Consider the following 144179-nt stretch of genomic DNA (forward strand, 5'->3'; position numbering starts at 1 on the left):
AAGATTTTATTTATTTTATTTGACAGAGAGAGATCACAAGTAGGCAGAGAGGCAGGCAGAGACAGAGGGGGAAGCAGGCTCCCTGCTGAGCAGAGAGCCCGATGCGGGGCTCGATCCCAGGACTCCGAGATCATGACCTGAGCCGAAGGCAGCGGCTTAATCCACTGAGCCACCCAGGCGCCCCGAGAAGGTAGCATCTTAAAGTCTGGTAAAGACTGGGTACAATTACATAAATTGCATAAATTCTAATGGAGGAATAGACAAGTCTAGACAGAAGGTATAACAAGTGGGAAAAGGAAAAGACCTGTACAGGGAGTAGCCTAGTTATAAGAAATATACAAGGAAGTATTAGAGACCATGGGTTACAAACCATGATTCCCCAACCTGTTACTGGCACATGAAAGCAATTTTAATAGGTTGCAACAAGCTTTATTTTGTGGACTAGAGTGGAAAATAGGAGGGTGTATCACATATAAAAAATACACAAAAGTAGAATGAAATAAGTGAATTCCTATACAACCATCATCATACTCAGTAGGTAGAAGATTTTGCTGCAATTGTTTTCAACGTCCTTTCTTTTTTTTCCCTTTGCTGACATGTTTTAAAGCAAATTTTAGATATCTTTTAATTTCACCTTTATATTTCAGTATATGATGAGCTTTTAAAAAATAATATTTTTGTTATGTGATGATACTAGTAAGTTTAAAAACCTAGATTGTTGGCTTTAGTAAATCCAGGGCTCAGTATAGATTAATATTCTACTTTAACTCTATTCATTTAGTTTAAACAATAGATACTAAATTCTTTTTTTTTTTTTTTTTTTTTTTTTTTTTTTTTTTTTTTTTTTAAAGCATATGAATCATATTCTTTTTTTTTTTTTTTTTTTTTTAAAGATTTTATTTATTTATTTGATAGGCAGAGATCACAAGTAGGCAGAGAGGCAGGCAGAGAGAGAGAGGAGGAAGCAGGCTCCCCACTGAGCAGAGAGCCCGATGCGGGGCTCGATCTCAGGACCCTGGGATCATGACCTGAGCCGAAGGCAGAGGCCTTAACCCACTGAGCCACCCAGGTGCCCCTAGATACTAAATTCTAATTCTAATCCCAAACGGAATTGGAATTTAGTATCCAGCAAATGTATATTTTGGAATTTAAGAATATCCACCTCAACAGTAGAATTTATTTGCTTTCTTGCTTGCTTTATTTATTTAGCTTGCTTGCTTTAAATAAAACTTGTTTACTACTGAATTAAATTTCTTTCCTACCTATTACCTATGAAGGTAATTTCTTCATAGGTATTTCCTACCTATTACCTACCTAATTTCTTTCCTTCCTGTTACCTATGAAGTCACTGGGGGAAAAGCAATCTAGGAAATAAAACTCTTTCTTTTCCTCTGTTCTCATGATTCTATAAAGTTAGTATGTACTTTATTTGCTTTTTTAAATGCACATAGAATATAAATACTTACTTTTTTACCCATCATTTGGAGAGAAGAAAAATAAACAAGTCAGTCATATTTCAATGCTTAATAGTAAGATGGAGGGGGTTAGACTTGCAATGAGTTTTAGACTCCTAAACTTTAAAAACCTTTATTTTGAGATTATGAAAATTGGTGCTACTTTTGTATTGGTTCAGATTCTGGTTCTGTCACGTAGTTTTTCTGAAGTTCTTTAACCTTTCAGAAGTTAGTTTAACCTGCAAAGTGCAGACAATTCCTTCCTCATGGGGTGGTTTTGCAAAGGAAGACTTTGGCCTAGGAACTGATGTAGAGTTACATGCTCACTGATACCAAAGGGGTATGGAAGATCAGTGATAAAAGGATAATGGGAGGAGTGTCTGGGTGGTTCACTGGGTTGAGCCTTTGCCTTCGGCCTGGGTCCTGGGATAGATGATCTCAGGGTCCTGGGATAGAAACTGGTGTCGGGCTCTCTGCTTGGCGCAGAGCCTGCTTCCCCCTCTTTCTCTGCCTGCTCCTCTGCCTACTTGTGATCTCTTTCTCTGTCAAATAAATAAATAAAATCCTTAAAAATAAAAAACAAAAAGAAGGAAGGATAATGGGATAGTTAGCTATACTTGTAGAAAAAATATTTGATCCTGTTCCATACCATTCACTAAAATCAATTCTGGGTGCAATAATAGGCCTAAATATGAAAGATAAAACTTTGCAACTTCTTTTTTTTTTTTCTTAAGATTTTATTTACTACCTCTGAAACAAATAATATGTGTTAATTAAATAAAAAATTTAAAAATATATTTTATTTACCTATTTTTAGAGAGAGAGAGAGAGAGCATGAGCTGGGGGAGGGGCAGAGGGTGAGGGAAAGGGAGAGAATCTCCAGCAGAATTCCGGCTGAGCATGGAACCCAGCAACAGGGTGCTCCATCTCATGGAGATCATGACCTGAGCCAAAATCAAGAGTTGGATGCTCAACCCTACTGAGCCACCCAGGAGCCTAGCACATAAATTTAAAAAAAGGCATACCTTATTTTCAGTTACTTTATTCTTTTTTTAAAATTTTTAAAAAAATTTATTCAATTGAGAGAGAAAGCACAAGCAGGGGGAGAGGCAGAGGGAGAAGCAAGTTCCCCGCTGAGCAGGGAGCCTGACGTGGACTCCATCCCAGGACCCTGAGATCATGACCTGAGCTGAAGGCAGACGCTTAACTGACTGAGCCACCCAGGTGCCCCAATTCTTAATTATATGTTCTAGTGTCTCTCTTGGTCATTGGCATAAGGATATATGTACACTGGGGCACCTGGGTGGCTCAGTGGGTTAAGCCTCTGCCTTCGGCTCAGGTCATGATCTCAGGGTCCTAGGATTGAGTCCCACATTGGGCTCTTTGCTCAGCAGGGAGTCTGCTTCTCCCTCTCACACTCCCCCTGCTTGTGTTCCCTCTCTCGCTGTGTCTCTCTCTGTCAAATACATAAATAAAATCTTTAAAAAAAAAAAAAAAAAGGCAAGGAAATGATTCTCAAAAAATCCAGAATGGTATTTACCTTAAGGGGGACGGTGAATGGTGGCTAGGGGCAGTTCCCAGGGAGGATGGCTCTGCCTGTGCTCAGTTGATCTGATGGTGGTTACTTAGCTGTTCACTTTATAATGATTCTTTAAACTGTATGTAGAGAGCAAGATGGAGTCACTTATGTCAAGTAGGGGCCTCTGTCAAGCAATGATGTAAACACTTAAGTGTAATGCATTAATCAGTTATCTACCAAGACCAACAACAGCTGACGGTCCCCCAGAACTGATAACAAGCGGAAGCAGAGGAACTCTGTAGGGTCCTAAGACTGATTAATCCTTTTTTAAAAAGGGAAGATCCTTTTTCTTTTAACAGGTCAGCAGGTTTCTTCTTTTTTTTTTTTTTAATTTTTAAATTCTAATTTTTTAATTATGTTCAGCTAGCCAAAATCATTAGTTAAAAAGGGAGGATTTTTTAGCAAACTGTCAGACTCCTGAACATCCTGTATGTCTGACTCCTTAACAAAAGACAGCTGCTGGGGCTCCTGGGTGGCTCAGTCTGCTAAGTGTCTGCCTTCAGCTCAGGTCATGATCTCAGGGTCCTGGGATCCAGTCCTACATCAGGCTCCCTGCTCAGTGGGGAGTCTTCTCTGCCTCTCCCCTGGCTTGTGTGCATTCTCTCTCTCTATCACTCAAATAAATAAATCTTAAAAAAAAAAAAGAAAGAAAGAAAGGCAGCTGCTGGGGCGCCTGGCTGGCTCAGCCAGTTTAAGCAGGTGCCTTCAGCTTGAGTCATGATCCCAGTGTCCTGGAATCCAGCCCAGAGTGGGGCTCCCTGCTCAGTGGGGAGCCCTTCTCCCTTTCCCTCTGCCTCCCACTCCCCCATTTGTGTGATTGCTCTCTCTCTGTCAAATAAATAAATAAAATCTTAAAAAGGCAGCTGCTGCTGACAGGCTCTCCTTGATTGATCTTGGAACAGAACTGAGATTCTTCACTGCTGGAACTTAATAAGCAGTAAGTGCCTGGAGGTGACCCTGAGGAGACCTAGCCTTATCTCAACTGTGCACCCACAGACTGACTTCTTGTTTGGTTCCTTAAGTTCCTAGTCCGTTATCTTTTGTTGTGTGACTTGTGTTCTGCTTTGTGTGTCTAGGAAGAAGCCAAGTTGATCACGTGGTGAAATGTCATTGAGTTTGAAATCCTTAACTTGCTTTATGACTGAATAAAGCTGACATTGAGGAAAGACACAACTCGTGTGTGCAGCTTCATAGCCTGCTCATTACAGTTTGTTTTATACTTTTCTCTCCATGTGTGATTATCTCACAGTAATGGAAATTGTTAAAACCAAAAGAGGTAAAGAAACATGAAACTATTCTAGCCAAGGTGATGAGAAAAACAGCCCCATTTTCATGACGTATCTCTGTCTTTCTAGCTCAGCCACCATCTTAACAATTGTTAATCTAACTGCGGAATAGCTTATTCTTCCCAAACTGCTAGAGCTTAACCTAGTGTCATCTGACCACGAGAGGTTTTTTTCCTTCCCTGAGTGAGAAAAAATTGGCTTTATCTCTACACGTCTGTCCCTTGACGAGTGCGGCCCTTCCCACGGCCGTCGTATTTAACGGTTTAAATGCCGTGATTGGGCTGCCTAGTTTTAAATTCTTGGCTCCTAAGACCAAGGGAGGCGGGAAGGGAGGCGGTCAGGTGTCTCAGATGAACCCCGCCGCCGCGTGGATGAAAACGTTTGCACGTGGCTCGTACCCCTTGGCAAAGCCGCCGGCGCAGCCCCTTGGTGAGAGGTCGGTGGTCCGACCAGGGCCCGGCCTCCAGCTCCGAACACTCGCGGTCTCCTTCGCGCTCCTCTTCCTCCTTCTTCCGGTCAGGCTGGACGCGAGGAGGCCGGGCGAGGGCGGGCTTGTCTCTTGCGGGTTGCAGGCCGGGTGGCCCCCTGCTCCACTCGCCGCGCCGGGGGACCTCCCGGGCGTCCTCCGGCCGCCGGGAGCGCTGTGGGCCGCGGCGGGCCTGCTGGTAGACGCCGTGGCGGCCGCCGCCCGCCTGAAGGGAGCTGTTGGCGGGGCCCACGGCGTCCCCGCCCGAGATCGCGCCACCGACGCCATGGGTAAGGGGAGCGGACCGAGAGCGGACGCGGGGCTCTTGGTTGGAGGCTGAAGGCCGAGGCCGGGAGAGGAAGACTGGTGGTGGTGGGCACCCAGCCCCGGGTCGCAATTCCGGCCCGAACCCGGGTCTGGGGCTGGGCGGGGGCAGCTGGGGACTAGGGGGCGCCCGGGGTCGCCATGGCAACGCGCTGCCGCCCCCCGTTCCTTCTGGTTCCCGCCAGGGTTCTAGGGCCTAATGGCCGAGGGCTTGTGGTCTGACGGCTTCCTAGGGGCGAAGACACGGCTGGCTGGGGGGCCGCTCCCGGGTCGGTGGAACAGTCGGGGACGGGCGATGACTTTTCAGGTTTGGGGGTGGCGGAGGGAAGACGCGTCTCAGGTTTTGGCCTGGGTGCCCGACGCCGAGGGCGGGAGAGGTGCAGCGATGTCGCGCAGGACCCCGGGTGAGCCCTCCGCGGGGGTCCTGGGGCGCCCTGGACCTTTTCGGCAGCCTTGCTGCGGGGAGGAAGGGAGGCTGGGAGGGGGGCTCCAGGCCCGGGCGAGATGCAGAGACTGGCCCTTGGCCTTGTTGGGGCTGCGACCAGCGGGACATGTCTGCTAGCCCGGGCGGGGCGCGGCCGGCGTGTAAACGCTTCTGGGACGAGGGTTCCCCCAGCACGGACCCGCCTCGGAGCAGCTGCAGATGCGCCCTTTGTCTCCTTGTCGCATCGCAAGTCACGGATCGTAATGGGCACTGTGAAAAATGAGGATTGGTACAGATTATGAAACATCAAGTGCCCCCCCCCCCCCGAAAAAAAGAGGGAATCATACCAAGCTGCAGATTTGAAGTCATGATGTGTGTGCAAATTTTTCACCGCCTAGCTTGGTCATAGCGATGTGGCTGTTTGCATTTTTAGTTGATTAGGGTGCCGCGTCAGGCTTTGCCCTTAGGTATCAGTTCAGAACTCGAATACTAGATCATTGGGACCCCTGGACTTTTGTTCAGTGAAGGAAAACCAGACACTTGGTTCACTTGGACTAGTAACCTTGCCAGAGATTATGAAACGTTAAACGGAGTGCTTCATTTTTCTGCGCTTCATTTTGTCATCTGTGTTTGCTGAAAATATTCCTGCCAGTCACTGTGGGAAAGAAAAAAAAAATAGCTTTTTGTGATTTGAAAATATCAGTTACAAATCATTTTTTTAAAAGTGCATCTATTAACTTAGTTTTTGACCGAATCAGCTGTGTGGAAGGGCAAGGAGCTTAAATGTGAAACAGGACTGCTTTTATTTCCTCTGGGAAAATAAAGGAGTTATGCAATACAGAATTACAGTTGCAATGAAAATACAAGATGGAAAGAGGGTTAAAATGAGTGAAAGAATCGAATGGCTTTTCCTGTATTCCCTAATTTTTGCGTTTTAACCCATTATGTTTATGGATGATATTGTAATCTTGGAATTGTAACCACCTTTTATTGCCAGTTTATTCTGAACATTTTTTTGCCTTGAGATTCATCCTTCGACCATGCCTGCTGTCCACCTTTTGCATGAGATCCTTAATATGTTGCTTTATTATTCCAATTTTATCTCCACAAAAACGTTATTAAAAAAAAATTTAAAAAACAGAACAAAAAAGCTTGTTCTCTCTGAAGACGTACCACAAAAGTAAAATAAATACTAGAAAATAACCAAGTTACAAGATCTTGAGAATAATTCATAAACTTTGTCTGGGGTGGGTATGGTAGTGTTCTGTGGTACCTGTGAGAGAGAGATGAAGAGAAGTTACCTAGGGGTGTGGATTAGTTAGGGAGACTAATTTGTCAACCAAGGAAAAACAAACCATTGTTGTTTTTATAGGGGAATGAAAGGTTTTCTGTATTTTTCAATGTCATGTCTTGCAAATGATGTTGGACTCCTTTCTTGTGCTTTCAGCTACAAAAGACCCCACAGCTGTAGAGAGAGCAAACTTGTTAAACATGGCTAAATTGAGTATCAAAGGACTCATTGAATCTGCTCTAAGCTTTGGCCGCACTTTGGATTCTGACTATCCCCCCTTGCAGCAGTTCTTTGTTGTTATGGAACATTGTCTGAAACACGGTCTTAAAGGTATCATGAAATTTTAAAGAACTAATTAAGTTTAGAATCCCACCACTTCCATCTTAGACGTCTTTGAATTGTCGGGGCCCTAATTATTGTTACTTTACATTTAAAAATACTGGGTGGGTTGGCTTGGGGAGAGAAGAGCCTACTGCTTTGTTTTATAATCAGATGCCTTAACAAAATGCCTAGTTATTTTATTTTATTTTTATTTATTATTTTATTTTTATTTATATTTTATTTTAATTTATTATTATTATTATTATTATTATTTTTTAAAGATTTTATTTATTTACTTGAGAGAGAGACAGTGAGAGAGAGCATGAATGAGGAGAAGGTCAGAGAGAGAAGCAGACTCCCCATGGAGCTGGGAGTCCGATGCGGGACTCGATCCCGGGACTCCAGGAACATGACCTGAGCCGAAGGCAGTCGTCCAACCAACTGAGCCACCCAGGCGTCCCTTAATTTATTATTTTATTTTATTTTTTTTTCTCAATGTACTCTGATTTCTATTTTCTAGGACAGTTGTAGAGTTATTTAAAAATTTTTAAGCTTAATGATTCCAATATGAAATCTTATTAGTAGTTTGAACCCTATTGAACAAATACATTAAAATAATTATTGAAATATAAACCTCCTTGGCCCCCTGGGATGTATCTAGAAAAATTGTCTTTTGGATTAGACTATTGTAGAAATGTAAGTTCTCCCTGGAAATGATGAAAATATTGATTATAATATAATAAATGATAATATTCTACATAGTTGACACTGATTTATTGTTACATGTAGAATTAGACTTCGGTATTTAATGTACATTGTATAATTGTTCTTTTACTTAGCATAAAAACAGTTGTTGGTAGTTTTGGATCAACTGTGCAGAGGGCTGTGTAAGAGTTTATATTAAAGTGACTATTCTAAAGCTAAAAGAAGCTTGTTTCCTTGTGGATATACTAGGAACCTGGGTAATTGGGAAGGCCTAGAAGTTCTGACTAAGGTACATGGAATTAGGGGTAAATGTAAACAGCACAAAAGGAGATTTACATAAACATGGTTTTATTAAAATGTTCAAATTTTAATGAAATGTACTGCCAAAAGATCCTTGGCATCAAAATTTGAGAAACCCTATGTGATATTATTAAAATATTCATTTCTTTTTTATTTAAGAAGTTTTTAGATATAATTAACATATTAGTTTCAGGTACACAACATAATATTTTTATGTATGGCGAAATGATCAGCACAGGAAGTGTAGTTGATATCCATCACCATACATAGTTAAAAAATTTTGAGGGGGGCCACTTGGGTAGCTCAGTTGGTTAAGCCTCTGCCTTCTGCTCAGGTCATGGTCTCAGGTTCCTGGGATTGAGCCCTGTATCAGGCTCTCTGCTAGGCGGGGGGGCCTGCTTCTCCTCTCTCTCTGTCTGCCTCTCTGTCTACTTGTGATCTCTCTCTCTCTCTCTCTGTCAAATAAATAAAATCTTAAAAACAATTTTTTTCTTATGATGAACTTTTAAGATTTACTCTTAGTAACTCAAATATACAACAGTATTTTTTTTTTTAATTTTTAAAGATTTATTTATTTATTTATTTGGCAGAGAGAGCGACAGACAGACAGACACAGAACACAAGCAGGGGGAGTAGGAGAGGGAGAAGCATGCTTCCTGCTGGGCGGGGGGCTGGGGGGGGGGCTTGATGCGGGGCTCGTGGGATCATGACCTGAGCTGAAGGCAGCTGCTTAACTTGACTGAGCCACCCAGGTGCCCCCATACAACAGTATTATCACCTGTAGTCCTCATGCTGTATATTACATCCTTACGACTTATTTTATAACTGGAAGTTTATACCTTTTGACCACCTTTACCCATTTCCTCTACCTGCATCCTTTGCCTCTGCTGACCATTAATCTGTTCTGTTTTTGTTTGGCTTTTGTTTTACTTTTTTAGATTCCACTATTTTTTTAACTGAAGACAAAGTAATTTTTAAAAAAATTATATAAATAGTAAAATCTCTTTTTGTACATGACTCAAACAAAATAGAAGCACCTAGAGGAAAAACCATATCCTTCATTCTCTTCCATTTATCTCCCTAAAGGGAATCCTTGTCATTCTTCTGGCTCTTTTCTGTTTGTTTGTTTTTTTCCTTTTGCTCTGCATAGAATTATGCTATAAGTATTATTATTTTGTGACTTTGTTTTTGTGTGTGTGTGTGGTTTTTTTTATTTATTTGACAGAGATCACAAGTAGGCAGAGAGGCAGGCAGAGAGAGAGGAAGGGAAGCAGGCTCCCTGTAGAGCAGAGAGCCCGATGCGGGGGCTCAATCCCAGGACCCTGAGATCATGACCTGAGCAGAAGGCAGCGGCTTAACTCACTGAGCCACCCAGTGCCCCTTGTGACCTTTTTTTTTTTTTTTTTAAACAAAGATGATATGTGGTTTGGAGAGCTTTCCATTTACATAGAGTTCTTTATCACATTTTTATTTTTATTTATTTAAAAGATTTTTATTTATTTGACAGAGAGACAGGACAAGTAAGTAGAGTGGCAGGCAGAGGGAGAGAGAGAAGCAGCTCTCCGCTGAGCAGGGAGCCTGATGTGGGGCTCCATCTCAGGACCATGGAATCAGGACCTGAGCCAAAGGCGGAGGCTCAACCACTGAGCCACCCAGGCGCCCCACATTTTTAATGGCTCTATAAAATTTCATAGTATATGTATACCAAAACTTACTTAACTGCTCTCCTCTTAATGTACTCTTAGGTTGTTTCCTATTTTTTACTATTAAAATTGTGCTGTTAGAACATCTCTGTGTGTATGTGTTTGTATAGTTGTTCTTTAGGATAAGGTTCCTAGGAGTAGAATTCCTGGGTCAAAGGATATCTATGAAGGGTTTGTGGATTTATCAGACATCAGTGGATGTTAGTGTTTGTTTTCCCACATTTTTGCCCACTCTTGATATTACAGGTTTTTGCTTCTTTCAGTACATCAGAAACTCACCATTCTAATCTGACAACTTTTAGCTTTTTTTTGGTTTTGTTTTAGTTTTAGTTTTTTAATTTTTAATTTTTTTAATTTTAATTTTTTTAACACCTTGAATTTTAATTTAATTTAATTTATTTTTTTTTTAAAGATTTTATTTATTTGTTTGATAGAGAGAGAGAGAGCACAAGCAGGCAGAGCGGCAGGCCGAGGGAGAGAAAGAAGCAGGCTCTCCACTGAGCAAGGAGCCCAATGCAGGATTCGCGATCCCAGGATCCTGGGATCATGACCTGACCTGAAGGCAGCTGCTTAATGGACTGAGCCACCCAGGCATCCAAATTTTAATTTGCTTTTTGGAAAACTTTTAATCTTTGTTTTCTCTTGGGTTGCAGAAACGGAATTTGCTAAATGATGGCCAAATAAAGTTTAAGCTCTTCTCTGAATTTATTTCCTTTACTTCACAAAATACCATAGGGCATGTCCTAACAGTCCTATCATAGGCTTGTCTTAATGAATCCTTGTGAAGCTACTTTGTATTGATTGATCCCCCTCACCCACCCAGCAAAGAAAAATTGCCTGTCTTGGTGATTGTCCTTGGGTGGTACATATGATAGGGGCCCTTGATCTGCAGGAGATCTGGTCAATATTAAGAAAGAAATATATAGTGATTTATGGTATTATGTTGCCTGATTTTCAGAATAAAATAAGTCACAATTTTTCATATTAAAAATAACTTTTTATTTGTCCTTGATTTATTTAATTAACTGATAAAAATTAACCTGCTAGGGCTGCCAGCCTTTTTGTTTTGGTACTGATAAAGAATAAGGCCAGTTGTTTTTTTACTTTAATTACCTGCCTGCATATTTCTGATAAGGAAGAATGGCCAAGATGCATATTTATTTTCTTTCTTTCTCTCTTTCTTCTTTGCATATTTCTGATAAGGAAAAATAGCAGGATCCTGATGAACAGGTCCCTGATCAACAGTGCTGTGTAGTGATAAGAGAGGAAAGTCTCTGAGCAATTGTATTTTAAGTTAGAAATGTTGAAACTAAATATTTAAAAATAAATTATTACAGTTTTATATGTTGGAGTTGTATGCATTACATATACTTTTTTTTTCCAGTAAGAAAATCATTTTTGAGTTATAACAAAACTATCTGGGGCCCCTTGGAATTGGTGGAAAAGCTGTACCCGGAGGCAGAGGAAATAGGAGCCAGTGTCCGGGATTTACCTGGTCTTAAGTAAGTAAGCTTATTACTTGTTCATTTTTTTTTTTTTAAGATTTTATTTATTTATTTGACAGACAGAGATCACAAGTAGGCATAGAGGAAGGCAGAGATGGGGGAAACAGGCTCCCTGCTGAGCAGAGAGCCTGCTGTGGGGCTTGATCCCAGGACCCTAGGATCATGACCTGAGCAGAAGGCAGAGGCTTTAACCCACTGAGCCACCCAGGTGCCCTTACTTGTTCATTTCTAACTGCAAAAGTGTATTTACTGTTCCTTAAAAGTACCTCACACTCTATTATCTTCTCTCAGCCTGAAGTAGTCTTCCTCCATTCTTTCCTAGTAGAATTCTGTTCTTTGTGGCTCAGTTAATATTTCCTTTATGAGATTTCTTAGTCCCTTCAGTAAGAATTAGCTGCTTTTTCTTTTATACCCTATAGCTATATTCACTCCTTCACTTCAATTCTACATTATATTGCAGGAAACTGCAGGTCCCTTTAAGATAGGATGTATCAATTATGCATTTCTGTTTCCTGAATGTTAAGCTAGTTTGCAGTAGTAAGCTAGCTGGCAGCCGGTAACTCTTTGTTGAAGACTGGTTTAGACTAACTCCAGGGCAAAGGCTCAGGAGATTTGCATTCTCAGATAAGCCATTTATATATATGGGGCTTGTGCAAATTACTTTTCTTTCTCTGAAAATTGGGACCTATAGTGTCACCTGTCCGTTTCACTAGACAAATCTATACAAAATATTGTAAGAGCTGAATAAAGGTATAAGGTGTTGTTAAGGCTAAGTTCTTAGGTTTTCCTTTAGTTTATCTTAATTCTTGTGAATGAGATGACCTTTTTTTTTTTTCCTTAGCATTTTCTGTCAGATTACCAGTTCGCTTTCTCTTAGCTTTATAATTGAGAGTTTTGCATTTTTTTTTTTTTTTTGAAAGATTTTTTGTTTTGGTTATAGAGAGAGTGAGCAAGAGAAGAAGGGGAGGGGCAGAGGGAGAAGCAGACTTCCCCCCGGAGCAGGGAGCCTGATGACCACAGACTCCCAGGGAGCAGGGAGTCCTGATGACCACAGGACCCTGGGATCATGACCTGAGCTGAAGGCAAATGTTTAACTGAGCCACCCAGGTGCCTGAGGGTTTTACATGTTGTAAGGAATACCATCGGGTTTTCTGGCTGTTAACACAACATCCAAATATTTCCAGGTTGTATTTAATTGAATGATAAAAGTAAATGGCTACTAGTAAGCACTGTCTCAGGGTAATAAAATAATTGATTTACATGAATTATCTTATTTAGTCTTTACACCAGTCTTAGAGGGTAGAGATTATTATAATAATTGCATAGATGTAAAAAATAAAGGTCAGAGGAGTTAACAGTTAATAAGTGGCAGAGCCAGGATTCAAACCCAGTTTTTAAATTTTATTTTATTTATTATTATTATTTTTGTAAGTAATCTCTCCGCTTACTGTGGGGCTTAAACTCCTGATGCTGAGATCAAGAATTGCATGCTTGACTGAGTGAGCCAACCATGTTCCTTAAATCTAGTTTTTAGAGTTAAATATCAAGTGATATTCACGGTTGATGTTTCTTATAATAGTATATTGGGTGTAGTGATTTTTAGCAAAGATAGAAGAAAAAGGGAATTATAACTCTCAAAGAGAGAAATATAAGAAGGGACACCTGGCTGACTTGGTCAATGGAGCATGTGACTTTTTAATCTCTGAGTTGTGAGTTCAAGCCCCACGTTGGGTGTAGAGATTATTTGAAAAATAAAACCTTAAATTCGCAAATGACATATCAGATAAAGGGCTAGTATCCAAAATCTATAAAGAACTTATCAAACTCAATACCCAAAGAACAAAGAATCCAATCAAGAAATGGTCAGAAGACAGGAATAGACATTTCTGCAAAGACATCCAAGTGGCCAACAGACACATGAAAAAATGTTCCACATCACTCAGCATCAGGGAAATACAATTAAAAACCACAGTGAGATACCACCTTATACCAGCCAGAATGGCTAAAATTAACAAGTCAGGAAATGACAGATTTTGATGAGGATGCAAAGAAAGGGGAACTCTCCTACACTGTTAGTGGGAATGCAAGCTGGTGCAGCCACTCTGGAAAACAGTATGGATGTTTCTCAAAAAGTTGAAAATAGAGCTACCCTCTGACCCAGCAATTGCACTACTGTGTATTTACCCTAAACATACAAATGTAGTGACCCGAAGGGGCACGTGCACCTGAATGTTTATAGCAGCAATGTCCACAGTCGCCAAACTATGGAAAGAGCCTAGATGTCCATCAACAGATGAATGGATAAAGAAGAGGTGGTACACACACACACACACACACAGGAATACTATGCAGCCATCAAAAGAAATGAAATCTTGCCATTTGCAATGACCTGGGTGGAACTAGAGGGTATTATGCTGAGCAAAATGAGTCAATCAGAGAAAGACAATTCTCATATGATCTCACTGATATGAGGAATTTGAGAGTCAGGGCTGGAAGTTGTGAGGAGTAGGGAAGGGAAAAATGAAACAAGATGGGTTTGGAAGAGAGACAAATCACAAGAGACTCTTAATCTCAGGAAACAAACTGAGGGTTCCGGGGGGCAGGGGCAGGGAGGGATGGGGTGGCTGGGTTATAGACACTGGGGAGGGTATGTGCTGTGGTGAGTGCTGTGAATTGTGTAAGCCTGGCGATTCACAGACCTGTACCTCTGGGGCAAGTAATACATTATACTTTAATAAAAAATAAAAATCTTAAATAGAAATGTAAGATTTGGTCATTTTAATATGAAAAATACACGCTCATATTATTTTTAAAAAGCCTTACTCTTGTGGCACCTGGGTGGCTCAGTGGGTTAAGCCTCTGCCTTTGGCTTAGGACATGATCTCAGGGTCCTGGGATCAAGCCCTGCATGGGGCTCTCTGCTCAGCAGGGAGCCTGCTACCCCCTTCTCTTTCTCTCTGCCTGCCTCTCTGCCTACTTGTGATCTGTTTGTCAAATAAATAAATAAAATCTTAAAAAATAAAAGGCTAACTCTTCAAAAGTTATGTTTTCTGACGAATGGTATTCATTCAACTGCTAAACCATAGAAGCTCAGTAGCTGTTAGTGAAGATTAACTTACCTCCCACACTACATGCCAAAACGTTCTTTGTATAAGAAAACATAAAAATGTGAATGATATCCTTCTCTTTGAAAAACCGTAAATATTTTGTAAAATCTGATTTTACTTTTACTAAATGATAGCACTTGGTTAAGAAGTATGGGATTGAGTTTTTTAAGGACAACCTCATAGAGAAACATTTGAAAAATAACACGCAGCCTGGTGATTTCTCTCTTTTTGATTACCAGCTCGGTGCCCTTCTAGCTTTATAATCTTTTTAAAAAATTTGTTATGATTTTTAAAATTCAGATATAATGTCACTTTTCGAAGGCATTATACTGCCTTATTTGATGCATTTTGCATATTCACATTTAAAAAAAATTTTTTTTTTTTTTTTAAGTAACCTCCACTCCCAGTATGGATCTTGAACTCACAACCTGGAGAATAAAAACCACATGCTCTAATGATTGAGCCAGCCAGACCCCTCTTGTATATTCATCCTGAGATGGTTAAGCCCATTCAGTCAAAATATTTTTGTAGAGATAATCCTCGGTATTTAGAGTCATTTCTTCCAAGGCATAAAATGGTACTTCTATGTCCTGTATGTGCAAATTTACCTTAGAGACCAAAATAGCTCCCAGGGGTTGGTTTGCATGCTCAAGCAACTGGCTTAAAAAACTGTAGAAACAAACAAAAAAACCCCAAACACCTGTAGAAACAGACAGAACCATGGTGAATTGCAGTTTTCCTTTATTAATATGAACCTTGGCAGAGATAAAATATGTAATCTGTTACAATATATGGACTGGGCTTGTCTTTTTTTTTAAAGATTTTATTTATTTATTTATTTATTTATTTGACAGAGATCACAAGTAGACAGAGGCAGGCAGAGAGAGAAGGGGAAGCAGGCTCCCTGCTGAGCAGAGAGCCTGATGTGGGGCTCTATCCCAGGACCTTGGGATCTTGACCTGTGCTGAAAGCAGAGGCTTTAACCCACTGAGTCACCCAGGTGCCCCTGGACTGGGCCTGTCTTCTGACTAACTGGTTTTGCTTTTTAGGACCCCACTAGGTCGTGCAAGAGCATGGCTTCGATTAGCCCTCATGCAAAAAAAAATGGCTGATTACCTGCGTTGCTTAATTATTCAGAGGGATCTCTTAAGGTTAGTACCATTAAATCATATTCATTTCCATTTTAAAAATTTCATTTGTATCCTGTTTTCCAAAAAGAATTAAAGATGTAGTTTAGAAGCATACATAAAATACAACAAGATGGCATTAAAAGAGCAACATGAGAGAGAAAATCATGTAGGGACATAATATAGATCATGAATTTGCTTAAAAACTGAATACCATAAGCTTTGCATTGACCAGTAGGAGAATAATTTATTTATATGTTATATTTCTTTCTTTTTTTAAAAATTTTTTATTTTTTATAAACATATTTTTATCCCCAGGGGTACAGATCTGTGAATCACCAGGTTTACACACTTCACAGCACTCACCAAAGCACATACCCTCCCCAATGTCCATAATCCCACCCCCTTCTCCCAACCCCCCTCCCCCCCGCAACCCTGTTTGTTTTGTGAGATTAAGAGTCACTTATGGTTTGTCTCCCTCCCAATTCCATCTTGTTTCATTGATTCTTCTTCTACCCACTTAAGCCCCCATGTTGCATCACCACTTCCTCATATCAGGGAGATCATATGATAGTTGTCTTTCTCTGCTTGACTTATTTCGCTAAGCATGATACGCTCTAGTTCCATCCATGTTGTCGCAAATGGCAAGATTTCATTTCTTTTGATGGCTGCATAATATTCCATTGTGTATATATACCACATCTTCTTGATCCATTCATCTGTTGATGGCCATCTAGGTTCTTTCCATAGTTTGGCTATTGTGGACATTGCTGCTATAAACATTCGGGTGCACGTGCCCCTTTGGATCACTACGTTTGTATCTTTAGGGTAAATACCCAGTAGTGCAATTGCTGGGTCATAGGGCAGTTCTATTTTCAACATTTTGAGGAACCTCCATGCTGTTTTCTAGAGTGGCTGCACCAGCTTACATTCCCACCAACAGTGTAGGAGGGTTCCCCTTTCTCCGCATCCTCGCCAGCATCTGTCATTTCCTGACTTGTTGATTTTAGCCATTCTAACTGGTGTGAGGTGATATCGCATTGTGGTTTTGATTTGTATTTCCCTGATGCCGAGTGATATGGAGCACTTTTTCATGTGTCTGTTGGCCATCTGGATGTCTTCTTTGCAGACATGTCCTCTGCCCATTTCTTGATTGGATTATTTGTTCTTTGGGTGTTGAGTTTGCTAAGTTCTTTATAGATTCTAGACACTAGTCCTTTATCTGATATGTCGTTTGCAAATATCCTCTCCCATTCTGTCAGTTGTCTTTTGATTTTGTTAACTGTTTCCTTTGCTGTGCAAAAGCTTTTGATCTTGATGAAATCCCAATAGTTCATTTTTGTCCTTGATTCTCTTGCCTTTGGTGATGTTCCTAGGAAGATGTTGCTGTGGCTGAGGTCGAAGAGGTTGCTGCCTGTGTTCTCCTCAAGGATTTTGATGGATTCCTATATGTTATATTTCTAAACTCATTTTTTTTTTTTTAAGATTTTATTTATTTGAATGAGAGAGAGAAAGAGAGACAGTGAGAGAGTGTAAAAGGGGAGAAGGTCTGAGGGAGAAGCAGACTCCATGGAGCTGGGAGCCCAATGCAGGACTTGATTCCGGGACTCTGGGATCATGACTTGAGCCGAAGGCCGTGGCTTAACCAACTGAGCCACCCAGGTGCCCTCTATGCTAGATTTATTTTTTTTTTCTAAATTACAGTTAATTTTACGAATTTTTCTGTTCTATGCAAATTTCTGTTGGGATTGGGGGCTTTAATTTGACAGGTTTCTTATTTTTTTTTTAAGAGGGAGATGGGGGAGCTGCTGAGGGAGAGAGAGAGAGAATCCTAAACAAACTGAGTGCCCAGGGCGGAGCTTGCATGGGTCTCAATTTCATGATCCTGAGATCATGATCTTAGTCAAAATCAACAGTTGGACGCTTAACCAACTGAGCCACCCAGGCTCCCCAACAGGTTTTAGAACCTGAATGTCTAAACTGTTGCTTTGGCTGTATTGTGGGCACTTTTTAAACTGTCAGTTTAAATTGAAGGCCAGTGAGTGCTGGCAGTTAAGTGTCACAGTGAAGATGACTGGAAAACATTAATTTGTTAGTTGACATCATGCTGAAGTTGATGGGAAGTCGAGTTTATAAATAGTCTAGTCTATGCACTGATCTACAAATCTGCTCAATTACAAGAATAGCTCTCATCATAGGGACCATTCATTGATTACCTTTGAAGCTTTTTATTTAACACAGAATGGATTCATCCTTTTGAAAAATGTAAATGTAATACTGAGCATAGCTCTGATATAACCCTCATTGAAACTTTTGTTTTCAGTATTAACTTCTTGAATAAATTGTAAATAAATAGATATTATAAATAAATAGATAGGCAGATGTTTAAGACAGACTTTCAAAGTATGGTAATCAGGTGTTAGAGGAAGTGGCCCATAGCAGTCTCTCTGTTTGCCCTTGTTCTCTTGGAGTGCCTGTCTGATGTTCTGGAGAATCTGGTTATTATGACTGTGGTTGTACATCTTGGTTTTCCCATTGTTAAATGAGAATGACCATACATTAAGCACCAGCAGTTTCTCAGTAATATTTTGAAGCTCAATTAAAGTGACTAAACATTACATGGGTCTTCTTGAGGAAGGCATGAGACAGTGATAATTAGTTCTATGAATACATAATTGTCAAGTCTTCTCTGTTTCTTTCCTAAGTCTCTTGTTTAAACATTTTTTAGAATGTAGATATCCATAAGTATCCTTAAGTGATGATTATTAAGAATACTTGGAATATACATATCAACTACACTGATTTGAACATGGGTTTTGGAATGTTTCATATATTCATTACCTACCTTAGTCTTCATCTCAAGATTCTTAATAAATCCTAGAATTAAAAAGTCAACTCTAATAAAAAGTTTTATAATCAAATCAGTAACAGTTACTGTGTCTTCTGAGAGTCCCAGATAGTCTAGGCCTCAGTGATGTCTCTTTTTCTTTTGATCTATATCTCTTTGCTTCTCTTCTCTTTTCTCTCAAAATTCCTTTTCCTCTTTCCTCTCCTTCAGTCCCATTCTTTTACTGTGTTTACATGGACATGAACATTTCAAAATGTTCGAGTTACTCATGTATAGAAAGGCTATTTTGAAGAGACCAAATTTGAATGGGTTCCATGTTTATATTATGGGGCTGAGATTTTAAAATTTGGTGCTTAAATTTTTATTTTAAGGTTTTTATTTTAATTCCCACAGTGAATTTTATGAGTATCATGCGCTAATGATGGAAGAAGAAGGAGCAGTAATTGTTGGGCTGCTGGTTGGCCTGAATGTGATAGATGCTAACCTGTGTGTAAAGGGAGAAGATTTAGACTCACAAGTAAGTGAAAGTGACTTGTACCAAATGCAGAGTGTTTTTAGTTTGCCCTGTTCCTCTTGGATCCAGTTGTAAACAATGCTGTTAAACACTAAAGAAAAATTAAGAATGAAATTCAGTTGCATGTGAAATATACTTCTAATATTTTCCCCCTTTAACTAAAATTAACATGATTTACTTTAGGTTGGAGTGATTGATTTTTCCATGTATTTAAAGAATGAAGAAGATATTGGAAATAAAGAAAGGTATGTTTTGTAAGTTATTTCTCATGTTGTATTTTTTATGCAGCTCTTTACAAATCACCATGAGGTCCATCTATTGATAATGTAGTTTTCTGGGTCTTTTTGCTTGTTTTTTTTTTTGGACAGTGTAGTTTTTATTTCCTTATTTTGTGTGTAGTTCCTGCTTTGTTTAATTTCGCTTCCATATACAAGTTCTACAAAGCAAAAATCTTTGTTTCGTTTTAGACTCACAAATGTTTTGTTTTACTTGTTTTATTTCGCTTACATATACAAGTTTTATAAAACAAATCACACAGAAGGAGGAGGTGGCTTTAGTATGGCTTGTGGTCAGACTTGTAGTTCCTAAGATCCATTTTAATTGCTGGGTTTTTTTTTTTACGATGCGGGGCTCGATCCCAGAATCCCAAGACCCTGACCTAAGCTGAAGGGAGATGTTTAACCCACTGAGGCACCCTGGTGCCCCAAGAATTCTTAAATATACTTTTTAATGGTTTTACTTGCTAATATTAGACTTAACAAAGGTTATATAATTAGTACACAGCCTACTGCTACATTATTAAAAAGATGCTTGAATTTTATTCTAAAGGCAAGATAGTATTTTTTGTCATTATGGCAATTTTAGGTGATGTAGACATTTTTTTGGTCAGCCAGTAAACACCTTTCCATCTGACGCAAAGCTTCCTTTCCCCCTCTTTAGGAATGTTCAAATTGCTGCCATATTAGACCAGAAGAATTATGTTGAAGAATTAAATAGACAACTGAAGTAAGTATTATGGATACTTGGATATTTTTGACTATTGTTTTAGAGGTTTTCTTCACCATTTTCAGGTCTGCTTTGTCCTGTTCCTACCAACATCTTTGAGAAAGTGTTGAGGGAGTAGAGAATGGAGTTTAAGAATACAGAGAATTATTGGAGATAATTCATTTCCAAAAAAGGAGAGCAGACTTTATATTTTATATTTTAAGATTTTTTTTTTTTTATCTGAGAGAGAGAGAGTAGAGAGAGCGCAAGCATGGGGAAATAGCAGAAAGAGAAGCAGACTCCCTGCTGAGCAGGAAGCCTGATGTGGGTCTTGACCCTGGGGTCATAACCTGGGCAGAAGGTAGCCTCTTAACTGACTGAGCCACCCAGGTATCCTAAGAGTCAGATTTTCAAATAGAACATTTGGAGAACTTAAAAACAGAATTTCTGGGGAGGGGTCAAAAAGATAAAGACGGGGGGCGCCTGGGTGGCTCAGTGGGTTAAAGCCTCTGCCTTCGGCTCAGGTCATGATCCCAGGGTCCTGGGATCGAGCTCCGAATCGGGCTCTCTGCTCAGCAGGGAGCCTGCTTCCTCCTCTCTCTCTGCCTGTCTCTCTGCCTCCTTGTGATCTCTGTCTGTCAAATAAATAAATAAAATCTTTAAAAAAAAAAAAAGATAAAGACGGAATTTCAAGCTTATCTCTTTATCCTTGAGAAGAACAGACTAGGTAGGGTGGAAGTTTATGTCATTTTCATAGTTCACAGATTCATTTTTCCTACTTCAGAGAGCTTCATATGTAAATGTGGCTGTCGCCTCCCATGGTGGGAGTTTTTGCCTTATCGTGTCAACTGGCATTGAAGCTGTCAGTGAATACTTGGAAGAATTTCTGAGATCTGTGTCTAAAATAGTACGTGCAGCTCTAATAGAAATAAAATGTGAGTCATATAGATAATGTAAAATTTTTAGTAGACACATTAAAAAGGTAAAAAACATGAAATTAATTTAAAAATACATTTTATTCAACCCAGTATACCCAAAATCTTATCATTTCAACATTAATCAATATAAAAATTGTTCATGAGGTATTTTGTGTTCTTTCTTTGTATTGTCTTCATAATCCAATGTATATTTTACAGTTATAGTACGTTTTAGTTGGACTAGATAGCACAGGTATAGTGAATAATATTTGCTACATAGTTAGAAATGGACTGTTCCATTAATTAAAATAAATAATTAGCAAAAATGGCTATCTCTGAGTGATGGGATTATGGATAATTTCTCTTTTATTCTATGTACTTCTCTGATTTTCTAAGTTTAATTCAATAGTCAGAAATACAATTAAACACTTTCCATTTTAGAGAAACTAAGAAGCTGTAACTCTTGCTTTCTCTGAACTTGGAGAGATAGGAACTATGTTGTGTCATTGTCTTTTTTTTAAAAGTGGAGTTTTAATAAAAGATATCATAGGAAATATATGTGTATCTATGTGTATTTTATAATTTGTAATTCTGAGATTATATTTCCAAATGCAACTTAGTATTGCTTATTTACTTACTGTTAAAGCTTTATTCACTTTTGGCAACAGGTAATATATTCACATAGTTTAAACTTCAAAACTTCAATAGGAACATGAAAAAAAAAATCCTCCCTCTTCCCTGATCCAACCATCTGGTTTCCCTCTTTGGGAATAATTAATAGGTTCTTGTGTATGCCTCCAGAGATATTTCATACAAATAGACAAGAATATATATATATTTTCTTGAAGTTCTCACCTTCCCGTCGGTTTTTTTACATAATTTTTATACTCTTCTGTAGTTCACTGTTTTACTCAACAGTTTATCTTAGAATCTGTTCAGTTTGGTTCAAGGAGTTTTCTCATTCTCTTTTAAATTATGCGTATTAACTCATTTATAGCAGTACTAGTGACTTACTTTTGTACATTCTACGAATTTAAAAATGTTTCATTGTTTTTCCAATTGGAATGTTTTTGTATACTTAGAGTATTTTAAAAAATATAGAAAACAGATGAAGAAAAAATTGGAACTCACATATTAGCCCTCATTCAAAGAAAACTCTTGAGGGTTTATTTTCAAAAGTACTTTTTTGATTAATGTTTTATTGATTCTCACATAAAGGCAGGACAGATATTATTGTCTGATTTAAAGACAAGGAAACTGAAGCTCAGAAAGGTCTTAAAGCTTTCAAGGTGACACAGAAAGTAGAAAAGCAGGGACTCTTAACTTTGGTCCTCTGTCTCTTAGTCCCACATCTGTTAATGTCTCACCATCCAGATACCCTCTTGCTGTTTGTGAAAAGCTCAAGTTGTTTCCCTAAGAATGATTGTATTTAAAAATGATTTAATATGAATGAAAAAATATGTTTCTTGTTTCACCTGTTAAACTAAAATGCCAATATTTATTTCTGAGGCTGGCATAAAATTTGTTTAAATCTATTAAATTGTAATGTAAAGAGCATATTGTGTTATTAAAGCTTGAGATGGTAGAAACAAGGCCTTGAAAAACAAATAAAACATACAGTAATGTCCAGTCTCAGAGATGCCGAGTGAAGTGTGTGCATTTTTGATAGCTGTGTACTTCTGGTGACTGTACAGTTTGAAATACAATTTTTTTTTAAGATTTATAAAAATGCAGAAAAAAATACACAGTAATGTCCAGTCTTGATCAGTTTAAGTAACTATGCAAAAAACCAGGTTGTTCATTTGGCTTAACCTGACTTTTAACTATATCTTTGAAAGTCAGGGTGTTTGCTTAGCTGCAGGCTGACCGGGTACCCGATGGGAATTTCATATTCACATTGTCCCAAACTATGGTGACTTTAGAGGCTTTAAGTGATTATGAAAGTGGCGAGTGGAAACCGAATGGGGCTTGTGTTGAAGACCGCTGTAAATGCTAATTAAGCCACTTAATTATAGAGTGGATATTTAAAGTTCATCCTTTAAAAGATAATTTTAAATTAAATTTTAACAATATTTGGTAGTGTTTGTGTGGATTCCATTCCTAAGTATTACAATTTAAATGTAAGAAGGACCCTAAGAAGACTGCAAAAAATAGTGAACAGCAAAAAGCTTCAGTCTTTTTTGTTTTCCTAGCCAAATTTGGTTATTCAACTTAATGAAATTGCCCACACTCAAAAATTCAGGGTAGTTGGTGCCTGTTAGGTACCATGGTAAGTCCAAGATAACATACCTTTTCTGACTTTTGTGAATTTGTGTGATTTGAATGAGTTTTTTCTTTGTTAATTTCAGCAGCACAGTCAGCAGTCTCCATTCAAGAGTTGACTCATTAGAAAAGTCAAATACTAAGCTGATTGAAGAGGTATTGTAACCCGGCCGTGGATAATTGCCTGACACAGACCGAGTATTTGTGATCCTTTTCCATTTTAAGTATGAATTCGCTAAGTATGTGTGTGCATACACACATTTCCATCATGATGATGGGATGCTTGCAATGTACTTATAATTGATGATTGTAAGTCTAGAAAAACCTCATTTTCTCAGGTAAAGTCTCAGGTAAATCTGTGAATTGTGTGAAATACTCCCAGAAATGAGCCCCACAGATGATACTTACAGAAGCTCTTCTGTAAATAAGCTGTGATACTCTTTTTAAAATCTGGGTGACCTCTATTTAGATAGTGAATAACCTATAGTTAGAAATTCCCATTAAAATGATACTGTTCGTCTTGTTCCACTATTCGATTACTTTTCTTTACCAGCAGCACTGTATGATCATGGCCATCCTTCTCCACACAACCACAGATCAGCCTCATCTCGAGTGCTCTGGTTTCTTGCATTGTCAGAGCGGCTATCTAGTGGTCCCAGACCAGAAATTGATCTCCGTAATACTGTCTGTAAAGTTGCTTTAGATAAGTTTTTTTTTTTTTTTTTTTTAATCTTATCAAGCCACAGAGTTGCTGCTTTCTGTTTTCAGAATTATTTAGGCTAGAGGAATAAATCTGTCACGAGTGCTCTAAACCCTACTTTCTGTGTTAATTAAAATTCTTATTTCTTTTGGAACTGGCCTAATTTTTTCAAACCAGGGAGCACATCATTATTTGCATGATGGCAGATGCATCTTTATTTTGATAGTTTGGGACCATTTGATAGTGTTTCTGTTTTGTTTTGTTTTTTAAAGATTTTATTTATTTGACACAGAGAAAGAGAGATCACAAGTAGAGAGGCAGGTGGAGAGAGAGGGGGGAAGCAGACTCCCTGCTGAGAAGAGAGCCTGATGCGGGGCTCCATCCCAGGACCCTGAGATTGTGACCTGAGCCAAAGGCAGAGGCTTAACCTACTGAGCCACCCAGGCGCCCTCTGTTTTGTTTTTTATTTTTATTTTTATTTTTTTTTAAAGATTTTATTTATTTATTTGACAGAGATCACAAGTAGGCAGAGAGGCAGGCAGAGAGTGAGAGGGAGAAGCAGGCTCCCCGATGAGCAGAGAGCCTGATGCGGGGCTCGATACCAGGACCCTGAGATCATGGCAGAGGCTTAACCCACTGAGCCACCCAACACCGTTGTTTTGTTTTTTAATCATGATAAGTGTATTCTTTAATCCCCGTCACCTATTTCATCCATCCCCCACCCATTTCCCCTCTGGTGACCATAAGTTTACAGTTAAGAATCTGTTTCTTGGTTTCTCTCTCTCTTTTTTTTTGTCCTTTACTCATTTTTTTTTTTTAAAGATTTTATTTATTCACAAGAGGGAGGCAGAGGGAGAGGCAGGCTCCCCATGGAGCGGAGAGCCTGGTGTGGTGCCGGATCTCATGACCCTGGGATCATGACCTGAGCTGAAGGCAGGTGCTCAACTGACTGAGCCACCCAGGCACCTCTGCTCATTTGTTTCTTAAATTCCACATATGAGTGAGATCATACTGTATTTGTCTTTCTCATACTAACTTACTTCACCTAGCAGTAAACTCTGTAGCACTATACATGTAGTTCCAAATGGCAAGATTTCATTCTTTTTCATTGCTGAATAACATTCCATCCACATGCCTCATCTTCTTTATCCATTTATTTATCGATAAATGCTTGGGCCACTGCCATAGTTTGGCTGTTGTAAATAATGCTGCAGTAGACAGGGATGCATGTATCTCTTTGAATTAGTGCTTTTGTATTTTGGGTTAAATACAGTAGTGCAATTACTGGATTGCAGGGTAGTTCTATTTTTAATTTTTTGAGGAAACTCTATACTGTTTTCCACAGTGATTGCACCAGATTGTATTTCCACCAATAGTGCACTGAGGGTTCCTTTCCCCCACACACATCCTCGCCAATACCTGTTGTTTCTTGTGCTTTTGATTTTCGCTATTGTGATGGGTGGTCTTTCATTGTAGTTCTAACTTGCATTTCCTTAATGATGAGCGATATTGAGCATCTTGTCATGTGTCTGTTGGTCATTGGGACCATTAGAGCTGCTCTCAAGTTTGTGCTTCTTTTTGGCCCTAGGTGCACTGCGAAGTTCAAGTTATATCCCTGATGAAATGTTCAGAAACTCATTTACAAGCCAACATTGGGGGTGGTGCTTGCTTTCCTTTCTTAGAATCCCTCTTTTCACTATAGGCCTCAGAACCAGGCCACTTGGTTTAACTCTGATGGTGAGAAATGTCTCATAGTTGTAATGTTCCCTCTGTGTTCTCTATTTCAGAGGGTGTTCCAATTTGATTATCATGAAGGTCTGTATCACATGTGTGATGATACACAGCCTTCTTACAGATCTTTTTATCCTTATACAGGACTTTACAGTCTTACTGTTTCATGACACTTTGTATTCAGAACATATTTAAATCAGATATGCATGATAGGTTTTAACATATATTTTGACTAATAAGAGGAAATGCTTAAAAAAAGAGGAAATGCTAGAAATAAGAGCTCAGTTTTTTTTTTATTAGTATCTTAGGATAATAGTTTTTTTTTATGAAAGCTTCTGTAGATGTGAGACATTTGACTAGTTTAAGCTTTTATATTCTATTGTTTATAGCAATGAACATAACCAAACATAAAGCAAGTATAAGTAAAGATGTTTAAAATCTTTTTTCTTGTCCCTGTTTCATAATCTTTAGTTAGCAATAGCAAAAAATAATATCATTAAACTCCAAGAAGAAAATCATCAATTACGAAGTGAAAATAAATTGATTTTAATGAAAACACAGCAGCACCTGGAGGTACGTATGGACTAATTGCAAACAGACTGTCTTGTGTCAGAAATTGCCGCTTTTGGGAACTTTTGCATATACTGGATATTTATTTCTGTGCTGTATTGATAGTAGTGATTATACAGTAAAAGGCTTGTTGTTTTCTTCCTAGGTTACCAAAGTGGATGTGGAAACTGAGCTTCAGACATATAAGCATTCTCGGCAGGGGCTGGATGAAATGTACAACGAAGCCAGAAGGCAGCTTCGAGATGAATCTCAGTTAAGACAGGTAGTTCACATTAGCAAAATAATCATCATCATCATAATTTACCTTTAAGCATCACTTAAAATCTTTTTAAAAAAATTCTTTTAAGACTTTTTTTTTAATGTGATAGAGACAGAGTGAGAGAGCACAAGTTGGGTGAGGTTCAGAGGAAGAAGCAGACTCTCTGCTGAGGAGGGAGCCCTATGTGGACCTTGATCCCAGGACTCTGGGATCATGACCTGAGCCAAAGCAGACACTTAAGCTGACTGAGCCACCCAGGCACCCCTTAAAATCTCTTTTTCAGCCTTATCTTTCTTGCTGTGGGATAGAAATCTCACTCCCTTACAACCCCTTCAAATTCTTTACGTTCTCATTTTATCAAGTGTTTTTAAAGTGGTTTTAAACTCTGAAATGAATGATTGTGACCAGCATTAGAAAACCAAAATTGAATAGAATGATAGATTCAAATAGGACTAAAATGATATTAAAAAATTTTTTTAAAGATTTTATTTATTTGAGAGTGAAAGCGAGAGGTCACAGAGGAGGGAGAGGGAGAAACAGACTTGCCACTGAGCAGAGAGCCTGACGAGGGGCTTGGTCTCAGGACCCTGAGATCATGAACTGAAGGCAGACGGTCAACTGACTGAGCCCCTCAGGCGCTCCAGATCATATTTAAAGTTAACTTATTTGGGGGTTACCTGGCTGGCTCAGTTGGTAGAGCACACAACTCTTGATCTTGGGGTAATTTCCAGCCCCATGTTGGGCATAGAAGTTACTTCTAAAAAAATGGATGGGGTACCTGGGTGACTCAGTCAGTTGAGCGTCAGACTCTTGATTTTAGGGCAGGTTGTGATCTCAGGGTGGAGAAGGAGCCCTGCAATGAGCTGTGTGCTCAGTGCAGAGTCTGCTTGGGATTCTCTCTCTCCCTCTCCCTGACCCCTTCCCAGCTTATCCTCGCTCGCTCGCTTTCTCTTGCTCTGAAATAAATTAATAAATAAAATCTTTTAAAAAATGAACGAATTTTTTAATTCAAATTGATCTAATGCCTACAGCAAAATGGGTTATAACATAAATACCTGTGTAATCACCACCCAGATCAAGAAGAGACTTTCCATCTTGCCAGCCTTTCCATCCCTTTTTCTGTTTGTTTTTAATATTAGGAAACTTCTTTTTGTTTTGATGTAAAAAATTAATTTAGTTCTATTTAAATTCAATTGAGGGGCTCCTGGGTGGCTCAGTAGTTAAGTATTTGCCTTCGGCTCAGGTCCTGATCCCAGAGTCCTGGGATCAAGCCCCGCATTGGGCTCCCTGCTTGGCAGTCAGCCTGCTTCTCCTCCTCCTTCTCCCCCTCCCCCTGGTTATGTTCCCTCTCTCGCTGTGTCTCTCTCTGTCATATAAAATCTTTTTTTAAAAAATTTCACTTGAACATGTAGTTTATTATTTGTTTCAGAGGTAGAGGTCAGTGATTCATCAGGAGTATATAACACCCAGTGCTCAGCACATCACATGCCCCCCTTCATGCCCATCATCAGGTCACCTCATCGCCCCACCCCCAATGTAAAATTCTTTAAGAGAAGAAATTAAAACTGTGAAGTGGGGTTTTTGAGTTATCTTTGGCCTTCACTTGTATGGACTACTTTATTTTTGTGTGTGTGTGTGTGTGTGTGTGTGTGTGTGTGTGTGTGTTTTAAGTTTTATTTATTTAGGTAATATCTATACCAGTGTGGGGGCTAGAGCTCATGACCCCAAGATCAAGAGTTGTGTGTTCTTCCAACTGAGCCAGCAAGGCACCCCCAGACTACTTTATTTCTTTGATTAAGGAAAATTAATCCTGACGTTTTGAGGCATAAAAATATTTAATTTTTTAAAAAAATTTATTTATTTGACAGAGATCATAAGTAGGCAGAGAGGCAGGCAGAGAGTGAGAGGGGGAGCCACCCAGGTGCCCCTAATTTTTGAACCAGTAGAATAGTGATAATTAACAGTATCTAGAAAATGCTTTTATTTTCACAAAATACACAGTTGAAAGTATTTAGTGTTTTATTGTTATACAACCTGGTTGATTCCCTCTAGTGGGGCTTAAACCTCAAAGAGTAGTCTATGTATCTTTTAAAAAAATTTTTAAATTAATAAACTTTATTTTTTCAAGTAGGTTCATAGCAAAATTGCGTGGAACTTTATTTTTTTTTAAGAGTGGTCTACGGGCTTTAAAAAAAAAAGGAGGGGTGCCTGGGTGGCTCAGTGGGTTAAAGCCTCTGCTTTTGGTTCAGGTCATGATCTCGGGGTCCTGGGATCAAGCCCCACATCAGGCTCTCTGCTCAGCCAGAGCCTGCTTTCCTTCCTCTCTCTCTGCCAGCCTCTCTGCCTACTTGTGATCTCTGTCAAATAAATAAATAAAATCTTTAAAAAAAAGGGGGGGGTGCGCTTGGGTGGTTCAGTGGGTTAAAGCCTTTGCCTTTGGCTCAGGTCATGATCTCAGGGTCCTGGGATCGAGCCCTGCATCGGGCTTTCTGCTCAGTGGGGAGCCTGCTTCCTCCTCTCTCTCTCTGCCTGCCTCTCTGCCTACTTACTTGTGATCTCTGTCAAATAAATAAATAAAATCTTAAAAAAAAAAAAAAGAGGGATATGGGGACTCTTGGGTGGCTCTTTGGTTAAGTATCTGCCTTTGGGTCAGGTCATGATCTCAGGGTCCTGGGATCGAGCCCCGCATCGGGCTTTCTGCTCTGTGGGGAGCCTGCTTCCTCCTCTCTCTCTCTGCCTGCCTCTCTGCCTACTTGTGATCTCTGTCTGTCAAATAAATAAATAAAATCTTAAAAAAAAAAAAAAAAAAAAAGAGGTCTATGGGGACTCTTGGGTGGCTCTTTGGTTAAGTATCTGCCTTTGGGTCAGATCATGATCCCAGGGTCCTGTGGTCGAGTCTCTCTTCTGGTTCCTTGCTCAGGAGGAAGCCTACTTTTTCCTCTGCCTGTTGCTGTCCTTGCTTGTGCTGTCTCTCTGACAAATAAATAAAATAAAATCCTTAAAAAATAAAAAGATATATATCTAGTGACATGAAACCATTAAAAGAAAAAAAAGACTAGTCTACATAGTGATTAAAAAACTCTTTGTGTTCTCATTAACTGTCTTGTGTCTGACTTTTGACATCCCGAAGTGGTATGTGAATTGAGGATGTGTTGAAATTTCAGGATGTGGAAAACGAGCTAGCGGTACAAGTTAGTATGAAACATGAAATTGAACTTGCTATGAAGTTGTTGGAGAAAGATATCCATGAGAAGCAGGATACTCTGATAGGCCTTCGGCAACAACTAGAGGAAGTTAAAGCAATTAACATAGAAATGTATCAAAAGTTGCAGGTAAGGATCTTTTTTTTTTTTTTTTTTTTGTAATTTTTATTTAAATTCTAGTTGCATTAACCTGCAGTGGAGTAGAAATCAGTGATTCATCACTTATATACAACATCCAGTGCTCAAGTGCCTTCCTTAATACCCATCACCCTTCTAGCCCATCCTGCACCCACCTCCCTCCAGCAACCTTACATTTGTTCTCTGTCATTAAGAGTGTCTTATGGTTTCTCTCTTTATTTCTTACCCCCTCCCATATGTTTATCTGTTTTGTTTCTTAAATTACACATATGAGTGAAATGATACAGTATTTGTCTTTCTCTAACTTATTCCACTTAGTATAGTACACTGTAGCTCCATCCATGTTCTTGCAAATGTCAAGATGTCTTTTTTGATGGCTGAGTCATATATTCCATTATATATATACACACACATACATGCATATATATACACCACATCTTTATTCACTCATAGATCAGCAGACATTTGGGCTCTTTCCATAGTTTGATACATTGTTGATAATGCTGTTATAAACATCAGGGTGCATGTACCCCCTTCAACTCTGTATTTTTGTATTCTTTGTGTAAATACCTAGTAGTGCAATTGCAGGATCGTAGGGTAGTTCTATTTTTAACTTTCTGAAGAACCTCCGTACTGTTTTCCAGAGTGGCTGTACCAGTTTGCATTCCCACCAACAGTGCAAGGGGTTCCCCTTTTTCCGCATCCTCGCCAACACCTGTTGTTTCTTGTGTTGTTAGTTTTATCCGTTTTGACGGATGTGAGGTGGTACCTTATTGTGGTTTTGATTTGTATTTTCTGATGATGAATGATGTTCAGCATCTTTTTATGTGTCTGTTAGCCATCTGGATATGTTCTTTAGAAAAGTGTCTATTCATGTTTTCTGTTCATTTTGTAACTGGATTATTTTGGGGGGGCATTAAGTTTGATAAGTTCTTTATAGATTTTGGAGGTAAGGATCATTCTTAAATTCTTAGAATTTCTTGAGTTTAATGTAAATTGGATGTGACTTTTGGGGAGTTGTTAAGCATCTGCCTTCAGCTCAAGTCATGATTCCGGGGTCCTGGGATCGAGCCCCGCATCGGGCTCTCTGCTCACCGGGGAGCCTGCTTCTCCCTCTCTCACTCCCCTGCTTCTGTTTTCTCTCTTGCTGTGTCTCTGTCTGTCAAATAAATAAAATCTTAAAAAAAAAGAAAAAGAAAATTACTTTTTGTATGAAGGTTTGGTTTTTAACTGTGCCATACTAGTAATAAAAACCAGCAGCTTCTTTTTCTATATGGAAGCTTAAGAAGTGTAGCAATGGAATAGGTATCAAAGAATAAGCAAATCACTTATATGAATTTCTTTTTTAATACCAAAAGGTGTTAAGTATGAAGATTAAATCTTTTGGGAAAAGTCAATCTAAATATGCAGGACATTTTTGTGAATTCTTTTGTATACTACAGTCCTGAGAAAGATTTATTTTTTCTTAAAAAGCTATTATTTATTTGAGAGAGAGCATAAGCTCAAGGGAGGGGTAGAGGCAGAGGCAGAAGGAGAAGCACACCCTCTGCTGACTGTGGAGACCAGCACAGGCCCTGACTCCAGGACTCCAAGATCATGACCTGATCATGTCAGACACTTAACTGACTGAGCCACCCAGGTGCCCCTTTAATTTTTTTTTTTTAAAGATTTTTTTTATTTATTTGACAGACAGAGATCACAAGTAGGCAGAGAGGCAGGCAGAGAAAGAGGGGGAAGCAGGCTCCCTGCTGAGCAGAGAACCCGATGCAGGGCTCTATCCCAGGACCCTGAGATCAGGACCTGAGCCGAAGGCAGAGGCTTAACCCACTGGGCCACCCAGGCGCCCCAAAGATTTTATTTTTTTAAGTAATCCCTACACCCAACATGGGCTCAGATCTATAACTCTAAGATCAGGAGTCACATACTTTACCTACTGAGCTAGCAAGGGCCCTGAGAAAGATTTAATTTTGACTGAAATGCTTTACTATAGGGGTATCTGGGTGGCTCAGTCAGTTAAGTGTTTACCTTCCACTCAGGTCGTGATCCCAGATCCCCACTCAGGTCATGATCCAGCCCCACATTGGGCTCCCTGCTCAGTGAAGAGTCTGCTTCTCTCTCTCCCTCTGCCCTTCTCCCCTGTTCATGCTCTCTCTCTCTCTAATAAAAAAGTCTTGGAAAAAAAAAGCATTACAATAATAATTGTTATGAATTCTCTCATAAAGTGACATCACTGTTTAAGTAGATTTATTGCCAAATGTTTTTTATTTAATTTGAAAAATAGCATAATTTACAAGAGTTTATTCTGCTGTCTTCCAGAAATACTGAAGGCAGTATTTTTTTAAATTCCATTTTAATTGAAGACTGATAGTTCTACTGCTTTATATCATAGGAGTATTTTAATCTACAAATTAGCTGTACTCATTTCAAAGTAAAAATTCCATAGTAAAATGGTATACAAAACTTAGAAATATTTAGGTTTAAAAATCAAAGCCACAATAGTGGTTCTTTTTCTTTTCTAAATAGGGTTCTGAAGACGGCTTGAAAGAAAAAAATGAAATAATTGCCCGACTAGAAGAAAAAACCAATAAAATTACTGCAGCCATGAGGCAACTGGAGCAAAGGTACAGCATTTTCAGTCTTAGTTTCTCTTTTTCCTTTTTTTTCTTCCTTTTCTTTATTCAACTCTGATACCTGCCACAAAAACCATTAGGAAAATTTAGATTAGGACTTTTTTTTTTAAGCCCAGCAGAATTTTGCTTTTTTTGTTTTGGTTGTTGCATGGAATCAAGTTGCTTTATATTAGGCTGATTTCATTTGAATTTGCCATTTTGTGGATTTTTTAAAAAAGATTTAATATTGGCAATTTCATGTGATTCAATCTATTACATAAAACAAATACACAAACAAAAACTTTAAAAAAGTGAAAAACGAACAGAATCTATGGTGGAATTATCCCTGATTGATTTCCATGCATATTGATTGTCATATTCTTTGTCATTCACCATCCCTTTATCTGAAATCAGGCTTTGAGTTGGCAGTTTAGTTGTGTTTCTTTGAGCTAGGACCTTCAACCCAAACCAAGAAATAATTTTATTTAAATTGAATTGTTTTATATTGGCATTTTTCACTTTTATTGTTGGAAAATGTAATGTATTTCCATTGACCTGTCATGTTGGTGTCAACATATGTCTTATCATTGCTTTCTTTGAATCTACTTATGAAAAACATAACTATTAATGCTTTATTGACATGAATATTCTTTTATTGACATCCTCTTTCTTCTTTTTTCTTTTTTGTTTTCTTTATCCCCATTTTTACATTTTGGACATCTTTATTACCTTTTTCTGTCTTTGATTTCTGTCCATTCCATTATGAAGTGACAATGATTTGTTAACTCAAACTAGGACAATTGCAATGTCATTGGTGAAATATGCCAGCAGTGACACTCAGGACCAGTACAAGCTGGTCAAAGATATATCTTTCTGAAAACCACTTGTATTTAAACAGACTAAAAGAGACTCAACAATTTTATAATATATTAAATAGAAAACAATTTATGCTATTAAGTATTTGAAAAGGGTATCAGGAACCCTCTCCACTTCTTGATCTGCTGCTGTGGTAATGCACTGCCATAGAGCAGAGTGGGTGCACTTGGATTTCCAAAAACATACTCCTCAAACCTTGTGCACAAAGGCTGATTTGAGTATTGGCCTTTTGGAGGTCAGGATTTTCAAGTGCAGTTTTATCTTTTTAGCTACTTTTTAATGGAAAATATAAACATTGTTTAAAAATAAGTTGATCCTTTGATTTCACAGTGTGTTGGCACAATTTTTTTCCCCATTGGCCCACTCCTTGCCTAATGGCTTCTTTACTGATTTTTTACTGATGTCTTAAAATAGTTTATAATGCAGATTGGCCATTCTTTTGTGCTCTAGCACCTCAGTTTTCCACTTCTCTTAGCCCTCTTCTATGATAGCACAACTTCAGGCCCTACCTCACTCTGAGTTTTATTTTAGTTTCTGTAATCTTAGAGAAATGCTTGGGTCCCCTGTCCCTCCACGTTAATATTTTAAAATTAAATTTTGATTTAGAGATAGCTTGAATGTTACTCTCTTGCTCAGAAGTGGCATTTATACTTCTGAAATGTGTCAGGTTGCCCCACTGGCATGTTTTTAGGAAGAAAAGAAGAGGCCCTGTTTTCAACTAGTTGAATAGATGATTTTGCCTGAGATTCCCTACAAGGAGTTAATGTCTCTTTAATAAGTGGGAAATGTTTTCTTATAAAAATATTGAAGTTAAATCTAAGGAATCCTAGATGGGAGGCAGGGAGTGGAGCTAAGCACAGGGAGAATCAGTGACTTACAAACAAAAACAGAACAAATGGAAATCACATTTTTAGGTAATATTTAAACATCAGCGATGAACAAAAATGATCTCTAGAGAATGTTGCCAACTAGTACTATATTCTTTTGAATCTTAACACACACACACACACACACACACACACACACACACAGCTTTTGGCATAATTTAGTAAATGCATAAAGATTCTATAGGGAGGACTTTGCTGTTCGAAATAATTTCAGGTCTTTGCTCTTGGCCTTGTAGCACACTTGATTCCTGGCATACACATCCTAACATAATAAATAACAATGTGGCTTCTTCACCTAGTGTAGTCATAAATACTGTGTTTTACATGGTTTTGTAAAAAAGGCAGTAACGCACCCATTATACTTTCAAAGTTAATCCATTCTGCTCTACGTAAGTGGTAAAGACTGTATTGCTTTGCATTGTTAATTATGAACAAGAAATAAAACAAATTTGAAGATAGTATTCTGGGCATATTATATGTTATACTGAAAAAAAATCACAAAACAATTTCTAGACATTGTGTGGCTCTTTCACGTTTGAGTTTGTGAGTTTCCCTCCAAACTTTGTTTTCATTTAGAAATGTTTCTATTTCCCCATTTTTCTTTTATTTGTCTTCTTCACCCTTTTACACCCTAGTTCTAGCCTCAGTTTTACCCAAAGTTGATTTGAATTACACCAGATTGCAGCAAGCAGAGAAGGCGCAAATGGAAGCTGAAGATGAAGACAAGAAATATCTACAAGAGTGTCAGAGTAAATCCGACAATCTGCAGAAACAAGTCTCCCAAAAGGAGAAACAGCTGTGAGTATTTCACTCTTGGAAACAAATACTTGTATTAACATAATCCCCTCCCCAGGCCCCCCCCTTTTTAAAGATTTTATTTATTTATTTGACAGTGATCACAAGTAGGCAGCGAGGCAGGCAGAGAGAGAGGGGGGCAAGCAGGCTCCCTGCTGAGCAGAGAGTGCGATGAGATGCTGGATCCCAGCACCCTGAGATAATGACCTGAGCTGAAGGCAGAGGCTTAACCCACTGAGACATCCAGGCGTCCCCACCCCTTCTTTTTTGCCCATAATGGTAGCATACCTTTAGTTAATGATGCCAGGTAGATTATGGAGTTCTCCTTGAGAAACTAAAAAGAAATTAGAAAACACAATCGATAAACTTGAGTTTTTTGTCCCTTTATTGTTTTCAGAGCTTTTCAACTCTGTTGTTATCTTGCTCAAGGAGAATTTTATTCTTTCCGCTGGTGCATAACAGCAGATGGCCGTTATATTTCTAGATACTGAGTGTAATAGACCTTTGTAACTCAAAGGAACTTGTATTATCAAAAAACAAGAGATTATCTGAGAACGTTTTTATTAATACTTTAGATAGCTCTATATATTTCTTACAAGCTAAGAATGATGTCCATATATGTCACTGGACTGAAAAAAGCAAGTTGCAGACAGTATGTAAGGTATCCCAATTTTTATAAAATTAAAACTGTGCATATATTCATAGTTACATGTATAATAACTATTCACATATGCATATATATTTAAATAAGCACATATGCGTGTGTGTGTGTGTGTGCGTGCACGCTTAAAGAATATAGATTCTGGGGAATGATCTCAGGGGAGATTGACAGGGGTATTTCAGTTTTTACTTTATAAACATCAGTATTTTCTCCTAGTAAACATGTTAATTCTTTTGTTATTAAAGCAACAATAGCAAATAGTTATGTTTAACAGATCATAAACAAGACTACATGTCATTTATGATATATAACTTGCTAAGCTGTCTTGAGATCCATTGTTTGAGGTGGCATTAAACTCCTCTCAGTTTGTGCTAATTTTCTAATAGTTATGTCAATTATGTCAAATCCAGCTGTAACTGTGGATTTGTGTATTTCTACTTTCAGTTCTAATGGTTTTTGCTTCTTGTATTCTGAAGCTTCTTGTATTCTGTTGTTTGGTGCCGACACATTTAGGATTGCTATGTCTTTTTGGCGAATTGACCTTTTTATCAAAACAATATGCCTTTTATGAGCCATGATATGATATGTTTATGATATGATATGATATGTTTATCTCTGGTAATTTTCTTTATCAGATGTTAATAGACCTGCTTCTGTTTTCTTTTGTTTAGTATTGTCATATAATAGAACATGACTGTTTGCATTTTTCAGTATTTAAACTTTCAGCCTAATCTTTATTATTATCATCAGTATATTTGAAGTAAGTTTCTTATAGTTCATGTTTTTTATCTGTTCTGACAATCTCTTAATGATATATTTAGTTCATTTACATTTAGTGTAATTGTTGGTATGAGAGCATAAGTCTGTTCTTTTATTGTTTTTTTTGTTTTTCATTCCTTTATTTCTTTTTTTCCTGACTTCCCAGGGATTACTTGAATATTATTTAGAATTCCTTTTTGATTTATCTATAGTGTTTTTGAGTGTATCTCTTCATATAGATTTTCTCATGATTGCTCTAGATGCTGTCTTATATATTTGCAGATTTTCAGTCTACTGGTACCAATATTTTACTACTTTGAGTGAAGTGTGGAGGTCTTACTTCCACTTAGATCTTTTTACTCCTTTTCTTTTATAACATAATTCACTTAAATATTTTCTCTGCATAATATTGAGAACCACATCAGACAATATTAGAAATTTCTTTCTTTTTTTTTTTTTTTTTAAGATGTAAACTCTAAGCCCAATGTTGGGTTTGAACTCATGACTGAGATCAAGAGTCACATGCTTTATGACTGAGCTAGCTGTGTGCTCCCACATTAGACAATATTATAGTTTGTGCTTCAAACATTATATATAATTTAGGAAACTTTATTTTTCTTTCTTCATTCCTGATAAAAGTTTTCTTCTGTATCTGAAGAACTTCTTTTGTGTTTCTTTCAGGGTGGGTCTCTTGGCAACAAATTCTCTTATTTATTTTTTTTCATATGAGATCTTGATTTCATCTTCATTTCTGAAAGATCTTTTCAGACTTTTCCTTAGAATTCTGAATTGACAGTTCCTTTCTTTCAGCACTTGAAAACTGTTGTACCATTTTCTTTTGGTTTTTGTAGTTTCTGATGAAAAATACTGTCATTTGAATGACTGTTACTCTATCCAAGATTATTTCTTTGGATTTATCCTTTTTAAGCTTTGGTCGGCTTCTTCAGTCTTTATGTTTATCTTTACCAAACTTGGATATTTTTCAGCTATCTGTTTTCTAGATATTTTTCCAGTCCAGCTGCTTTCTTTCTACTGGAATTCTTTCGTTTGTTTGTTTGTTTGATTTACTCACTTTAGCGCTCAGTTGGTGAAGCATTTGCCTTTGACTTGGGTTATGATCCCAGGGTTCCTTGGGTTAAGACCTCCATAAGGTTTCCTTCTCAGTGGAGAGCCTGCTTCTTCCTCTCCCTCTGCCCCTCCTCCCCACTCATGTTCTTTCTCTCTCAAATAAATAAATTAAAATCTTAAAAAAAAAAAAGATTTATTTAGACAGGGAGAAAGGGAGTGGGGAGGGCCAGAGACAGAGGGAGAGGAAGAATTCTAAGCAGACTCCTTGCTGAGCATGGAGTCTGACACAGTGATTGATCTCACGACCCTGAAATCATAACTGGAGCCAAAATCAAGAGTCGGATGCTTAACCAACTGAGCCATCCACACTTTCAGCCTCCCCTCTCTTCTCTGGAATTCTGATGACCTTGAATATTAGATTTTTTGTTTTAAATAATCCTATAGGTCTCAGACACTTTTTTTCCCCCCGTTTATTTTCTTCTCTCTTGTTCAGACTGGGTTTCTATTGTAGTGTTGTTGTTGTTTAAGTAGGTTCTGTGCCCAATGTGAGGCTTGAACTCATAACTCTGAGATCAAGAGTTTCGTGCTCTACTGACTGAGCCAGGCAGGTGCCCTTGTGGTGTAGTGTTTTGAAATCCATTCTTTCCTCATCATTCTCCTACTGAGCCCATTTCGTGAGGTTATTGTATATTTCCATTTGACTTTGTTTCCTTCCTCTCTCTTTCTCTCCTTACCAGTCTACAGCCATTCCATCCTGAACGTGCCCAATTTTATCCGATGTTTTATGCTTAAACTTACTCTTTTGTTTCCGGTGTGTTCTTAATTGGTCATAGGGGCATATTCATGATGACTGCTTTAAAATTCTTATCTCTTCAGAATTATCTGACATGTTGGCATCTTTTTTTTTCTCATCCACGTTAAGATATTTCTTGGGTCTTGGTATAACAAATGTTTTTCAGTTGCATTCTGGACACATTGAGAATTATGTTATGAGACTACATCTTATTTAAATTTTAGCAGCTTTCCACTGAAGCCACACAAGCAGGGGAATATAGATGCTGACTCTCTCTCCCTCTCTCTCTTTAAGATGTATTTATTTATTTTAGAGTGCAAGAAGGAGGTGCAACGGCAGAGGGAGGGGGAGAGAGGATCTCAAACAGACACTACTCTGAGCGTGGAGCCTGATGTAGGGCTCAATTTCGTGACCCCTAAGATCGTGACCTGAGCCAAACCAAGAGTCAGACACTTAACAGCTTCTGACTGAGCCACCAAGGTGCCCTGAAACTCACTCTTTATACCAAGTAGGGATAGTATAATCCTAAAACCATTCTGGATGGAATGGAGAAGGGTACTTAACTACTGGGCAGGGATTGAAATCTGTGCTTTCCACTCAGTCTATACTGACATTGTGGAAAAGAAGGGTAGTGCCAGGTGAGGATGGAAATCTAAATTCCCCACTTGGCCTTTGCTGACAGTGGTTGGGGCCCTATGGTTTTTTCTTTTTTTTTATTTTTTATTTTGCTACAATAGGGGCTTTATTGTCAAAATGGTGTGGTTTTTTTTTTTTTTTTTTCAATTAACATATAATGTATTACTTGCTTCAGGGGTACAGGTCTGTGAATCATCAGTCTTACATAATTCACAGCAATCACCATAGCACATACCCTCCCCAGTGTCCATAACCCAGCCACCCCATCCCTCCTCCCCCACCCCCTAGCAACCCTCAGTTTGTTTCTTGAGATTAAGAGTCTCTTATAGTTTGTCTTCCTCCCCAGTCCCATCTTGTTTCTATCAATGCTAGGCTACCTTTTCTCAGTTATTTAGCAAGAGAGAGCAGACTTTTCTTGGGACTTTTTTCTTTTCTTTTCTCTCTCTCTCTCTTTTTTTTTTTTTTTTGTCTATATCCATTATAGGTAGTGGCTTCTTCAGCACCCACTCTGAGCTATATAGGAGGCAAAAAGAAGCCTCAGGAAACTCATCACCATGTTATTCTGTGCCTTCTGGGGTTCCTACTGCTATGGGGCTAACCTGGTCACTAAGTCTTGGATACTACTATAGAGAGAAGATGTTTCTTTCTGCTAAAACCATGTAATAAACCAAGTAATTTTGTCTCTCAGTTGGTGCCCTGTTGGTAGAGCATGACCGTATGAACAATTTGGAGATCAGGGGAATCCCTGATGGTTCAGAAAAACTGAAACTGTTTCTGTAGAAAGGAGCAGCTGGGACTATGTCCAAGAAAAACGAATTCCATTTTTTTCCTCCTAAAATGGAAATAAATGATTTCTTTCTACGAAAGTATTTTATGTTGTTGGAAAATGTAGGAAAATGTGAAGAAAATAAAAATTAGAGACAGGTATTTTTTTTTTAATATTTTGATGAATACCCCTTTTTTTGCTATGCAGAGATGCTTTTAAGTATTTTAGAAAGAGGGTCATACAACATGCTCTTTAGTACCATCTTTATTGCATGTGCTGTGTCATGGGCAGTGGTTCCTATCAATTAGCATAGGTCTGTACCATCGTATCAGTTAATCTAGAGGAATCCTTTAGTCTGAAAAATTGTGCTTTGTCGTTGGAGTTTGCATATCTTTGATTATTGGTGAGATCCATTTGTATTTATTTTGTGAATTGCCAGTTCATATCATTACTTTTTTCCTTGGAGTGTTCAGCTTATTAATATTTATTTATAAGAGTTCTTTACTCTGCGCATTTCACATACAGTGAAATATTTTTTAAATTTACTGTTTTTATTTTTTTCTATAAAGATTTTTATTTATTTATTCGACAGACAGAGATCACAGGTAGGCAGAGAGGCAGGCAGAGAGAGAGAGGAAGGGAAACAGGCTCCCAGCTGAGCAGAGCGCCCGATGCGGGGCTCGATCCCAGGACCCTGGGATCATGACCTGAGCTGAAGGCAGAAGCTTTAACCCACAGAGCCAGGTACCCCAAAATTTACTGTTTTTAAACTTTATTCATTTAGACATTTTAAATTTTCAGTAGTTATTTTTCCTTTTTTTCTTTATGGTTTCTGCCTTTGGTGGTCAATGTGTATTTTGACAATATATTTATAATAACTTAAAAATATTTTTCCTTTGCTTTTTCACTCAGTTTTTTTCTGATTCTGGATGATAAGGCCACTCAAGGCACTCCATACTTTCGTTCCTTCAGTGTTAGTAACATATACCTGTCTCTGTATTCCTTTGAATTTGTAGTGAAATAGTATTTATCAACAATCTGTAAATTCCATTTAGGGGTATCTTTTCTCTGCAACCTGAATTATAAAGTCTGAAATTCACTTCACAGAGAAATAATGTGGCCATAGATAGAAATGCTAACTTTATGAGGAAAAAAAGTAATTAGAATATTAACAGAAGAGTATTAAAATGATATATTGTGATAGTCTCAATATTACATATTGCTATTAAAATTTATTAGAGGGTGCCTGGGTGTCTCAGTCGGTTGAGCATCTGCCTTTTGCTTGGGTCATGATCCTGGGTCTTGGGATCCAGCCCTGCATGGCAGAGAGCCTGCTTCTCGCTCTCCCTCTGCCTGCTGCTTCCCCTGCTTTTGGCTCTGTCTCTCTCTCTGTGTCATATAAATAAATAAAATCTTAAAAAATAAATAAATGAAATTTAAGGTATTAGAAATTGTAGCATTGTTTATGCCTCATCTGTTATACCTACCTGTGAGCAATAATTTTCAAAATGATTTCTTCTTGGTATCTTAAAATGTAGGAATTTGACTACTTTTGTTTTGTCAGATAGTACCTGTTAGAATGATGAGGTAGCACTTTGAAATGTGAATTGGCATTTCTGAGCAGTATGGGTTTTCCTCAGGTCTCTTTGGGCTTAGCTCTGTCCTGGAAGCAATCTGTAAAGTAGCACTCTATACCAGGGTTGATTTTTCTGTGACTAATGTTTAATTGGTTTAGTGATTGCTGAAATTCATAGAGCAAGAGTTCATTGTAAAATTTTGCACATGGCATAAAATGTAAATAATTAAAACTTCACATTTTTCTCCTTTGTTTCATTCCTCCAAGATACAACCAGTGTTAATAGTGTGGTATATACTTCCAGGCATTTTCTCTGCTCATATAGCATTTATGTACACAGAAATAAGAAGTGACAAATTATTGTTTAGCCAGGAATTTTTGTGGTTGGCAAATATATTGATAAGTTGGGATTAGAAAACCCTGTGCTGCTGAAAATAATAAAACAGATGTTATTAAAGAAAGCAGACTGCTGTTCTGTGAGAAATAGCACTAAATTTCCGTGTGTTTGTCCTTTAAGGGTGCAGCTGGAAACTGATTTGAAGATTGAGAAGGAATGGAGACAGACTTTGCAGGAAGATCTTCAAAAGGAGAAAGATGCCTTATCTCATCTTCGAAATGAGACCCAACAAATCATTGATCTTAAAAAAGTAAATGGCGGTAAAACTTTAAAAATTGTATCTTTGAAAACTAAGTTACTCAAAAAGAGAGGGGCACCTGGGTGGCTCAGGCCTCTGCCTGATCTCAGGGTCCTGGGATTGAGCCTCCGCATCAGGCTCTCTGCTCAGCAGGGAGCCTGCTTCCCCCTCTCTCTCTGCCTGCCTCTCTGCCTATTTGTAATCTCCACCTGTGTGTCAAATAAATAAATAAAATCTTTAATAAAAAAAGAAATCATAATTTATATTTATACTAAAGAGGCAGAATATTCTGGTTGTATTTAAAAATACCAATAAGAAGGGGTGCCTGGCTAGATTCATGAGTTCAAGCCCCATCTTGGGTTGAAAGTTTTCTTTAAAAAAAAAAAAAAAATCATGGGCCACCTGGGTGACTCAGTCAGCTGAGCATCTGACTTTTGGTTTCAGCTCAAGTCATGATCTCAGGGTCATGGAATTGAGCCCTGAGCCCTTACTAGGCTCCAGCTTGAGATTCCTTCTGTTCTTCCCTCCACCCGAAATAAGTCTTTCTTTCTTTTTTTTTTTTTTTTTTTAAGATATTTATTTATTTATTTGACAGAGAGAGATCATACGCAGGCAGAAAGGCAGGCGGTGGGGGGTGGGGGGAGGCAGGCTCCCCGCCGAGCAGAGAGCCCGAAGTGGGGCTCGATCCCAGGACCCTGAGATCATGACCTGAGCCAAAGGCAGAGGTTTTAACCCACTGAGCCACCCAGGCACCCCAAGATAAGTCTTAAAAAAAAGAAAACTAGTAGAGTTTAAATGAATGGAAAATAGGTGATAGTTGATGGCATAGCTATGAGAGAGCTTGGACATAGAGTTCTGTTTTTTATAAAAAGCTAAAGGATTTGTTCCTAATTATTAGTATGTAAATGGTGGGGAATTTCTTGTTTATTTCTTTTAAATTGCATTTTCTGTCTTTTATTGTTTTGAAGGAGTTCCTTAACATCCAGGATGAAAATCAGCAGTTGAAAAAAATATATCATGAACAGGAGCAAGCTCTTCAAGAACTTGGCAACAAACTTAGCGAGTAATTTCTCTTTTTTTCCTTCATCTATGTAGTCGTTGACTTTTTTAAAGGTAGGAGTGTGCCAAACCAAGTAGGCAGAAGAGTTTAAATATAGAAAGAAATAGATGAACTATTAAAATAAAAAACCTTGGGGTGCGTGGGTGGCTCAGTGGGTTAAGCCTCTGCCTTTGGCTCAGGTCCTGATCTCAGGGTCCTGGGATGGAGCCCTGCATCGGGCCCTTTGCTTGGCAGGGAGCCTGCTTCCCTCTCTGCCTGCCTCTCTGCCTACTTGTGATCTCTCTGTCAAATAAATAAATAAAATCTTAAAAAAATAAAAAATAAAAAACCTTAAAGATAAACAAAAGTTAGGTTCAGTTTAATACATTGTAGCTTTAGACACTTAAAAAGACTCTTATTTAATTTATTCAAATTAGAGAATTCAAAAGTTCATTTAGTATATTTTCCCCAGAACGAGAGAAATCAAATTTCCAAAATATCTGGAGAGATCGTTTTCAGACTGTTTTGAGAAGGAGCTAACGTGAGAAGTGGAGAGTTTTATGCTAGAGTTGGGGCTTAACTTCATGCAATGTGGTTGGTTCTGCCACATTCAGGTGTTACTGGGTTGCTAGAAAGCCAGGAAGGAGCAACAGTGTTCTGTCTTTCTCACCTTCCTCCTTGTTCCACGTGGTCTGTGTTTGGGGTTAGGAGCTTCGTCCTTGTGCCCTGATTGAACATATTCCCAAGTATCTGGGATGAGCCCTGGAAGGTTTAGTTTAGATCGAAAGTATCACTGACATGTTAAAAAACAAAAACAAACTACGGAAAAACAAAAGAAAGCTGTAGTGCCCATAATCTTAACACCTATATAACTCCCTTTGATGTTTTATGTGATTAAAAATTCAAATAGCACAATTTCCTCCCTCTCCCAAGTATCAGTCCTCAAAGTTGAACCTCATAGCAAATTCATATGTGAACATCTCATCATATATATTAGTCATATATATGTACGTATATATCATTTGTAACAAACTCAATAGAAATCCTAACTGGAATGGAGACTTCACTGCTAAAGATGAGATTAAGAAATCTCGAGACCGGGGCCCCTGGGTGGCTCAGCGGGTGGCTCAGTGAAATTACTCTGCCTTCGGCTCAGGTCACGATCTCAGGGTCCTGGGATCAAGCCCTGCGTCAGGCTTTCTGTTCAGCAGGGGGCCTGCTTCCCCCTAACCCTCTGCCTGTCTCTCTGCTTACTTGTGGTCTCTCTCTCTCTGTCAAATAAATAAATAAAATCTTTTAAAAAATTCGAAAGCAATTGCCAAGGCCATAGAAAAGAGTAGTTCACTAAAACCACAAAAGGAAATACAGGTTCTCAAAAAGATAAAGCTACTGGGGTGCCAGGCTGGCCCAGTCAGTAGAGCATGTGACTCTTGATCTCAGGGTCAGGTTGTGAGTTTGAATTTCACATTGGAGATAGAGTTGGCTTTAAAAAAAAGGGAAAGCTATTTTTGTTTCTATAAATTCAAAGAACAATTTACATTATGAGTCTAGTAAGCAAGATTTCAATTCTAATGTGGCATTCACCTAGTGAGCACTTTGACCTTATGCTAAGCGCTTATTACTTTATTTCTCATTTATTCATTTGACAAATTCTAAGGTTGTATTACATGTCGGGTACTATTCCAAGTGCCAAGGACTCAGCAATGTACAATCGCACAATAAAAATAATACTTACATTTAAGATCATAAAGGGTTAATATTAAAACAGATTAGGATAGTAAAAGGGGAATGTGTATTATTTTCCACCCATCTCCCATGTGATGCTAAAGACTGTATGGTTTATTAAAGCCATGATCATTTTTTATTAATTTATTTTTTAAGGCATGATCATTTTATTGTTCAGATAGCTAAATTCACTTTTAAATTTTATTTAAGTTCAAGTTAACATATAATGTAGTATTGGTTTCAGGAGTTGAACTTAGTGATTCATCACTTAACATATAACCCCCAGTGCTCATCCAAGTAAGTGCCCTCCTTACTACCCATCACCCATTTAGCCCATCCCCCACTCCCCTCCCCTCCAGCAACGCACGGTTTGCTCTCTTAACTAGAGAGTCTTTTATGGTTTGCCTCCCTCTCTGTTCTTATTTTTTCCTCCCCTTCCCCTTTGTACATCTGTTTTGTTTCTTATATTCCACACATGAGTGAATCATATGGTATTTGTCTTTCTCTGAGTGACTTCAATTAGCATGATACACTCTAGTTCCTCATTTTTTTTAAATTTAAGATTTTAAGTAATCTCTATACTCAATGTACTGAACCTATAACCCTGGTCCTGGTCAGTTGAGTGTCCATCTCTTGATCCTGGCTCAGGTTTTGATCTCAGAATTGTGAGTTCAAGCCCTGCATTGAGTAGGCCCAGTATGGAGCCTACTTAAAACAGAACCACATGCTCTACCAACTGAGCCAACTGGGCACCTCTGAATTCACTTTTTCCCCCTTTTTCCTTTAGTCTAGTTCATTGTTTATCAAATTTTGGTTTGCATGAAAATTACTGCTTAAGGTTGGATATATTCAAAATCTATACTGAACTTTATGGGCTTTTTTTTTTTTTTATTAACATGTAATGCATTACTTGTTTCAGGGATACAGGTCTGTGAACCATCAGTCTTAGACAATTCACAGTGCTCACCGTAGCACATACACTCCCCAGTGTCCATCACCCAGCCACCCCATCTCTCCCACCTCCCTCTACTCCAGCAGCCCTCAGCTTGTTTCCTGAGATTAAGAGTCTCTTATGGTTTGTCTCCCTCTCTGGTTTCATCTTGTTTCATTTTTTCCCCCCTCTCTTCCTCTATGATCAGTCTTGTTTCTCAGAGTCCTCATATCTGTGAGATCATATGATAATTGTCTTTCTCTGAATGACTTATTTCGCTTAGGATAATACTCTAATTCCATCCATGTCGTTGCAAATGGCAAGATTTCAGTTTTTTTGAAGACTGCGTAGTATTCCTGTGTGTGTGTGTGTGTGTGTGTGTGTGTATCTCACCTCTTCTTTACCCATTCATCTGTTGATGGACATCTAGGTTCTTTCCATAGTTTGGCTATTGTGGACATTGCTGCTATAAACATTCAGGTGCATGTGCCCCTTTGGGTCACTACATTTGTATCTTTGGGGTAAAATACCCAATAGTGCAATTTGCTGGGTCATAGGGTAGCTCTATTTTCAACTTTTTGAGGAACCTCCATGCTGGTTTCCAGAGTGGCTGCACCAGCTTGCATTCCCACCAACAGTGTAGGAGGGTTCCCCTTTCTCTGCATCCTTGCCAACAACTCTTGTTTCCTGACTTATTAGTTTTAGCTATTCTGACCGGTGAAAGGTGGTATCTTACTGTGGCTTTGATTTGTATTTCCCTGATACCAAGTGATGTGGAGCACTTTTATATGGGTCTGTTTGCCATCTGGATGTCTTCTTTGCAGAAATGTCTGTTCCTGTCCTCTGCCCATTTCTTGATTGGAATCTTTGTTCTTTGGGTGTTGAGTTTGAGAAGTTTCTTTGTAAATTTTGGATACTAGCCCATTATCTGATATGTCATTTGCAGATATTTTCTCCCATTCTGTTTGTTGTCTTTTGGTTTTGTGCACTATTTTTTTCTTTGCTGTTTGTAAAAGCTTTTTATCTTGATGAAGGCCCAGTAGTTCATTTTTGCCCTTGCTTTCCTTGCCTTTGGCAATATGTCTACGAAAGAGTTGCTGTGGCTGAGGTTGAAGAGGTTTCTGCCTATGTTTTCTTCAAGGATTTTGAGGGATTCCTGTTTCACATTTAGGTCTTTCATCCATTTTGAGTCTATTTTTGTGTGTGGTGGAAGGTGAAGGTCCGGTTTCATTTCCCCCACACCATTTGTTGAAGAGAGTATCTTTTTTTCTATTGGACATTCTTTCCTGCTTTGTTGAAGATTAGTTGAACATAGAGTTGAGGGTCTATTTATGGGCTATTTAAGGAATTTTCAAGGGTTATTTTGACTAATTTTTTTTTTTTTACCAAGTTTTTTTTACACATGCCTAACGCCTCCGTTACTGCTATCTGCATGTTCTTCTGAAGTTTGTGAATTTCTTTTTTTACTTTAGAATATATTAGAGGTTTTTCCATATCAGTACATCAAGATGTTCCATAGGATGGGTGTGCTATAATTTAAACTTCCTAATTTTTTTTTCTTTTATAAATGATATTGTATGTGTGTGTGGATATATCTTGATATACTTTAGTGAGTATATCTAAAGAGTAAGTTCCTAGAGGTGATTGCTGGGCCAAAAAGAATGTGCTAAATAGGGCATCTGGGTGGCTCAGTGGGTTAAGCTTCTGCCTTCGGCTCAGGTCATGATCTCAGGGTCCTGGGATCAAGGCCCGCATGAGGCTCTCCGCTCAGCAGGGAGCCTTCCCCCACCCCTCACTCTCTGCCTGCCTCGCTGCCTAAATGTGATCCCTCTCTGTCAAATAAACAAATCTTAAAAAAAAAAAAAAAGGAATGTGTTCTGTAAAATTCTGTAGTGCCAAATCATCCTCTATTTCCAGTCTTAGACCCCTTCAATATAGCTAAAATTAGTAGGAGAAAATGCTTTTGCCAGTCTGATAGTTGGAAAACTTGTTTTGTATTTTTTTAACCATAACCACAGTTGACCATCTGTATTTATCTACTTAAGTCATCTCTATGCTCAATGAGGGGCTCAAACCCATGACCCTGAGATCAAGTGATGCATGCTCCAGGGGTGAAGCCAGCCAGGTGCTCCTGATCATCTGTATCTATCTGTGTCCCATTTGTATTCATAGCTTACTGCCTGTTCATCTCCTGTGCATATTTTTGGTTGCTCTTTTTCTTAGGGGATCTTTTTAAATTTTTATTATTATTTATTTATTTAAAAGATTTTATTTATTTATTTGACAGACAGATATCACAAGTAGGCAGAGAGGCAAGCAGAGAGAGAGGGGGGCTCGATCCCAGGACCCTGAGACCATGACCTGAGCTGAAGGCAGAGGCTTTAACCCACTGAGCCACCCAGGTGCCCCATTAGGGGATCTTTTTTTTTTTTTTTTTAAGATTTTATTTATTTATTTGACAGAGAGAAATCACAAGTAGATGGAGAGGCAGGCAGAGAGAGAGAGAGAGAGGGAAGCAGGCTCCCTGCTGAGCAGAGAGCCCGATGTGGGACTCGATCCCAGTACCCTGAGATCATGACCTGAGCTGAAGGCGCCCCAGGATCTTTTTTTTTAAAAAAAAAAGATTTATTTATTTATTTGACAGACAGAGATCACAAGTAGGCAGAGAGGCAGGCAGAGAGAGTGGGGGAAGCAGGCTCCCTGCTGAGCAGAGAGCCCGATGCTGGGCTCAATCCCAGGACCCTGAGATCATGACCTGAGCCAAAGGCAGAGGCTTAACCCACTTAGCCACCCAGGTGTGCCTTTCTTAGGGGATTTTAAGAATTGTACACATTGTACATCTTCCATTTGTCTTTTTACTTCATTTATGAGGTTTTTTCCCTTGTTAATATTTGAATTGTTATGGCAGAGATTGTTAGTTTTCCTCTGCTGTTTCTGGGTCCATAGTGCCTAAGACATGCGTAGGGTGAGCTTTGAGTCAGAACTCCTTTTACCCTTTGCTTTTGTTCCCCGCCTCGTTTTATCCTTTCTTAACCATAGTCCTCTTAAGTGGTGAGAATAATTTATCAAAGCTGGAGGAGGACCAGTGGCCCCTATGAAGTCTCCTATATACCACAGCAGATTATCTGTGAAACGCTTTTATTCTTCCTCTTCATCCTCCTGCTCCTGTGATTATAAGATATCAAATTCTTCCCTAATACACAGGGTGATGAATGGGTATCTTTTTAAAGATCTTTTTAAAAATTAGTTGAGGAGGGACTGAGATTGGATCAGTACTTTGCTTCTAATTTACCAGGAGCCTTTAGGCTTTATATAGACCATTTGGGTATTATTTAAAATGTATTATTTAATTTATTTAAAATTAAATATGGTTCATATTATGGTTCAAATAACCTTTATCCTCCCCATAATATGAACCATATTTAATTTTATTAAAAGGAAAAATTTAGGTTTTGGAAAGAACCATTCAAGACTTTTTTTTTTTTTTTTAAGATTTTTATTTACTTGTCAGAGAGAGACAACGAGAGAGGGAACACAAGTATGGGGAGTGGGAGAGGGAGAAGCAGGCTTCCTCCCCCAGCATCCCCCTTCCCCGAGCAGGGAGCCTGATGTAGAGCTTGATCCCAGGACCCTGGGATCATGACCTGAGCCGAAGGCAGACGCTTAATGACAGAGCCAACTAGGCGCCCCGATACTGTGTTTTCAAGTTATGATTAAACTTACAAATTAGTATTCATTAGTATCACTCACAGGAATAAGGATTCCTCTACCATTTACTAGTTTTGTGACTTAGGGTTATTTAATACCTCTAAGCCCACTTCCACATTTGTAAAATGGAGAGTTATAAAATCCCCAAAGGGTGCTTTTTCTAATTAACTGAGAATAAGCATGTGAAAGCCTCTAGCACAGTACCTTTGCATTATCACAACCAGAATATCCGTTTTCATGTCAGATGAGGTTGGATATGAAAATTACTTTCTACTGCTCCAGTTTCTGAACCTGTGATTTTAAATGTAAACAGTTAATTTTAACTAGAAAAATACTTTCACTAATGAAGTATTTACTCTTATTTCTTATTAAAGGATTCTTAAAAAGAATTTTTGAGAAATTTTGAAAGGTTTTAAGTGTTATTCTAAATCAGTTATGTTATGGAGAGAATAATTTGAGGATTAAACAAAATGAAAATGAGCTGTTCATATTTGAAGAAAATGTGGAACATGAAATATTAGGATGGAATATTCAAGGAAGAGAACCTAAACTACTGTGTGTGTGTTAGAGTGACTGAGTTAAAAATATATGAAGGATGATAATCAGCTTTTCTCTTACACTCATCAAAGTTTAAATTCCAACAAGAATTTTTAGTTTGGAAAGACAAATTTCCTGGACTCTTGCAAACAGTATTCTGTAAAACAGATTCCTTCCACATAAAGAAAATGACGGATTTTTTTTTTTTTCCTCCTCAAAGCAGAGGTTTCAGGATTATCAGGGGTTGTATCATTTATGGATATTTTTCCTGTAGTGTCATCATCAATTGTGTCTCATTTATTACAGCCTCATGTTTTATCTTGACCCTTCTCTCTGCTGTTTTCATGCCACGGTTGAATATATTTTTACACAATTAAATATTTCTAAATAAAAGCTAATTAAAATGAATAATATGGACCTCTGTTTCCTCCCTGCAGAGAGGAGATGTTCTGGTATATTTTGCTTACTCGAACTTTGGCTACTATTCCTTTCTTTAGGGTAGTATGGCAGTTCATATCGGAGGGGACAATATTAGCTGTGTCCCTATTTGTAATTAAAGGCATTTTACCCAGAAATATATCAATGCCAGTGAATTTTCATAACAGTTTCTGTAGCAAATGCCATTAAGCTACTTTCATTCCATATTCTGGTTTTCTGTGTAGCACAGTTACTATTTTGACCATTATTCTCTCCAGCATCCATTTTTTTCAGCTACATTTTGTAGATGCGAATTTAGACAAGAAAATTTTGTGTTGTATTTTTAATCTCTGTAGTTTTACATTGATTTTTCCTACTGTAGAAATATGAACTAGATTTAAAAAAACTACATTTTGGGGCGCCTGGGTGGCTCAGTCATTAAGTGTCTGCCTTCGGCTCGGGTCATGTTCCCAGGGTCCTGGGATCGAGCTCCGCATCGGGCTCCCTGCTCATTGGGAAGCCTGCTTCTCCCTCTCCCACTCCCCCTGCTTGTGTTCCCACTCTCTCTATCTCTCTCTCTGTCAAATAAATAAACAAAATCTTTAAAAAAATAAAAAATTTAAGAACAAATAAAAGAACTTAAAAAAAAACTACATTTTGTTTTTATGTCTTGGAACAAGGAACACTAGTAGTATGAAGCCATTTCCTACTGTTCTGCTTCAGGAGCAGAGACTTTATATATCTTTTGATCCAGTAATTTCATTTTTAAGTAGTTTTCCTATGAAAAAGAATACAAATATTTTGGTCATTCCAATTTTTTTTTTTAAAGATTTTATTTATTTATTTGACAGAGAGAAATCACAAGTAGTCGGAGAGGAAGGCAGAGAGAGAGAGAGGGAAGCAGGCTCCCCGCTTAGCAGAGAGCCCGATGTGGGACTCGATCCCAGGACCCTGAGATCATGACCTGAGCTGAAGGCAGCGGCTTAACCCACTGAGCCACCCAGGCGCCCCAGGTCATTCCAATTTTAATGAACAATTTTTGTGGTGAGAAATTTGAAATAAGTTGAAAGTTCCACAGTAGATGATGATATAAACTACTTTATATTTTTCATTGTCTACCATGTAACCATTTTACCATAATGATGTGGCAGATGCTTAACGACAAGCCAGTAACTCTCGGCCTTTCAAGATCTATGTTTACCTGAAAAGAGCTGTTTATGGAAAACTATATAAATGGTGATTCCATTTAAAATATACACATACTCAGGTGGATGGGGTTACTGGGTGATGGGCATTAAGGAGGCAGATGATGTAATGAGTGCTAAAGGTTACATAAGACTGATGAATCACTGACCTCTACCTCTGAAACCAGAAATACGCTATATGTTAAGTAAATGAATTTAAATAAATTTTTAAAATATACACATACTCGGGGCACCTTGGTGGCTCAGTGGGTTAATGCCTCTGCCTTCAGCTCAGGTCATGATCCCAGGGTCCTGGGATCCAGCCCCGCATCAGGTTCTCTGCTCAGCAGGGAGCCTGCTTCCTCCTTTCTCTCTGCCTGCCTCTCTGCCTACTTGTGATCTCTGTCTGTCAAATAAATAAGTAAAATCTTTTAAAATAAATAAATAAATAAAAATAAAATATACACACACTCACCAACATGCAGATTATCCTCTCTGGGTAGTAGGATCACAGATAAATAGTGTTATTTATAATTTGCAAGTTTATTGATATGTATTTTCAAAAGGTGAAAAGTATCACAATTGTATTTTCCTTAATATTCCCACTCTTACCGTTCTTTTGCATCTGGTAGAGAAATAGTGTGTATAATGGCTAGCGTGGGCTTTAGCATCACAAAGAACAGAGTTTGAATCCTGGCTTCCCCAGTTACTGCCTCTGTGACCTGTTATGAGTAATGAAACCTCATCAGGCTTCACTTTATCGATACTGATTAATCTTTTTTTTTTTTTCTTAAGACTTTATTTATTTATTTGACAAAGAGAGACAGCCAGAGGGGGAACACAAGCAAGGGCAGTGGGAGAGGGAGAAGCAGGTTCCCTGAAGAGCAGGGAGCCAGATGCCAGACTCGATCCCAAGACCCCAGGATCATGACCTGTGCCGAAGGCAGACTGAGCCACCTAGCTGCCTCTGGTTGATCTTCAAAAAAATAGGTGGGTTTTGGGGGCGCCTGGGTGGCTCAGTTGGTTAAGCCTCTGCCTTTGACTCAGGTCATGATCCCTGGGTCCTGGGATCAAGTCCCAGGGAGCCTGCTTCTCCCTCTGCCTCCCTCTCTCTCTCTGTCTCTCATGAATAAATAAATAAAATCTTAAAAAAAACTTGTTAGGGCTTTTTTTGAAGATTAAATGAGCATATACATGCAAAGGTCATATAACATGTCTGGTGCACTGTGAGCTTACAGTAAATGCTATTACTGATATTGTCATAGCCACATGAAAATGCCAATATTCTTTTGCTAAAGCAATTTTTTAAATTTAAAAAGGACCATTTTTCTTTTTGAAAATACAGGAAAATATAAAATATAATCCCACTAGTCAAAGAAGATCATTAGAATCATTTAGTATATACAATTTTATATCCTATGAAAAACCAGTACCTGAGTGAGTTGCTAGATGTTCTGTGTTTAATATATTTACTGACACACGGACCCATTTGTAATCTTTTCAGATCAAAACTTAAAATAGAAGATATAAAAGAAGCCAACAAAGCATTGCAGGTGAGTAGAAACTCTTTCTCAAGTAGGAAAGTAGGGATATATGTGTGTCTCCAATAGAAGGTAAAGCCCTGTATCAACCTAAGGTACTGTTCCTGAATCCCAGGATTATAGAGGCACATGCCCCAGACAGGTGTCCGGGATGATGGGGATCCAACTCTTCCCTGTTACATCTCTAGAATCAGTCAGTAATCATGTTGGAAATGGCCTTGGAAAGAATTTTTTCTATCTTCTTGTGCAGCATGTCCTGATAGTGAATCTTGTCTTCAAGAGTCCTTGATTTCCTGTGCTGGTCTGTTTGACTGGCAACAAGTCATACCTTCATGGAGTTTGTTTCTTCTTCTGAATGGCTTCTGAAATGGGCATATGATTTTGCAGGTTGCTTTGAATATTGAGGTTAATATGTGAGAAAAGTGATTAGTACAGTGTTTGAGTATATGGTTCCGAATGCATCTGGACACAGAGTCCCTTCTACAATACAAAATATTCTCTCTCTGAGTAGTTCAGTGAGATTGCCTCCTACCACACAGCTTCGCATCCTGTTTTTTTAGCAGTGTTACGTGAAAATACTTTAAAAAGTCAATTAGTGCTTGGGGTGCCTGGGTGGCTCAGTGGGTTGGGCCGCTGCCTTCGGCTCGGGTCATGATCTCGGGGTCCTGGGATCGAGTCCCGCGTAGGGCTCTCTGCTCAGCGGGGAGCCTGCTTCCCTCTCTCTCTCTGCCTGCCTCTCTATCTACCTGTGATCTCTCTCTGTCAAATAAATAAATAAAATCTTTTAAAAAAAAAAGTCAATTAGTGCTAGAAAGAATTTTTAAAAAAGAATGGTAGCAGTCTTCTGTTCTTCACCCCCCTCCCTTATCCAACCTAGCTCCTGCCACCTGAAGGGAGCTACTTCCAGTCCTTTCAGTTGTTTCTTCCGGCTTTGCCCCCTATTTCTAAATAATAGGCAGTATATATTATTCGCTCACTTATTTAAGAGCTATTTTAGACCTATCTATAGCCTAGTTAAGATGGTGGATGAGAAATTTTGCTGACTTTCACCCTGGTCTGTTTGCTCTTCATTGTCCTCCCAGTGTAATTAAGTTTTCATGTAATTCATTTACTCTCCATTCTTTGACTATTTAAATGTTGTTCTTTGCTGGGCCATGTAGTGTATTGTGATTATGCTTGCTTTCTTGAACTATTTCTTTTTCCCTCTGGAATTAATAATTGCCTTTCCCCTGAAACTCCTATTATACTGTATGTTAACTAAATTGAGTTTTAAAAAATAAAGTTTTGTATTAGAGCATTTGAGCTTTCTTATACAAATGCTTTTTATAATTTTTTTTTTTTTTAAGATTTTATTTATTTAGGGATGCCTGGGTGGCTCAGACAATTAAGCCTTTAGCTCAGGTCATGATCCCAGTTCCTGGGATCAAGTCCTGCATGAAACTATTTGCTCAGTGGGTAGCTTGCTTCTCCCTCTGCCTGTCATTCCCCCTGCCCGCGCTCTCTCTGACGAATAAAATCTAAAAAAAAAAAAAAAAAAAAGATTTATTGAGAGGGTGTGGTAGTAGGGGAGGGGATGGGCAGAAGGAGAGAGACAAACGGACTCTACACTGAACATAGAGCCCCAACACGGGGCTCAGTAAGGGGCTCAGTCATGACTTAAGCGGAAACCCAAGAGTCAGATGCTCCACCGACTGAGCCACCCAGGCACGCCCCTAACATGCTTCTTTTTTTAAAATTTTTTTTATTTATTTGACAGACAGAGATCACAAGTAGGCAGAGAGGCAGGCAGAGAGAGAGAGAGAAGCAGGCTCCCTGCCTAGCAGAGAGCACCATGCGGGGCTCAATCCCAGGACTCTGGGATCATGACCTAAGCCCAGGTGCCTCCCTAACATGCTTCTTGATTAAAGCTTTTCCCATGTTGGACCACCTGGGTGGCTCAGTCAGTTAAGCATCTGCCTTTGGCTCAGGTCATGATCCTGGAGTCCCGGGATTGAGTTCCATATCGGGCTTCCTGCTCAGTGGGGAGTCTGCTTCTCCCTCTGCCCTTCACCCTGCTTATGCTCTCTCTCATTCATGCTCTCTCAAATAAATAAAATATTTAAAAAAAAAAAGCTTTCCTATGGCAAAATGAATCAGGTTCTTTTTCCCTTGGAGTCACCCCTCATGGAGTTCTTCACTCTTCTACTTCAGTCAGATTTGGTCACCCCCCCCGTCTTGATATTTTCCTTTGCTGCCATTTTTAGAATTCGCTTATATTTTAGAGTTCCTGTTACCTGAACCCTTTAATGTCTTTCTTGGCTTACTCCCTTGTTTTGGGAAATGCGTCCTTCTGTAGCTTCCTAGAAAATGTGGAATTGAAAACACAAAGGTTTTAAGAATTTGTGCATCTGCGTATAGGCATTTTATTTTGCTCTCACATTTTTTTGGATGGGTAGGGATGTCTGCCCAACTGTCATTTAAGTTCTGTAAAAGTTTTTTCATTATGAAACATACCATATATATAACTGTATAAATATAACTTAAAAACCCTAGCATAGGGCATCTGGGTGGCTCAGTGGGTTAAAGCCTCTGCCTTCAGCCCAGGTCATGATCTCAGGGTCCTGGGATTGAGCCATGTGTCAGGCTCCCTGCTCAGTGGAGAGTCTGCTTCTCCCTCTCCCTGTGCCCCTTCTTTCCTCTCTCTCTCATCCTGTCTCTCACACTTGCTCTCTCTCTCTAATAAATAAAATCTTTTAAAAAAACCAAACACTTATTTAAAAAAAACATAACACTGGCATACTCTGATTAGCTTATAATAGAATGTTTGCTCCCTGATTACATTCTCTTCCTTATACTAATAATTCTCTATTTTGTGTTCATCATTATGTTGTTTTTCTTTGTAGTTTTATCATTTATGTCTGTCTTCAACAAAATATTATGTGTTCTCTGTTTTGATCTGTATGAAAATTGATTTATATTTGACTGGATTTTTTTTGTCCTTGCTGTTGACCAGTTGATGGTCTAGGATAGCTGTCCTACAGAGTTTCTTACATTCTGGATTTTATCTGCTGGCCCACAGTAACTTTAAACTTGTTCCTCTGTTCTCTTACTGCCTGTAAACTGGAAGTTAAATGTAAAGGTTTGGTTAGATTCATGTGCAGCTTTCTAGGAGAATTTTTAATTCTACCGTATTTTTAATAGGCCCTTATTTACTCATTTTTCCTTTTAAAAATGGCATCCTGCATTTTCTCTCTGAGGATATTCGTTATAGTTTTTCTTTTGCTACCACCTTTCTTCCTTCTGAATTCCCTTCCTGGGTTTATTTGGCTTAAGTACCTCATCATGCCTGTTATTCCTTAAATGTCGGAAAATTCCACTTCAGTAAAGGCACAAAAAATCTTGAAAAGCCCTGTGGGTGGTGGTTGGGTAGATGGGAATGGGTTTTTGTAGACTGGTAGGCCTCACCATAGAGAATCTGTTAATAGCAAACTGCTGGGTACTCTCTCCAAATTATGTTAGTATCTACAGGAATTTTCTCTGAGGCAGCTGAGTTTCTCCAGAGAAGGATCCTCTATCCTTTTGGCACGGTGTGGTTGGGTCGCTGACATTCTGGAATTAGGCAGAGAATAATAGCCATGTTTACAGAGGAATAGCTTGCTCCCTTTTAGTTTTGACTCTGCTTTAAAACAGCTGTTTCCTTGAGGAAGCAACTTTAGCTTTCTGGACAGGTTTAACCTTCTGGACAGGTTTTTCTATTTGTAAAATGGGAGCTGTAGGTACTGATCTCTGAGGTCTCTTCCAGCTGACACACTAGGCCTACCCTGCACTGTATAGCTTTTCTCCTTGGGAGACGAGAAGGGTAAGTTTAGTCAAATGAAAAAAAAAAAAAGTCTAGTGGTACCTGGGTGGCTCAGTCAGTTAAGCATCAAACTTTCATTGAATTTGGCTTGAGTCATGATCTTGGGGTTGTGAGATCAAGCCCCGCATTGGGCTCTGGGCTCAGTGGAGCCTGCTTCTTTCCCTCTACCATTGTTCCTACCCCCCCCCCCCCACATATACTCTTCCAAATAAATAATTCTAAAAGAAAAAAAAAAAAGTAAACATTCTGGAAGGGGCACCTGGGTGGCTCAGTGGGTTAAAGCCTCTGCCTTCAGCTCAGGTCATGATCTCAGGGTCCTGGGATTGAGCCCCCCATTGGGTTCTCTGCTTAGCAGGGAGCTTGCTTACCCCTCCTTCCCTCTGCCTGCCTCTCTGCCTACTTGCGATCTCTGTCAAATAAAATCTTAAAAAAAAATAATTCTCAAGACCAAGCCCTGATGTCAGAAAGATTACTTTTGCTTGGAAATTTGCTTCATAGCAGGCTCTCCATCCCTTAAGGTATAGCTTGGCAGGGAGCAAAGCTGCTTCCATTAGATGGCTTTTGGACATTTGGGAAGTTACTTTCCTTTTTAATAGCATTCAACAAGTTGCATTGGATTATCTTTAAGGTCCCATCTTAGTTTTAAAGAAATTCTACAGTTCATTTGATTATTTACTGGTGTGTCTGGTATGAGCTATCCAGGCCCTGCCCCTCACTCCCCAGCTTGATTTTAAGAATACAATAGTATATGAATACATGTAATACATATACAGTATGTATGTTAACTGTTACTGGTAAGGCTTCTGGTCAACAAGTTATTAAATGAAAAGTTTTGGGGGGAATCAAGAGTTACATGCAGATTTTTGTTGATGTGGAAGCTGCCACCCCTTATCCCCATTTGTTCAAGGGTCAGCTGTACTTGGTTCTTTGGCAGCAGCAACATGGCTTAGTCTGACTGTTTTAAAATGGAACATGTGATGGCACAAAACAGAAGCACTGAAGACTTCCTTCACCTGGGTCTTCTATACAGAATTGCTTTTGTAGGGAAAAAAATGTTCCTACCCAGGATCTTAGGTCGGTTAAGATCCGACCTAAGATCAATTTAGAAATTTCAGGAGTCATGTTCTCACCTGTTAATGACTTACAATACATACAATTTCTACTCATCTACACAGTAGCCATTACATGTGTTACAGAATTTAAGGGAATTAATAGCCATGTAAAACTTAAGGTGAAGTCTCCTCTAAAATAATGAATTCTAACGTGATTTCCAAATTCTCTTCAGATTTTAAGGACTGACTGTGGTATATGGAATGCATATTGCCAAACTCATATGTATTTCATAGTGAAAATGTATCCTTACTGTTGGACTAGATAACCTCTAAGGCTCTTTGTTCTTAAAGAATATTCCCATTAATAAATTTTAAGATTTTATTTATTTGACAGTAATCACAGGTAGACAGAGAAGCAAGCATTGAGAGGAAGGGAAGCAGGCTCCCCGCTGAGCAGAAAGCCTGATGTGGGGCTTGATTCCAGGACCCTGGGATCATGACCTGAGCCGAAGACAGAGGCTTTAACCCACTGAGCCACCCAGGTGCCCCCCCCCCCATTAAGTTTTTAAACATTTGATAATGGCAATGTCCAAACAGTTGTACAGAGAAAAAACTAGCCCATTAGCCAGTTTCAATATTTCACAGCATATGGCCTTTCTTGTATTTATATTCAACTATCCCTTCTCCCTCACCCAGATTATTTTGAAGCAAATCCCACACATACTTAATTCTCCCAACTATTTCAGTATCTCTCAAAGAAAAGGACTCATTTCCAAGTCATCTCTATATTCTTAGATGGTTTTTGGTTGAAAATGTTCACATGTATAATTTTTAATGTTAACTTTAGCATTAATTTTCATGCTTCTTCCTTCTAGGGACTGGTTTGGTTGAAAGACAAGGAAGCAACACATTGTAAACTTTGTGAAACAGAATTCTCACTTTCTAAGAGAAAGGTAAGGGAGATAGGAAGTGAGTCTGAAGGACTTGATGCAAACATGACTTCTAATTTTTTTTTTTTTTCCATTTAATAGCACCACTGTAGAAATTGTGGGGAAATTTTCTGTAACGCTTGCTCTGACAACGAACTGCCTTTGCCTTCTTCACCAAAGCCGGTACGGGTTTGTGATTCCTGTCACGCGTTGCTGATCCAGAGATGCTCGTCTAATTTGCCATAAGACTCCAGACTAAGTCCTTGTGTATGAAAGTACCTATAATGAATGGTCAGTGTATGAACCATGTACATGATGTATTTAGTCAGCCCTTCTTAAGCAGCTTTCAGACCGTACTGGTACCAGTTTTATCTTCCACATATACAGCACATGGGAATTAGAAGCTGTAGAATAGCTCATTGTTATTCAAAAAGAACATTCAACAGGGCATGCTTTAAAATAACTTAATTCCTAATTGATGTAATAGTTGTGTAACTTGTAACACCACTAAAAAGGCCAGATAGCAGAGCTAACACACATTTGCCTTATTGTGTAAAGGCCTTCTTAAAAATAGGGGTTCAGATTCTTTTACTCTGCAAATTGTCAAGTATTTGATGGTGCCTGTAATTTTCTTAATGCACTTTAAAGATCACAGTTCTCAGATCAGAAATACATTGAGCTATTTGCAAGTATTAATATTCCAGTTCAACAGTCTTTTCATTAGCTTGCTAAGGTTTCATCCTTAATAACTTGTCCTTTCTGCCCCACTTCCTTTGTCCATTTTCCATTAGAAGAGGCCAATATTTTATCCTGTAAAAATTTCCTTTTGGTCTTCCTCTAATCAATGTATTTATTGGCATTTTCAGATATAGTAGGTTAAAGAGGTATTATTTTACCTCAACTTTTTCCATATTTTGAGAGGGAAGTTGAACTAGTCTTTAAATTATTACTTACACATCTTTCCACGTTATACCTAACTCACCAAACTTGAGGGAGGGCTCAACACCTCTTAGAAAGAAAAAAATCCATCCCCAGAAAAAAATGTTTATTAATAGTAAGGGGTTACAGGCTCCTGATTGATTCTCCTCTAAGCATCAAAGGAGAAATCTAAAGTAGTTTGCCTTTGATGGAATTTGAGTAATTAAAAATTCACCCTATACTGAATGCCTCCAAGCCAGGATCCTGAGCAGATGAAGATGTGGTCTCAGCCCTGCCACGAAATACATGGTCTATTTCCAGCATGAAAGAGTCAAACACTAATCCCATTTTACCATTCTTGTAGCACACCAAGAATATGTAAAAGGTTACTCATCTCATTAATCCTATGAATAGCATCACCACTTAGGAGATCCTTTTTCGCCCCTTTGGTGTTAACTTTAGCCATGCACTTTAAGTCTGTGAACCTTTCAAACAGGTCAGATAGGAATCTTTGATTACTCCTAGGAGCATTACATTTAGTAAATTAATCATGCCCCCCACCCACCTAAAATGGGGTTACTTATTCTGCAGGATCCTTTCCTCAGAGTATATATACTTTCACTGGGGCTTAATTTTCTAAATTGCCAAAGTATGAAATCAGTATTTTACTTGAGGATTTATTTTCTCCAAATCCCGTTAGCTTTTGAGGTCTTCAGTTAGAACCTGCTGTACAGATTTTTAGGTGGTCTTTCTTGAATGCCGACAGAAATGCTGTCAAGAGAATTATATTCTTGAACTGTTTTGTACTGATGGGATGATTAACATTTTTATGATTGTTAAAAATGAGAATAAGCAACTATGAAGTTCCAAATACTGTGTTTTTTTTATTACTGTGTGCTTATTAATACACACTTTAAAATGTGATTTTGCTTAAATCCCAAAGCTGGGTTTCATTCAACAAATAAACCATGATTTTCAGTTCCCCGTTAAATTCTTTCTTATTCAAAACTCCTGTTTATCACCACTGGTTTTGGGCTTTTTGTAGTCAAGCTTTTATGATACCAATACACTTTGCTTCATTTAGTTTCGGTTCTTATTTAAAAGCTATTTATAGGGACGCCTGAGTGGCTCAGTTGGTTAAGCAGCTGCCTTCGGCTCAGGTCATGATCCCAGCGTCCTGGGATCGAGTCCCACATCGGGCTCCTTGCTCCGCAGGGAGCCTGCTTCTCCCTCTGACTCTGCCTTCCACTCTGTCTGCCTATGCTCGCTCTCGCTCGCTCTCTCTCTGACAAATAAATAAATAAAATCTTTAAAAAAAAAAAAAAAAAAAAAAAAATAAAAGCTATTTATACTAAATGTTGGATTTTGTTGTAAAACTTCATTTGTATTGTGAACCTACACTTTCTAATCTTCAAGATCTGCCCTCATTGAAAGTATTTATCTTCATGAATTTCACATACCATTTCTTCGTCTAGCCAGTACTACCCACAGTAATGCTATGTATCATAGTGCCAAGGAATTGTGACTGTAATTCTTCTACTCTGCAATGTTTTAAAATGTGAGTTTTATAAACCAAATAAAACATGAAAAATTAGCCCTTCAAAGGGCAACTTGCACTTATAACTTTTTATACCTTTACTACTTAAAGATTTTAATAGAGCAGGTCCTGGGAAATCACATACAATCCTTTAAAAAAAAAGGTAAGTGGTATTAGCCTAATATGTAAGTGGATTAACTTAGGAGGGGTACAAACATTAAGATGGATCTCTGCTTTAGCAGATAACTGTGTTCGCCTATGGAACCTCTTCTTTCTGCAACAGTAGAAATCACTCCTTAGGTGTCACTCTGTCTAATGTTCCCTTAGAATATCGTCCACCAATCTGATTTACAATCAGTAACCGACACAAATCATTCTAGGACAGAGGCCACACTATTATCTCCCACGTTGATATTTATTACATTAATAACATTTCTAGCAAAAACAAGTAACAAGGTCAATAACTGAATTCACATTGACAGGTTTCATTTTGATCCATTAGCCAATTTTGGGGAAAAAAGCCATATTGATCAAAGGGATTAAAAGTAAAAAGCACCTTTTCCTTGCTACACATAGTATTTTTTAATACAATGGCTCTAAAACTCCAGAGATCAAATGCAAAATCCAACTTCCAGAACTCTCATTTTAAAACTATCACATGGACTGGTCTCTTATATTTGTTTAATCATTTATACAATTATTGAGAAACCATATGCTATACTGGGCAGAAAAACTGAAAATACAGCTGTGAGAATTATACTCCACAGTAAATACTTTTGTACTTATATTGGATTCTCATGTCACTGAGAATCTTAAGCTAGTCTAAGACATTTTGAGATAACTTACAACTATCACTTTTTTGGAAACATTTTTTTGGTACTTCAGTCAAGTGCTGAGTGAATTTATTCTAAAATCTAGGGCTAGAATTTTAAACGTCCAACATTCTCATCCCCAGGTAACACAATTATGAATATTCAGAAATCCAAGTACCTCAAGATCTTCAACATTTTATAGCTATGCCTGATAAATGACATTTGAAAAGAATGACTAAAATAGAAATTAGCTGAATTTACACTCCTGAAGCCACCTACACTCATCCTTAGGTTTTTATATTTACAGTACTGTCCAGGAGAAAAAAAGTTACACTATTTTCCAAGCTCTATTCCAGATGTCTGCTTATTAATAAGACTTGTAGTTTATGAAAAGGTGAACCATTGTCCTCTACAATTATACTATACTACTACTTGTAGAGCTAATAGTAAAATACATCAACCCAAATCTTAGGAAAGCAGCACATCCTCAAGAATAACTAGTATATAAAAAGTATCAACATCAGTGGTTTGAATATAAAAATTTATTTTTAAGTCAAAGTATGCAACAAATAAAACCTACAGAAAACAGATTTTTCCATCACAATCTGTTGCTTTACCAAATAATATTTTGAAAACACATTCCTTCAGTCATTATAAAGTTCTTAAAATACAAAAGAAATTAAATCTGTAAGAAAGTCTAGTAGACCAGACGCTATTGTCAGGACTTTTATGTTGGTGGTTATGCTTTAATACATGCCACGCCATCCACCTCCACTCATGCCCCCTTGCCCATAGTAACCGCCACTGCCTCCACCACCACGGCCTTAAAAAACAAAAACAACAAAAACAACTTGTTAGAAACTATCAGTACATACTTCATTGATGATAATACATGAACTTAAACAAGTGTCTACACACATGGGGACTAACATATCAAACCACAGTAACCAATGACACTTACCATAACCACCCAAGCCATCAGGAGTGCCATATCCTCCACTGTAATTGTTACCCATTCCCATTCTTCCAACAGATCCATAACCTCCCTGATTATCTTTAAAAAGAAAAAAAAAGAAAAAAAAAAAAAGTGAGATTGACTGCTACATGTGTTAACTCTGCTCATTTAAAAAACTTTACCTACCCATTCCATCTCTGCCGTAGCCTCCCATTCCAGAACCTCCCATTCCAGAACCGCCTCCAGGAGTAGAATTCAAGAAGAGTTCAATGTACCGATGTTCTTTAAGACAAAGAGTAATAAGGAAGGAATGATGGATCAAAATTTATCAATAAAATGAAAATTAGCTAATATTAATTAAGCTAGTATTACCCTGGGAATATATTTACATACTTCCTAGTGCAGTGATAAGATGAACACCAGAGGCTAAAACCTAACCTACCATGTTTTGTTCAAATTGTACAAGGCTAAACGTAAAATGTGGTTGGGGCCTCCATTCCCTTATCTATAAAAGGGCTGATTCCTTATTTTGGAACCAGTTACTGTGCTGCTTAAAATACATTCCACGTCTAAAGAAATGAATTCAAATCATGTCATGAAAATAATGTCCATGAAAGATTACTACAAAGTGATTTGTGTGTAGCCAGGTTTACGAATCACTGGTCTGGGTAAAATTTAATGATTTAAAACCAGTTTGATGGCATACAGAAATAACTCAGCCAACTAACTTGATGAATGGGTTAAAAAGTCCCAATTTGCAAATGGCATGGGAACTCAAGAACATGCTAGTAATATATCTATTTTCCCTCTTTAATAACTTAAGCTTAGATAACCTGTTAAGTACTGAGTATGAATTAACTCTTCAACCTCCCTCCCCGCGAATGAAATCTTAACTTCTTAGAGGCCATATAGTTTCAGTCCCAATGACTACCAAGGGTTACTTATCTAAAAACCTTGTAGCATATTACATTTGAGAAATTACAAATGTTATTTTATAAACAAGTTCACACCTAAGAAACTAGATAGCAAGCCAAGGATACTTACGCATGTTATTCTTATCTTTAGACATGGCAGCTACAGCATCTTCATGTGTCACAAACTCTACATCTGCCTCTCCTGTTGCTCTGCCATCAGCTCCAATATCAATATGCACTCGTATTGGATTCAGTGGTGAGAAGAACTAAATAAGAGAAAACATTTATTAAATCACCATATACCTTGGTTTTCCCTCATTCACTAAAACAAATCTTTTTACTGCCTTGTATTGCAAAGCTAACAAGTCAACTACGAACATTCTAGGACCATAAACATGGAGGAAAATGCAAAAAAATTATTTCTTTAAAATAAACTCAGTTGGGGGCACCTGGGTGGCTCACTTGATTAAGCGTCTGCCTTCAGCTCAGGGTCCGGGGACGGAGCCCTGCATCAGGCTCTCTGCTTATGAGGTAGCCTGTTTCTCCCTCTGCTTGCTAGCTGAATGAAACAGAAATAAATATAACCTTTTCTTTTAAGATAGCGAGCACAGGCAGGCAGAGTGACAAGCAGGCTTCCAGTCAAGCAAGGAGCCCGATGCAGGATTCGATCCTAGGACACCGGGACCATGACCTGAGCCAAAGGCAGCTGCCCAACTGACTGAGCCACCCAGACATGCCTATAATCTTTTTTTAAAAATAAAAAAATAAAGTAAGCTAAATGAAAGGGGCGGGAGAGCTAAGTGATAATGGGGGAGGGGATCTAACCCAGAGCACAGTTTACTCTAAACAAATGAAAACATCTCATATGCTACCATTGAAAGGGAGGAGAATCAAGTCCTCCGTTCCTACTCCTCCCAAGGAAGTATTTCACAATTATCGTTTGAAGGATAAACAGGTAAACAGAGACTTAGAAACATGTGCAAAGAATTTAGGTGTTATGATTCAGACCAGTGGAATTTGACAAATTGACACAAACTGTACATGGATACCCCTAAAATGTATCACTTAGTTGTAAATCACAAGTTAATCAGGTTAAAGGGATCCTAAAAGGTACCTGAAACTTAGGACCAATGAGTTCCCTGTAAGATCTACAGGTACATTTCTTTTAGAGCCAGGTAACTAGTCCTGGCTTTGCAGGTCCCTAGATCTCTACTGCAACTACTCAATAGGTAAATGAATGGGTGTGACTAGATGCATATGTGCTGAAGTCCGCAGATACTCTAACCAACTTGAAACCAACCAGTTTTAAGCAAGCAGTAGCATCTATTCCCATTATTTTCACAGCTCCTCTAACTGTAATCATTCTGTAGTTACAAAGCTGAACCAAACAACTAAACCTTTTTCGCTTTGTACATTTTCCACTTTCAAAACTTGACACAAGGGCAACACTCTATGCTGATAAATCTTTTCCCTAAATTCTTAACTGGATTTTATGAATCTACTTCCTTGAATCCTAGGTAAGTCAGCATACAATGGACAAAAAAATATTCATTAACCAGTATAGATAAGAGTGTGTATATTTTTCCCTATTAAAGGCACTTGACGTAAAACTATAAAGAAAAAGAGAACATTAAGAACACTTCAAGATTAGATACCAGGATAAAAATTTAAAATTACTAATAAAATTACTAAAATCACTCACATTAGCAATGTCATTTTCAGTTGCACGAAAAGGTAATCCTCTCATATGTACAAAATGACCACCATGAAAACCTGAACTTGCATCACCAGCTCCACCATAGCCATGTCCTCCCATACCTAAGAGAATAAAATGTCCAATTATAATCCACTGAAACATGTAGTAAAGCATTTCAACAAACTTACTCCTGATACATACCTTTTCTTATTTATACCTTTTTCTTTGACCAATTAATCTCAGGAGTTGATATAAGTATCAAAATCAAGAATTTACCTTTAAGCATACATCTATATAAAGCCCCACACAGGTATGCACTGAAATATGCTCAATCTGTCAATTTCATAGAAGTCACCAATTATCACCACTAAATGTTGTATAAAATATTTAACATTCACCTAAAAATGAGTATGTCTTTAATATGTTTACCTCTTCCATCTCTCATTCTGTCGTCAAAGCCATCATTTCCGTAGCCGTAGTTATTATAGCCACCATAGTCATCAAAACCTCCATAACCTGTGTAATTTAATGAGAAAATACATGAATACATTTTTAAGAGATAAATTTTATAAACGATTTTATAAAATCATTTTGCGGTAAGTAGTCTAGTTATATTATTTTTACAAGTTTACAACTTCCAACTCAGTGCACGCAAAAAAAAAAAAAAGCAGCAGTTAGTAACAATCAGTGGAAATAAAAAAAAATCCTAGAGTACATTTAGGACATCAAAATTAACTTTCATCCTGATGTCAAACAAAAAAGTGTCAAAATATGCCAATATCTTCATTTTACTTTCTGTATAACTTATATAGGTGCAAATATGTGCATCAATCAAGTCCCATAGCTGGCTATTTTCATGAACAGGTTTTAAAACCTAGTAGGTACTGAAATTACTGCCATTTCTGTATTTCTTGACAAAGTGTCAGGAACATTAAGAAAATGACAACAGAACCTTTGTTCATTAGATACACATACCACCATCATATCCATCACCTCCTCGTCGCATTCTGTCATACATACTTCCACGCCCAGCTCCATAATAACCCCCTCTTCCTCCTATCGGTCTATCATATGGTCCCGGTCGCTGGCCCAGCAATCTTCTTGGTGGATCATAAAATCCTTTGATTTCACTCCTGCTACTTCTGAAGATCTCAATATACCTATTTAAAAATGTTTAAGGTACAGGTTTCAGCATAAATGTATTAGAATAAGTAAGATATTGGGCAAAAATTCAGTAAGTTTTTCTACATCTAGATACATAACCCAATTTAAATTGCCTAAATACACCATAAATTAACATTTTTATACCTACAAACTTAAATAATTAATATTTAAGTTTTACATAGACAAATTAGTCACTTGAAAACAATTCATGTAATATAAATATATTTTTAGCTTGTTTCCTTTAGTACATGATAGGTGTTTAGAGAAAACAGCTGATTATACAAAAGCATTTATCAACATCCTACAGAGAAATGGAAACAATCTAATTTTAATTTAAGCAAACTATTAGCATTAATTCCCCACCCAAATCTGTAGTTTTCAAGTTAAATTTAGATAATTATCAATTCTTTTAAACTACCCCAGAAAAATGTTATTGTAACCCCCCCATTAAGCAATAGTGACCCACAACCCCCAAAAATAAAAATTTAACACCATCCCAAACTCTCCATCCCCACCTGTGCCCTATTCTTTCCTTGTGTTTCCCCAGAGCATTTTCTGCTATCTCCTTTGAAGCAAACTGCACGAAGGCCTCCCCTGTGCTTCTCCCCTGGTAGTCCATCGTCAATGTTATCCCATTTGGCACGATTTCCAACCCTTTAACCCAAGGACAAATAACCCCATCAAGGGGAACAGTGTTAAAGGCTGAAACATTCCCATCTGAATCAAATATTTAAAACAAGTCTAAACAAAACAAAACAAAAACAAAACAAAAAAGCTTAAGTTTCCCATCACCCCATAATACAAGCGGAAGATTTTTTTTCAAATATTATTGGATTACATTTTTTTTTGCAACCAGTCTTTTTAAATTACACACTAAAAGCTCACCTATAATACATTAAAAAGCTAAATTAAATTTAACTATGCTCCATATGATAATTCATGGTTCATTTCATCATACATAATTACTCTCAATTAAGTTTATTGCACATTAGTTAGGTTTTACATATTCTACACATTCTGTATTCAGTATTAACTGGAGCATATTTCATAACTTAATACATTAACCAAGATATCATACTCAAAAAGTCCCCAAAACAAATGGGTCTTACAAATTAAAAACTGAGTAATACAATAAAAATATAAAATTAAAATACTACTAAACTTTGACTAATACTAGAGGTACCTTGAAAGAACTGAACTATTTCCTCTTTGCTGCAACCAAATGGCAGTCCACGAAGTCGTACTGTCCCATCACTAGCGTCATTTGGACCATTATGTTTCATAACCCAATCCATCTCAATAACGTTTGATTTAAATGCTATAAAAAATAAACAAGCACATAAAGCAGTCAATCAAAATATACTCTTGCTACAGGTACTGAAGAAACACCACTCAGTGGTGCACAACAGGAAATGTAACATATGGCTTGTTGACAATGCCACGGTTCAGCAACATGACACCTTCCCACTTTGGGGTAGGCAAAGACTGGGAAAAGTCAGTGATACCTGACCCTTCTAAACTCCAAAAGTACCCAATTCCAAAGGACCAAATTTTATGTAATGCCCAATCTTAAGAAAATTTACACAATTCCAGTATCAGTCTTCAGATTCTCCCTATTTCCTGACTCTCTCATCTGTATCAACTCTAGCCTTTCCCTCATCTAATTTTCATTCACATTTCTCCAGGTTTTACTTATTATTCATCTGAGTTATGTAAACTCTAAAAAACTTAATCACTCCAAAGCTGCACACTGCACCAATGTCCATTCACAGAAAGAGCCTAAGCCAGAAGTTCAGAGAGTACTTTTTTTGATGTTAGAAAAATGGCATTATAAAAAGTCTTTTTAGATGCACTTTTAGTTCTGAACACATAAAATTGTTTTTGAAGGAGGAAAAATTCTCAACTCTGTTTTAACTAAATCTCAACACTCCTCAAAAGCCAGTTTTAAAATGAGTTAATTAGGTGAGTTTTAAAATTGAGGTAAAATTCCACCCAAAAGTGAATGCTTTGCAACAGTATGGGTGTTTTTTGAAGCCACCTATTGGGAAGTTATTGGAGATAGTACATTCAATACCAGTTCACTCACTGCTTTACATTTAAACACAAATTTTAAAATACGTAATACATTCACATTCAAGAAGTATTTTAGGGTACAGTGAAAAGCCCTCCTAACCCTCCAGAAAGAACCCATCCACACCCAGTTCCCTTCCCAAAAGACAACAACAATCCTTTCTTTTAGAATTCCACAACACTTCAAAGAGGCTAACGCAGAAGTCCTTCAGCTGCAAAAACTTACCAGACCTTACAAATTTCACTAAACAGCTGTAGGAATCCTACTCACCTGAGTATTTCAAACCTTTCCCTCACCACCTCCTCCCCTGTAAACAAAACAATTTGTTCACTTGATTCCTTTATGCTTCAAGATAATTTCATATCAGTGTTCACTAATACTTGATTTCACACCATCTAATTATATCGGTCCAACTGTTAGAAGGAGCATCTGCAAAGAGTAAAAATTTTTTTCCTAGAATATGTGCATTCAAAATAGCCTAATGTTGAAATTTTCTAAATGTGCTTATTAATCAAATACCTCTGCATTTAAATCAACTTTCATACTTGTTTTGCTTTTTAAAAGTCCCGAGAGTCACTCTAGACATAGAAATCCAAAGTGGGATGGCTATGATTTTTGTTATCAAACGTTACAACTGATTTTCAGCACCTAAACAACATATTAATTTTTTTTTGAGAAAGGGAGAAAGAGAATCTGGTTTTGAATCCCTATTCTGCCACTCACTGACTGATTAAAGCAAACTTAACCTCTATGTTCAGCTCTAAAATACAGCAGTGGTGCCCGTAACTCTCCAGACTGTTTTAAGACCTAAAATGCTCAGTCTACAACATGGTAATCAGTCAGTAACAGCCATTGCTATTGGATTTTAAGGGCCCCTCCTGTAAAATTACTGCAATAGACCACAAAATAAATAAATGAACCTTAAAAGGATGGAAAAGTATCCTGAGTCTTGAAAGCAAGTAAGGATAGGTACAAGTGGCTTCCAAAGTAAACACAGGCTTAAGGCTTCAAGACTCCTTAGGATTTGGGTGGGGCAGGGGGCAATGTTTACTACAGCACGTGTTAGCTAGATTAAAAAAAATACTGTTCTGGAGTAGTTTCGAAACAAGTAGACCCTCAATCAGTTTGGGTTTGGCTTTAAAAAAAAAAAAAAAAAAGCCAAACAAAAAACTAAAACAAAACAAAAACTCTTTCTTATTAAGGACAATTCAAGAATAGAACAGTAAATGGAGAGGAGGTAACATCACATGTTACTTCCTCCCGGAAAATATTAAGTATTTAACAAAACCAATCTGTTGTGAAAAGACCTTAATGTGATACTTTTTATCATTTAGCCCATTTCTTTCTACAATAAAGATACTGGGGGAAAAAAAACCACAAAAAAGGATGGAAACTAACTTTACTACAAAATTTAGCCCTTTCCAAGAAACACTAAGCAAGCAAACTAGTTTTGATTTTTGGATCAGTCCATACCAAAGACACTTATAAACAAAGTATTAAGTCTATAAAAAAAAACCCACACACACTGTACTGTTAACGCAATTTTAAGTTGATGAGAAATTAACCAGATTCAGAAGACAAACTATTTATAGGATGACTCTCCACCCCACAGGCATTTAAGAGCACAAAACATAAAGCCACACTAGACTTCTTCAAAACTCAAAATTTGATTGTAGAATTCTACTTCAAGAAAACCAAGACAAACTCTGAAGGCATACAAAAAGATCATCTGCTCTAATATGTTAATAAAGCTGTCTAGGAACTACCCAGAGTTTACTAATTATTCAGGATAATCCATTTCAACCTTTCTTTTCAACATCGTCATGACTATCTCAATTGTTTTAAGACTGCCAAGTGTTAGCACCAATTAAAAATACCAGCTGTTGAACTAGGATAACTGTAGTCAATTCTGAACAGAACTAAAATTTCCTAAAAGTTATGCTAAGTGAAAGAAGCCAGTCACAAAAGTCCACGTATGTAGGATTTTAAATGGATGAAGTTTATGGTCTGTGAACTGTATCTCAAAGCTGCTAAGCACCTCTTAACAAAAATCAAATGAAACATCAAATTCCTTTGTAACACAGAGGCACAGACTATCTTCTTAAGTATAATATGTAGTTAGGGTGTGATGCACCAATAAATAACTTAATAAATGGTACCCCACTGGTCCTAAAAAAATGAAAATGAACTTCGGAATTTGGCAAAAAGTGGTGATATGTCTAACTAAAATGAAAAATTTACATCATTTTCTCTTTCCAGTGTGCTTGCTCCTTAATTTTCAGTAGAAAAAGTAGACACACTACTAATACCTAAAATGAGGTGAAGTCTAAAATTATAAAGTTCTCTTCTAAAACAAAGTTACCATCACCTACTGCAGCTCAGCCACTTATTTACCAAAATAAGAACACCAAAAAAACCCACATGACTATTAAAAATATAAAGGCAATCAGCAACCAGATGGATTTCCAGATTCCAGATGATGATGCAGAAAGAGGGCAGAAAAAAGGTTTCTAGGGTAATCCAATTAGGAAAGCGGTTTTATCATGTACTATTTTACAGGAAACTGGGCTTTTCTAAATGCTACCACAAACCAGACCGTCTTAAATAATACGAGGTTTTTTTTTTTTTTTTAAAAGGCTGAAAAAACAGAGTTCCTGTAGGGATTCAGCTATTATTGGAAGCTTATTCTCAGGCTACCTGTCACTTTGTACCTACTCAAGGAAAATTACAGACCCAGTTCTCTTGTGTTCTAAGGACCAAAAATCATCACACAACATGACTGGACTTTCTTTTTGTTATGTAGGCTTATTTTCTGGGTCAAAATATTACCACAGTCCTATAGTAAATAAAAAAACATGCTTAGCTACCAAAAGGAAAATAAACGCTAACTGTATTTTTATATATTTTTCTTCCACCGCCCTCTTTGCACAATATGTAACCTTTGGAGATTTAATATTGAAAAGTCAGTAACTCAATTGCTACACAAACTTATGCCATCGCTGACTGTATTTTAACAACTGTTTCCCAAAGGTAAAACTCCTACTTAAATTATAACCGAGTATGTGCCAAACTACACAAAACCATTGCTAAACCACCCACCCCCACCCAAAAGTTCAGAAAGCTCTAACACAGTTAACTAGTCCTAAACGACCTATTTGAAATATGCCCATTTCACATTCCTATTTGATAAGTCACCCGCTTTACTGCTTACAAAACAATTACCCACCAAGTGTTTAAGATAAATGGGAGAAGAAGGAAAAACAAACCACCCTTTGGAAAATGAGTACGTACTCTTTTTCGAAGTTCCAAATCTGGAATATAAGGGCCGGCTAAGCGTCCTTTATTCCTCCCCGGAGACTTTCGTTTATCTAGCGGCCCTAGAGACCAGAGAGCTAAGGAGAGTACGCCCCTTTCCCCCCCTCATCCCCACCTCTCCGTCCGGCAGCCAAGCCTGGCTTTAAAACCTTCGCCACCGGGCGGCGGAATTACAAAGGAGGCCGTCTGCCTCCTTTGTCCTGGATTTGGGAGTTGAGCGCCTTCGTCGCCATTGGCTTTCCTCCCCCAGCTCCAGCCTCTCTCATCTTGGGAATCTGCGTCAGAAGTCACTCGCAGTCCCGCCAGCCCCGGTAGCCCAGCAGAGACTGCGGAGGAAGGGAGGCCGCGGTGGGAGGCCAGGCCCATCCGGCGCCATTTCCATCGGGAGCGCGCCCGCCAGCCCAGGACCTCCCCCACCCAAGTGCCCAGCCTTTCCCTGCTCGCTTCGTTCCCCACCCTCATCCCTTCCGGGGTGCTCTGACCTCCCCCCCGGCCTTCTAAATCAGTTTTCGGAAGCTGAAGGGCAAAAAGTATTAAGAGAGGGGAAGGGCGGGAAGCCGAGGTGGCCGCGCCACCGTACCCAAAATGGCGGCGGCCAAACCAGCAGGGAAAGAGGGGAAATGCTGGATGACCCCCACTCCGGTCCTCAGTTTCGTTCACTGAATTTCACCCGAGCAAGTCCTCCCCACGGCAGGCCGCCCTCCCTGAAGTGGGAGATCGCCTGGGAGGCGCAGTCTGGCCGACTCCGAGCGGCGACCTCCACACTTCCCCCCCCACACACCCCACCCCCTCCCAGTCTCTCTTTCGTCCTTCTCCCGACTCCGCTCTCGACACTACCAGCCCAACCTACCCCCTTTTACTTCAGATACCCTGTCGAGCGACAGTAACGCCGACTCCGGTACTCGCGGGGTCGGTCGGGAAGAGGAAGAAGTCGCTCGCCTCGTGTAGCGCTCGCCACAACCGTTCTTCCAACCGTCTCCGGCAGCGGCAACCGCTAAGGGAGCTGCGCAGCAGAGAGACTGGCTTGGGGGGATGGGAGAGAGCGAGCGAGAAGGAGGGGGTGGGGCGAGAGCAACGAAGACTGGCCGGCCCACTCTCGCGAGATAAGAGATCCGATCCCGCGTTGGCGCTACGGCAAGAAATGCGCTTGCGTGCTAATGGGTTGTCCTGTTTGTTGGGTTGTTGGGGTAGGAGTGGAAAGTAGTCGAGCTCGTCCAGTTAGAAAAAGACGCGGATTACTGTAAGACTGTTAAATGCCTAGAGCTTACCTTTCTGCCCACTCTGGAAGGATGTGAAGTGGCAGCAATTGTGTGCGTGTGTTGAAGCGGTTCGGAGAAGTTCGATTCTCTGTCCGCACCAAGAACAAATTCCGTAGAGGCCCCACCCTGACCCCAGCGTCACGGGTAGAGAAGGGATGCCACGTGGTTTGGCGGCCAAATGCGAAGGAGGGCTTTTCTTGTCAGGTTTGCGTTATGCAGTAAAAATAAGTGTTTTACTCCTGCAAAGATAAAGTGTCCACCAGACCCCCATTTTGGCTCTTGGCCTGGGGCTCCTCTTCTCTGCCCTGACACTAAGGCAACCGGCCTCACCCCACTCCCCACCAGCGGGTCTCCTTCCCTGAGTCCTCTTGATTTCAGATTTCCTCTGATAGTCCCAAGAGAAAGTACTCACTTTCTCCTTGTGCCTTCCTTTTTCATCTCTCCTCCTGATTTTAATGAAGTATAATTAACATACAGTGTTTGATTAGTTTTAGGCAGACAACATTGATTGGACAACTCTTTCTCAGTGCTCATTAAGAAAAGTGTAGTCACCATCTGTTACCATATAACATTATTATATACTATTGACTATATTCCCAATTCTGGGCTTTTCATCTCTGTGACTTACTTACTTTATAACCAATTTTGTACCTCCTAATCCCTTATATCTATTTCACCCATTCCCTCTGCAGCCACCAGTTTGTTCTCCCTACTGAACTCATTTCTTCTTTTTTGTTTGTTAGTTTCATCTCTTTATAACCTCAGTGACAAATCAGGCACTCATGACTGAGGAATTCGGGTTGTTTTCTTTCTTTCTTTCTTTTAAAGATTTTATTTATTTATTTGAGAGAGAGACAGGGAGAGAGAGCATGAGTGAGGAGAAGGGCAGAGAGAGAAGCAGACTCCCTGTGGAGCTGGGAGCCCGATGCGGGACTCGATCCAGGGACTCCGAGATCATGACCTGAGCCGAAGGCAGTTGTCCAACCAACTGAGCCACCCAGGCGTCCCTCGGGTTGTTTTCTAAATAGGGCTTTGCATTCTTGACAATTGCGTGTACAAGTGATACCTAATACTTTGGGGTTATGCTGGCCTACCCCCAGGGTCCTTAGGGACACCTTACGACTTTTTTTTAATTAAAAAAAATGCAAGCCATATTTCTTTGGGGAGGATGCAGGGTGGTCCTGGTAAAGAGATCAATGCAAGGTGAAGTGCTAATGTAGGAAACATTATGAAGTGCAAGGGAGGGAAAGAAATGAATTTGAACACAGGGATGTTCCTTGTAGGCTGGAAATGTGGACCAAACTCTGTTGCAGGCCTTTAATATCCAGCCAAAGACCTGGTACTTTGTACTGCAGATGTTGGGAAGCCCTTAGGGTGGAATGAGGGGTGTATAAGCGGTGTTAGCAGTGGAGAAGCTTGAATAATTTTTTTACCTCATGAGATCTCAAATGTGTATGGTGGAGGCAGTTACCTCCACCAGTTACCCGCATGTAATGGCCATTTCCATGTCATGGTTTAATTCACCTTCAAATCTGCTTTAGACAAGTGTGGGATAGTAAGAATTGGCTAGGTCATAGTGCCCTATGCTATTCTTCACCCCACTCCCTCAAAATACTTCTTAGGTAAAGGGGGATGGAACAGTGTGGTCATCATTACAAGACACAAAAACAAAACCTGATAATGTAACATTATGGTCCATATTTATTAAGAGTTTGCTTGTGGAGCGCCTGGGTGGCTCAGTGGGTTAAAGCCTCTGCCTTCTGCTCAGGTCATGATCCCAGGGTTCTGGGATGGAGCCCTGTATTGGCTCTCTGCTCAGAGGGGAGCCTGCTTCCCCCACGCCTTTGCTTCCCTCTCTGCCTGCTTGTGATTTCTGTCAAATAAAAAAAATAAAATCTTAAAAAAAAAAGTTTACTTGAGCTAGTGCTGTGCTCAATCCACTGATTCTTTATAATCCTAAAGGATAATTATTATTATTGTCCCCATTTTACAGTGAGATACCGGAGTTTGAGAAGTACGAAAACTCGTTTAAGATCACACACCTAGTGGGTGATTCAGTTGGTTAAGCATCTGCCTTTGGCTGAGGTCATGATCCCAGGGTCCTGGGATTGAGTCCTGCAGCCAGTGGGCTTCCTACTCAGTGGGGAATCTTTCTTTCCCTCTGCCCTTTTCCCCTTCTCCTGCTTGCTCTCTCTCTCTCTGTCTCTCTCAAATAAGTACATAAAATCTTTTTTTTTTTTTTTTTTTTAAGGGTCACTCACCTAGTGAAGAAGCTAGAATTTGAATCTAAATGGTTTTACTCAAGGGCCTAATGTCTTAAAGCACTCTGGACCTTCTTGGTGTTGCAAGGAACTTAACTATCCATTCAAGGAACAAGCATCATTTTAGGCAAATTGAAGTTACTTCCCCTAACAAACATTATCAACTAAGGGGAACTGCAGTTAATGGTTCATTGGCTGGAGACTTTTGAACAGGTCTGAAATTTGATGTCCTGGTGTCACTGACACCTTGAGCCCCTCTCCAAAGTTAAAAATTTTTGCTATATTATTAAGAGTCCAGGCTACCACACCTTAGATGGAGTTCTTCCCTGGGTACAAGTTACATCACTATTTTACTCTTTCAATCTTTCAACCTGATTTAGTAGATGGAATTCTGTAATCCCTTTCACCCCTTGCCTGAATTCAAACAATGTATTTAGTGCCTGATTGAGTTTGGCATTCTTTCCACGTAATTTATATGATTACAGGCCACAATCCTAGAATCATTCTATGTTTTCTTTGCGTTTTGGCCGCAACTCCCTTATATCAGGCACTCTGCTGTTTGCCAGTATGAATGCTTAGGAAGGACTTGAAATTAGTACATTCATTCCTTTGCTTTTTTATTATTACAGCAAGTAAAAGGCTTTGAATTTTTTAAAAAATGTATACTAATTTTGGGGCAGACCTAGTCTTTTTTTAAAAATGATTTTTGTTTTTATTTATTTGTTTTAAGTAATCTCTATACCCAATGTGGGCTTGAACCCACATCCCAGAGATGAAGAGTCTCATGCTCTACCAACTGAGCCAGACAGGCACCCTAGGGCAAATCTAATTTTTATTTGGCTTCCTATTTTACTGCTTCCCCCCCACACACCAAAAAAAAGTCTATCAACTATTCCCATTTGCAAATTGTATTCTGTAAGTCTTGGTGAGATTGGTTCACCACCGCTCCAGTGATCCCTACAGAATTGTTTCCAGATTGATCTCTGTGGAATTGTTTCCATAGAGATAGTTAGAACTGAGGGCTCCCAGCTGCTTTCAGGATTTTGTTTTCTTTGTCTTCCTTTCTGTTATTTCAGTGCTTCAGTGCTTTCCTGTTAGCGTAGAGATTAGAGGTTCTGTGGAGAGGATCTTGTTAGAGGCCATAATGAGAGAAAAGATGAAAAAGGAGAAGGAAATGGAAGTACCCACAACACTAAGAGGAAAACAAGAAAACGAACATGTGATTATGTTCAGGATGAAGAGGAGAGGAAAATTCCATGCAGAGCCCAGAGAAAGAGAAAGAAAGAGAAATTGAAAGACCATGCACCCTTCTGGGAGAGAGAAGGCATATTCACTAAAAATTAAGATAGTTGTTTGCATGACCCCAATGGCATTCTAAAATAACAAAAACTGGATTAACATAATCTTTTTGCCATTATGGAAAGCAAATAAGCTAAAAAAAGGTAGCAAAACCCACAAATAAGTTTCTAGGAGTATGTTTAATTAGTTGATGCTTTTTTAACACTAAATCTGCCTTACTGAGTAGTTTGTGAAATGCTTTTTCATATTTATCTGCTATCTTTAGACAGGAGTGATCTTCCTTGTCATGATTCAAAATTTCTCAAGGCAAGGCTTAATTACACAGCTTACATTCTTGATACTGTTTTGTTTCAGTCATCAAAGTGTTCATTCTGGAATTCGGGAAACCAAAAGGTCTCTTCCAATTTTAATTATTATACAATAAGTAAACAAATGGAAACCTTAAAGGAAGAAAACACCTAACATACTTTCTCTGATTTTTAAAAATAATCAGAAGTATTGAGCATTCTTTTTGTTGTAGTGGATTGTTGTGAAGAACAGGGACAACAGGTACAAAAGATAGCTACTTAGGAGTTTAAATCAGATTATTGTACAGCTTTTAATGTGTCAGAAGCACATTAATAACTTAGAAGCAGCACAGATAATAAGAGTATCAGACTGTTTCCCATTGATCTTAAGTTTCTGAGGGGTAAATAGAAATATAGTTTTCATTATATATATACCTATGTCTCTCGGTGTACAAACAATGATGGTTATATTGTGGGTAGAGCATTTTAAGTAACTTTTCTTTTTTTTTTAAGTAGGAGCTTGAACTCATGACCCTTCGATGGAAACCTGAGCTGAGATCAAGAGTCAGATGCTTAACTGCCAGAGCCATGCAGGCACTAATTTTCAGTATAGTCTAGGAACATTATTATTTTATGGACCAAGAAATAGAAGAACCAAAAGATAAATTAATGCTTCCAGGTTTACAAAGAAAATCAATGGCAAAACAGAATTACCTTCATAATCAAAGATTCAGACATGTCTTGGTTCCAATCCCAGCTTTGATACTTCCCTACCAGCTGCTTGATTCTGAGGCATTTAACTTTTCTGAACCTGTTTTTAAATCTCTAAAATGGGTGGTTAGGTTTTTGTGTAAGGTAGATATTAGTAATTGAAATGATAATTCTAGTCCCATCCTCTTTCATGGATGTGTATCATGTTAGTAAATGTGGCTCATTATTGATAAATACATTTCAACAGTGAATTTAATAGAATTTTTTGGGAAGTATGGTGTCCTAAGCACTGTGTTGGGGGGCAGCAAATTATTTCAGGGAAATCTGTGAACTCATATGAATACCAAGTATCACCTCTGGATAGAATAAGTAATATGTCACATGTAATGTAGTGCTGTTTTTTTAGTATAGGCAGATACAGTTGCTGTTAATGGAAATTGGGGGGTTATGGGTAACTGGGAAATGGACTTTTTAAAAAAGATTTTATTTATTTATTTGACAGAGCACAAGCAGGGGAAGGAGCAAGAAGAAAATCAACATGACTTATCAGTGATAATGTTAGCCTTGGTCACCTGGCTGAAGTAGTATCATCTGGTATTTCTTTGTCCTGGCTGTACAATCAGCCATTTTTCCATGAAGCTTCAGTTCCTTTTATTATCGAGGAATATTGTTTAATTTTCACATTTCCCCAAACTTCCATTTCCTTTTGTTGTTGATATGTAATTTCATTCCATTGTTCTTAAAGGACATACTTTTTATGATTCCAAGTATTTAAATTTACTGGGACTTAATAAACCTAAAAAAAATTTACAGGGACTTGTTTTATGGCCTAACATATAATCTATTTTGGAGACTGTTCCATGTGCACTTGAGAAGAACATATTGTTTACTTCTATTGGGAGATGTTGTACAGATGTCTGTTAGGGCTAGTTGGTTACAGTGTTATTAAAGTCTTCTGTTTCTTTCCTAATCTTCTGTCTAGTTGTTCTGTTACTGAAAGTAGGCTGTGAAATCTCCAACTCTTATTATTAAATTGTCTGTTTATCTGATTCTGCCAGATTTTGCTTCAAATGTTTTGGGGTTCTATTTTTAGGTGCACATATGTTTGTAATTATTATATAGTCCTAATGAACTGATCCTTTTATCATTATAAAATGTCTTTGTTTCTAGCAACAACTTTTGTCTTTAAAGTTTTTTGTCAGAGCGCCTGAGTGGGTCAGTCGTCAAGTGTCTGCCTTCAGCTTGGGTCATGATCCCAGGGTTCTGGCATCTAGCCCCACATCAGGCTCCCTGGTCAGTGGGGAGCCTGCTTCTCCCTTTCCTATTCCCCCTGACTGTGTTCCCTGTTTCACTGTGTCTCTGTCAAATAAATAAAATATTAAAAAAAAACAAAGTCTATTTTGTCTGATATTAGTAGTCACTTCAGCTTCATTTTGGTTACCTTTTATGTGGCATATCTTTCCCATTTTTTTTACTTTCAATCTATTTATGTCTACAAATTTAAAGTGTGTCTCTCAGAGAAATCATAGTTAGACATTAAAAAAAAATCAATTCTGCTGATCTCTGCTTTTTGGTTAGAGAGTTTATTCCATTTACATTTGATATAGTTACTGATAAAGTAGGTTTTAAGTCTGCCATTTCCTATTTGTTTTCAACATGTCTTATGTCTTTATTGTTTCTATATTCCTTCATTACTGCTTTCTTTTGTGTTAACTACATATTTTGTATCTACTATACTACATATATGAATTTGCACATATGCTATTTCATATATATTAATATATATAAAGAACATATGTATATTTCTTTTTTTTAGAGAAAAATTCTTCTCTAAAAGTTCTTTTTTTTAAAAAAAGATTTTATTTATTTATTTGACAGACAAGAGATCACAAGTAGGCAGAGAGGCAGGCAGAGAGAGAGGAGGAAGCAGGCTCCCTGCCAAGCAAAGAGCCCAGTGGGACTCCATCCCAGGACTACAAGATCATGACCTGAGCTGAAGGCAGAGGCTTAACCCACTGAGCCACGCAGGTCCCCTATATGTATATTTCTTGTAAGCATGCATTGGTTTGTTTGGTGCCAAAACCTGGGACCGAAAGTAAGCATGCATTTGCAAGTATCCATAAAAAGAACAGAAGGATATATATAAATAAAGAAGGCTACAAAATTTTAAGAATTATTTTGTTTGCTTATCGCTAAGATCCATAACATTAAAAAACTCACTATTTCCCACCATTGCTCAAGTTAAACCCAAGTAGTAGATATAGAGATAGTATTTTTTCTTTAAAGACTGTAGACTCACTTTTACCATTAATTGCAAGATAGAGCAAAACTTCACCTGTGCTTTACAAAAAGATTGATGAATATTTAACTATGTGACTACTTAAAAATTCACAATTCAAAATATAAATATGCAATATAGTTGAGTAGTCAAATATAGCTTCTTTATAGAGCAATAGAAAGAGCCTAAGCAATTTTGGCATCTGTTGAGAGTTTTATTACTGCAAACAAAATACTGAATCATGTTTTTATTGCTTAGAATCATAACATCAGGTCATAATTTATTTTCTGCAGTCCATTCTAACTCCTTGAACTTCTTAGGGGGCAAGAATGTGGGTCTTAATTTCAAGTAGTCCAAGTATTTTTTAAATTAACTAATTTTTTAAAAGACTTTATTAATTTTTATCAGATAGAGAGAGAGAGAGTGAATGAGCAGGAAGAGCAGCAAGTAGAGGGAGAAGCAGGCTCCCTGATGTGGGACTCGATCCTAGAATCCTGGGATCACTACCTGAACTGAAGGCAGACACTTAACAGACTGAGCCACCCAGGGGCCCAGTATTTTTTTTTTTTTTTTTTTTTTTGACAGAGAGAGCGAGGGAGCGAGAGCGCAAGCATAGGGAGTGCAGGCAGAGGCAGAAGCAGGGAGCCCAGTGTGGGTCTTCATCCCGGGACCCTGGGATCATGACCTGAGCCAAAGTCAGACACTTAATAACCAACTGAGCCATCCAGACACCCCAAATAGTCAAAGTATTTTTTAAAATTTTGGTTGATAGGGCACCTGGGTGGCTCAGTCTGTTAAACATCGGACTCTTGGTTTCAGCTCAGGTCATGATCTCAGGGTTCTGAGGTTGAGCACTGTGTCAGGAGACCCCACTCAGCTGGGAGTCTGCTTGAGATTCTTTCTCTCCCTCTTCCTCTGCCCCTTCCCCTCCTCACACACACACTCTTTCTCTAAAATAAATCTATGTATATTTATTTATTTTTAACAGATTTTATTTATTTGACAGAGAGACACACGTGAGAGAGGGAGCACAAGCAGGGGCAGTGGGAGAGGGAGAAGCAGGCTTCCTGCTGAGCAGAGATCCTGATGTGTGCAGGGCTCCATCCCAGGACCCTGAGGCATGACCTGAGCTGAAGGCAGATGCCTAATGACTGAGCCACCCAGGTGCCCCTAAAATAAATCTAAAAAATATATATATGTGTGTGTGTGTGTGTGTGTGTGTGTGTGTGTGTGTGTGTATGTGGTGTGTGTCTGATAAATAGTAAGTCATGATTATGAGAACCATAAATCAACAGAAAAAGTGAAAAATTACAGAATAGTTGGTGTTTGAACATAAAAGTAGTTGAGGAATTCCAAACCAGGCTTTTTAACAAAGCCAAGCTAATATTTTAAGAAAGGCAGTGTTCCAGAGCTCCACCAAGTCTAGAAAATATGCGTAAGAGTAAACACAAAGTAAGAGAGTGCCATAGAGAGAGAAAGAGAGAAAGAGATTCCGTGTAGCTAGATGAAACTAATTTAAACATACATTTCTTCCAAATTTTTTTTTAAAATATTTTATTTATTTATTTGAGAGAGAGACAGTGAGAGAGAGCATGAGCGAGGAGAAGGTCAGAGAGAGAAGCAGACTCCCCATGGAGCTGGGAGCCTGATGCGGGACTCGATCCCAGGAATCCAGGATCATGACCTGAGCCGAAGGCAGTCGTCCAACCAACTGAGCCACCCAGGCGTCCCATTTCTTCCAAATTTTGATGTAAAACTTATTTTACTTATCATTGTAATTCTTTTTTATAGTTATTTCCTTTTTACCAGCTAGTAAAGTAGACGGAGTTCATGTACACGTTGAATGCTATACTCTACTTTTAAGTATTTATATTTTCAAAAAACTAAACTGGTATTTACTAATGAGTAGCCTAGTTTTGAGGCAGCAGTCATAGCAAAAGCTAAGTAGGCTCTTTTGTACTAACAGCTGGGGAATAACAGGAATCAACTTTCTGTTGTTTGTAGCCACAGGAGACTGTAAACAAACTAAGAGTATTACAGAGGGATGAATAAGCATTAGTGTTCCCAGACACACCCATGGGCAGGTTTAATGACTAAGCTATTTGAACAAGGGAGGTTTAGGATTTATCTGTATTTACATGGTAGATTAGAATTCAGGAAAGTGGGGCGCCTGGGTGGCTCAGTGGGTTAAGCCGCTGCCTTCGGCTCAGGTCATGATCTCAGGGTCCTGGGATCGAGTCCCGCATCGGGCTCTCTGCTCAGCGGGGAGCCTGCTTCCTCCTCTCTCTCTCTGCCTGCCTCTCTGCCTACTTGTGATCTCCCTCTGTCAAATAAATAAATAAAATCTTTAAAAAAAAAAAAAAAAAAGAATTCAGGAAAGTGTCCAGAGTGTTCTCAGAAACACACCTGACAGAGCTCTGAGGAAGGTGGGGGGGACAGGGAATTGTCAAGTGGAATTTTTGTTTTTTCTGGACTAACTTTTTTTTTTTTTATAAGATTTTATTTATTTAAATAAATAAGAAAGAGAGAGAGACAGCGAGAAAGGGAATACAAGCAGGGGAGAGGAAGAGGGAGAAGCAGGCTTCCTGTGGAGCAAGGAGCCTGATGCAGGGCTCGATTCCAGGACCCTGGGATCATGACCTGAGCCGAAGGCAGATGCTTAACCTGACTGAGCCACCCAGGCGCCCCAAACTTATTTTTTATAAGGAGATCATATTCATATACTAAATTGATGGCCAAAAACTAACTTTAAAAAAATAAGAGATACAAGTAGTTGAGAAATCATTATACCTTCTGGCGGTGATTGATTTTTATTAAAGAACAGATTTGTTTTAATGAAGGATAGTTGCAAGAAAGCAGGCAGAGGTAAGGGGGGGGCTCCCGCCCTAAGAGGAAACCACCCTTAAAAGGATGTTACACCACCCTGAAAGGACCCTTTCACCCTTTCCCACGTGATATGCAAATGATAAAAACCAGACTTGGTGACAGGCTCTTGGAGGGTTAACATATTAAAACAGCCCGCCAGCAAACTCATAAATACCCTTAGACTTAGAAACGACAGTTTCTACGACAGTTTCTAAGTGAGAGAGAGACAGTTTCTCTCAGGTCCTCTCCCTCTTTGGGAGCTCTGTATGTTCACCCAGTAAACTTCGTTTTGCTGCCTATTGATCTGTCTGGTCTACCTATTCATTCTTCAAAGCAATGTGACCAAAAACCGCGGGCATCAAAGGAAAAGAAATCTTGTAATAGTTTAGGGGTCTAATGGAACGTGAGTAAAACTGGAGAAGAAAATCTTTAATTATTTTGGTCATTTGAAAAACACCCTGCCTGGTAGCTGCACCTCAGGCACAGTCATTTAGGTTACCCAGGATGCCAGAATTTGTGCAAGCCCATTTACTGGGGAAAGAAAGGCAAGCTGCTTAAACTTCATCTGCCTCACATTTTCTCTCAGTAATTTAGTGGGAGGTTACGCTGCTTTTTCCTTACAGAAAAGAAATAAAAATTAATTGCGGGGGGAGGGTAGGAAGTAGAAAAGAGACATCCTCAGAAAAAAGATTAGAAGCTTGGGATAGAGGGCTCTAACCACTCATGAGCCTCTCTCCTCTCCCTGGGTGTCTGGCACTGGAGCCTGACACATAGTGCTGTTGAACTGAACTTTGGATTTCTGAACCTACAAAGATGAAGATCAAATTGTAGACATTGGGTCCAGGAGATCTTTAAAGTATCATCTCATAGTTCTCTCCTATCCTCTCTCCTCTCTATTTCTTTTCTTTAAAAAAAAAATTTTTTTATTTGACAGAGAGACACAGTGAGAGAGGGAACACAAGTGGGGAGAATGGGAGAGGGATAAGCAGGCTTCCTGAGGAGCAGGGAGCCTGATGCGAGGCTTGATCCAGTCCCTAGGATCATGACCTGAGCCGAAGGCATATGCTTAATGACTGAGCCACCCAGGTGCCCTTTCCCCTCTCTTATTTCTGTATCAAATTTGTTTGCTCTGACATCAATCCATGCACTGTGCCTAAGATGCCGTTCCCACCTTCTGGAACTGCTGAACACTTTTTGTGTGTATTTTTAGACTAACTCAAATGTTAATTCATCTCTGGAGATCCCTCTCACTGTTTCCTGGGCAGAGTTATTGCTCTCTTATTGTGTTCCTAAGCATTTTATCTATATTACTTTCATATTATAGTTTTTATGTTGGTCTCCCCACTGGTTGAGAATTCTTTGAAAGACAGTGACTTATTTATCGTTTTATCCCCAAAGTCTAGCATATGCCTGACATTTAAGAAATACAAAGTATTTTTTTTTAATTTTTAAAAGATTTTATTTATTTATTTGAGATAGAGAGAGCAGGGGGCAGGAGAGGGGCAAGCAGACTCCCTGCTGATCAGGGAGCTTGATGCGGGACTTGATCCCAGGATCCTGGGATCATGACCTGAGATGAAGGCAGATGCTTAACTGACTGAGCCATCCAGGTGCCCCATGGAAATGCAAAGTAATTTTTGAAAAATAAATTGTTAATGTGAGCACTACCTTAAGCGTACTCTGTCACCATAGGGTAGAAACAGGGACATCAATTGGTTAAACTGAACAAATAAAAAAACCCTTCCTTTCTCTACTTTTTGACCAAGAATAAAAATTAAAATCAAATTATATAATACATTTTAGAAAAATATTTTTATGTACTTAAGGTGTTAGAAACTTCATGCACTTTTTTAAAAGATTTTATTTTTATTTATTTGACAGAGATCACAAGTAGGCAGTGAGGCAGGCAGAGAGAGAGAGAGGAGGAAGAGAGAGGAGGAAGCAGGCTCCCTGCTGAGCAGACAGCCCTATGCAGGGCTCGAACTAAAAAATTTCATGAAACAAATGAAAATGAAAACACAACTGTTCAAAACCTTTGGGATGCAGCAAAGGGGTACTAAGAGGGAATTATATAGCAATACTGGTCTTTCTCAAGGAACAAGAAAGGTCTCAAATACACAACCTAAACTTATGCCTAAAGGAGCTGAAGAACAGCAAATAAAGCCTCAACTCAGCAGGAGAAGAGAATAAAGATTAGAGCAAAAATCAATGAAATAGAAACTGAAGGAACTGTAGAACAGATCAGCAAAACTAGGAGCTGGTTCTTTGAAAGAACAATAAGATTGATAAACCCCTGGCCAGACTTATTAAAAAGAAAAAAAAGGACCCAAATAAGTAAAATCATGAATGAATGAGGAGCGTTCACAACCAACACCAAAAAAATACAGTTATAAGAACATATTATGAGCAGCTATATGCCAACAAATTAGGCAATCTGGAAGAAATAGATGCATCTCTAGAGATGTATAAACTACCAAAACTGAAGTAGGAAAAAATAGAAAACCTGAACAGACCCATAACCAGCAAGAAAATTGAAGTATTCATCAAAAATCTCCCAACAAACAAGAGTCCAGGGCTGGATGGCTTCCCAGGGGAATTCTACCAAACATTTAAAGATTTTATTTTTAGGGGTGCCTGTGTAGCTCAGTCATTAGGCATCTGCCTTTGGCTCAGGTCGTGGTCCCTCTCTCACTGTCTCTGTCTCTGATAAATAAATAAAATCTTAAAAAACGATTTTATTTTTATTTATTTATTTGACAGAGAGTGAGAGAGCACAAGCAGGGGGAGCAGGGAGGAGTGAGAAACAGGCTCCCTGTTCAGCAGGGAGTCTGATGTGGGACTCAATCCCAGGATCCTGGGATCATGACCTGAGCCAAAGGCAGACACTTAACCATCTGAGCCACCCAGGTAACCTCTACCAAGCATTTAAAAAAAATACCTATTCTTCTGAAGCTGTTTCAAAAAACAGAAATGGGGGCGCCTGGGTGGCTCAGTGGGTTAAGCCGCTGCCTTCGGCTCAGGTCATGATCTCAGGGTCCTGGGATCGAGTCCCGCATCGGGCTCTCTGCTTGGCAGGGAGCCTGCTTCCTCCTCTCTCTCTCTCTGCCTGCCTCTCCATCTACTTGTGATTTCTCTCTGTCAAATAAATAAATTAAATCTTTAAAAAAAAAAAAAAAAAAAAAAAAAAAAAAAAAAAACAGAAATGGAAGGAAGGTTTCCAAACTCTTTCTAGAAGGCCAGCATTACATTGATCCCAAAACCAGATGAAGATCCCACCAAAAAGGAGAATTACAGTCCAATATCCCTGATGAATGTGGAAGCAAAAATTCTCACCAAAATACTAACCAATAGGATTCAACACTACATTAAAAGGATTGTTCATGGGATGCCTGGGTGGCTCATTCTGCCAAGTGTCTGCCTTTGGCTCAGGTGGTGATCCCCAGATCCTGGGCTCACAGCCCACATCTGGCTCCCTGGTCAGTGGAGAGCCTGTTTCTCCCTTTGCCTGCTCAGCCTGGTGTTCCCCCTGCTTGTACTCTTTCTCCGACAAATAAATAAATGTAAAAATCTTAAAAAAAAAAAAAAAGGATTATTACCATTACCAAGTGGGATTTATTCCTGGGCTGCAAGCATGGTTCAACATCCTCAGATCAATGTGATATACTACATCAATAAAGGAAAGGACAAGAACCACATGATCCTTTCAATAGATGCAGAAAAAGAATTTGACAAAGTAGAGCATCCTTTCTCAATGAAAACTTCACAGAGTAGGCATAGGGGCTACATACCTCAGTATCATAAAAGCCATCTATGAAAAGCTCACAACAAATATTATTCTCAAAAAACCAAAAGTTTTCCCCCTAAGGTCAGGAACACAGCAGGGACATCCACTATCATCACTATTGTTCAACACAGTACTAGAAGTCTTAGCCTCAGCAATCAGACAACAAAAAGAAATGAAAGGCATCTGAATCAGCAAAGAAGTGACATTCTCATTCTTTGCATATGACATGGTACTCTATTTGGAAAACCCAAAAGACTCCACCCCAAAGTTGCTAGAACTCATATAGGAACTTCAACAAAGTTGCAGGTTATAAAATCAATGCACAGAAATCAGTTGCATTTCTATACAATGAGACAGAAAGAGAAATTAAGGAGTCCATCCCATTTACAATTGCACCCAAACCCAAAGATACCTAGGGATAAATTTAACCAAAGAGGCAAAGGATCTGTCCTCAGAAAACTATAGAACACTCATGAAAGTAACTGAGGAAGACACAAAGAAATGGAAAAACATTTCATGCTCATGGAAGAACAAATTGGATTGGAAGAACAAATACTGTTAAAATGTCTATGCTACCAAGAGCAGTCTACACATTCAATGCAAACCCTATCAAAATACTATCAACCTTTTTCACAGAGCTGGGACAAATAATCCTAAAATTTGTATGGAACCAGAAAAGACCCCCAAGTAGCCAGAGGAATGTTGAAAAAAAAAAAAAAGGTTGTGGCCTCACAGTTCTGGACTTCATGCTCTTTTACAAAGCTGTGATCATTAAGACAGTATGGTACAGGCAGAAAAACAGACACATAGATCAATGGAACAGAATAGAGAGCCCAGAAAGCCCTCAACTCAATGGTCAACTAATCTTTGACTAAGCAGGAAAGAATGTCCAATGGAAAAAAGATGGTCTCTTCAACAAATGGTGTTGGGAAAACTGGCCAGCCTGCCGCTTCCTGACGGTGCACAGAAGAATGAGGCACGAACAAGTCAGCTGCAAGAGAAGGGACCAGGGGTTGGCAGTTGAGAAGACTGCCGCCCTGAACAACTCCTCAGTCCTGTATTTATTAGATACAAGACAAAAATCAACAAAGGAGTTGAAGATTATAGATAAGCAAGATTGCTGGTACATATTGATATCCCAAGGTAAAATTAATATGTGTCCTCTTCTTAGAGCAATAATGGTAATCTAGGATCCAATATTCCAGGTACCCAGTTAGAGGAATTCAAATAAATTGGTATTATATCTTCTCCCCATTCTACTGGATGGAGCAGGGGAGGATTGGGTATATACACCCAATAAGTAAAGTTATCTATTTGTGCATAACATCTTGGAAAACTTACAGCTACCATGATGAGGGCCATCATAGTTCCTGCCATGTTGCTAAGGATGAAAGGACGCTGTTCATTTTCCAGAACTTCTTTCGCTTTTTTGGCCAGTTTCTTTATCTGACCCATGTTGGGATCTTCGCTCTATTCGTCCCCAAAGGTTAATAGGCAAGTCTACAATATGTGGCTGCATATAGCCCTTGTGACCTTCAGCTCCTTCACAGGAAAGAACATTGGAGCCCTGACGCACATTGCTAGCCTGTTTCAAGTACTTGTCAGTGGGCTCTAGATAGTAAGGAAATTTAATAACTTTTCTTCTGCCTCTGTTTCCCACATCATTCCCCCCTGAATAATTTTGACCCTTAAATCTTTAAGGTTGCTGAGGGTGGAAGGTCTTGTCTTCTGTAACTTCTTGCTGAAGAGGGGCATAGAGCTTCCCTACCTACAGGTCAGCGTGGGTCAGTTGGGGAATGTACACGGAAGTTATGAAAGATGGAGGCACTGAATCCAATACTGACAGTAAAGAAGTAGATCTCTGAGTGGTAAGGATCATTTTGCCCAGTGGTTTCCTTTTTTACATATAGGACAGAGAACTGGTGATTTATTTCTTGCATTTCAAGGAGGGAGTTTTCCTTTTTGCCTACACTGAACCTTAGTATGCCCTGTCTGCCCACAGTTAAAACATTGTCCTTTAAATTTTTCTGTGGTCAGAGCAGCCATTGCTTGAGCTAACAAGTCAGCTTTATAGGTCTCTGTTCCCACTCCTTGGCATAGCTTAATATAATCTGTTAGTGCTCCCTTGCCTTTAAAGGGTGCAATCAATTTTCTACAGTCAGCACTGGCATTTTCATACTCCAATAGCTGAAGAATAGTATCAGCAGCCTCGAGACTATCTACCCATCTTTTTATGCCTTCTTGTAATCTCGCAATAAAATCAGTATAGGGTTCTTTTGGACCCTGTACCACCATTTGAAAAGAAGAGCAGTTCTCTCCTTGGGATTCTATTTTCTCCCTGGCTCTCAAACAACAACGCCAGAGCTGCTCAATAGCTTGATCATTTGTACCTGATCTTGCTCCCAGGCCAATGGCCCAATGCCCATGAGCAGCTCCGCCGAAATAGGAACATTATTAGCTCTATTATGGGCAGCTGCGGTTTCTGCATGATCTTGCCACCATGTTTTAAATTGTAAAAACTCACTCAAAGATAGAACTGTTTTTGCTAATAATGACCAACCAATCGGAGTAAGTCAGTTGCCTTCTGTGATACCTTGAATGATTTCTGTTGTAAGTGGGGGATTAACTCCATAGTTTTGTACTGCCTGTTTGAATTCCTTCAATAATTTTGAAGGTAAATGACTCCTGTACGGCCTCATAAATACCATTAGGGTTGTTGGGATCATGCCCTGGAGAGACACATTCTCTAATAGTAACCGGGAAATTAAAATGTGAGGCATCTAGATCTCGTGCTCGCTTTGCTTCAGTGAGGCCTTTTTGAATAGCTGATAGCATGGATTTCTCATCCTTTTCACTAAATGGTGCCTTCTCATAGGATGGTGGAGCCGATGACAACAGTGCCACTTGCTATGGCACATTAGCAACTGTTTCCTCCTTTTGTTGTTATTGGAGGAGGAGGAAGGAGATTCCTCCTTTATATATTCCTTTACGATGACTTTCATAATTTCTTTTCCCTCTGGAATGGCATGTGCAGGTTCCTCTTTAGTTTCTCCTGAACACTCATTATTGCTCTCTGAATCAGAGGATTGTAAAGGTTCCAGAATGGAGGGAATAAGAGTCCAAGTAGGCCATAGAGTAGTTGGAATTGGTTTTCCTTTAACATGCAAAAGTTTTAACTTATGACCTACTTTCGCCCATGTCTGTAAGTCTAAAGTCCCTAATGTAGGGAACCAGGAGCAATGTTCTTTAATTACTTTTTTTAAAAGCTCTGAAAGTTTGTGCTAGCTGACTTTTGCTCCTCCCACCTTTAGGAGCCATCTCAATAAACATATGTCAGGGGGATATTCTTTTTTTTTTTTTTAAGATTTTATTTATTTATTTGTCAGAGTGAGCACAGGCAGACAGAGTGACAGGCAAAGGCAGACAGAGAAGCAGGCTCCCGCTGAGCAAGGAGCCTGATGTAGAATTGATCCCAAGACACTGGGATCATGACCTGAGCGGAAGGTAGCAGCTTAACCCACTGAGCCACCCAGGCGTCCCCAGGGAGATATTCTTTTGTGCTGTTTATATTACTCATATCCTGCTATAAGTACCTACAATTCACCAGCAGGAAAAAGGCATGGCTGTGCAAAAACTCACGTTGGGGGACGCCTGGGTGGCTCAGTGGGTTAAACTGCTGCCTTCGGCTCAGGTCATGATCCTAGGTCCTGGGATTGAACCTCATATCAGGCTCCTTGCTTGGCGGGGAGCCTGCTTCTCTCTCTCTGCCTCTGTCTGCCACTCTGCCTGCTTGTGAGTACTCTCTCTCTCTCACTGTCTCTCTGACAAATAAATAAATAAATAAATAATCTTAAAAAAAAAACCCAAAAAACAAAAAACAACTCACGTTGGGGCTTCTTCTCCTGTTTCGTTTCTCATCCTATTTGGACGCCACTTGCTGCTTCCTGATAGCGCAGGGGAGAAAAATGAAGCACAAACACATCAGCTGCAAGAGAAAGGGACCAGGGGTTGGCAGTTGAGGAGACTGCCACATGGAACAACTCCTCAGTCCTATATCTATTAGATATAAGACAACAATCAACAAAGGAGTCAAAAGAGATTATAGATAAGCAAGATATGCCTGATCAAGTAGTATAGGATTTGTGGCTGAGTCAACACATTTAAAGGACCATCTAATTAACTACAGGTGATCTCTGGAGAAGGGAAGATAACAGAAAAAAAGCAGCAGGCGGAGTTCCACCCTGAGTGAGTGGACTTTCCCAGATGCGGGCTTCAAGGAGGTATACCATCCTCTCCCCAAGAGGCCTGTTGCCAGACCATGCTTAAGCATGTCTGGTCAGTCCATCCTTCTGACGGAGGGATACACAGCCACATGCAGAAGAATGAAATTGGACCATTTCCTTACAAAGTAGACTCAAAATGGATGAAGGACTTGAAGGTAAGACTGGAATCCATTAAAATCCTAGAGGAGAACGCAGGCAGCAACCTCTTCGACTTTGGCCACAGCAACTTCTTGCTAGATAGGTCTCCAGAGGAAAGGGAAACAAAGGCAAATATGAACTCTTGAGACTTCACCAAGATAAGCAGCTTTTGCACAGCGAAGGAAATAGTGCACAAAACCAAAAGACAACCCAACAGAATGGGAGACAATATTTGCAAATGACATATCAGATAAAGGGCTAGTATCCAAAATCCATAAAGAACTTCTCAAACTCAACATCCGAAGAATAAAGAATCCAACGGCCAACAGACACATGAAAAAATGCCTAACATCACTCAGCATCAGGGAAATACAAATTGAAACCACAATGAGATACCACCTCACACCAGTCAGAATGGCTAAAATTAATAAGTCAGAAACGACAGATATTGGCAAAGATGCAGAGAAAGGGAACACTCCTACACTATTGGTGGGAATGCAAGCTGGTGTGGTCACTCTGGAAAGCAGTATAGAGGTTCCTCAAAAAGTTGAAAGTAGAGCTACCCTATGACCCTGTGTAGGGGCCTACTTAGCCAGAGCAACTCCATCTCGGTTAAACAGCCATTTTGTTGTTTATGTAGTAAAACTTAAACTGACCCTGCACCCCCCCATCCCAGGGGAACTTACTTAAAAGCAAGTCGGGAAACCAGTAAAATATGGTCAACCAGTCCCTGATAACAGAGCCCAAACAAGGATGGGTCAGGTCAGGTGGAGACATCCAATCAGTAAAGCGCACATACTATCTCCCTAACCACCAAAGAATGTAAGCCCTGCCTTTTGGGCGCCAAACTAGGGCACCAATTCTGACCAGAGTGATAGGCTAGTTCAAACAGCTACTATAGGGTAAATTGTAATTCAATTGACCACCCGTGTGTGACCTAGCATGACGATGCAACTTTCTCTGTGTATTACAATCTCACTGGCCAGGCTCAACCACATGGCCTCTGCTCTATAAAAGCTAGTCTGTGAGGCTGGGGGTGGTCGCTCTCTCCATAAGAGACGGCTCCCGACCAGTTGGTTTGATTCTTGGTGCTGGTGTGAAATAAAGCTTTGCTTGACCTTCGCTTTGTATCAGTCTTGCTCCTTTGATCATGGACCCCATCACCAGCAATCGCACTACTGGGAAAAATACAAATGTAGTGATCCAAAGGGGCACATGCACCCCCAAAGTTTATAGCAGCAATGTCTACAATAGACAAACTGTGGAAAGAACCCAGATATCCATCGACTGTTGAAGGTAAAAAAGTTGTGGTATGTATATACAATGGAATATCATGCAGCCATCAAAAAATGAAATCTTACCATTTGCAATGACGTGGATGGGACTAGAGGGTATTATGCTAAGCAAAATAAGTCAATCAGAGAAAGACAATCATATGATCTCACTTACATGTGGAATTCAAGAAACAAAACAGAGGATCATAGGGGAAGAGAGGAAAAAAATAAAACAAGACAAAATCAGAGAGGGAGACCAACCATAAGAGACTCAATCATAGGAAACAAACTGAGGGTTTCTGTGGGGGAGGAGGCTGAGAAGATAGAGTAACTGGGTGACGGGCATTAAGGAGGGCATGAGATGTTATCAGCACCAGGTGTTATATAAGACTAATGAATCACTGACTTCTACCTCTGAAACTAATACTACACTATATATTATTTAATTGAATTAAAAAAATAAAAATACAGGATGTTACACCGCCCTGGAAGAAGCCCTCCACCCTTTCCCATGTGATAGGTAGATGACAAAAACCTGATTGGGTGACAGGTGCTTGGAAGGTTAAACAGATTAAAACAGAGCCAACAGGCTCCTAAAATCCCTAGACTTAGAAACTCCATTGGCAACCCTCTTAGGTCCCCTCCCTCTTCAGGAGCTCTGTATTATTGCTCAATAAACTTTGCTTTGTTGCCCACCACTCTTCATCTGGTCCACCTCTTCATTCTTCATGTGGCGTGACCAAGATCCACGGGAACCGAAGGAAAAGAAATCTTGCAGCATGTCCCCTCGGACATTTCAAGCACTTCATTAAAAACATAACCTAAGTTAGTTTGGCTATCCTAAAAAATGATATGATTATGTTCTTAAGTATACAGTCAGTATAAATATCAATATGAAATTCCAGTATTTTATTTATTTATTTTTTGAAATTCCAGTATTTTAAAACAAATTCAACTTAGGGACTTAAATATTAGGGGATCACCTATCTTTAAATGCAGGTGTATTGGAGTCATTGCTTGACTTGGGTTGTTGGCTGTTTCTGTATCCGAAGTAAAACATTAACTTACTGAATTTTTGCAACAAGTAGAAGTAGTGCAGGCTACCAGCAATTTTGAGAACAAGAAAAATGAAGCTCCCTGTTTTTGTAGTAGATGCATTTACAGCAAAAGCATTTTGTGGGAATCCTGCTGCTGTTTGCCTCCTAGAAAATGTAAGTACTTGGTTTTCAGGTGCAGTACCTGATTCTAGATTCATATTGAGCCAAATATTTCCTACAAAAAAAAAAAAATTAGACCCACCTGTTTGACTTTGGTTCTTGTTCTCTGTCAAATGATATCAGCAACGTTCATGTCTGAGAGTTGATTTTGACCAAACTAATGAGAGTGCTTGCGCACAGACGCTCTAAGTATGAAAAAAGAAAGATTTATGTAAGGAGGAACTAAAGCCAGTTAAAAAAACCAAAACAAAAACAGAGGACTCTTTGTTAGCCATCAGGTTTTCATTGAGTGAGCACCAAATGTGAAGGTGAATGAAATTAGGTGAGTTTTATGTGACTGGACATAGCTGATATTATATTTAACATAAAAATTTTAGCTGAGTATCTTTAACCTTACCTATTTCAGACAATTAGAAATTCTTTTCAGGACCAAGCAAAAAACATTTTGCAAGGAATTAAGTTATTAAGTAGAAGGAAGTACTTAAGCTCTAATACAGGGAGAATTCTGTTTCCTGAAAGTCTCATTTTAAAAATGGCTTTTGAGGGGCACCTGAGTGGCTCAGCTGGTTAAGTGTCTGACTCTTGATCTCAGCTCAGGTCTTGATCTCAGGGTCATGAGTTCAAGCCCTGGTGGGGCTCCATGAAAAAAAAAAAAAGGTTTTTGATTAGGATAAGTATTAACAGAATAGTTAAATATTCATTGACCTTCAGTGCTTTGTGTTTCTACCTGGCTATTAGGAAACAAGTTAAGGAGCTCTTCCACTCACAGAAGTTAGTTCAAGAGTAGATTATCTGAGAGTTATTCCAGAAACACAGTAAGCAATTGATGATTTTAAGTAAGTTTTACTAATTTGGGCAAAGTATGTGTTGGGGACTTCAAGTGGAGTGAATGTCAACCTGCACATGAAAATCACCTAAGGTGGGGCGCCTGGGTGGCTCAGTGAGTTAAGGCCTCTGACTTCGGCTCAGGTCATGGTTCCAGGGTCCCAGGGTCCTGGGATCGAGCCCCCATATCCGCTCTCTGCCCAGCAGGGAGCCTGCTTCCTCCTCTTTCTCTCTCTGCCTGCCTCTCTGCCCAACTGTGATCTCTATCTGTCAAGTAAATAAATAGAATCTTTAAAAAGAAAAAAAAAAATCACCCAAGGAGGTGGCTCATTTGTTAAGCCTCTGTCTTTGGCTCAGGTCATAACCCCAGGGTCCTGGAATTGAACCCCGCATTGGGCTCCCTGCTCGGTGGGAAGCCTGCTTCTCCCTCTCCCACTCCTCCTGCTTGTGTTCCTTCTCTCTCTGTGTCTCTCTCTGTCAAATAAATAAATAAAATCTTAAAAAAAAAAAAAAAGAAAGAAAGAAAATCACCCAAGGAGCTTTCAAATTCCTACGCCAGAATCTCTGGAGGTAGGACCCAGGCAGCACTGTTTTTTAGTTCCCCAAGTGATTGCAGTGTGCTCTCAAGATGACGAATGCCTGGGGTTTTACTGAGATGGGTGAGTATTGTTGGTTGAGTCCTTGTACACTTATTTTGTCCCTCCAGCAGAGCAGCAAAATGATGATGAAGAGTCCTCATCTCACTTTAAGAATACATTCATTATGCGACTTTGCAGCTGGCATTTTCCTACCCTAAAATGCGGAAAGTAATAAAGTTAATAGGTTTTATCAAGTAACACAAGAGCTTGGGAGGATTAGTGAGAGAATGATTAACAAGCAGATTTTAAATCGTGAACGTTCTTTAGAAACAAGCTGGCAAACAACTTCATGTCAAGGAATTGTGGAAGTGACTGAAATTGCTTGTCAAGAGTCTTAGTATCTTTGTTGCATGTCTCCATGTAGTATTCTTGAAGAGTTCTGAAAATAGCTTCAAGGGATTTACATACTCAGTTTTCACCAGATGACAAGAATTAGCATCATTCTTCAACTTATTCCTCTTACTTCCAGTACACTCACTGCACACCAGAGCCTTTTTCTCCTCTCTTCAAATATATTTTATACGTTATTTATGTATTTGGAAAAGCTAGGATGCAAAAATTTAAGCAAAGAACTTAGCATAGTTCAATGTGATCTGCCTCAGTAAGAATGGAAAAAAGAAAAAGAAAATAAGGAAGTCCATGACTCAGGGCTGCTCTCTAAAAAGTATTCCAATTCACTTCCGGGCTTTGCATCTATGATACCAGGCTAATTTGGTGGCCTGTCAGGGACAACTGAATAGATAATCAAAAGAATAATTTGCTAGTTTTAGATTCTGTGGATGGGAGAATCCTGTTCTCCTGGAGGCGAATTTGGCACTTTCCCTAATTCGTAATCAATAAAAATTCTAGTGGAAGCATAAACTCGTGGTTTATGCCCTTAGATTCTTTGACCCATGGCTGGACACACTTAGAGAGAACACAAGTAAACTCAGGAAAATATCAGAGACTAAACCTTATAATGTGCTAAACCTTATAATGTTGCCCACAGTTCAGCAGGCGTTAGCCCATCATTACCGTACTCTACAAATATTTATCGACTTCTACCACAAACCACACTTTGGGGTAGGGATAGGAAGTACAAAGATTAGTAAATTGGCCTGCCCCTGAGGTGCTCAGAGTCTAGTGAAAGAAAAAGACATGTAAATCCAGTCATTATCAAATAGTTAACCACAGAGGCTAAAAGATCTAATGGACATCTAGGTTCTTTCCATAGTTTGGTTATTGTGGACATTGCTGCTATAAACATTTGAGTGCACATATCCCTAGATGTCCATCAACAGATGAGTGGATAAAGAAGATGTGGGGTATATATACAATGGAAAACTATGCAGCCATCAAAAGAAATGAAATCTTGCCATTTGAAACGACGTGGATGGAACTAGAGGGTATTATGCTAAGCGAAATAAGTCAATCAGAGAAAGACAATTATCATATGATCTCTCTGATATGAGGAATTTGAGAGGTAGGATACGGGAGTTGTGGGGGGTTAGGGAAGGAAACAATGAAACAAGATGGGATCGGGAGGGAGACAAATCGTAAGAGACTCTTAATCTCACAAAACAAACAGGGTGGCTGGGGGGGGTGGAGGGTAGGAATAGGGTGGCTGGGTTATGGACATTGGGGAGGGTATGGTGAGAGCTGTGAAATGTGTAAGCTTGATGATTTACAGACCTGTACCCCTGGGGCAAATAATTCATTATATGTTAGTAAATAAAATAAATACATTAATTAAAAAATAAATTTTAAAAAGATCTAATGGAACCAGGTACAATAGGGACTCAGAGAACAGAACAGTGTTGGATTTTACAAAGGAGAAACTACTTCAGATTTTAAGTTAAGAGCTTCAAAGAAGTATTCTTTTTTTGTTTTGTTTTGTTTCAAATTATTAAAAAATTTGACTGAGTTGAGACTAATCACCAAAAAACAAACAAACAAACAAACAAACCCCAAAACAAAAACAACAACAACAAAACTTGATGGGCAGACTAAAGACAAGGCAATTGCACTTTGAACTGTTTGAATACTTGCAAAAAAGACCTTCCTACTTCTTCTCCTTCTTCTTTGACAAAAAGACTTCCGGAAGGAAAGGAAAAGAAAGGAAAAAATTCTGGGTGGCAATATTCCAAGAGCTTCTAGAATATTCTAAAGTTTGTTTTGTTTTCTTTCCTAGACAAGTCCATTTTTAAAATTTTCACATGAGTAACTCATAACACCGTACATTAGCTGAAAATAAAAACAGATTAAGAGCTAAATGGAACATGGAACAGATATTTGAAAAAAATATTTAAAACCTTATAAAATTGATAGTGTCCTCAAGTGCCTGACAATCAATCTGACAATAAAGATCACGTCATGGCATGGAAAGTGTATAGAAACAATGTTGTTTTTTTTTTTTTTTAAGATTTTATTTATTTATTTGACAGAGAGAGATCACAAGTAGGCAGAGAGGCAGGCAGAGAGAGAGGAGGAAGCAGGCTCCTTGCTGAGCAGAGAGCCCGATGCGGGCCTTGATCCCAGGACCCTGAGATCATGACCTGAGCCGAAGGCAGTGGCTTAACCCACTGAGCCACCCAGGGGCCCAGAAACAATGTTTTTTTTTTTTTTTTTTTTTGTCATAGAGAGAGAAGCGAGAGCAAGTACAGGCAGACAGAGTGGCAGGCAGAGGCAGAGAGAGAAGCAGGCTCCCTGCCAAGCAAGGAGCCCAATGTGGACGCTGGGATCATGACCTGAGCTGAAGGCAGCCGCTTAACCAACTGAGCCACCCAGGCGTCCCAACAATGTTTTTAAAAAGATTTTTTTAGGAGTGGCTCAGTCTTTAAGCATCTGACCTTTGGCTCAGGTCATGGTCCTGGGATCCTGGGATTGAGCCTCCACATCAGGCTCCCTGCTGGGTGGGAAGCCTACTTTCCCTCTCCCACTCCCCTTGCTTGTGTTCCCTCTCTTGCTGTCTCTCTCTCTGTCAAATAAATAAATAAAATCTTAAAAAAAAAAAAAAAGATTTTTTAGGGGAGGAGGGGCAGTGGGGGAAAGAGAGAGAATCTGGCTCCATGCCCAGCACAGAGCCCAATGCAGGGCTCGATCTCACAATCCTGAGATCATGACCTGAGCTGAAATCAAGAGATGGATGCTTAACCAACTGAGCCAACTGGGTGCTCCTAGGAACAACATTTAAAACAAAAACATTTTATTTATTTGAGAGAGAGAGAGAAAGCAGGAGGGAGAGGGAGAGAAGATCTGAAAGCAAATACCACACTGAGCAAGAGCCTGATGTGGGGCTCTGTCTCACAATTGTGAGATCATGACCTGAGTGGATATCAAGAGCTGGATGCTCAATCAACTGAGTCACAAGGCATCCCTAGAAACAAAATTTTAAAGAATGAAATAGATATATTACTTTGACAGCTGTGTAGAAACTACAGGAACTCATGACTAACTACTTGAATAGGTCAGAGGGCTGGGGTAGTGCTAAGGGGTGATAGGTTGTTTATAATTCTGTCAATCAGCTTTATTTTTTTATTTTTATTTTTTAAAAGATTTTATTTATTTATCTGAGAGAGAGAGAGAGAGAGAGAGAGAACACAAGCAGGGGGAGGGGCAGAGGGAGAAGCAGGTTCCCTGGTGAGCAGGGAGCCTGATGTGGGGCTCAATCCTGGGACTCTGGGATCATGACCTGAGCTGAAGGCAAACACCCAACGACTGAGCCACCCAGGTACCCCAACCAGCTTCAATCAGTGAAAATAACATAACAATGGGGGTAGAGAGCCCATATTTTATTCTTCATATTCTTTTTTTTTTTTTTAAGATTATTTATTTGACAGACAGAGATAGAGATCACAGAGAAGCAGGCAGAGAGAAAGGAGGAAGCAGGCTCCCCGGAGCAGAGAGCCTGATGTAGGGCTCGATGCCAGGACCCTGCAATCATGACCTGAGCTGAAGGCAGAGGCTTTAATCCCTTGAGCCACCCAGGTGCCCCTATTCTTCATATTCTAACAAATCCTCAAGTTGTTTTGTTTTGCTGTTCTTGCTGCTGTGTGTACGTGTTTATGTATATGTAGGTGTATGTGTAGGGTGGGGTTTCTCAACAGCGGCAGTGTTGATATTCTGGACTGGGTAGTTCTTTGCTGTGTGAGGCTGTCATGGGCAATGTTGGTAACCGTGGGCTCTGTCCACTAGATGTCAGCAGTCTTCCCTTCTCCCCCTGTTATGAAAATGAAAAACCGCCCCCAGTTGAGAACCACTGTGTCAGAGGATCTTTCCTAAAGATTGTATGTATGTATGTATGTATGTATGTATGTATTTAGCATGAGCAAGGCAAGAGGCAGAGGGAGAGAGAGAATCTTCAAGCAGACTCAGTACTGGGTGTGAAACCTGATGAGTGGCTTGATCCCAGGACCTGAGATCATGACCTGACCGGAAACCAAGGGTTGGACGCTTAACCAACTGAGCCACTCAGGCACCCCTCAGGGGATCCTTTCCAAACACCAGTTTATTCTTGGGTTTTCCTGTTACAATTATCCATAAATAACAACTTTGCTGTGTGCCTAGTGTATGCATTTATTCCAATTCAGCTGGCATTTACTGACCATGTGCCATGTGCTGGACACTACGCCAGGATAAAATATAATATTCACATCTATGCATTTTTATTCTTTGAAACACTAACCCAATCATTTCCAGAGACAGCAAGGAGGACTGGCTTTGCAGTTTTAGAGGAATGCCTAGTTTTAGTTTCTAAACTACTTGCTGTTCCAGTTTTCCTGGTTAAATTTAGAGGGTAACAAAAGCCTTTTTCAAAAAAAAAAAAAAAAAAGCTTCTTTGCAGCTTGGTGTGTTATGTATTTAAGGAAGAATGAGTATATAGAAGTACTGTGTTTAGTTTGTGCTTTAACTCATTTGGGAAAGCTTATGATACAATGGCCATTTCCAAACTTGGTGCCCTTCCTCAGTGGATCATTGGCTCTGTATGCCTACACTGAATCAGAGGCTTCTGCGGTTTCTAGGGGGTTCCAAAGTCATATCTCATTTTTATCCCCAGAAAAGGCATGTGAAGAGTGCAGAGATTTTTCCAGGGCATTGAAATATTTTCTCTTGTCTAGTATTTGAGGGAAAAGAGCAATGCAAGGGAGGAGGAGATTTTGATGTAGGAATTTCTGCTTCACTGGCTTCTAGAACATAACCCTCAGGTTTGGGAGTATTAACTTCAGGTAAGTTCAGCCAGATACTGTGCTAAATTGATTTTTATTTGTTATCTCATTTTACCTTTACATCTACTCTAAGAGAAGGTCTTTTTTTTTTTTTTTTTTTTTTTTTTTTAGACTAAGCTCCACACCCAGCGTGGAGCCCAATGCAGAGCTAGAACTCATGACCCTGAGATTAAGAGTCAGGTGCTCAATGGACTAAGCCATTCAGGCACCCCTAAGATTAGGTCTTATTATTATCATCACCCCCATTTTATGGATGAGAAGACAGAGGCAGAGGAGGGTTAAGTAATTACCCAAGTGGCTGACCTGATCCTACCACAGGTCTGCGTGACTGCAGATCCTGAGCTTTTAACCTAGTCTGCTTACTACCAGACTAGCTGTCCTCCCCTTTTAATCTCCCATGGCACCCCTTATTTCCCAGTTGGTAGCATGCATTGCTCTTGTTGTAATTCATTCAATGCCTGTCTTCCTCACTAGATTGCACATTCTTTGACATCTTAACCTATTCTAACTTACTCCATGACACATGGCTTAACACATGAGAGGCACTAAATAGCTATCTTTTGAGCAAAAGCAAATCTGTTAATTGAATTATAGCAAGATCTCTATCTTAGGAGTTCTAGCTGATTAACAACTACTCATCTTTTATTTATTGGTGAGTTGGGCTGGGCGGGATGTGCAAAGAGAGTATGAGCTTTGGGTTCTATGATGGGGCTGGAGATACGAGACACCCAGAAGAATTGTCAGGAACAACTGAAGACAGCCTACAGTTTAAGTGCTGCATTGTACAGACATCACTTCAAAATAGGAAATCCAAGTGCTTCAGAAGGAATCTTCCCTTTCTTCCAGGATCATTTAGAACTTTCCATACCAAGTGCTTTTCCTCTGCTGGGATCTACCTACAGAAGAGGGACAAATGAACAAGGAAAGATAACAGGACAGTCATGTTTAGGCTGTCATATTTCCAAGCAGCCACAAGATGGGAGTATTTTAAAACTTTGCTCTGATTTTTTGATCATTAATGTTTGTGGGCCTTATGGTGATGAAACCTCAGTGTCCCTCGGCAGCACACCGAAACTCAGAAAAACAAACATGGCTCTGTCTTTGCTGTCAGAAATTTGATTCATGAGATTGCCAAAGGGAAATGGATATTAAAGCAAGACGAAAAAATTATTGGAATAAAAATTCCGTTTTTTTGCATGAACACAGTCTCCTGTTTCTCCAGCTCCCAAAGTTGAAGCAACTTTAGTCTTCTGATGATTCACTATTATCTTGACCTTTGGTTCCAGTGTAGAAATTTGGCTGCCTGTCATGCATATCGAGGACAGCTACTATCAAACTTTCTGCAGCGTCTCTGGTCCCTCAGGCAAATAGCAAGTGAATTTTAGGTGTCCTGGGGCAGAAAATACAGTTACAGAAATTCAAACTGTAATTGGTACAATACGCCAAGGTAGAGAGGACAGAAGAGTTGATGGTCAGTGAAGTGTGTATGCTAGCTGATGTGCCAAAAAGCCCATTTGCAAAGAAATCCATTAACAATAGACAGTGAGCTTGGCTATAATGTGGGATGCTTTAACGCTTTTTGAGACTCTTGTCCTAAAGGTGGAGGGAAACAAAAGACAAGAAGAGGAAGGACGAGGTTAGGGCGTGTGGCCAGATCAGAGGAAGGCCTGGCAGGCACTGCAGGTTCTCCCAGCCACGGCAGCAAATCCAGAAAGACCAACACAAGCTTTTGTTTATCACCCCTTCCATCCCCACCGAGGCCTATGATTGCACACTCTGCAGTAGGGACTTAGTTGGCTCCCAGTTTCTCTCAGGGGTCGTTAGCCCAGGCACGTGGACCAGTTTCCACACAGAAAATTCAATGAGCCAGGGGGAGTGCTGCTGAACATCGTTGTCTTGTTGGCTGGGATGCCCAGCAGACCCAGCCCATCTACTCAGCGGGGAAGACTCACTCCCCAGGCCCCAGGCGTGACAGGTGTTTATGCCACTTCATTCCCACCATCCTGGTTCTCCTTACCTCGGCTCACAGAACCTTAGAGTGTCAAAGATTTAACAGAAGGAGAACAGAAGCGAGGTCAAGTGACTTTCCCAAGAAGCATCCCCAACACAAAACTCTTTGCCCATATTTTCCTGTCCAACTCACCCAAATATGCTCTTTTTCTAAGTCTACATCTAAAGTCCTAGAGTGTGTGTGTGTGTGTGTGTTTAAGATTTTATTTATTTATTTGACAGAGAGAGACAGCGTGAGAGGGAACACAAGCAGGGGAACTAAGGGAGGGAAAGCAGGCTTCCCGACGAGCAGGGAGCCCAATGCAGGGCTCTGAATGCGGGGCTCAATCCCAGGACCCTGAGATCATGACCTGAGCCGAAGGCAGACACTTAACAACTGAGCCTCTCAGGTGCCCCTAAAGTCCTAGAGTATTAATTGTCAAAAATCTATGTGTCTCAATTACACTCTGGTGTTGCTCTCTGTTGCTTTCTGATTCCCTACAAGATGCTAAGCCCCTTGAAAATGGGGTTGTATTGTATCCAAGAGGGCTGCTCAAACTTTAACCACCTAGAAATCTAGTTATAAAAAAAAAAAAAAGGAAATTCTAATTTAGAAGGTGGAGGGGGGTAGCTAAAACTGTATTTCTAACACATTCCCTCGGTAGTGGTGCTGGCCTAGCACAGCATTTGGTAATTGACTGATTGCAGCTTTCCTTTAGAAACGCTGTTGTGGGGGCGCCTGGGTGGCTCAGTGGGATAAGCCGCTGCCTTCGGTTCAGGTCATGATCTCAGGGTCCTGGGATCAAGCCCCACATCGGGCTTTCTGCTCAGCAGGTAGCCTGCTTCCCTTCCTCTCTCTCTGCCCGCCTCTCTGCCTACTTGTGATCTCTCACTGTCAAATAAATAAATAAAATATAAAAAAAAAAAAAAAGAAAGAAACGCTGTTGTGGGGGGGGGTGCCTGGGTGGCTCAGTGGGTTGAGCCGCTGCCTTCGGCTCGGGTCGTGATCTCAGGGTCCTGGAATCGAGTCCCACATCAGGCTCTCCGCTCTGTGGGGAGCCTGCTTCCTCCTCTCTCTCTCTCTGCCTACTTGAGATCTCTGTCTGTCAAATAAATTAAAAAAAAAAAAATCTTTAAAAAAAAAAAAAAAGAAAGAAAGAAACGCTGTGGGAACCCATCTCATCTGATAGACATTGGTTTTCTGGTCTGCAGTGTGCTAAAGGGATAATAATGGTTTGTCTTCGTTATGGGGAGGCAGAGTGGTGTGGCTGCTTAAAGCATGGATTTTGAGCTACTCGAAATAAAAGCTAACATTTTCCAAGTACTTGTGTGTTGGGCACCGTGATGAGCACTTTATTTGCATTATTAGATTTAATCTTTTGAAAGAAAAATGTTAAGTAAAACACAAATCATTGTGTTTGAATTGCAGACAATACATCTCAATTTCTTAAGTCATTTCTCTCTCTCTAGAACCCCACAGCGTCTATAGATTTTGAAGACAGTGCCTCTTTAAGAAAAGCTTAGTAAGTCTGCTAGGATCTTTATATCAGCTGATAGTTTAAAAAATGACATGGGACGCCTGGGTGGCTCAGTTGGTTAAGCAGCTGCCTTTGGCTCAGGTCATGATCCCAGCGTCCTGGGATCAAGTCCCACATCGGGCTCCTTGCTCGGCAGGGAGCCTGCTTCTCCCTCTGCCTCTGCCTGCCATTCTGTCTGCCTGTGCTCACTCTCTCCCACTCTCTCTCTGATAAATAAATAAAATATTAAAAAAAAAATGACTGACTTGTCACAATAACCACCGTTTTGTGCCTTATATGAGTACGTGGAACATATTTCAAAAGAATTTGAATCAACTAAAAGATAATGGGTGCTTAACTTGCCTAAGTCAGTTAAGTGAATTTTGAATTTATCAGTATAAAGTTATAAATCTTATTTCTGGGTTTTGGGGGCTCAAGAATAGCAAATTTGGCCAAAGCAAAAATACATTTGTCTTGAGACTTCTTTAGAATTCAAAATCTAACTAGCGAGTATTTATTGATTAAAAATTTGATTTTCATTCTCTAAAGGAAAACTCATGTTTCTGACCCCCCCTCCTTTTTTTTGAGTTAAGAAGAATGTGTGTGCATGTATATATATGTATTTGTGTGTCTTCACAGGAACTTTTCCACCTAAGTACTGTTGTCCTCATTTTAAAGGTGTGGAACTGAGACACCATGAGATTAAATGACTTGCCCAGTTTTGCACTGCTACTAGGACCTGACCCAGGATATAGTTCACATTATTTTCTTAACCATTTATTTTGAAAAGTTTAGAACTTAAGAAAAAGTTTTGAGAATGGTACAATGAACATCCATATACCTTTCCTCTCGATTCACTGGCTGTTACCATTTACAAAGCCCATTCTTAACCATTCTTCCGTTTATTCGGCATATTGTGACTTAAGGATTTATACAACCTCTCTGTGTTTGATTTCTTTATATGCATGTGGACAAAATATTTACTTTGAGAGTTTTAAAGATGAAGATGAAGTGGGGCGCCTGGCTGGCTCAGTTGGTAGAACATATTACTCTTGATCTTAGAGTCGTGAGTTCAAGCCCCATTTTGAGCATAGAGCTTACACATACAAAACAAGTAAAAATGAAGATGTCGTGAATAATATATTCTTCCAGCAAATGTTTATTGAGCTCCTACCATTCTGGGATGAGTATAAGGTATAAGTAAAAAACAAACAAACAAGATAGAACATTGTATGCCCTCATAAACTCAGATGTTGGGGGACAGACAGTGAAGGGACACAGTGGGTAAATTCAGGTGGTTTAAGCATTGCGAGGAGACAAAGCCTTTAGACAGAGCACCTTGGAAGACTTCCTGGAGGAGGTGAACTCTAGCCTGAGGCCTGACTCATAAAAGGGAGTGAACCCTGTATAGATGGGAGCAGAATGGGCCAGCCTACCCAGAGTGGATACTGAAAATCTTTTTATTCAACAAGAAAGGGAGATTGTGGTGTTTCCTCTGTGGAGATTGTTTAGAAGAGAACATAATCTCTCAGGTAGACTAGATAAAAGACAGGGCTGGCCAGTAGGTTTTTGAGTCTTTCCTAGCTTTGACATCTACAGCTCTTCATAGAGTGCTACAAGCATAGATTTCCAAGAAACAATCTTTATAAAAGTGTCTTGACTTCCTTGGAAATTATTTTCTTTTAGGCAAGTAACTTTTAACATTCACAAGTTGTGTTATTAACTAATGGCAGTTGCTGTCCAAGGAAGTCTGATTTGTATTTTTGGAGTCTCAATAAATTTTTGTTTCCAATTTAGAAACTGGATGAAGACATGCATCAAAAAATTGCAAAAGAAATGAACCTCTCTGAAACCGCTTTTATCCGAAAACTGCACCCCACTGACAACTTTACACAAAGTAAATATGCCTTTTTTTTTTTTTTTAAGCCATTCTTGCACGGTACCAGAAGCTGCTTTTCCAGTGGGGGAATGGTATTGCAGAGAGATGCCCACTAACTATTTGCATGCAGACAGGAAAGAAGGTGGGGAGATTCTGATTTGGTTTTCAGCTCATCCGGGGGAGTAGGTGTGGGGTTATTTGAATGTTTCAGCTCTAGATCTGGCACTGGGGAGCCTTAGGATGCTGGCCTAGACTTTACTCCTCTTTCATAATGCATTTCAGCTATTAATCATGCTAGGGAAATATTTAGAAAAGAATAAGAAAAATGAAATTTTGTAACCCACTTGTATGAGAATGATCTTGTCTCTCTTTGGCTTATCCTCCTTCAAAGGTTCCTGCTTCGGATTAAGGTGGTTTACGCCGGCGAGTGAGGTACCCCTATGCGGCCACGCCACCCTGGCTTCTGCAGCTGTGCTGTTCAACAAAATAAGTAACATGATTTTCTTTTATGAACCTATCACTAAGCAAATAGCAAGTTGTTTTTTGTTTTTTGTTTTTTTTAATTCTCACTCTTTGTGATGAATCAAAGTCACTGGTATCAAGACATTACAGAGTCCTATTCATGCCATTCAGGACGCTGAAACAGATACAGCTTCCCAAAACTCTGGCCTTTCTGATTATGTGCCAGGCCTATTGGAGAGCTCTGGTTGTTGTTCCCTAGAATGTCATTTTGTTTTGAACAGGAGCTGTCTGGTCTCTGACCAGCACAGGAGGGGAGCTTGCAAGACACAATACGTGTCTCACATGATGTGGTATCAGAGAACCATAAGGCACATTTTGCTCCAAGTGTGTCCCCACCCACACTAAGATTCATTTCACAAGAGCTGCTTCTTCTTCTTTTTCTCTTTCTTCTTCTTCTGCTTCTTCTTTTAAAGTAAACTCTATGCTCAACATGGGGTTTGAACACGCGACCCTAGAGTCACATGCTCTGTGGGCCGAACCAGCCAAATGCCCCTCACAGGAGCTTCTTGACTCTGATGTTTAAAGATCCATGAACCGCAGCTAGATACACATCCCTTGTGAAGAGACGATGTTGGACCTCAGTCCTACCAGTTTTCATCTTTGTTACATTTAGTGTAACAAAGATCAGGGCTCTGTGGGAATGAGGCAGAGAAGAGATGCATAGAAATGCCCTAGAAATGGGGATGGAAACAGCCATGAATGGGTGTAGACAACAAACAGAGGCTTAAGTGAGGAAATAAACAGGATGCTATGACAGAGGGTAACAGTGGGGAGAGCAGCATTGGAAAAGGAGGTTCTCTGGCCAGTTACATAGATGGGGAGGGTAGGGGGTGCTGTTACAGAGCCAGTTCCCCTGGGAAGCACACTGCATGCTGGGAGAAGTGCAGGCAGTATTCTTGGAGGTCAATATTGGCAGGGGAGTAAGGGAAAGCAGAATAGAACAGAGGGACATGATGAACTGCAAAGTGGTAGCAACAAAGAAAGGCCTAGGCCAAATCCACAGGGAGAGGTGAAGCTGTGAAGATCCTTCAAGTACTATAGTTCCAAATAGAAACAAAGGTATAGGCCTTTATACCCTCCATTGACCTGCATCCAATGCCCACAGAAGCAGCCTGACTTTGGGGAATGTGACTCACAGAGTGGGACTCAGCTGAGGTGTCAGTCCTCAATACCCCTGGCAGCTGGGGCAGGGCTGTGTGAAGGCGGAGACAATCACGTCTTCAGGCTGCATCTGAGAGCAGCTGCCTCCTTCAATGCATGCGTCGTCTTTCTTTCCTTGCCTCACCTAGTCCTGCCTTCAGAGGGGAAGGTTGAGCTGCTGGACAGCAGCATCCACTTAGAGAAGGGGATCTTCAGGCTGAAGAATATCAAGCCATATGTGCAAAGAATTCGAGTGGGAGGAGGACTATTGGGGCAGAGGCAGCAGCAAATGCAAGGATGTAGTTGGTAAACCTGGAGTGGCTGGAGTTTCGGCGGGGTGGGGGGGACTGGCAGGAGGTAACACGAGGCCATGCTACCATGTAGCCCATTATATGTCTTAACAAGATAATTTTTGTTTCTGTGGATAAGGGACAAAAATGAGAGCAGGAATATACCCTGAAATATTGCTTAGGAACTCAGTCTTGAAAAAGATTTTACTGGGGCGCCTGGGTGGCTCAGTGGGTTAAAGCCTCTGCCTTCGGCTCAGGTCATGATCCCAGAGTCCTGGGATGGAGCCCCTGCATTGGGGTCTCTGCTCAATGGGGAGCCTGCGTCCCCCCCACCTCTGCCTGCCTCTCTGCCTACTTGTGATCTCTGTCTGTCAAATAAAGAAAAAAATCTTGAAAAAGATTTTACTGAAGTTGGATTGCGTGCCTTTTGAAAACCCCACAGTTTTTGGTGTGAGGCAGAGATCTGGAGTAATAGCCTTCAGACTGATGCCCCCATGGAGTGTCTTAAGTTTCGATAAGATAAACTAAGAAAAAAATTCTTTGCAAATAATGATGTCTTCCACCAATTATAATGAGAAAAATTAAACTTTGGGTTTTAAAGTATACATTTTATAGTCAGTGAAAGTTAACCAACCATGCCAAATTTCCTTACCCTTTTAGATACGGTTACATTTTATAGAAATATGAAGGAGGAAAAAAGAATTAGGTCACAGATCTTTGTTTTCACTAAAAATGTCACCCACACTGAGGTAGATAAGTGGGCCAAGTTGTATCAGTAACATGAAGGGCTAGTATATCAGCATTTGTGGCCCAATATTTAAATAAAAAATTTTTGTGTAGCTTGGTTTATTTAGAGTAAACTTGATTTGTTTCTAGTAGCCTGTCATTCATAATTTGTATGTTCAATTCATCATCCCCCCGGTGTATGTTCAATTCATCATCCCCCCGGCATATTTTAGATTAGTATTATTTGTAACAATCTAGTATTGTAGATGGGTACTCAAAAATCTGCTTTAGAAAACACTATTACATCCCTATGAAGTAGGTTTAATTATTACCCCATTTTATTGATGAGGAAATTGAGGCTTAAGGAGGTTAAATAATTTTTTCAAGGACACAGTTAGCATAAAGGAACTGGCATTTGAAGCCTTGCAAGTCCAATCAGATACATTCTTGGTTCTCAAGTGAGAATCTGGTGGGGGCTATCTCTACGCTGGACCCCAGTAACCCAAACCTGAACCTCTCCTTACAGGAAAAGGCAGCACTGCCAGGGAATCTAAGACAATGCAATAGTGATCAAAACAGATGTGCAAATCTATGACAAAGTTTATTTCCCTATTTCTTGTTTTCCTTTCAGAGAGTTTTCTAATTGATAAAGTAAGACTCTTTTTTTTTTTTTTGGTCCAGAAAACGTGAATAACGTTCTAACCTTTGTCACTCTGAGTGGGGAACTGAAGGCCAGAAGAGCAGAGGACAGTATTATCTTGGATCTACCTCTTTATCCTGCCCACCCCCAGGTCAGCTCTTTCTCACTACTGCCATGAGCCTTGTTGACCGACAGCTCATGTACCTTACAATGGTTTTGTCTTTTTTTCCCCATCTAGGACTTCCATGAAGTGGAGGACTTGATAAAGGTTGGTGAAAAGAATTAAACCTAAGCTCTTGTGATTTGGTCATTTGTTGTTTGAACACAAAGATTCAGTACCATTTGGGGGCACCTGGGTGGCTCGGTCAGTTGTGTCTACCTTCGGCTCAGGTCACGATCCCGGAGTCCTGGAATTGAGTCCCGCACCAGACTCCCTGCTCTGTGGGGGAGCCTGCTTCTCCTTCTGCCTCTCTCTCTTTCTCTCTCTCTCTCATAAAAAAATAAACAAAATCTTAAAAAAAAAAATGTTCAGTACCATATGACCCCCAAAGTAGGCCTTCTATTGGTATAAGCAGTCCAGCCTAAGCTTGGATGAAAAGTGAATGGTACATTTGAAGTGTGAATTTTAATGTTGAATCTGTTTGGTGAGAAGCTTGAGCAGTTATCCCTGGATTTCCATTGCCAGCATTACCCTTCATGAAGGAAGGGGGAGGAGAGACTGCTGTGCAGTGGGCTGAGCACAAAGGAAGTGGAAACTGCTGGGCAGGGCAGCCCCGATTTCTGTGGTGAAGGAGGCTGAGGTGAGGGAATGTGATTTGATGGAGGCAGGCAGGAGAGCATGGGCAACTTGACAGAGAAGGCAAGATTCATAGCCTGGCTTCCTCAAGAGGTCTAAGAAGGGGTGTGTCTTCATAACTTTCATAATGATCCTGCTAATGAACATTTTGGGGAGCTTCCCTGGACAGTACCAGGTGCTAAGGTTTTCATATGTACTATCTAACTTAACACAGTCACCAGGTGAGGTTGGCACTACTATCGTTCCATGGAGATTCCAGGGGACTCGAGCAGCCCTACATGCCCCCGTTCTTAGTCTGTAGAGAAGGAAGGGCCCGGTTAGGGCCAGGGCAAGGGCTGCAGTGAGAAAACCAGTTCTCACTAAATGGCCTGTTGTGGGTACCACTGGGGTGTTTCTCAGTGAATGTTCAGTTACAGCATTTATGATCTCTTTAGGGTCTTGCATTATCTATGTTTTCCAAGAGTAGAAGCAAGCATTACAGATTCTGAATTTACACTCAGTCCCATCTATGGCCTGGGGTTTGAAAGACAAGCCAAATTCATAAATGAGCTGCTTTAAGCATGTTGACAAGAAAATGGAGAATATTCACAGTATAGATGTTCATGGCAGAAAGAACTTAACGTGGTGTCTCTAAGCCTCAGGATCAGCATTTGTAAGGTGGGGATGCTAAAGGGTTGTTTCTCCTGAGTATTGTTATTTTGTGTTCCTAGAAATTGGCCATAAGATTCTCCGCCGAGAATCGGACTTTCAGATTGACATCAGAACTCATGCAGAGGAGGGTGAATGCCCCTTGCAGAAGCTAACAGGCCCCAAGAACAGATGGGATCTGGCTGCAAGAGTTTCCATTTTCAGAGGGAGGGAACTTGTTCAGCTGTGGTCACAGGGGCAGACAGCCAAGTCACCACCCAAAGCAGAGGGAGTCTTGGCTTTGGGACCCCGCACATCTCAGTTCCTGAAGAAGGTTCGAGAACCTGAAGCGACCTAATGATAGCCAGACAAGTACTGTGTAATTCTCATCTGCTCTGAGGCTGGCCAGTGGTGGTGCCAAATGACTTGGAGGGGCTTCCCCGCTCAACAGCCCCCTCAGTTCTCCAAGTCAACAGGCAAACAGACAAACAATGTTCTAGGATGTGAGCATGATTATACTCAGTCTCAGGTAAAGTGTGGATGCAGGAATCTTTAGGAAATATTGCTATGTTACTGATATGCAGCCTACCATCAAAATGAAAACACTGGTTGCCAAGCAGAGCAGTGTTTAGATGAGTATGCTAGTCTCCAGTTCCATTCAGACTGCTGACCCTGAGTCCTTGCCTTGTAGAATCTTCTAGCTACTGCTGCTGGGACTCCACATGTATTATTTCATTTAATCCTTGCAGCAATGCTAAGAGGTGGGCCTGGGCCCTCCATTTCTACAGACAGTAGACACTAGTGATTCAGAGCTTTGATTCCAGGGCCCCTCAGATCTGGGTCAAGGCATGTGTGTGTGTGTGTGTGTGTGTGTGTGTGTGTGTGTGTGTGTGTGTGTGTCCCTGTCCCTGGGCCTCTCTAAGTCTTCTTCCTTACTTGTGGGGAAAATGTCCATTTGAAGGATTAGCATGTTGAGGTCCATAGTAATACTTGTGAACAATGCCTTTCTTCAGCTCTCAGAGGGTGAGCTCAACCCCCTTAAAGGTCTTTGGTCTCCAGAAAACTGGCCTTCCCTGGGCAACACCTTGAGTCCTGAAACTGAACTAAAACCCTTGGGATCGGGGACATTGGGTGTGCCTGGCACTCAGAAGATGTTCATGAGAGATGTTCCCCATACAGAAGATCAATGATTTGACCCTGAGGAGTTTTTGGTCTCTGCAGACTGCCATAGGTGATACACGGGTCCAAGACATCCGCTATTCTCCAGATACCCGAAAACTCCTTGTCCGACTCAGTGATACTTACAAGAGGTAAACAAAATTTTTGGCTTCAGCAGCACTTTGGGGAGGGCTGAGAACCCAGATTTATAGCGCTGTCTTTGTCTGGCTGTGCTAGGTCCAGTCAAAGCATGGTTTATGCAGAGACTTGTTCTCAGAGAGGAAAATAATTCTACTTGCTCTCTCATTCCGTCCTGCTGAGCCATTTGGGCAAAAGCTGCACCCTCGCTGGCTTTACAGAGTCTGTGTCGTGGTCTGTGAGATGGGTTTGTCCTAATTCATCCCATTTATGAACCAGGTCATTCCTGGAGAACCTGAAGGTGAACACCCAGGATCTGCCACAAGTGGAAAACACAGGGAAGGTGAAAGGACTCATTCTCACCCTTAAAGGAGAGCCTGGAGGGCAGACCCAAGCATTTGACTTTTACTCCAGATATTTTGCACCGTGGGTTGGTCTGGCTGAAGACCCCGTAACAGGTACTTTTTGATTTGGGTCCTGGGGAGGGTTCAACAGTGGAGAAAGTGCCCCTCACAAGACCTTTCAGGTTGTTTGGGTTTTGAGCTGTTTTTGTTTCCCTTTATGCCCCTGCCCTATTCCTTCCTGAAGTCTCCTGTGAAAACTACAGAACAAAGGAGGCAGTATAGCTGGGTTAAACCTTCACACCCCACAGCCTGGGTTTGCAGCCTCGCTGCCTAACTGTTGACCTTGGGCCAATCTCTTAACTTTTTAAAGTTTCTATTCCCCTTGTTGTGATGAATCACTGAATTCTACTCCTGAAACCAATATTACACTGCATGTTAACTAACTAGAATTTAAATAAAAACTAAAAAAATGTTTCTATTCCCTCTTCTATAAAGTATGAGTAATACTTCATAGGGTTATGTAAAAACAATGCATGGTAAATGCTTAGCACAGTACTTGGCACATGATAAATGCCCCATAACTATTAGCTATTTTAATAATAATGACAGAACTTGTTCCCTGAACTAACACTTCCAGATCTACCATTTGCAAAATTCAGGGGCCAATGTCCTCTATAGTCACAAAGCCTTTTGTTTTTTCCAATGACCACCCTGCATGATCATTGAAACATAAATAAGATTTATTTTCTGAAGGATAAATTCCTGGGTTGTCAGTGGGAAACACAAAGTGGGTGGGATGGGTTTGGGAACATGGTTATTCAAGATCTACCTGCTAGAAGCAGAGGGATGAAATCAAAGATGGGCAAGAAGGGGAAGCTTCCTCTTTTCATCCTCTTAGAAAAGAGTGGGCTGAGCAGAAAAAAGGGGGCGGGGGGGGGATACTTGACGGAGGAGGTTGGTGGATGTGACAATGGCCAGGGCAAAAGGAGGCTGGGAGGAACCTTTGAAGCTCCGGCTCCAAACAGAAGACAGAGGCTGAGACGGTTTCAGGACTTTGACCTAGTTCACTCTCTGAGAAACAAAACACATGAAATTCAAAGCTCAGAAAAGCACTTTTCTTAAAGAGTCGGGAAAATGCCCAATGACATCCAAATAGTACACATTGACCCTTCCCCAAAGAAAAGAAGTTTCTAGTGGATTTACACATGCACAGCTGCTTCACAAAGATTTTAACTGGTACAGAGTCTTTGGGCTATCATGATCAACAATCTCAGCTTGCTTGAGACTGAGGGATTTCTCAGCATCTAGGACCTTTGGTGCTAAAACCAGGATAGTCTTGGGTGAACTGGGATGACTGGTCACCCTAGGTGGACCTCCCTTGATCTTTAGTAAGTTTTCCTGAATAAAACCCATCCTTGTCTCTCCCAAAGACTCTTCTGTCAGCTATTACTTTGAATTTTATTTCTTCATTTTAATATCTATTCACTGATTTAAACAAGGGCACAGTTGAATGAAAAAAAACAAACCCTCACTAAAAGAAAGTTTTTTTGGTACTAAAAGCCTAACAATGTTGGCTTGGTGGAAAATTTAACCTATTGTCAGAGTTCCCAGTATTCCTTGCATATTCATCCTAGGAGGAAGGAGATAATTCCCTTGAAATATTAGAGAAAGATTTAGGTAAGTCCTTGGTCGTCCTACCATGGGCTGACAATGAGCTGATAGGACAAGAATTAAAACCTCCATTTAACTAATTCAAAAGATATATGCACCATTGTGTACCATACATAGCCAAGATGTGGAGGCAACCCAAATGTCCATCAACAGATAAATGGATAAAGAAGATGTGATGTGTGTATATACACATAGCCACACAAACACTAGAATATTATGCAACCATAAAAAAAGAATGAGATTTTTGCGATTTGCGACAACGTGGATGGCCCTAGAGGTATTATGCTAGGTGAAATGTCAGACTGAGGAAGATAAATACATATGATTTCACTCATGTGTGGGATCTAAAAAGCAAAACAAACAAATAAACAAAACCCAGAATCAGACCTATAAATACAGAGAACAAACTGATGATTCCAAGAGGGAAGGGGGTTTAGGGGATGGGTAAGAAAGGTGAAGGGGAGTGGGAAGTGTACCTACAGGCTTCCAGTTATAGAATAAATAAGCCACAGGAATTAAAGGCACAGCATAGGGAATATAGTCAATGATATTGTAATAGCATTGTATGGTGATGAAGGGTAGCTATACTTGTGGTGAGCAAAGCATAACATAGTTTAATCACTCTGTTGTACACTTGAAACTAATGTAACATTGTGTGTCAACTAGACTCAAATGAAAACATAGGAAAAAAGGCCCTGCAGTTTGATTTGGCCTTCAGAAAGTGTAAAACATAGCAGATACACTATTTGGAGAAACTTCTCTATAAATTCTGTGTTTTCCTTTCTATGTCCATTCATAATCCCACATTCTACTGTGGCCATGGCCAACATCATGACCAAGTCATCTAAGGTTTAGTTAGACTGGATAGTTGGTTGTAACTGCTTAAAAATTTACCACAATGTCACCTCTGTTTTTGTATCATAACTTCTCACTTCTTTTAAGGGTCGGCACATGCTGTTCTCAGCAGCTACTGGTCTGAGCAACTGGGGAAGAAAGACATGCATGGTAGGGTGGGTTTTTGGTTTTGGGTTTTTTTTTTTTTTTTCATTTTAAAAAATATTTAAACTTTAGCTAGCATTCCTTCTCATATGTATTATTGATTTGAAGACGTAATTAAATGTCCTATATCACCCATATGAAAACAAAAGATTTACATTCCTTCACTCTGAATCCTCTGTTCAGATCATCTTCCACCCCTGTCCCTCCCAACCCACAGACACACTTCTAATACAGTAAGTGCCCAAGAAATGTTTGTTGCTGTATAACTTTGGCCCAGTGAGGTTGCTTAGACCGTGACACATCGAGATGGGATGATTACCAAAGTTCCTTATTGCCATTGCTAGTCACGGGATTGAATCAAACAAATTGCTTTTGAACCAAGTCCCCTAATGACTTGGGGGAGGGGCAAGAGGAAATAGATTGCAGCCAATGGAGGCCCAATAGTCAAAGTGGGAATCTGACCCTCCAGGAAGGAGGTTTTATGCAGTGGGAGGGTCATGCCTCTGACTCTCATTTGGGGATACCAGGTTGGCCGGTCTTTCTTTGGTGAGCCTAGTTACTCTCCTACACACCAGGAAGGCAGAGGCTGTGCCTCTTGTTTGCCTGACTTGTGTGGCTGCTTGATTAAAGCACAGGGGTGAACAAGCTTTGTTCTTTGTCTTTCAGACCTGGAAAGATGGGGCTCTCTGTGGAGGGCCAAGATCACCTCCCTTTATCTTTTTAGATTTCTATTCCATGCCTCTCCTAGACAGAAGTGGGGAGGAAGCTCTAGGCGGGATGCGTCTGGGACATTACAGGAAGTGACAGAGGAGACTCAGGAAGAGAAGATGTGAGCCTGTGTGTTTTGTGGCTCAAATTGTATTTACGGTCTCTCAGTCCTCAGAAAAACAGGGCAGGCTGGGCAGTGCTATGGACAGAGGAAAGAATACATTCTTTCCATTGAGCTGGGAGGGTTCTGGAGCTTATAAGAAGAGGTCTTTAACTATGCCCTGTGAATTAGAAAGGGTGAAAATGAACAATATTAATTTATGACTTGTTTTATGTTTCCTTTAGCCTTTCAGTGTTCCCGCCGAGGAGGAGAACTGGAGATTTCACTGCGTTCTGATGGACGGGTTGACATTAGGGGAGGCACTGCTGTTGTTTTGGAGGGCACTTTGACAGCCTAGAAATGGTTATGGTTCGGTGCTGTGATTTTTGAATAACAAAGTATTTTCTGCATAAAAAGAAATGTAGGGGCGCCTGGGTGGCTCACTCGTTAAGCCTTGAGTGTCTGCTTTTGGCCTGGGTCACAATCCCAGAGTTCTGGGTTGGAGCAGGGCACAGGGCTCCCTGCTCAGTGGGAAGCCTGCTTCTCCCTCTCCCACTCCCCCTGCTTGTGTTCCCTCTCTGGCTGTCTGTCTGTCTCTCTCTGTCAAATAAATAAAATCTTAAAAAAATAAAATAAAAAGAAATGTAAGCGGCTGCCTTTACCAAATTTGCACAGCTGTTCAGTTCACTCACAGGTTAGAAACAGAAAAACTAAGACATATTAATGGAAGTTTCATCATGCTTCCTAAATACTTAATGGAGTTTTGGCTCTGTCTGTGAGTGTATTTGACATAGAAGTAACCAGTAACAAAGAATAATGTTGTCACCTTCGATTGTGACTACCAATCACAGAATGAAGAGCACGTTTATGAGAAGATCAAACCATTTAAGCTTAGGTGTGAATATCTGATAGCCATTAAAAAGACCCAATAACTATGTGGAAATATTGAAAAAATATCTCATGACATAATATTAAGAAAGGGAATTGGACTACAAATGTTAGCAAAGTTATGTCTATGGAAAATATGAATGTATATGGACAAAAATGGGGCATGGGGATAGAAAGGTGACAGCTGTATATATGTGTGTCTGTGTTGGGGGGTAAAATTGGGAGTCATTTTAATGCACCTAAAAAATTATTTTCCTTATCAGAAAATACTCATGTTCATTAACTAAAAATCAGGACATACCACAGAATAACCAAAAACCCAGAAATTTCAAAAAAGTGTATGTGTATTAGTGTAATACACATTTTATCAGTGATAAAATTAAATACTAAAAGCAGTATAATATCTTTATCTCGATACATAGTTTTGGAGTGATGTCTTAAAAAACATTCTTCTCTTAATCTTAATAAATATTAAGGTTAATAAAATTGGTTCTAACATATTTTCAATTCAGTGAATGTATAATGTTGAATATCTATAACTGACTTTGGGATGGGGACTTTTTCAAGACATTAAGAGGGTTTCAGGTGATCTCATCGATGGCAATTCTCAGCCATCTCAAAAAACTGCAAGCTAATCAGTTAGAAATTCCAGTAGTGTCCCAATTTTTTGTGACCTTACTGCTACCACATTTTCTATTTTTATTTATTTTTGCTAAGGCATGTGACAATGAATTTATTCTAGCAGTAATCTTGTGTTTCTGCTGATTTGCAATGAAGTAAACGATTCACTGGCTTCAGACTTTAGCTTAATGAGTACCCAATGACCTGGTGCATAGCTCACAGCTTCTCCCAACTCATCAGTGGGTCATGACACCATGGGTGACAATCACTGGAGGTTTTTCACAAAGTACAAGGTTTTCTCCATCTTGAACTGAATTGTTTGAGTGATTTTATATAAATGCATAGTTGTAAGTTTCTGAATTTTATCTCCACAATGTATGGTAAGTTCTTTTTAAACTTACTTCTTTTAAAAATTCAAGTATAATTAATATACAGTGTTATATTAGTTTCAGGTATGCAATATAGTGATTCAACAATTCTATATGCCTAGGGCTCATCATGATGGAGCATACTCTTAATTTCCTTTTAAGTTCTTAATAGATATTTTTGGGATACAAGTCCCTGAGGTTATTTGGAAAAAAAAATTTTTTTTTTTTGCATGAAAGTTGCTAGTTGAAACATCTGAGTTGACTTTGCATCCTATATTTTTAAAGATTTTTATTTATTTATTTGGTATATAGAGAAGGAGAGCATAAGGAGGGTGGGAGGTGGGGAGGGGCAGAGGGAGAGGGAAAAGCACACTCCCCACTGAGTCGGGAGCCCGACTCAGGGCTCAATCCTAGGACCCTAAGACCTGAGCTGAAGGCAGATGCTTAACCAACTAAGACACCCAGGTGCCCCTTTGTCTTATATTTTTTAACTCTGTATTCACTTTTGTAAGTGATTCTTAAAGAACTGCCCATTTAGAAATGAGCAGTTGAGTCAGAATAGTCAGGGCAACTGATCATACTTACTGGGTTTACTGCATCAACCTGGTCAAAGGTTGAGTGGCTGGAGGGGCCATAGTGCTCCAGAAGTAGCCACGAAGGGAGCAGGGGTAGGGATGGGAGAGGCATACCTAAATAGATAAAAAGAAGAAATGAAATGACCTCTGTGGGTAGCAGGAGCAAAGAGCTTCTGGAATTAGCATACTGTGCAGAGTGAGTTATTTGCTGATATGAGTATGGCCGGTTTCTTTTGCTTCTGCCCATTTCTTACCCTACCTGATCTTACTAGTGGGCATAGGGGAATGTGTAGAGAGATTGTTAGAGATGTGTCCCAGCACTCAAGTATAATGTTACCATTGCTTGAAAAAAGCGCCCTCCTCAAAGTCAGCATCCCCTGGCATATTGAGTTAGACTGGGTTGTCTTAATGTAGGAAATATCTACAAAATCACAGAGGCTTAATATAACAAACTTTTATTTTCACTCCTATCACTGTCTAGTACAAGTCAGGAGGGGTTCTGTTCCATGGTCCTGCAGGGGTCCCGGCTGATTTTGCCTTCTGCTATTTCAACACGTGGCCTCCTTGGTTGCTGCCCCAGGAGGAAAGAGTGGATGGAAGTCTTACTCTGTTTGCCTCAGAAGTGAAAGGTGTCAAATCTGCTCATAGCTTCTTGGCCGGAACTGGTCATATACCCCCATCTAAGAGCAAGGGAACTGAGAAATGCGGGGGAGCTCATGGATATATACTGCATATGGTAAATAGAGCTGCCACACCTGGGGGAAATTTTTAGGCTACTCAGACAGTTCCCCTAGGGTGCTATTACTTGAGTAAATTCATCACAGTGCAAGGGTTGAGCGGTGCAGGCTCAGAAGCCTTTTATGTAAACGTACCAAGAGCAAATCGATCTTTCAGATGTAGAGTCACATTTAACTAGAGTGTAGAGACTGATGTATAGAACCAGAATACCAATTTTTTATTTTACAGTGAGAAGTATAATCACATAATGGATTAGATCAGAGCATTTCTCTCAATTTGCATATCTGTTTGGGAAGCCAAATTATAATCAGAAAGCGGCTTCATGACTGTGAAGCTGATAAGAGGAGAGTCGGTTAAATGGACTTAAATGGCAGATGTCATCAAGACATAAGTTTCCCCACTTTAACAATGCATTAGAATCCCATCCTAATGCATTTGATTTACTTGAATTTAACTATATATGCTTATGGCATGGCCAAATGTGATTTCAGTTTTAAATAGATTTATTTTAAATACATTTATTTTTCGAATGACCATGGTCCCTAATGCAAGCCAACAACTTCATCTAGCACTCAACAAAACAGTGAAGTGTTCTAGCACTCGAGAAAAACCTGGCAGTATTGGGCTTGTGCACTGGGATATCAGTTGACTATGATTTATAGGTTATTTACAGGATTTTCAAGGATAATTTGGACAGCACTCAGTTTTTGCTTTATGCACCATGTATGGCAGCTTGCCTCCAAAATGGCTCTCAACAATCCCACCTTCTGGGGCTCAGACCCTTGTGCTGTCCACTCCCACGTTTCACCAGGGTTGGTCTATGTGACCAATAGAATATTCAGCAGTGACAGCATGTTACTTTTGAGATTAAGTTATAAAAAAAACTTCAGTTTTTGTTTTGGTAGATGTGTGTGTGTGTCTTTCTTATCACTTGCTCTGTGGGAAGTCAGCTGCCCCTCGTGAACTGCCTTAAGGAGAGTCTGGTCAACAGTGCCATGAATGGGCTTGGAAGCGGACCTGACAGCCCCATCAAGACTCCGACGCCTGAAGTCTGGCTGACACCTTGACTCAGCCTCCTGAGACCCTGAACCAGAGGCCCTAGCCTAAGTTGTGCCAAATTCCTGACCTACAGAAATCCAGATAATAAATGTTTGTTTTAAATGACTAGGTTGTGAGGTAATTCGCTTTGAAGCAATAGATAACTAATACACATGCTGTCTGTTTATTCATTTTTAATTCTGAAAATTTCATTTATTTGACAGAGAGAGATCACAAGTAGGCAGAGAGACAGGCAGAGAGAGAGGAGGAAGCAGGCTCCCCTCTGAGCAGAGAGCCCGATTTATTCTGAAAATTTCAAACATGTACAGAAGTATAGAGAATATGTGATGAGCTCCCACGAACATATCATCCAGGCTCAACAATTTCTCACTCATGGCCAATTATTTATGCCTCCACCTGCTTCTCTTCCGCCTCAGGATTACGAGGAAGAAAACCCATTGTTTTGAAGCAAACCCATTGACAGACATCATACACTTTTGTTGGCAAATATTTCAGGATTTGGCACTAAAATATAAGGGTTCTTAAAGAAAGTATGTCAACTATACTTCAATTAAAACAAACAAAATTACTTTAATACCAATATCATACCTATGGTACACAGACTCTTAAGCTGATCCTATCATTCCTGCCTCCTTGCATTCATGCCTTTGAATAACCACTTTCCCTTTGAGTGTGACCTGCCTCTAACCAAGGAAGTATGACAAAGATACTTCGGGATACATGTGATTACATGTACATGATTCCATGATTGTGCTACTTCTATAAGGCTGTCACGCTGGTCTTGCTGGAATCTCTCACTCACTCGGAGGAAGCAAAGTACTGTGTTGGGGAAGCCCCTGGAAGCTGAAGGCAGCCTCTAGCCAACAGCCAGGACCAGAGGGAGGCTCTCAGTCCTACAGCAGCAAGAAACTGAATTCTGCCCACAACCTGAATGGCCTGGAAGGAGACCTTTCCGCTCAGTTGTAGAGAACTCAGCCCCACCTAACACCTTGATTTAGCCTTGCAGAAGACCCAGCTAAACCATGCCTGGATTCATGACCCACAGAACCAGTGAAAGGACAAATGTGTTTATGTGTTTAAGATTTTATTTATTTATTTGATAGAGAGGCTGTGTGGCGGAGCACACATGCTGGGGGAGATGAAGAGGGAGAGAAAGAAGCAGGCTCCCTGATGAGCAGGGAAGCCCTATTCGAGGCTTGATCCCAGGACCCTGACTTTCAACTAGAGTCGAAGGCAGATGCTTTAGCCACTCGGGCGCCTCAAATGTCTGTTGTTTTATACCATTAAATTTGTGATAATGGTTACACAGCAATAGAAAACCATTGAAGCATTAAAAAATTAGAAACAGTAACTCAATATTTTTGAAAGTCCAGTTAATGTATCTATTTCCCTGTCTTACAAAATTTTTTTTATAGAAGATCTCTCCAAGATCCAACTTGACTGGGACTTGCTGTTGCTTATCTCCCTGAGCAACCTTTCCCAGGCCTTCATTGCTGACCAGCTCTGTCTTTCCATTTTGATGGAATCAAATTACAGTCAAGCTATTCCATTCCTTTAATGTTGTCAGAAACTGCCCAATACCCTTGAGATAATAGCAGAGGGCAATTTCAATCACCCTGGTTGAGAACCACAGCTTTAAGTTGACCTTCTTTTTTCCTTCTCTGATTTGCTTTTAAATTTTTTTATTTTATGTATATATATATATATATATATATATATATATTTTTTTTTTTTTTTTTTTACTGATTTTATTTATTTTGTTGAGAAAGAGAGAGAGAGCATGAGCTGGAGAGAGGCAGAAGGAAAGGGAGAAGCAGACTCCCCGCTGAGCAGTGAGCTGATGCAGGGCTCCAGGCAGGGTTCGATCTGGGGCTCCATCTCAGGATCCAGAGATCATGACCTGAGCCACCCAGACACCCCTTATTTTTTAAATATATATATATATATATATGATGGCTTAACTCTCAGAGGGTATATTATTTGTCTCTTTCCAAGTTCAGGGTAGAAATCCCCCTTGCTGTAGCTCCTATGTATTCTGCAAGTTAGGGGCCCAACTGGGATCTGAATTTGGAGCCTGTGGGTCAGATATGCTGTTCAGCAATCTGACATGGTTGGTAAAAAGCAATTTACTGTCTCCTGTGTATAAGACACCGTGCTAGAAGCTGGCGGAGTGGAGAGCTGGGGGGCAAGCTGCAAAGGAGATTAGAGAGGGAGTTTATGGACCTCTCTGGGGACTATAACTGGGGAGATCAGGCTCATACTTTCATGACAAGATAATGAGGCCTTGTGCTGTCTGTGATTCAGACCTACATATGGCGCAGACACTAAGTGCTATGGCAGAGGCGGGAGTATTGAAGAACAGGCCGTAGAAAGATGAGGGTGAGCAAAGATTCAGAGATGAATATGCAAAGCATGTCCAGATTTTGTCGAGAAGTTTCCCCTCTAAAAAGTAGTTGTTAGGATTTATGGGGGGGCAGAGAGAAAAATAAAGAAATAGAACAAAATAGAGAGAAATAGAAGAAAGTAATTCTTACATTGTCAATCCACTTGAAGAGATAGCGCGTAAGAAGGACAGATAAATAATATGGAGAGCTGTTCTTACTGTTGTTTTTGTTTTGAACTATTAAAATCTATAGAAAGGACTTGGGAATTGTGGCCATTGTGAGTCAGACCCTGTGTATGAGAAAGGGTAGAACTGTGGTTCTCCATGTGGGGTCCCTGGACAAGCAGGAGCTGGGAGCTTGTTAGAAAAGCATATTCTCAGCCTCCTTCCCAGACCTACTGAATCAGGTCTGGAGGTGGGAACCAAAAATCTGGTTTTTAACAGGCCCTCCAGGAGCATCCTGAAGGTTGAGAATCACTGGCCTTCCAGACGTAGACACTGCTTTCTTCCTTCCAAAGCAGTAACTGTGTATGCAGCCCTGTCACATCCCTTGCAAATTGCTTTAACATCTCCCTGACCAGACTAATATACTTGCTACTCAGTGCAGTTTTGGAGGAGCTGTTATGGTGATGGTGGTGGTGGTTTTATTAGCTTCCAGTTCTGTACAGCATAGGAAAATTAGCTGTGCTCAGGTGGGAGCTGTTCAGTAATGTGTTGGTAATAAACAGATTAGTTAATCAGCCATGATTTATTAATGATGAATTAATTATACCTGATTGTGCAGTTCTGCTAGCTAAGTGGAGCTTTAAAGGAGTTATTTTATTAATCATCACAGTGCTAATTGCAGACACTTACAGAAGGACCACTAATTAAACATGCAACCATATGCAAAACAAGTTGGGCTGCTGAGACCTGCAAGAATAAGAAACACCGAGTTTTAGGGGATCCAAAACAAACCTTGTTTTATGCAATACTGGGGGTTGGTTGGGCAAAGTTAATCATTCCCTGCAAATAAATATTGTAATCTTTTCCAGCAGGAATTGATCCCCATATCAGAAAGCATATAGCACTCTAGTGAGATTCTGTTAAAGGGGAAGACTTTTCAATCCTCTTTCCTGTTTTACACACATGCAAACTGCTATACTGAGTCTTTGCTAAACAGAGAGCACTGATTGACGGGATGCGACTTAAAGCAGAGAGAATCAAACTAACACACCAGTCCTCTGTGCCAGAGAACATCAGGTGAGTGAGGGGAGGTTCTGAAATCTTAGACACCAGGAACACCCTGTGTATTAAATCACAGTAAGCAGATTCACAGCCTTGTGTTATTGGAGCAGAGAAAGAAATGAGACTGTCCACTTAAAGGGTCATCAGGGAAACTTAAGGATAGCTAAAAAAGGGGAAATGGTTTTAAAATTTTAGCTCAAGATTGATTAAAACCATTTCATGACTTTCTGTTGTTATGCAGCATCTGAATGCCATTCTCCTTGGATGGGGAACTGTCATCATGAATGGTCGAGGAGGTAGTGTCCACATTTCACCGAGGAAGCCAAAGTGGCCAGGCTGTGGGCATGCTACTCAGGCAAAGTCAAATCAGGAAAGATCTCCCAGGAATTTGGATCCTGAACAAAGGCAGCGGTGCTGTGGAGGTGGCTGGAAGCCCTGGTCCCTGCAGTGGCTGCTCCGTGAGCTGACATAGAACTCCGACAGCTGGGAGAAGGTGCTTGGAGTAATGGCTGCAGGAATACTTGTATAATTTTGGTCCAGTAGGTAATACAGCCAGGTCTGTAAGGTAGGATGATAATGAGGATGATGAGGACACCATCAGCTTGTCCTGATTTCTTGGGCGCCCCCCTCCTCTCCTCCCTCAGCTTCCTGCACATTCCCTAGTCTGTTCATTAGATTAGGATTGAGCATGTGATACAACTCTGGCTAAAGAGACATAAAGATAAGTTTTCAGTTCATAGGAACATAGGAAAAGAACCTGGATTGGGGTGAACCAGCATTTGGCACGCATAGGTTTACTTAATTCCCCAGTTTTTGGCATGGCATCCTCCCTCATCTGTACAGAGATCTTCTGTTTTATATTCTCCAAAGGAAAAAAATCACCAGGTCTTTGAAGAATGGGGAGAAGGAACTGCCCAGTGTGTGAAATTGGACACATACATATTACATGTATATAATAATATATATATATATAATGTATAATGTATATAATTATATATATAATATATAATAAATACATATTATTTATTTCTTATTTTATTATTTTAAAAAATATTTTATTTACTTATTTGATATATAGAGAGGGAGAGCACAAGCAGAGGGAACAGGAGAGGGAGAAGCAGTCTCCCTGGTGAGCTGGGAGCCCAATGTAGGAATCCATTCTAGGACCCTGGGATCATGACCTGAGCCGAAGACAGGGGCTTAACCAACTGAGCTCCCCAGGTGCCCCTCTTATTTTATTATTATTATTGCATGCACTTTGATATATCTATACAATGTATATCTACCATCTAGATCATGATATAAAATATTTCCATCACACCAGAAGATTTCTTCATTCCCCTTCTCAGTAAAAAAAAAAAAGAGAGAGAGAGAGAGAGATTGGGAGTGTGTGCACCTGTGAGTGGGAAGGGGCAGAGAGAGAAAGAGAGAATCTTAAGGAGGCCGCATACCCCGCAAGGAACCCACCGCGGGTCGGGTCTCAGGACCTTGAGATCATGACCTGAGCCAAAATCTAGTCTGACGCTTAACCCACGGAGCCACCAAAGCGCCCCTCTATAATCACTTCTTAAATATCTTTCAACCAGTCCTGGTCTTTCAGCACCCTCCTCTTATCTTACTTACAGCACTCCCACCTTCAAACTTCTGGTGTACTTAGTGCTGCTGATTCCTGAGCCTTTCGAAGATCCAGTCATGGTTCTTTTCTTTCCCTACTGTCAGTGTAGAATCTGATCCTCAATTCATGTATGCTGATAAACCACTTGTTCATTTTTAGCTATGAAAATTGTACTGTTGTTACTCCTCACTATTCTCTTGATCCTTGTGGACTATGCCTTTAAAACAAGTATCTTGGGCACCTGGGTGGCTCAGTGGTTAAGCCGCTGCCTTTGGCTCAGGTCATGATCTCAGGGTCCTGGGATTGAGTCCCGCATCGGGCTCTCTGCTCAGCAGGGAGCCTGCTTCCTCCTCTTTCTCTCTGCCTACCTCTCTGCCTACTTGTAATCTCTCTCTGCCAAATAAATAAATAAATCTTAAAAAAAAAAAAAAAAAACAAGTATCTTTCCCATATGATCCAGTAATCTGATTCCTAGGCAAGTACCCAAAAGAACTGAAAACAGTGACTGAGCACATACCTGTAAAGCAATGCTTATAGCAGTATTGTTGACCCTAACCAAAAAGTAGAAACAACCCAATTGTGCATCAGCAGGTGAATAGACAGACCGAACTGGCATACAGAGAAAATGCAATGCCATTCAGCCATAGGAAAGGACTGAAGTTCTGATACAGGCTACAACAGGGGTGGGTCTTGAAAATATTATGTTAAGTGAAATCAGCCAGACACAAAAGGACAAATATCGTGTCACTCTACTTATATGAATTATCTAGAATAGGTTCATTCATAAGTGACAGAAAGTAAATTAGGTTACCAGGAGCCAGGGGAAGGGGAGAATGGAGTTAACATTTAACGGTAACAGTTTGTTTCAGGGTAATGCAAGAGTTAGGGGGATACGTAGTAGTAAAGGATTGCTGTCTTAGTCATCTGGGGCTGCTATAACAAAATATCATAGAATGGACACCTTCAAGAACAGAGGTTTATTTCTTCCAATTCTGGAGGCTGGGAATTCCAAGATCAAGATGTTGCAAATTTGGTTCCTGATGAGAATTCTCTTCCTGGCTGGTGCTTGACGTGCCATTCTTCCATCCTTGCACAGGGAGACAGAGGTTTTTTTTTTTTTTAAGATTTTATTTATTTATTTGACAGAGAGAGATCACAGCAGGCAGAGAGGCAGGCAGAGAGAGGGGAAGGGAAGGAAGCAGGCCCCTGCTGAGCAGAGAGCCCGATGCGGGACTCGATCCCAGGACCCTGAGATCATGACCTGAGCCGAAGGCAGCGGCTTAACCCACTGAGCCACCCAGGCACCCGGGAGACAGAGATCTTTCCTCTTCTTGTAAGGGTATTAATCTCATCATGAGGGCCCCCGACTCAAGACCTAATCTGATGCTAATTACCTCCCACCCCAAATACCATCATGTTGCTGATTAGGACTTCAACTTATGAATTTGGAGGGACACAAACATTCAGTCCTTAACAGTTACACAACATTGTGAATGAATTCAATGCCACTGAGTTGCACAATTAAAAAGGGTTAAATGGGAAAGTGCCAAGGAAGTGTGCAAAATAAACATTCTTTAAAAAAGAAAAAAATGGGAGCGCCTGGGTGGCTCAGTGGGTGGCTCAGCTCAGGTCATGATCCCAGGGTCCTGGGATCAAGCCCCGCATGGGGCTCTCTGCTCAGCAGGGAACCTGCTTCCTCCTCCCTCTCTGCTTGCATCTGCCTACTTGTGATCTCTGTCTGTAAAATAAACAAATATAATCTTAAAAATAAAATAAAATAAGAAAAATTGGGGTAAATGGCAAGTTTTATATCACATTTATGTTACTGCAACAGAATATTTTTTTGAAGAATTTTTATTTATTTATTTGACAGAGAGAAACATAGCGAGAGAGGGAACACAAGCAGGGGGAGTGGGAGAAGGAGAAGCAGGCTTCCCGCTGAGCATGGATCCTGATGTGGGGCTCTATCCCAGGACCCTGAGATCATGACCTGAGCTGAAGGTAGACGCTTACAACAAAATATTTTTTTAAAAATACATTTATTCTAGGGGCACCTGGGTGACTCAGGGGGTTGAGCCTCTGCCTTCGGCTCAGGTCATGATCTCAGGGACCTGGGGTCAACTGGAGTCGGGCTCTCTGCTCAGCAGGGAGCCTGCTTTCCCCTCTCTCTCTGCCTGCCTCTGTCTACTTGTGATCTCTGTCAAGTACATAAATAAAATCTTTTAAAAAATACATTTATTCTAATTTGGAGTTTGGAATTGAACTAAATTAGAAGCCTGTGTTTATTTATTTTTCTCTCTTTGGCATTACCCTTTTTTTCCTGTCAAAATAAACTTACAGAAATATTTGTAGTACAGCAGAAATGTTCCCCTGAACTATTCAAGAATTAATTTGCTAATCTGATACTCCATTATCCCAAATACTTTAGTATGTATTTCCTGAGAACAAGCACATTTTTTTCTCTTTTTTAAAAAAGATTTTATTTATTTGAGAGAGACAGAGAGACAGAGAAAGCATGAGGAGGGGGGAGGGGCAAAGGGTGAGGGATAAGCAGACTCCAAGCCCCATGTGGGGCTTGATCCTAGAACTCTGAGATCTTGACCTGAGTGGAAGTCAGACATTTAACCGACTGAGTCACCCAGGTGCCCCCCAAAGGACATTTTCTTAAATATATACAATTAAATCATCAAAATCTGGAAGCTAACTTGCATACCTTACTACTCATTTATCCTCAGACCTGATCCACATTTCAACAACCGTTTATAACAAAAAGGACTGCCCTTTCTAGGGCATACGCCCTTTATAGCAAAAAGGATCCAGTCCTAAATCACACGTTCCATCAATTTTTCAAGTCTTTTCAGTTTTCAGTCTGAATATTGCTTAGTCTTTCCGTGATGTTCATAACATTTACACTTTTAGGAGACTAGTTTTTGTGTGGAATGTCCCTCAGTTTGGGTTTGCATGAGGCCTTTTTGTGGTTAGATTCAGGATGGGCATCTACAGCAGCAATATTGCAGAGGGGACACTGTGTCCTTGCAGCAATCCTTTTGGATGGCACATGATTTCGATCAGCCCTGGGAGTGATGACCTTAACTCTGATTATTTGATTAAGGTGATGTCTGCCAGATTACTTCACTGTATAGTTACTCTTTTCCCCTTTGTGATTAATAAAGAATTTTATGAGGTAATACTTTAAAACCATTTAAATACCCTGTTTCTCAACAAAACTTTCAACTTATTCATTTTTAAAATATTTCTATGGATTCATGTTTTTCTACATTATATAATGAACTATAATTTATTACTGTTGGTATTTGTGTTGTTGCTCAAACATCCCAAGTCTGGAATTTGGGAGAGAGTCCACTCAAGCTGGCTTTTGTCCATATCACTCTTTGAGCATTTCCTTGCTTTTTGGCACAATAAGATATTTCAGTTCATTTTGTACTTTCTATGCCCCAGATTTGGAATCAGCCATTTCTCCAAGGAGCCCTGGTTCCTTCTAGTGCAAAATTACATTTAGAAGCCAGGATCTAGTTGTTAGGCCTAATGGGTATTGCGGTTCTAGCCTCTCTCAGTAGACAGAGTTAGGGAATAAATGTTTTTCCCCCCAGTTTTATTGAGAAATAATTTACATAAATCACTGTATAAATTTTAAGTGTATAGCTTGATGATTTGATTTACACATATTGTGAAATGATTAAGGAATATATGCTTATACACACATATTTATTTCTGTATCTATATATTTTGAAAATCATGCAGTCAAATGAATACCTCCAATTCTAGTCCAACATCACCAGTCCTTTCTGTATTTATAACTCCCTTCACCAGCTGAAAAGTTGCCTTCATTATCCTCATTATGTTTACTTATTCAATCAGTGCCCCTGTTTTTTTTTTTTTTTAAGATTTTATTTATTTATTTGACAGAGATCACAAGTAGGCATAGAGGCATAGAGGCAGGCAGAGAGAGGAGGAAGCAGGCTCCCCGCCAAGCAGAGAGCCCGATGCGGGACTCGATCTTAGGACCCTGAGATCATGACCTGAACCGAAGGCAGCGGCTTAACCCACTAAGCCACCCAGGCGCCCCAGTGTCCCTGTTTGTAACCATTCCTATCTCTCCACCCCGGACCCTGCAGGGAAGTTCTGTTCTCCCTGCTTGGACTCTGATTCCCATTTCAGGTTACCACTGTTATTACATGGATACTCTCCTTCCCTTGCTTGGATTCGGAACCCTGGTTCCCATCAGTATCTGTGTGCCCTACATTAGGTATAGTCACCCCCTTGTATAAATTTACCTCTTTCTTACCTCAGGGCTTTTACTGAGTGCTGAGTGCTTAGTTTTGTTCTCATGTACTGATAAATACGGAGTTGTTAGGTGGAGGAAGGTCAATAATAGATCCTCCAGACTGAGAAGTCATTTTAATACTGAAAAATGAAGGAAGCCACTCCTTACCATTGACACAGAGTTTTGTTCAGGATAACTTAGTGACAAGGCATAGAGGGGGCAGATGGACGACTGAGGGTACTCTGAAGCTATTCTCTGTTGCTATCTGGACCTCAATCCCCAGCTTTTATGGAGTGAGAGGCTTGGTGGTAAGGTCACAGGGTAGTTATCTAAAGTGGTGCCATCTGTGACCCAGAGGGGATCTCTACTAGTTAGCTAAAGTGGTGCCATCTGTGCACCAGAGGGAGCCCAAAATGGAGGGCCAAAGATGGAGTCAGTGCGGCCAGCGCTCTCAGCTGAGTCTTCTTCCTTTTCTCTCCAACTGTCACTCCTTCCTTTCCCAACTAGTACTTCTTCCCCATTCCCCACCACAGGAAATTGTTATTGATAACCTGGTATATTCTTCCATGCTTTTCTCCATGATGATATAATCCATCAGCTTATACATATGGAGACATATAATTTTGGTTTTGTATGTTTGTCTCAAAATAATAGTGTCTATACCTCTCTACATCTTTTTTCATGCAACAGTCAACCGCTTTAGATCCTTTAGCTCATTCTCCAGCCTATTCTTTCTAATGGTTGAACATTTTTCCACATACTAACTGTTCCACAATTTATTTGATCAGTCCTCTCAATCTCCTATTGAAGACTTTTATTTTATTTCCAGATTTTTACCATTACAAGCTGTACTACAGAGAGAAAATTTATTTTATTTTTTAATGTTCTGGTACTTTTATTTCTTGAGGGTAGGATGAGAGAGGCAATTCCGGTTTGAGGAATGTATGTATTTTTCATTTTAGTAGATATTGTCAGGTAGATTTCCAAAAAAAACGCAGCTGTTCACATTACAACCAACACTGCATCCTTTTTACCACAAGCCCATGGGCAGAATTTTGCTAATCTGGTAAGTGATAGCTCATTGTTACTTAATTTGCATTTACCTGATTAGGGAAGTTAAGCTTCTTTTGATATATACTTGCCATTTGTACCTTCTCTTCTCTGAACTCTCTATTAATATATTTTGCCTATTTTCAATTGCATTTTGTTATCAGTTTGTAAAAACACTTCATATATTACGATTTTACCTGTCACAGGTATGGAAATATTTTCCCCAGTATTTTATCTGAGTGATTTTCATCAGACAATTTTTTAAAAGATTTTGTTTATTTATTTGGGGGTGGGGGAGAAGGAGCTGGAGTAGCAGCAGGCAGAGGGTGAAGGGGAACCCGATGTGAGACTCAGTCCCAGGCCCCCAGAATCATGACCTGAGCTGAAGGCAGATGCTTAACTGACGAAGCCACCCAGGCGTCCCACCTGTATTTCTGTATTATTCAAAAATGGTTTATTTTCAGGCTTTACACAAACGAAATCATTCTGTATGTGTTCTTTTGTATCTTCTTTGCTCCATAATATGTTTGTGAGAATCATCTACATTTTTGTGTGCCGCCAAAATTTGTTCATTTGTCTTGCTGTATAGCATGCCATTGAAAGAACAGATCACAACCTACGTATTTAGTTGTTCCTTGCTTTAGTTTTTGTCAAAAATGCTGCTATGAATTCTTCTTTATGTGTTACAATGTACACATGCAAAATTTTCTCTATGGTATGTACCCAGTGGCAGGCTTGCTGGGTCACGGGCTCTGCCTATCTTCAGCTTTTGTAGATACCTACTAACTGGCTTCCAAAGCAGTTGTACCAACTTACAGACAATCCTCTCTCCCATACAACAGTTCCCATTGTGCCACATCCTCACCAACCCCTATTATGGTCAGATTTTTAACATTTTTTGCCAGTCTGGTTGGTAGGTGGGCTACATATATCTCACTGAAGTTTTAATTTCCATGTCTAGTTTATTAGTGAAGTTGAACATATTTTAGTTTATTGGCAATTTCTAATTCCTTTATTGTGAAACATCTTTTCAAATTCATTGTTCATTTTTCTATTGGGCATTTTGTTTATTGATCTGTAGGAGTTCTGAATAATAAATTTTCCTTCCACCTCTGATCGTTACGTTACTAGCTTACCCTTCCCCTCCTCAGGGATAGCTGGACGTCCTCCATGCGAGCTTGGTCCCCAAGGCCTCAAGAGAGTCAAGTGGAACTTGAATTCCCTTTTATGACCTATTAGTCACATAGTTTTACTTTTGCTCCTGGGGCAGGAACACAAATCCCACACCTTGATGGAGGATTATTAATGTCACATTATAATAAAAGCCTATGAGACTACAGCCATCCTTGGAAAAATACAATCTACCACATGGGTGTTTTGGAAAATTTCCCATATTCTTGGAGAAATTGGGACATAAATGGTTAGCAGGAACAAGGAATACCTTCATTTAAAAGAATGAAATTTGGGGGGCGCCTGGGTGCTCAGTGGGTTAAGCCTCTGCCTTCAGCTCAGGTCATAGTCCCAGGGTCCTGGGATCGAGCCCCGCATCAGGCTCTCTGCTCAATGGGGAGCCTGCTTCCTCCTCTCTCTCTCTGCCTTCCTCTGCCTACTTGTGACCTCTGTCAAGTAAATAAAAAAATCTTAAAAAAAAAAAAAAGAATGAAGTTTGGTGTAAATCCTGAGTCTTAAAAAATTTTTTTATATATAGAGGAAGGGCAACTCCAGTCACTGGACTGTCATCAACTAACATAATGGATGTGCTTATAGATCATTATCAAAAACTTTCAAAAATGTTCTTAGCCTACTGAACCAGAAGAGACTTTCCATGAACCAGAAAGAAACGTTAAAGTGTCAGCTTTTAAAGACATTGGGGCTCAGAAGCATACTTTGCAAAGTGGATGGGCCACTGAATTTGTACCACACTTATAGAGCAGAGCAGTGTTCCTTGGCTTAGCTCTTTGTCTTCATTTGTTTGGACTGCTGCAACAAAATGCCATAGACTAGGAGGCTTACAAACAGCAAACAATTAGTTCTCATAGTTCTGGAGTCCAAGATGAAGGTAGATTTGATGTCTGCTAAGAGCCTGCTCCCTGGTTCATGGATGGCGTTCTTCTCACTGTGTCCTCACATGGTGGGAGGAGCAAGGGAGATCTTTAACGTCTCTTTTATAAAGGCACTAATCTCATTCATGAGGGCTCTGTCCTCATGATTTAATTATCTCCCAAAGTCCTCGTCTCCAAATACTATCATATGGGAGATTAAGTTTCAACATATAAATTTTGGGGAGACACAAATATTCAGTCTATAGCAGCCCTTTAAAAAAATTAACATATAATGTATTTTTTGTTTCAGGGGTACAGGTCTGTGATTCATAGTCTTACACAATTCCCAGCACTCACCATAGCACTCCCCAAAGTCCATCACCCAGCCCTCTCATCCCTCCCACCCCCTTCCACTCCAGCAACCCTCAGCTTGTTTCCTGAGATTAAGAGTCTCTTATGGGTCATCTCCCTCTCTGGTTTCATCTTGTTTGAATTTTCCTTCCCTTCCTTTATGATCCTCTGTCTTGTTTCTCAAATTCCTTGTATCAGTGAGATCATATGATAATTGTCTTTCTCTGATTGGCTAATTTCGCTTAGTATAATACCCTCTAGTTCTATCCATGTCATTGCAAATGGCAAGATTTTGGTTTTTTGATGGGTGCATAATATTTCATTGTATATATATGCCACATCTTCTTAATCCATTCATCTGCTGATAGACATCTGGGCTCTTTCCATCATTTGGCTATTGTGGACATTACTGCTATAAATATTGGGGTGCACGTGCCCCTTTGGATCACTACAGTTGTATCTGGAGTAAATATCCAGTAGTGCAATTGCTGGGTCATAGGGTAGCTCTATTTTCAACTTTCTGAGGAACCTCTATACTGTTTTCCAGAGTGGCTATAGCAGCCCTTTTAAGGTAATACCTTGAATCACTGTTTCTTGATACTCTCAAATGCTTTTAGAGAGGCCAGAGCAGCTACTGTCAGAATTGAGTGGTTTATGACTTTGTACAAGAGGCAGTTGAGGTTATCACAATACCTCTGGGCCAGGTTATTTTAAGTTACAATAGACAGTTTATGAATTTCACTAACCAACTGGAGGCTCTTCCTAGCTAAAATCATGATTTCAGCATAAAAGAAAAGAAGAGGTAAGTTAAATGTGAACACCTGTTCTTCTAAAATTGCTCGACTGCAGGTACCAGCCCTAGAGAGTTGGCAGATGGTTTTGTGTTTCTAAGCCTGACCTTAGCAGCCCTTCATCAATCTTTCCCTGATTGATTTTCAGGCAAGAGGAGACTCTGGCTTCCTGGAGTACCCAAGACACCTTTGATTTAGTTACTACCTGAAGACCAATTAATTAGCCCACACTGGTTCTCTCCAGTTTTCCTAACAAAGCTGGTTCTCTCCAATTTTCCTAACAAAGCTAGGAAACACTGGCTGGGACAACTTTTTACTAGCTCATTAATTACTGTCACCCCAGACGTGGATATTTTTAAAAGATAAAGAAAAGAGCATCATTTTGTATGGGGGGTAAATGGAGAATCTCCAAAGCCTGCAGCTATCCTGCACTACAATTCCTGTAGCTAAGGGGCTCTTGTCTTTCAGAAACCTCCACTGTTAGGACTGAAGCTACCAACTGCTTTTACCGTTGCTTGCATCTTAAGTCATGGAAGCCAAGGCAGGCTTGTTAATCATGAGAGAATTTGCCCTTGACTATGAGGGACTTTTTATTTTTAAAATTTCCTTATTTTCCTTTTCTTTCTTTTCTTTTTTTTTAAAGATATATTCATGTATTTGGGGGGAGGAGAAACAGAGGAAAAGGGACAGAGAGAATCCCAAGAAGACTCTTGGTAAGTGCAGAGCCCTTTGTGGGGCTCAATCTCACAACCCTGAGATCATGACCTGAGCCAAAACCAAGAGTCAGATGCTCAACTGACTGAGCCAGCCAGGCACTCCAAGTTTTTTTTTTTTTTTTTGTTTTTTTTTTTTTTAAGTCAAATGGGACTGTGTGTGTTGTGTTTTTGTTGTTGTTGTTGTTTTTAATGACACAGAATTAATTCATAATCAACTCTCAATTCTCCTTTGGGTAGATTATCTGGGGATCTCACTTCCCCCCACCCCTTTTTAAAAAGATTTGAGAGAGAGAGAGAGACAGCAAGAGAGGGAACACAAGCAGGAGGAGCGGGAGAAGAAGCAGCGGGCTTCCCGCCAAGCAGGGAGCCGGATATGGGGCTGGATCCCAGGACGCTGGGATCATGACCTTAGCTGAAGGCAGACGCTTAATGACTGAGCCACCCAGGCGCCCCTCCCTTTTTTTCTTTCTTTTTTTTTGGGGGGGGGGAGGATTTATTATTTTTTTTAAGATTTTATTCATTTATTTGACAGACAGAGATCACAAGTAGGCAGAGAGGCAGGCAGAGAGAGAGGGAGGAAGCAGGCTCCCTGCTGAGCAGAAAGCCTGATGCGGGGCTCCATCCAAGGACGGTGGGACTATGACCTGAGCCGAAGGCAGAGGCTTAACCCACTGAGCCACCCAGGTGCCCCTTTTCTTTCTTTTTTAAAGGGAGAGGATCTTACGCAGGGCATGGAGACTGAAGTGGAGCTCAATCTCATGACCCTGAGACTATGACCTGAGCCAAAACCAAGATTCAGACACCTAACCTACTGTGCCACCCAGGCTCCCCTGGGGATCTCACTCTTGACACCCACTCAGCCAGCTTCCCCTTGTCCATCTCTCATCTGGCCCCATTTCTCTCCTAGTCTTTCCTCAGTCTTTGCTCTTCATTCCCAGCTAGGGCAAAGCTAGGAAGAGTCAGGGCTGGATGTGGGGATGTGTTGGATTTGATAAAAAATACCAGAACAGGGGCACCTCGGTGGCAGCTCATGTCATGACCTCAGGGTCATGAGATTGAGCCCTGAGTCTGCCTGAGATTCTCTTTCCCTCCTTCTCTGCTCCTCCCCACACTCTCCCTCTCTGTCTCTTAATAAATAAGAAAAATCTTGAAAAAAACAAAAGTACTAGAACAGCATACCCATTTTTAGGATTCATTACTTTGACTCTTCTCCTTTAAGAGTAAAACCATGGGGTGCCTGGGTGGCTCAGAGGGTTAAAGCCTCTGCCTTCGGCTCAGGTCATGATCCTGGGGTCCTGGGATTGCAGAGAGCCTGCTTCCTCCTTTCTCTCTGCCTGCTTGTCTGCCTATTTGTGATCTCTGTCAAATAAATAAATAAAATCTTAAAAAAAAAAAAAGTAAAACCAGAAGTTGATTTTGGCTACCAAGAACTTCCTCCTCATGATGGCATTTACACATGATATTTAAAAGATAAACTGAGGCATATTAAAAATTTCATGAGTTTGAGCAAAAATCAATTCCAGTCTGGCAGTGCTAAGCCAGAAAGTGGTTAGAAATGCTCCACCATCAGGAGCTATGGGCCAAACGTTTATAGAAAAGACTTGGAAGCAGAGCAAGTAAATTATTTGGCTATAGCTTAAGGAGCTGCCTTATTTGTGAAAGCCTAGTTGGCTGTTTATGACTGGTTGTCCTTAGGTTTTGGTTTCTTAACCTCGAGGCATTTACAGGCTTAGGTATTGATTTGCTTATACAGGGGCTAAGGCATTAGAACCACCTCAGTCTTGTAGCCTCCTTGTTTAAGTAATTTAAAAGTAGTGTATGCATTAAATTTTTTGTATTATGGAAAATTTAAAAAGTGCACAAAAGCAAAGAAATACCATAATTACTCCTCCCAGTCCCTTCCACTCTATATTCATTATGCAGCTTTGATGTTTATCAACTCATGACCAATTTTGTTTCATATACACCCCCAACCCCAAGTGTTTTATGTTCTGTGCTTGGATTCACCTGAAACCCTGTTTCCCCAGTTGAACCTATCCAGGAGGTGACCCTGGGTGCTGCAGATTCCTGTTGGTCTGTCTTCCACTCCATCTTGTGGACCAAGGCTTGAGAACACCTCGAGTGTCACATTCTATTATACTTGATGGGGAAACTCGAGGCGTCCTGGTGGCGGGCAGGACAAAAGGACAGCTGTGCCGGGCTGATCACAAATTAGGGCATCTTTGGAGGTTGTCCTTCAATTCCCAATTAATTTTTAGGAGAGCTTTAATTATGCCATCAACAGTCCTCACTTAAACAATCACAGGCACTCTGGCTAGGGGAGACAGGAGTGACAGGCTAGATTTGCATAACCATTTACCCTAATTAGAATGTCAAAAGTTGGTGGCTAAGAGGCCAAGTTGTGCTGTGACTTAGTATCATTTTAATTTAGACCAATTTCCTATTATCACAACTGTCTTCCTCTTTGCCTCTCAGGTCCTCTTTCCTTTTAACTGATTTGTAGCAAAAACAGAATGGAAAACAGAGCAACTAACAACTCACTTGTAGGCTGAACTCCCGAGAAGCTCTAAAAGGTTTCTTTCCTTAATCCAAGCCATGATTTTAGCTTCTAAATAAACATAATTGCATGGACATTTAGATGTAGCACTAGTAATTTAGGTAGACAGTTAGCTTTGAACCCAGAAGCCTGCTCTTTGTGTATGTGTGTGTGCACGCACGCGTGTGTGTGGGTATGAAGTGGAAGAATCATCTTCAGGTTGTCCCAGGAGAAAAAAATAGTGTCTTTGTATAGTCACTTTTATTCCAGTGCTTTAACACAAGGATTAGTGTGTAATATCACTTGTAAGATACACTCATTAATAGATAATTTTGTTTTTAATAACGTGGAAAGCTTCTGTAATAAACGTTTTGGACTATGAGATTTGAAAACTACAAAGCAGTCTGAGAATAAACAGAACTCTAGGTCTCAGGCATAGGAACCACCCTAACCCATTAGAGACTGTTTAGGCACGCATGGGTGATTTCTGGGTCCAGAGGCTGAGCTACTTACCCAGGTCGTAGTTAAATCAGGCATCCTCTGTCTTTCCGCCCTCATTCCCTTTTACAGCAGGAGGCCACCTATTTAATTAGTTGGGGGTGGGAGCGTCTGTAATCTCCTGGGGGCAGCTTTAGTCCCAGGATTGGATAAGAGGTGAATCCAAACCCGGGTGTGGCTGGCCTCTCCCCTGCAACATATGGGGAACCCACCATGCCTTCAGCCCAAGTTCCAGTGGCAAGCATTAGTGGAGAGGCCTTCCCTGCTGGGAACACACCCTGTAAAGCCAAGGGCAGGTGGCGTCACTAGTAGAGGTCAAGCAGTTCTTAGACCAAACAGCATCTGGCAAACTATGCCAATTGGAAATCAATGTCCCTCCCTGGGTGGGTTTAATTTTATGGTTGTTTGCACAAACTTACAGCCCCTAATGGGAAGGGCAGAGCTCAGAGCAGCCTCCCAGGATTGTTCCAATGGAGTCTGATGTCTTCACAGCCCATCGATAAATTGAATTAAAGAGTTTTGTTTAGTAGAGGCTAGGGTTGGAGCCTGGTTTCAGGCTAAGCCAGACTATAGTAATGGTGGGGTTACCCACTATTTATCCAAGGCCTGGAGGTCTGACCACAAATGCAATACATGTAAGCTCCCAAAGCCTACCACATCATCTCCAGCCAGAGGGAAACATGTGGGCTCCTCTGCATGTGGCAATATTGGATCATTATGTCCAATATTCTGATGCCATGTTAAGCAGGCCGGTATTCTCTGGACTGACATAGATTTTGTTTAATTTTTTTTTTTTAAGATTTTATTTTTATTTATTTATTTGACAGACAGAGATCACAAGTTGGCAGAGAGGCAGGCAGAGAGAGAGAGAGAGAGAGAGAGAGAGAGAGGAGGAAGCAGGCTCCCTGCAGAGGAGAGAGCCCGATGCAGGGCTCAATCCCAGGACCCTGGGATCATGACCCAAGCCAAAGGCAGAGGCTTTAACCCACTGAGCCACCCAGGCGCCCTGGGCTGACATAGATTTTAGAGTGGTTAAGACACTATGTTCTGCAGTCAGACAAATACAGTTTCCATCACTCACCAGCAGAAGGAAATTGGGACAAGTTTCTAACCCCTCTAAGCTTCATTTTCCTCATAAATCTCAGGTACTAAAAATGGCAAAAAAGACAATAATGAAAATTCTGGCCAAATATGAGTAAGATAGACATGTTAAATAAATACGCAGGAACCAAGTGAGTAGTGCTGGTTTTAAAATCTTGAATGTTAACATTTTTACAATGGAAGTCCATAGTCTTAAAGCTGTATGGGAAGTCTTCAAGTTGCTCGTTTCTCCCCTGTTTGGACTCACTAGTCTTTCTTGTTTTTCAACAGAGATGAAGATCCAGGCACACATTTTGATTTACCCTGTAATGAATGGGTTCTTGTGTTCGGAGGACTACATGCCAGTCTCTGGTCCAATCAGAACCAGAACTCCAGGGAACCCAGCAGTAGTCATGTAACAGCTTCTGTCACATTCCTTAGGTAGGTCACTCCCCCGAGAGAGCTGGGTAATCAGGATCTAGTGATGACTTAAGGGAGAAAAACTTTTGTGTAGCTGGGGATGGGGTTGCTTTCTTCAGGGCCAAAACTCTGCTGGAGGTGGGCATGCCTGGCCATATGTACCACAAGGCTTCCTTTCCCCCATCAAAGACAGTTTCATTGCAACGGACACCAAGGGAACAGGGGCAAGGAGCCCCGCTTCTGGGTGCGGCTGGGGGAAGAGGACAGGGGAAGAAGGGCCAGTTCTCTCAGATGAGCAGAGAGCAGCAGCGGTCATAGAAACTGTGCTACAGCCCAAACTGCAGCTTCCCTGAGATGCCTGGTTACTTTCTCCCTTATCTGCAGCTTCAGCTGAATCCCCATCACTGGGGCAGGATGAAAGGGTACCCCTTTCTCTAACAGACACAAACTGCTGTGGCTTCTGGTCACAACCAAGCCCCTGATGACTCCACTGTTGTTCCCTAGCCACAGCTAGAGACACTTGACAGGCTGGTCAGTCCATTTCTCTCTCCCGGGTATTTGAAAACTTGACTGGAATAACAAGTGGGCTGGGCAGTCATCTCATGACAGTGCTCTAGGACCAAGAGCAAGAGCTCCTCAGGTCCCAGGTCACCTTCATTCATTCACCTGCCAGAGAATACGTTAAGTTTCCTTTGATTTGGTCAGCTACCCTCATATCATTTCTTGTCTCCATTTTGCTTAAAGACTGGTTCTGCTTTCCTTTTTCCTTCTGCAATAACCTTAAGTGATACTGTTTCCTACTGAAAACTTTTTAAAAAGAGGTAGAGAGAGGTGAATTTTGTACAGTAGGTTTATGATGTTTGCAAGTGGTTTAATGTAAAACTTTTGGGTTTTCCAACCTTGAGAATATCATTCTTAACTTAAAATTTCCCTCATAGAAGGCATCTTCAACCATGAGACCTATAAGACCACCTGGAGATGCATGTACCAGGTGGCTAGCCAGCTGGAGTTGTCCCTTGGCTAAGTGATTTACATCTGTGTCTGGAAGGCTAGGCCTCCACAAAATGACCAAGTTGGCTTCCTCAAGAATAGGTGGCATTAGAGTGCTATTCCTTCAAATGTCAAAGGTCTCTGAAAAAGGGTCTTGGGCTCATCTAAGCCACACAAATGCATGAAGCCAAGTACACTAAAAAAAATTTTTTTAAATTTTATTTACTTGACACAGAGAGAGAGAGAGAGAGCAAGAGAGGGAACACAAGCCAGGGGAATGGGAGAAGGAGAAGCAGACTGCCCGCCGAGCAAGGGCCCAATGTGGGGCTCGATTCCAGGACCCTGGTATCATCACCTAAGCTGAAGGCAGATGCTTAACAACTAAGCCACCCAGGCATCCCTAAATTTTTTTTTTTTTTAAGTTTTATTTAAGTAATCTCTATACCCCACATGGGACCCAAATTCACGACCCTGAGCTCAAGGTTGCATGCTCTTCTGACTGAGCCAGCTAGGTGCCCCCATTTTATTCTTTATGAACTACAATATTACCTTCAGTGATTAATTGGAACAGCCTCAGCTATGCCAATAATACAGTGAGCAGGCCAAGGGTTTCCTTCCATTACTACGAGAAATGGCTTCTTCCAAAGGATCCATCCTTCTAGTCCATGTTCGGATGCTGATTCAGACTGGGAAGGCTCTAGCCCCATCTTCTCCAAAGAGCTTCCTCTGAGGATCCAAATGTGAGGTTGGGTCCTTTTATCAATGACAACTCTGAAGATAGGTAATATTCCAGAGCAAGAGATCAAAGTCTCCCAGCTCCCTCAAATAGGGAGACTTTCTATATGATATCACCAAGGGTTGGTTAACTCCACAGCACAGCTAAAGACGTAAGTCCCCTTCAATTTCTTCTCTTTTCTGGCAATGGAGTTTATCCTCTCCTCATGGACATGATCAGATCTTCCAGATGGCTACCTTTGGCACAATCCAACTTCACTTCTGTAGGAGCCACTCAGAATATGAGTGGTACTGTTTTAGCTTCCCATAGACCACATGATTCACCAAAACTTTCTCCACGCTTCTGGAGTTTTCATGTTTCCATGTCATGAGTTAGCAGTTAGAGCCCTCTTAATGGAACTCCCCACCTGATGACTCTTGAGCCTTCCATTTGTTTCTCTGTCTCCCACCCTCCCTTTCCTACCCACGTGGTAGATAAAAGGACTAGGAACAGACCAGGGGGAAGCAACTAGGTGCATCATCAGGCAGATCTTGGGTAAAATCAGAAAAGAGTTGGATTAACTTCTGGGAATTCAGAAGCAGACTCTGTGGTTTGAAGTACAAAGAGGGTCACCTCCTTGACCCCAAAGCACTGATGCTGACCACTAGCACCTAAAGGCACACACTGCTCCTGTTCTGTCTCCATTTCTGAAGCATTACCCAATATGACCCTGAAATGGAAATTTTCTACTGACTAATTTCTTTCTAATTTCAGAAGCTCATATTGTGTGATAAACTTGTGGCAGCACCCCCCTTTTTACTTTGTATTTTACAGAATTTCAGACAGGAAGCATAGTATAATGAACCACAATATGCCCATCACCCAGCTTCAACAATTATTAAGTCATAGGCAATCTTGTTTTACCTATACTTCTACTTATTTCTCTCTGTCCCAGATTATTTTGAAACAAACTCCACATATTTTATAATTTCATTTGTGAATATTTCAGTATGTATCTCTAAAATATAAGGGCTTAATGTAACCATGATATCTATTTATCTAAAATAACTTGCCAACAATTAATAAATTATTATTATTAATTCCTTACTATTAAGTATGCAATCAGTATCCAAATTTCCCTGACTGCCTCATACATATTTGTAATATTGGTTTATAGATTCAGGATACAGACAAGATCCATACATTGCATATGGCTGATATGGTTCTAGTCTCTTATTATAATTCCATAGGTTCCCAGTTCAATTTTTCTTTTTTCTCAGGCAGTATATTTGTTGACAAATGACTTTTTGTCCTATTGAGATTTTCAGTTCTGGATTCTGCTGATTGCCTCCCTACAGTATCTCTTAACATGTTTGTCTTCTTATTTATTTATTTATTTATTTATTTTTCAAAAGATTTTATTTATTTATTTGACAGAGAGATCGCAAGTAGGCAGAGAGGCAGGCAGAGAGAGAGAGAGAGAGAGAGAGAGAAGCAGGCTCCCCGCTGAGCAAAGAGCCCGATGTGGGGCTCGATCCCAGGACACTGAGATCATGACCTGAGCCGAAGGCAGCGGCTTAATCCACTGAGCCACCCAGGTGCCCCCACATGTTTGTCTTCTAAATGTTAGGCAAATTGTTAGATATAGAGGACTAATAACATTCAGGTACAAATTTTTAGTAGGTATACTAGTAATGTTGTATTTTTCTATCAGGAGGTACAATATCTGCTTCTGTCTCTTAACTCTTTCTAGTGGGTTAACTGAACAGTAATTAGAAGCACTCAAATAGCAGAGGTGGGTTATTTGCAGGCACTGGTCCACCAGGAGGACTTGGGCAATAAACTGTGGGCTGGGACAGTTTGAATCTGACCCTGCTACCAATGCCCTTCTCTCTACTGGCACTTCCTTCCTTTCTGGGTCCCTTTATATTCATTCAAAATCTGTCCTGACTGAGCAGCGAACCTCTGATCATCCTCCTTGACAGCTAGTTTTTTGCCCTGAAAATTTTCCCAGCCTCAGCATCTCCCAGCACAGCCATCTAACCATTGGAATTACCAGAGAATTTGCATGCTTCAAGTAACTTTGTAAGAGATATCTTCAGGACTCAAAAGAATGACTAGAATGCAGTGGAGAAGGAATTAGTTCATTAATTTCAGAACTGCAAGTTAGACTTTTGAATGTAAAGATACACATATTTTTAAAAGACTTTTGTTTATTTGAGAGAGATGGAGAAAGCATATGAGTGTACAAGCTGGGGGAGGACCAGAGGGAGAGGGAGAAGCAGACTTCCCACTGAGCAGGGACTCTGAGATCATGACCTGAGCTAAAGGCAGATCCTTAACTGACTGGGCCACCCAGGTACCCCAAAATATACAGATATATTTTTTTAAAAATCAAATGCTAAAATGTTTTAAGATAGTCTCTTCCTGAAATGTAAGATTATGGATTGTGCTTGGATACTGCTCTCTGGATATCCTCCAAGATGAAGAGTTTCTATGGCCACATAATTTGGGAAACTCCATATATCTCATCCTGAGAAGGACCATGATCATAGTAAAAGGTCTGAAAAGTTCTACAGTAAAAAGCCTGTATAGCTTTGTTAAAACCAGAATTTTCTTTTCTTTGTTGAAGGGTAACAGTTTCAGAATACTCTTTGGGAAACCAATAAAGCTGATCTTCTGGGTAAAGTGAGGCATGAGAGAAAGAGGGCACTGGGGGCTAGAATCAGCACTTTGGAATTTCTTTGACCCACTGAGGAGATTGAATTGATAAGAGGTTCTCATAATGGGCTTCTGCTGAAAAGTTGTGTTCTAGGTGTATTTCTTGGCCTAAAGTCATCAAGTATTAAAGTAAACTTTTGGCTTCCATCTGAAATGACTTACCTGTATCCTGCATACCATCATGGGGCATGGAGGCACAAACCTATGTTTCATGGGCCCCAAATCAACATTCATCAGTTAGTAGCAGAGCAAATCTGCTTAGTGATTCATGCGACTTAGAGTGACAGATTATATGGAAAGCGGGCTTTAGCTCCTGGGGAATAGGATGGATGTGCTGGAGGAAGGGGGCTATGGGCATCACTTGGCATCAGAGCAATGCAGCCGGCAGTGGTTGCATAACTGGTAAAGCACAAGGTGCTCAGCTGTCTGGGTCCCTGAAGCCTCAAGAAGAGGCAGTGGTGAGAGGTAAACAGCAAGTGATGGAAGACCAGGGTTGGAAGAGCTGACTCTGGTGAACTTGGCTTATGAGGGGGATGGTCAGAAGCCCAGGGTCAGAGAGGTATTGAAAACTTAGGCTCTCTCTCTTTTGGTATTGACATCCAAGAATCTGATATGTGAGGAGATGCAGAAGCAAGAAGCTATAGGTATGGTGAGATGTGGAGATGACAAGTCCTGGGGCTAGGGAGGTGTATGTGGGTTGAAACAGGCCATGAGTCCTTTGCTGTGAGAACAGCAAGTGTCCATGTCCTGGGAAGAGAGAGCTCGTGGTAAATGAGGGATCTCATTAACCACACTGAGGGTCAGGACAGGCCTTTAGGAATCTAAGGAGGAGGGCATACTGCGTGTGTGTGTGTGTGTGTGTGTGTGTGTGTGTGAAAAGA

The 144179-nt window shown here is 40.0% G+C and overlaps 3 protein-coding genes across 17 annotated transcripts; 2 read left to right on the forward strand and 1 right to left on the reverse strand.

The window, feature by feature from the left end:
• Nucleotides 1-4625: 4625 nt before the first annotated feature.
• On the forward strand, nt 4626-59824 carry RUFY2 (RUN and FYVE domain containing 2). Of its 8 annotated transcripts, none has more exons than XM_059170093.1 (18): nt 4637-5075; nt 6981-7154; nt 11238-11355; nt 15515-15616; nt 18834-18957; nt 19138-19199; nt 19894-19959; nt 23207-23273; nt 26020-26121; nt 26264-26380; nt 29542-29709; nt 32242-32339; nt 34769-34888; nt 41662-41791; nt 42748-42842; nt 52825-52873; nt 58627-58704; nt 58783-59824. In XM_059170093.1, the coding sequence occupies exons 1-18, from the start codon at nt 4670-4672 to the stop codon at nt 58924-58926; spliced, it is 2220 nt and encodes a 739-aa protein (XP_059026076.1). In that variant the 5' UTR covers nt 4637-4669; the 3' UTR covers nt 58927-59824. The 8 variants fall into 8 exon arrangements, with proteins under 8 accessions (XP_059026082.1, XP_059026083.1, XP_059026078.1 ...); XM_059170092.1 differs by having other exon boundaries at nt 4638-5075; nt 23204-23273; XM_059170098.1 differs by lacking the exon at nt 4637-5075 and adding an exon at nt 5091-5513 and having other exon boundaries at nt 23204-23273.
• Nucleotides 59825-61529: 1705 nt separating this feature from the next.
• On the reverse strand, nt 61530-73454 carry HNRNPH3 (heterogeneous nuclear ribonucleoprotein H3). 6 transcript variants are annotated; one of them, XM_059170103.1, is made up of 10 exons: nt 73331-73454; nt 67860-67994; nt 67192-67330; nt 66488-66672; nt 65942-66028; nt 65519-65634; nt 63947-64082; nt 63089-63184; nt 62909-63001; nt 61530-62770 (listed from the first exon to the last, which is right to left on the reverse strand). In XM_059170103.1, the coding sequence occupies exons 2-10, from the start codon at nt 67969-67971 to the stop codon at nt 62694-62696; spliced, it is 1041 nt and encodes a 346-aa protein (XP_059026086.1). In that variant the 5' UTR covers nt 67972-67994; nt 73331-73454; the 3' UTR covers nt 61530-62693. The 6 variants fall into 6 exon arrangements, with proteins under 6 accessions (XP_059026086.1, XP_059026085.1, XP_059026088.1 ...); XM_059170102.1 differs by lacking the exon at nt 73331-73454 and adding an exon at nt 72932-73065; XM_059170105.1 differs by lacking the exon at nt 73331-73454 and adding an exon at nt 72913-73046 and having other exon boundaries at nt 66533-66672.
• Nucleotides 73455-93576: 20122 nt separating this feature from the next.
• On the forward strand, nt 93577-117028 carry PBLD (phenazine biosynthesis like protein domain containing). Of its 3 annotated transcripts, none has more exons than XM_059170108.1 (9): nt 93577-93712; nt 105689-105788; nt 106162-106260; nt 109130-109239; nt 109327-109356; nt 111691-111821; nt 112087-112265; nt 114765-114827; nt 115875-117028. In XM_059170108.1, the coding sequence occupies exons 1-9, from the start codon at nt 93629-93631 to the stop codon at nt 115985-115987; spliced, it is 909 nt and encodes a 302-aa protein (XP_059026091.1). In that variant the 5' UTR covers nt 93577-93628; the 3' UTR covers nt 115988-117028. The 3 variants fall into 3 exon arrangements, with proteins under 3 accessions (XP_059026091.1, XP_059026092.1, XP_059026093.1); XM_059170109.1 differs by having other exon boundaries at nt 111733-111821; XM_059170110.1 differs by lacking the exon at nt 114765-114827.
• Nucleotides 117029-144179: the final 27151 nt, after the last annotated feature.

This window comes from Mustela lutreola, chromosome 4 (assembly GCF_030435805.1).
Source record: "Mustela lutreola isolate mMusLut2 chromosome 4, mMusLut2.pri, whole genome shotgun sequence".
NCBI lineage: Eukaryota > Metazoa > Chordata > Mammalia > Carnivora > Mustelidae > Mustela > Mustela lutreola.

Coding starts and splice junctions, on each gene's coding strand:
- RUFY2 (XM_059170092.1), top strand. CDS start 4,670: ATGAACCCCGCCGCCGCGTGGATGAAAACGTTTGCACGTGGCTCGTAC. Junction 7,155..11,237: donor TCTGAAACACGGTCTTAAAG/GTATCATGAAAT, acceptor TTTTTTTTCCAG/TAAGAAAATCATTTTTGAGT. Junction 18,958..19,137: donor GAGAAGATTTAGACTCACAA/GTAAGTGAAAGT, acceptor GATTTACTTTAG/GTTGGAGTGATTGATTTTTC.
- HNRNPH3 (XM_059170103.1), bottom strand. CDS start 67,971: ATGGATTGGGTTATGAAACATAATGGTCCAAATGACGCTAGTGATGGG. Junction 64,083..65,518: donor CTGAAAATGACATTGCTAAT/GTGAGTGATTTT, acceptor TCTCTTATTTAG/TTCTTCTCACCACTGAATCC. Junction 63,185..63,946: donor TAAAGATAAGAATAACATGC/GTAAGTATCCTT, acceptor TTTGTCTTAAAG/AACATCGGTACATTGAACTC.
- PBLD (XM_059170108.1), top strand. CDS start 93,629: ATGAAGCTCCCTGTTTTTGTAGTAGATGCATTTACAGCAAAAGCATTT. Junction 109,357..111,690: donor AAGTGGAGGACTTGATAAAG/GTTGGTGAAAAG, acceptor TTCCCCATACAG/AAGATCAATGATTTGACCCT. Junction 112,266..114,764: donor GGCTGAAGACCCCGTAACAG/GTACTTTTTGAT, acceptor ACTTCTTTTAAG/GGTCGGCACATGCTGTTCTC.